Below are 121412 nucleotides of genomic sequence, written 5' to 3'. Positions count from 1 at the left end.
ATTTATTTACACTCCATCAGCTATACTCAAAACAGAATTAAGAATACAAGATAAAATATACAACAGGAGATAATGTTTTCTGCCTATGGATGTATTATTTTTATCTAGTTATCAAATGTATTTATTTTCCCTTTATCCTTTTATTTTAGTCATTTTAATACTTTTTCAATCATTTTACCTCAAACTTCAAGAAATAATTGAATTGTCAAATGTTTCTGCTCTGTAAATATGAAAAATTGTCTCATAATCCTTCAAGTTGTATGATGTGAGTTTGTATTAGTGTTCATTTAATACATACAGCCGACATTTCAAGACAAATTTCCCTCTTCTACAATATAGGAAAAAATTAGGCTCATTTGTTGAGTTTTTCTTATACACAGACGTCACATAACCGGCTTAAATAACATGATCATCAATGTTGCATATTTTCCACAGACCAACCCTGGAGTGTCTGAGGGCACAAGACGGGCTTAATCTGTCGGATTTAAGAGCAGTCAAGTGCCCCGTGCTTCACCTTGTAAGAGGTTTATGTACAATCAAGTGAAGACTGAGATTACACGTTTGAGTCGAGAGCTCACATAGGTCCGGCTAATCTCCATTGTAGCGTAAAAAAGGATTATTCTTACCATTATTTAACCTAGTCAATAATTACTGATAGATAACAATGATTTGTGTTTAGAGTATTGTTGTCTGTAATTGAATTGCTCTTTTTCTGAAATTCTGCTGTTGAGAAAAATTATCAACAAACAGATGGTCAATTCAGCACCATGGACAGCGCAGCACATTTTTTAACAGGATTGTTGTACATAAAATGCTTATAAAATTCACAATTGTGCTACAGGACAACTACAAATGCTATACAGGCACAAGATAAAAGATAACTAACGTAATATCACATTTTAAATTAGTTCAACACTCATGACATCAAAGTTATAGGTCAACAATAACTCATTGTTCAAGTGTTTTAGTCCTGTAAAAGGTGTGGCCATATTTTCCAATAAATCAATTATTTCATATAGATTAGGGGTTTGACACGTGACCCATGGCCCCACTACTTGGAATTTTAATTGAATTTGTACAAGACTGTCTAGAGTCACGTGCCCCCAGGACAGGTCTCGGACAGGGCTCGCGCTATGAGACGGGCACCGCACCGTTGAACCCGTCCCTCTGGCGGGATGATTTTGTCCATTATCGTGACAGAGCAGCCCTTTTATCCACCGTCGATAGTTAATTAAAGCGTTGAGTGTATGGTCCGGATGATATTGTCCGTCAGCCAATCAGGGGGAGTCTTATCGGCGCGTGCCAGGCGTATACAGGGCGCCTCACAACTTTGATGTACGACGCAATTACCTTACTAACAAAACCTTCAAGTCCAAACGGGGAGGCACTGACTGTAGAGAGAGAGTAGGACCGTTGCGTACGGTCTGTTATCAGATTATCTGCCGCGTTATCGTCATTTTTCTATCTTCAAATTCACATGATGCTCTTCAACACATTGAATTCCACAAAGTCAGCGACTTTAAGTCACGAACATCATTTTTCAAAATACCATTGTTGAAGATAAAGAAAGGCTACATCATTTCTTCTTTTACTAATTTGTTGCTGCTGGCTCTTCATCCTTCATTAAGCGCACGCACGCGCTCACACAGCAACATTATTACACACAATTTTAGGCAAATTTATTTTTCAGCCAAATACGCAACCCACAACATTTTGTCGCATTTCTGAAGACTAAGCAGCAGTCTCTAAACCAACAAGATTAGTGCTGACCAAACTCCTTTTCAACAGTAGAATGTGTTAATTGTTTTTTTGGAGGGATTTTACAGTCAAACGTGACGCCATTTTGTAATATTGGGTTTAAAAGCCAGTGGAGATGTTTGTAAGGAGTGTGCGTCCACTCACACGGGGTTTTCCTGAGCACGAGTGGAAGGGGCACGAGGAGCGGGAGCTCTGTCTCTACAGTGGCTTACAGTAGTGGACGTGCTGGACGTACGTCGCTGGAGGAGGCGCATTAACCACCACACATCTGTTCCCACTCCACGCCACACTCTTTATTTTACCCTCCGATTTTTATGTTTTATTCAATGTTCAGCCAATAAAGATGCAGGGGAACGTGCGGATTTTGCTTTCGCCTAAATGCAGCGGTACTTTCCTCGTGCTGTGGATTTTGATTTGTTTGAAAGCGGCGGCGGTGCAGGGCTCCCAGCCCCAGCAGCAGCAGCCGGGCATCCCTCAGTCTGTGTGAGTAAAGAAAGAGCACGGCAACTTTCCTCGTCGTTCCTCGACTCTCTGTCCAACAGATTCATGAAAAAGATATATTAAAGATATAAGAATGAAAGAATCCTAATTTGACTTCAGCTGAAACTGATAAAGTTCGGAGGAAAGTCGCAAAAACTGCACATTCAGCAAAAAGGGCGAATCTGTGCCAGTCTCATAATGTATATATATTTTTACTTTTAACAGTTTTATTGTGTTCAGTGTTGAATATAGGGAAATGTTGGAGCAGAAAATCATGTTTGAATCACATTTTAATAAATATGCCATTATATTAAAAGTTGGCTACAATGGAGTGCAAGAGCATGCTGAGCAGAAAGCAGTTTATTAAATCTACACATTGTAGCTATTATGTTTGGATATTATCATATTATTATTATTATATTTGGATATCCAAATGAAAAATAACATGATATAGAAATAAAACTAGATTTCAATTACCTCTAAATGTAGATTTATTTGGGTTTATAGTTATAGTCTATAGACTACTTTTAATTGTGTTTTAAAGTAATGGGTTTGATTCTTGGATATTGCATGCAAGTACGAATCTGTCACTTCAAAGTGGGCAGAATTGGGGAGCTCTCCTCTTTTTCTGTCTACTTTTTATGTTTATTTTCTACAATGTTTTACATTTTAAGTTGACATGTTTCGTATCAGTTTAACAACAATAATCTAAGTAACTTAAAAACAGGTCATGAAATTTACAAGGAATGATCAGTGAGAGAGTGAAGGTCAGGATCAGCAGGGCATGACTACATTAAAATGAGTGATAGAGCAGGAGAAGAGACAGGGAAGGATGGGGGCTATAGAAGAGATAAAAGATGTTTAAAGCAGCGGGGCCCAAGAGGACAACTCCACACTCAAGAGAACAAACTAAATGTAATTATACCTGACTCAGCTTTAAATAAAGGTGGTGGGAATTGATTTGTAAAAAAACAAAGCGTTACAGAGTATTACATTTGATCTACATTTGAATCTTAAAAATAAAAGTAGCTAAAATGATGTTTGTTTTGTCTTTTTGTTGTAGTGTAAAGCTCTGGGCATCAGCTTTTGGGGGAGAAATCAAATCCATCTCAGCCAAATACTCGGGATCCCAGCTGCTGCAGAAGGTATTTGTTGTGGTATTTGTTGGTTGAATAAGAACACTGCATTTGCCTGTGCCCTCACACTCATGTACAGTAGAGCCTGAGGCGAGTGAGTTTCGGCTGAATGCTGATGCTCTGTTTCAGCAGAGACTCAGGTGTGCTGGCCCTGACTGAGTGTGTGAATGTGCCCATGTGCCTGTGTGTGTGCGCATGTGTTTGTATGGGCCTGTGTGTCTCTCGGACACGGCCCATTAAGCAGTGCTCTGATTCCTCCTGTGTCATCCCTCCAGAGTCTTAAGTCTCACCCTTTCGCTGAATCCCAGCATGACAAAAGACTGAACAAAGAACTAGCCAAGACAAGAGATGGTTAAATGATAAATGCATTCACCCTGAGCTAAGATTAAACTTTGTGGCCACTTGATGGCACAGGTGCGCTCTGCGTTTAAAGGCCTGGTATGTGAGGAGGCCATCAGGATGTACCCCGGAGCAGGACTGTTCTCTCCAATGGGAACCAAGCGAAGTCTGAAGCAGCTGGAGGTGGGGCTACGACGTGTGAATGCTGGAGAACTGCAATGCAGTGTGTAGTCACTGTACACTTTGTGCATCTGTGCTCAGTGTGCTTAAGGAGAAATGCTCGATGTGTCAACAGGCAAATATGAATACTGTAAATGTTCTGAGAGATGTTTTTGATTTTACTGAAGCGCACTTACTTAAGTGTAGACTGGACTGGAGGTCATGTACATTTCTTATACATATATTTTGTCTGTTCTTTGCGATCACAGCTATGTAATCATGTTTATAAATATTGTTGTTGCCATTTTAATTATTAGTTTTGTGTTTCACATGTGTTCACTGTCACTAGTGTGTCATTCCAATGTATCTGTCTAAAAATACATATATTTTGCACTATATAGTTTTGCAATGGTACAAAATCCAGGAACACAACCATTGTCGCCATACACACTTTATCTGTACTGTACTAGATCATAATATTGATTAATTTGACTTTCTTAGTGTTTCTTGCACTACAGTGTCTTCCCTTTTAATTATTTAATCTTTACTGTGTGACAGAAATGTAAATCTGTGCCTTTGGTCGCTGCAAAACTGGGCATTAAAAATATGTATATTTTGATACCAAGTTTTAATAGATCATGAGCTTTGGGAGTGTTACATATAGGAGCCATGCCTGTTTTTATTTTTTATTGTAATACAAAGCTGGTCTTAATTTAATGTTGTGTATATATATATTATATATTTATTGTATTGAAATTGGTATTGAAAAATTCCAAGGAAATAAAAAAAAAAGTGTCACATTTGCCACTGTAAAATATTAACAAAAGGGGCGTGAAACAACCTGATAAGCTGGATCACTTGTAAATACATGTATCACTCATGTAAGTTTTGTCATAATCCTGAGTGTTACGGGTTTGAAAAACACAGCATTTAGATGCTTGTACTATAAACAAGGTTTTGTTACTGATTGGAAAAAGATACTGTAATGTCATGTAGTAGGTCAGGGCTCTCAGTAAAGTGCAAAGCCACACTAATGCTCTCCTGCCCTGGGACTCTTGTAGGAGCTGCTGTCCATCACCTCACCTCGAAACTCCTCTGATCCCAGCACTCCCATGAAAGGTGTGACCCGGATCGGCTCCAGGACCTACTGCCCCGGAGGTTGGGAGGACGCAGCACCCAGGGGCCCACGCAAACACGGAGAGGGCGTACAAGTTGGCTTTAGGAAAAGAATCCTAAACTCAAATCCTACATGTCCAGAGGTAGGATACGTTGGTCCCAGTAAATTAAAATACTGAACTAAGGATTGTAAAGAATGTTTATGAACAAAAACAGATGTAATAGTGTTCAAAATCCATGACGAATAATACAAACTAGTTACATCCTGAAAATATGCCCCCCTGCAATAGTTAAGGTACCATATCATGAAGTTCAGGAATTTTACACATAAACCTTTATTTCAAAATGTAAGAAAATATTTCAAAAGACATAATGCTTTTTCAGGTTTTAGTATTAAACTGAAATATACATAGATCATTATTTCATATTTTGTTCATTGTATACTCCAATAATATTGATTTACAACACCTTGATATTAGAAAAAATGGCTGAGAGAGTTTTTTAAAATTAATTTTAAATTTTTTATTTTTTATTTTAGTGAATGAAATTATGTGTATCGAGATAAGATCTGTATCGTGCTGGTGCAGTAATTGAGGAGTATTCCATAGTCTTTGAGGTGATGTCCAAAACCTGTTGTCCAAATGATTACAGTTTTGCAAATGAAACTGTGATCTGATTCACACAAATAATCATCAGTCAAATGTCAGAATATAAATAAAAACTGCTAATGCTAATGTATTACATCAACTACAAAGTCAAATTTTATTAACAAAATGTATTGCAATTAACGTAATTTAATAAAGTGATTTTAACAGCGGCTTTTCTCTTCTGAGAATGTACAGACATCATCTCAGATGCCCTTCCTGTGAAAACCTGAATTATTTTAGATTATTTGCCTGGTGGCCAATGTGGCTGGATTATAAATCACATCATGCAGAAATCTGGGTTTTGCCATCAGCACTGTAAGATTTGTGTAAGCACTTTGACTTTGCTATGTTCCTGGTCATAGAGCCATGTCTGAGGAGAGCTGGAGCCAGTCAGCACAACGCACTGAGCTGTGAGGGAGCTGACGGGTCTTTAGGGGCCGCTCATTAACAATGATCATTAGATGCTTTTATGGCGAATTACCCTATTTCTCCGGGATTTTAGCAAAAGCGAAAAAGAGCATGGAACTTTTGGAGTTTCCTCTACACTGGCCATTACGGTAATCAATATTGGTGATCAGAGGTTTTGATGGATGGGGCATAACCTCCAGTGGAAGACGGGACAGGAGCGCGGTGGTTGTGTGAAAGGGGGAGGACTCGGGGGGTGCATGGGGCCGGGCGCTGAGGCGAGGAGGACAGGCGTGAAATGAACTGTTCTGCTCCACTGCCGTCCCACACTCTTCCTTTCAGTAGGTAATTTGTCGCCTCATGTACTAGCCTGTGTGTTATTCTGTGTCCATGCGATGCCTTGAGAGTGTTTGAATACCAGTGTTTGAATTCCAGTTTGTTTTAAGATAAGGCTAGTGGGAGTGGACATTTTGAGCGGATCGTACTTTGTATGTTTCGTCTGATCTGCATTCTGGAGTTGTAAGCAGGTTCACTGGATTATGCAATGTTGTGTTGCTCCAAGCTTTGTTCTGTTTCACTGGAGGTCCGGCGTATCCAGCAAAATCAGCATTATGTGAGGTGTAGTTCATTACCCAGAATCGTCCGAGCTTGACACGTTATTATCTTTCTCTTGTGCATTGACTCCATTTCAATTACCCTCTTACCATGCACTGCCCTGGGCCGCAGCGCCTCCCCCTGGCCACCCATCAGGGCCTTCTCAAGCCAATCACAGTCGGAGGAGAGCAGAGATCAGCCAGAGTCTGCAAACAGATAAAGACTATCCATCACTGTCGACTGCAGCGTGGATTTTATCTCGGAGAGGATTGTTGACCAATGTGTGAAGCTTAAAGGCCTTGTTTGACAACGCCATGCAACTCCATGGAGTATTAGCAACTGATAAAGATTAAAAGCATCTTTCTTTTTATCTGCTTTTAATGGTTTCCACCTGATGTGTATGAAGAATGTACATCTTCAGTAATAAAATGACTTTAATTCAAAATGTTTTGTTATTTCAGAAACCCAAAGAGTTAGTAAAGGCAGTGAAGGTTGAGGAAATAGATGGAGTGAAGCTGGTAAAGAACCTGGCTGTGAGGATGGAAGAGATGTTCAGGAAGAAGGCTGAAGCAACCAGGGTATGTGCATCTGCTTTATTATTTCAGAGTTTGAAAAGGTACTAAACTGAATTGTTAATTTCTGAGAATGAAGTACATTTTGCACAGCATATCTGTACTATCACAATAAGCCATGGTTGTTCAGTTACACCTCTTTGTCTTTACACAAGTGTGATGTCAAGTCATGTCCTTTTTATGGTTTATTCTATTGTACAGATGGTCCTTATAGATGTTCTGTGTTCATAGGTTAATCCTAGCAGCCTCAGTGGCCTCGGTTCACAGAAGCTTGTAACAATTTTAATGCATTCCCTCTCTGGGACTGCTGGGAAATGATAAGGTTTATCTCGTCTCGCCTGATCCTGCTCATGACAGTGTCGCGATAATTGAGCCAGTAAATTACATTCAGAAAAGGCACCTAATTTAATAACGCTGGTTTGATTTGGTGAGAAATACGACATATTGAAGTGGTAATAAGATGTAGAGGAGATAAGGCTGATGGTGCGAACAGAAGAGGTTTGCTGTTAAACTGAACGGTCAAATATAGTTCATATATTTGGACCAAGTGAAATTACCTATTTTAAACCCCCTGCTGACGATGGTAGTGATGACAAGGTCAAACTGCAGTTTGCACCATGCACCGCCTGAAATGTGTTTATTTAGCAGTTATTTTGACATGTGGGACAGATTTTAATTACCCACTCAGATCCCGTGGCTGTGGTGGTGACATTTCAAGAAATACACAGCCCAGCACATTTCACTGGACCTGTTTATTATCGGACTGTTGACTGTTCACACACTGCAGCTCACCACCTCCACCTGGTTTCAATCACTGCGCACCTGGACAGCAGCACCCACCACTTCTGCATGTGACGTCTAAGAGAAGCCACAGCATTTGAAAGCATTTTAAATGTCATAGTTTTACAAATTATAGTTATTAATGTGTGCGCTCTAAAATATATTGTTGATGGATAAATGCCTCTTTTTTCACTGCAGGCTGTTTTTCCTTAATAATACAAACAAGCACAATTTCAAATATTTTAAAATGCCAGCACATAATTTTGTGTGATCCGCATAGAAAATGTAAGCCAAAAGATCGCCGTAAACTTGGGCCTGTACTACAGTCCGAGCTAAATGGTACATTTTTAAATTAGGGCATTACTAAGCTAAAAGGCTACTTATGGCACCACTCTGGGTCGTATAGGCTCATATTTTAGGTGTTTATTTGGTTTGTTTGATCTCCTCTTCAGCGGCTCGTGGAAGCTGCGGAGGAGGCGCACCATGAGCACGAGGAGAACCCTGAGCTGCAGGTAAGGCCTATCCGGGCAAAACGAAGAAACCCAATGTATCACGTTCATTCAAAATCAAATTCACAGAAAAGTGAAGCTGGATGAACCATTTTAGTTGGGCAGAAGGGGAGCGGCCGCACGGGTAATAGGCCCTAAGTCTTTAATTGCCTTGGCACCGTCCTTCACACCGCGCTCCCGTCACAGTTCCTCAGATAAGAGCCACCGCTGAAGGCTACTGCGTCACTACTACAACTCAAACCCCACTTTTAATAACGGGACCTTAGGTGTGGCCCACGCTGTCTCCTGGACGCGAAGAGCGCTATTTACGGGCCTTAAGTTTGATTGTTTTAGAAACATGTATAATACGGCTTTATTTTTAGGCTTTCGTCGCACGAGCATGAGGAATTACAGTTTGCCCCGGTCTGACATTACCCATGTCATGCAATTGAGTTTGTTTTGCCGCATGGCCTATTCGTTATTTCAAAATGCAGAATTATAGCCCAACGTTTGGCCCAAAGACAGAGGTTACGTTATAGCAGGCCTATTGTAAATTTTAATAATTAGAATAATTTCGCACTAATACAATTTTATATGTTTTCGAAGTTTATAGCAGCCCATGAATTGTCTTTTCTTTGAGGGGAAAAACTTAAGCGCTTCGTTTGGCCTGTTCAAGATCCTTAGTCTTATTTTCCTCCACAATTCCGTAGATGGAGAATAATGTGAGAAACTTAAATCAGGAATAATGTATCCTATTTAGACAATAAGGCGGTGTTAGATCCACAGAAGCGGGGCTCTGCAGTGAGAATGCAGCATTCCTCTCGTTCTTTACTGCGCTCTCTCTCTCTCTCTCTCTCTCTCTCTCTCGCTCTCTCTCTCTCTCTCTCTCTCTCTCTCTCTCTCTCTCTCTCTCTCTCTCTCTCTCTCTCTCTCTCTCTCTCTCTCTCTCTCTCTCTCTCTCTCGCTCTCTCTCTCTCTCTCTCTCTCTCTCTCTCTCTCTCTCTCTCTCTCTCTCTCTCTCTCGCTCTCGCTCTCGCTCTCTCTCTCTCTCTCTCTCTCTCTCTCGCTCTCTCTCTCTCTCTCTCTCTCTCTCTCTCTCTCTCTCTCTCTCTCTCTCGCTCTCTCTCTCGCTCTCTCTCTCTCTCTCTCTCTCTCTCTCGCTCTCTCTCTCTCTCTCTCTCAGTCCGCAGCTGGACTAAGATAAATGAAACTCCGGTGCGGCGCATTGTTTCACTTTCATGACTCCAGATTAGAAAAGGCAGTCGAGCCACAAAATACTCGAATAACGGCAACGTTTTACACTTAATGGAAGCATTTACATCATACGAATATGTTTCATTCAGCCTGTTTCCCGCGGTTTCCTCGTGTTCACGGGCAGGGCCTCATATGTCCTCTAAATATTAACTTATTAGAAATAAAAAATAGGACATAATAAATATTAGCTTATTATATTTTCAGTGTTATGATGCATTTTAGAAGATGCAAAAACGATTTACTTACTACATAAAAAACTACTCACTATTTTAGATATATTTTTGGTAGTATTTAAAAAAAAAAAAAAACTTAAAAAAAACCCATAATCATAAAATAAATTACCTCAAATCAATATTCACGGGTGATAATGATGCCATGTCATGAGATTAGTCGCTGGCATCAGTTAGTAAGGCTGGCCTGGGCTGACATCACATTTGTCATGCACCATTTCCCTGACCGCGGAGATAAGGCAGCTGCTCTTATCAGAGCCGGGACAGAGGCGACTGGAACTGGCCCACGGGCACAGGGTTCAAGGTGCACATACCTCAGCACTGACAGCAAGCCCTCATCAAAACTTCACTAAAGCCCTGTGTATGAGGTTTATAAATATATATATATATATATATATATATATATATATATATATATATATATATAATGTGATAATCCTTTACATTTTAATAGGCATTCTCTCATCATGCTTGGTCTTGGTAAAGTTGTTAGATGCGGACAGGCCCGGCCCACCTGAGTCTCACAGTGAGTTTGCAAAGCCCTGCACTGTAAAAGTAGCAGAGGGGACAGTGCTGCAGAGGCCTGGAGCAAACTGCGCTAGTGTAAAAGTCAGTGGGGCGTCTCCATGCTGCAGTGTCCCAGGCCTGCTCTACAGTAATAACCTAGTGGTTAACGCGCCTCTCTTCAGCACTATCGCTTGTGCTGAGCGAGCATGTTCCTCTCCCCTGCCACTCGCCCCGCCCGCTCGCACCGTCACCGAGCTGCTCAGCCGTGGTATGAGCTGTCAGGGGCTGCTTGATGGTGATGCCCGCGCTGCCTCCCCTGAGTGTGGTCTGTGAGAGTCTATCAGCCAATCTCCTCCTCCTTCTCTCCGCGCAGACAATAAGGAGACAGAGGCCACCCAGAGGCCGCTCACACAGGATGAGCTCGTCTCTCTCTGCAGCAGCATTGAAGGGCACCAAGCACTAACTGTTCACTTTAGTCAAGACTGCACAGTTTACCAACATCACAGCCACCCAAATCCTCAAGTCACTCTGTTTGAAAACTAATTTTTGACAAATGTTAATTTGTAATTTTAAAGCTGTTACAAATAACAATAACAAAAATAATGGTCTTATTATCTTTAACAATCTACATTAATTGGTTTGTGTTTCAATTTCTTAACTGGAATAAATTTATTTCAAATACTCTTCATTAAAACTTATATAGAAGTATAGATTCCAGTTTGACAAAGTTTGATGAAGCAGTTGCCTACAATGTTTACCTCACTCAGTAATAACATCCATATATGTCTCCCTCACTACAGTATGAGTACTTCAATGCTGTGCTGATCAATGAAGTGGATGATGAGGGCAATAACGTGGAGCTGGGAGGAGAGTTCATCCTGGAGCCCAATGACCATTTCAATAATCTTTCTGTCAACCTCAGCCTCAGCGTGGTGCAGGTGCCCACCAACATGTACAACAAAGGTGAGCTGCACACTGCCCTAAAGGGGGTTATTTGGGCATTATTTACCCACTGCACGGAAGAGGAGGGAGGAAAGGAAGCTGTATCAATGTCACGGTCAGCCAGAAGTGCAGTTCGGTAATCAATAGGAGTTTAGACATAAAGATAAGAAAACTGCAGGCTTTTCCAAGACGCTGTGAAGTGCAAAGAACAGGCGGGGGAGGAGAGGATGTTACTTATTCGGAAGCTGTTTACTAGCTTCTTGTTTTATAACGGCCTATGTCTGCTGCTCACTGCTGCTTTTGTTCAGCTATAATGGACTCCCCATAAGTCTCTGCTCAGAGCACAAAAGGCCGCTCGTCTGAAGGCAGGAGGGAGGGGAAGATTTGGTCCGAGGGCATTGTGCTTACCTCACAGGGGTCAATAAGGGTCATAGGTCAACTGTTCTGCCACTTGCTCATCAGGTTGACCTGCATTATCACAGTTTCATTGACTTGTGTCTTTGTGTTAACAGATCCAGACATCGTGAACGGCGTGTACTGGTCTGAGGCGCTGAATAAAGTCTTTGTGGAGAATTTTGAGAGGGACCCAACTCTGATCTGGCAGTACTTTGGGAGCGCCAAAGGCTTTTTCAGGCAGTACCCTGGTGAGGCGCGCTCTTCCCATGTGTGTAATGTAAAAAGAACAGGGCTCTCTCCAGGGAGCCATCAGCTGTCTGCACAAAAAAAAAAACAGATTAGAACAAATGACGTCTAAGTACTAAAAAGAGTAATTTGACTAATGTTGTAATTTTACAGACCATCAGAGAGGATGCATATATACAGACTGTAATTAATCAGAATTTGTCAGGGTGAGACTGCTGGATCCTTCATTCAACAGACTGTTACAATGTTATTTAAGGCCTGCGCGCTGCAGGAATGGAATTGAGCAGCGAGAAATGGATTTAGCTGACATGTTATTAAGCACAGTAATTCTATTATTATTTATTATTCTATTATTAAATACTAGAGCTTAACAAATCAAACTGATACATTTAATTCAAATTTGCACAGATTCATCACTGTTTAAATGTTGGTAATTTTGAGGAAAAAAATAATAATTCCAGGGAATCTACAGAATTTCCCATTATATATTCAATGATTATACATAAGTAATTAAAATGTAACTTAATTTTCTTTTAGCTTTTTAGTTTATTTACTTACTTTACTGTTTTGTTTTTTCTCCAGGTGTTAAATGGCATCCAGATGAACATGGCGTCATAGGTTTCGATTGTAGAAACAGGAAGTGGTAAGTTGTAAACCTCAAATGTTGAATTCTTTATTCACATGTCTCACTGTTGCTTTGCACAGGTACATTCAGGCTGCGACATCACCCAAAGACGTTGTGATTCTGGTGGACGTTAGTGGCAGCATGAAGGGACTGAGACTGACCATCGCCAGGCAAACAGTTTCCTCCATTTTGGACACACTCGGGGATGACGACTTTTTCAACATTATTGCAGTATGTTATATAAGTTTTTATTTGATCAATTCCTTCAGTGTTACATCAACACATGTAAATAATAATCTGCTTGTATTCTACTAATGTTATTAGGGTAGAAATTGTATTGTGATGAGGTGATTACTCATGGAAACTGCACACATCCGTCATTCCACTTTATTTTATGATCATGTGATCAACCCCAAACCAGTGAAGACTGTTAATTACCAGGAAACATTGTTCTCTTGTTAATACTATGAGAACAGAGCCGCAAACTATATTTGTCCTTTGTAATACCAGTTGTGCTAATTTCATGCTATTACTGTGCTATAAAGTGCAACAAATAATGTTGTATATTCTTCAGTATAACCAGGAGATCCACTATGTTGAACCCTGTTTGAACGGCACTTTGGTCCGAGCTGACAGGGCCAATAAAGATGTAAGTCTGACTCAAACAGACAAATAATAGATGCATGCAGATCCTATCTCTTTGTGTGAATAATGCCCTTACCTTTGTTTGCCTCATACCACTGTTATCTGCCAGCATTTCCGGGAGCATCTGGACAAGTTGTTTGCCAAAGGAATCGGGCTGCTGGGTGAAGCTCTCGCTGAAGCATTTACAATCCTTGGTGATGTAAGTTTAATTGAAGCTGCTGTTCAAATGGTTACTTTTAGGACCTGTTTGCATCTTGGAGTGTTAGGTGTTTCTCTAAGGAAAACATTTAGTTGGAAACATTCTTACCAATACTTTTATTGCATCTAATGTTTTTTGTTTTTTTTTTTAAAGATTTTGTTCTCAATTCTCAATTCAAACTCGCCCAGGAGTGTTACAGAGGTCTTGAATACATTAACAGCTAAACTAATACAAGAATCACATGCATGTTTTAGAGGGCTAAAGTCTAGACTCTAAATTACAGAAGTAGCTGGTTGTATACACAGGTTATTGTGTGCTGATTCATTCAAAGTACCTTAATAATTGCAATTTCAAAATAAAAGTAATTAGTTAATTGTGACAAATAAAATAGTGACAACGATATCTTGCCAATTTAGCAGTAATTTCAAAAGTGTTTCGATACGGGAAGATACTGGTAATGCTTTAATATAAAGGTTCCTGACTAAACTATTATTCATTCATACATTCATTTTCTACCGCTTGTTCCCTTTCGGCACCTAGTGACCAGTGACTTTGGGCCTTAGGCGGGGTACACCCTGGACAGTGGCCAACTCGTCGCAGGGCCAACACAGAGACATAGACATTACAGACAACTATTCACTCTCACATTCATTCACTAGGGCTAATTTAGAGTTGCCCATGTTTTGCCTAACACATGCATGTCTTTGGACGGTACATGTTTTTATCCCTCGGTTACTGAAAAGTGTCAAGTGAGCATCAAAAATAATGCTAGCAAATGCCTTTTAAGTGCATGGACAAACTAGGGCTTGTTAATGACGTGTTGTTTATAGATGGTTTACTGAATTTACCCCTGAATCTGGCAGGACAGCTGCTTTGTCAGAGGTCTACGCTGTCTCAGTACTTTGAGTATGATTTTTTCCTGTCGAGCTGCAACATTCAGCATTTCCATCAACCTGTTGCTGTTCAATTCCCTGTGACTATAAATCACTTCCGTTTACAGAAATATTGTATCATAAAGCAGATTGTCCTAATGCCTTTTTTCTGCTCGGATGACCAGATGACAATGTTGTTTGGATGTTATAGCATCCCACAAATTAATCTTTTGTTCATATGGTTTCGTTTGACACCTGATAATGAATTGGTCTCAGCCTAAATCCATTTTTTTGTTTTCATTTAATTTACTGTCTCCACTTGACTAGAACAGGAGGAAAAAACTTTGGTTTAAAATCCACATTTGCTTTCCCAGATGCTTTTCCAGCTTATGTTCACAAGTAATCATGAACCCACTCTGGAGGTGTGAGGCGCTGCCCTGTCCCACACTCCAGCTCACACACTTCTTTTCTGAAACATGATTAATGGCTCTAATTAATGTCAATGATTAATAATGGGGCGATTGGGACACAAAATAGATAAGGAGCTCGGAGCCACGCCACACTCCCTTTATCTCTATGTTTTCAGGCAAGCCGTGGCAGCGTTGCTAGAGTCCAGAGTGCGGCTGGCTCTTCCTTTGCATTTGTCAGATTAATTAAAGTCTTCCAATGAATATGGTAATCAGCTGTAGCCGCTTGACTACTGTTGAAATGCATTGGTACGGCGGCCCCAAGTGAATTAATTTGGACTATCACAGGCCTGATCAAGACCAAACACCAGAGGATTCACACAAATAGAATCCTTTGCTGTCCTGTCTGCTGACAATGAAACGGTCAGTTCGGTCAGCTGCATTTTAATCTCTTCTTTTAAACTGGACATCATTCATTAATGTAATTGAATTTAAATTGTTGCCGGATAAAGTTGAAAATGCACAGAGGTTGTGAGAAAAGTGAAAGAATAATGCTAGTTTTATTGATTACCATAATGTTGAACATAAATGTATGTCCACTTGGTCTCCAGGAAGAATAGTCTGTACTTAATAGATATATAAAACTTGATAACCAGCTTTAATTGCATGTTAATGGAATTGTTTGAAATTGAATGTGCCCTAAACATTTCAATTTATAAGGGCTTGGAAGAGGGAGCAGGAACAAAATGTCTTAACAAAACTGTTAACTCTTTGGGTGCTGCTCGGTGGTGTAGTGGTTAAGTCACAGCACACATATGCCAGGCTCCAAGTGCAGCCGGCCACAGTGTCGTGAGTTTGAGTCCCGGCGATTTACTGCATCCTGTCCTCCCTTCTCTCTCATCCCCCATTTCGCCCTGTCCTCTTCTGTCTAATAAAGCCTACAGGCAACAAAATCTTTAAAAATGAAAGATCAAATAAATACACTTTGGGTCTGTAAAAACTAACAAATACATAAATAAATATATTTGATACCATAATTAAATAATCTGAAATGCTGTATACGCAATTACCAGTAAAAACTTTAGTTTGATCATACAGCTTTGAAAACATTCAAGATTTTAATAATTTGGGTATTTTTTTCCCAATCACAAGCTTTCATCTTCAAAATGTTGTATAATAGCACTGAGTCAGATGGAAAAGCCACCTTACTTCACTGAAAATAGTAGGTTAGTTTGAGATAGAGGTGGCCTCAGGTGACTCGCTCACAGGATAAAGAGGCTCCTGTGTGTTTGGAGAGCTGCAGTGCCCAGAAGCTCTGCGCCTTTGATCGCACGTCTGTGTGCATCGTGTTACAGGTCAATAAGCAGCTTAATTACCGTCATGTATCTTCTGGCTTTGCAATGGTGGACAACATTTTCACTTTATTTACAAAGGACTTGTTGTGGTTTATTTCCCTGTATTGGTTCAACTCTGATATAAAAGGGTGTGATGTTATTAATTATTAATGTTATTATTATGATTATATTTATACACCTACTGTATGTATATTTTCTAATTCCACTAAGATGCTTGTGGAATTATGATTTGCTGTTGATCGATTCAACACGAAACACATGACTGACAGCAGATCAAATCATGATATGGTGAAATTGTGGTATAAACGATACATTGCACTATTTAAAAAAATTAAACAATTAATCTATTACTTTTTGCAGTCACAATATTCACATCCTTTTTATGTTGACTATTTACAACATACAATTTGATTTCTCCAAATAAAACTTCCTGTTAGAATATAGTTTTGTTTCTCTGATAAAATTTATATAAAATTATATTTGATATCATTATTAGTGAAGTACAAGAAAAAATATAAATTAAAGTGCCACAGTTTGTTACACAGCAATTCTCAAAAGGAGTAGGCAGAAGCTGAAGCTTACAGGAGCCTACTCACTTTCACATTTATCATTTACGGTAACAGCTGTTCATTTATTCATCTTCCACCGCTTGTTCCCGTTAAGGGTCGTGGTGACTTTAGCCGATCCCAGTGACTTTGGGCTTTAGGCGGGGTACAACCTGGACAGGGGCCAGCTCGTTGTAGGGTTAACACAGAGACGTAGACACACAGACACAACATTCACTCTCACATTCATTCACTAGGGCCAATTTAGAGTTGCCAATTTACCTGACACATGCATGTGTTTGGATGGTGGGAGGAAGCCGCAGAACCCGGAGAGAACCCACGGTAACATGAGGAGGACATACAGACTCCACCCATAGCCCAGCTCTATACATCCGATACCCGTATTAAGTACATTGAATACCCTAGTTAGATTTTCAATAATCCAGTGGAGAAAAGCAGCATTACATATAAACATTTATGTGTGGGTTATGAGTGCATGTGTTCATTTCTGTGTGACACTCATACCCAGGAACTCATGCAAGTTTTTCTCCCCTAAAGCCCTGACTATAAGTAACATGTTTGTAACAGCAACTAGCTCCTTAGATTGGGTCTCCTCTGGACAATAGCAAATCCCAAGACTGATAAAAATGACAGATATTTGGCTAATTTACTGGTTGCGTTCTCAAAATTGGTTGGCTGAAGACATTTGCAACTTAGAACGGGTGAAAAAGTCAAACATCTTGAACTTGACAAAGAAATACCAATTTATATTCACTTGAGATAACATCTCTACAATCTGTATTGATTTACTGTGTGTTAATCTTGTGTGTTATTTCTTGTGCAGTTTAATTCGACCGGCCGAGGCAGTGTCTGCAGTCAGGCCATTATGCTGGTCACTGATGGAGCCACTGAAATGTATGACGATGTGTTTGAGAAGTACAACTGGCCAGAGCGAAGGGTGAGGCTGCTTATCCTGAACTCCTAAATGTGTTTCTTAATTTTCATTTGTATTTACTTACATTTTGCCTATTTGCACTGCAGTTTTTAGCAGTTGCCATCTTAACATTTTCAGTATAGTTTGCATGTAAAATGATGTTTTCCGATGCGTTGACATGTCGCAGTGCAATATTTTTTCCCATGAGGCTTAAGTGAGAAAATTACCTTGTTCAAGGGTAGTGTACAAACCACTCGGTCCCAAACCTCTGCACCCCAGTCCCACTGCTGTTACAAACCCAGTCGTCCTTTTGTAAGAGGTAACGCGGTTAGAAAGGAATGGACTGCTGAGCCATTTGCAGAGCAGAACAGCTCGGGGACTGATGTTAGCATATGTGCGCTGGCACCGTGTGGCGAGATACAGGGCACTATTTGGCAGTGGGTCCCCCCTCCTCCACACGCCCTCAGGCTCCCCTTTGTGGCAGAAGTCACTGTGTTTTCCTCTATGTTTTATGCTTAGCAAAGCATCTGGAGCCAATGAGGCGTTCAGGTCTGGCACAGAGTCACACAGTGCTCTTTAAAAGGACAGTGGAACATGCCCTTGTGCCAAGCCCCCAAGGAAACTAAATGAATTGAATTTAACCATATGTGTCCTTTGAAATCATTGAGTGAAAATACAAAAGGACCGCTGTTAAACACTACTGCAGAGATTCAAGAAGTGCCAAAAATGTGTGTCATAGGTCAAAATATTTTTATTCAAGAACATTTGGTAAAAAAAACGTATTAACTAACAAATTACATTATAATATTATTATACTTGGGTACAATTACCCACATGCGAAGACGATATAAAAGCTTCTTAAGTAAGTAACGGTTATAGTGTTGTAAGTAGCAATTGCTTTCACCTCTGCAGTACATCTTATTTAAGGAAAAATTGTTTGTGTCTTTTATCGTGAAACTGTCTTTGTGCAGGTACGGATATTCCCTTACCTGATTGGACGAGAGTCTGCTTTTGCTGATAATCTCAAATGGATGGCCTGTGCCAACAAAGGTTAGTGACACTGTGGCGATAGGCCTCAGACAGCCCAGTATCAGCAGGAAGGTGACGGCTTGTGGTTTAATGCATGTGTTCTATGCTCGCTGCTCACATGCGTTGTATTAAGTTTCTGTGTATATGAATTATTAATTTTGTGATGGATGCAGATCACTGTTATTATCACACTGTGTAGTTCCATCTGTACCATTTTAGACAGGGGATAAAGAACTTAAAGGAGTATACAAATAGTCTTAGCAAATTATTTTACATTGTTAAATAAATGTTTACTGGTACATGTGTTGAAAAGCATTTAACCCTTAAAGAGCTTTATATTCCACGTAGGGCTGGGTGATATGGCAATAAAAGTCAAATCCTGATCTGATCCCTTTTTTGTTACATCACCATAACAACTTTTCTGTTCGGTGCAGCTCTTTGCTTAAAAACAGACAATGTGTGTGTGAGAGTGAGTGACAGGTTGACTTAACCAATTACAGTGCTTTTTCCACCTTTATTTACATCTGCAAGGCAATGTGAGTACAGTGTACATGAATTATGGTAAGGTATTAAACATATTTAAGTTTTAATCTTTCAAAACATTGAGCGCGCAAAAGGATATTTTAGGGACATTCCTGTTAGATATATTACACATTCTTACCTAAACGTCTGCACTGAATTAGTTATTGATGCTGTAAACTTTAGCTGTGGAATGGGGTGTGTATGAAATAATTGGTGCTGTCTATTTTGCCGTGCATGTGAATGTGTTGGCTCCCCCTCTGTCTTCCCCAAAAGGCAATGAAGTGGCACTTTGATGGGTCATAGGTCAATCTGCTCTAATCCCTCTTCCTGTCAGAGAGTGTCCCCTCAGCTGTGCGTGCTGATGGCTCCCACGTGTCAGCGCTCCGGATGAGTGCCCCCCGGAGCCAAAGTCACAGCCAGGAAAACACATCACAGTCAGGCGAAGAGGGGAAGAGGGGAGTACCCAGCCCCCCCCTCTTCCCCGCCCTCCCGCTCCCAGACACATGCCCCATCATGGAATAACCGCACATGTCCCGTATGAAACATGGTGGTAACAGCAGCCCCCCGACAGCCAGTCAAATGCCCTCTGTGTTACTACAATGGACCGCTATTTACTACCGCAGCACTACAGGGAATTGATTAAATGGCAGCGGAAAACGATGGTTATGCTTTGCTTTACATGCAAAAATGAGACGGTAAAAATATATTAGGCTGCACATTTTATAATACATATTATGCAATTATAGCAAGCGGATTGTGAGTCCACTGCTGAAAAATCTCCATAGAGAAAGACTTATGGCTTTCCCCCAATATTGAGACAGGCCTGTAAAGGGGAATTGGAAAGAATGTTGAATTATTGTTGTTTCTCCTGTTACTAGCCACATTTTAAATCCAATTTTATTTCTATATGAATTACGTTACATTTTGTAAATCCAGCACTTCTAGTTTTATCCTTTTTGTATATAATTTTAGGACTGGGTGTCTTAAAATCTGCATAATTTAATGTCCGTATGACACAGTAATTGTTGGAAGGTGGTATAGCTGCATTACCACACCTTTCTCCCCTGAAGTACATTGTAAAAGCAGTAGATTGGTGCACGCTGTCTGCATAAAATTGTTGAAAAAATAAGTCTGTGAACTCTTAACACGTTAATACGTTGCTACATGATTTGGGAAGAAAGCCAATTCGTTTGTGATCCACTCGGCTTCACTTACCCAACTTATTATTCAGGACGGTAACTGAGCTCATGCTGTTCACATTTAAAGACTTCATTTTTACATGATTTCTTGAATTGATCTTAAATTAACTACACAGGATGATTTCAGCATATACATGTGTTGCTTCATGTGATGTGGCTGTAGGCAATGAAAGAACTAAAGACTAAAGATCAGGCTTTTTTGATTAATTGGTGGACAAAGATGATGTGAGGTATCTCTGTATCTGACCTAAACTACCACTGCAAACTGCTAATATTGACTAATACAACATTTGGTCAACTAAGTCACCATCGGCCGATTAATTGACTAAACGACTAAAAACATACTGCACTTTTCTATTAAAATGTTTTGTGCAGGATACTTCAGTCAGATCTCCACCTTAGCAGATGTTCAGGAGAATGTGATGCGATATCTCCACGTGATGAGTCGCCCAAAGGTGATCGACCACGAGCACGACACAGTGTGGACCGAGGCCTACGTGGACAGTGCTGTAAGTGCAACTGTTTTTCACTATGTTCACGTTCACATCCGCTTTGCATTTTGTGAGTTAAACATACAAATCAGTACTGTTAAGACTAAAATTATACAATGATGGCTTATGAAAATGAAAACTGAAAGTTGGCAATGAATAGTATGGGAATTATAATCCAGAAATGTTTGTTCTATCATTAAAAAAAGAATCTTAAAGAAGAGTTTGAGCAAAGGTTTAAGCACCATGAGGTTGTATCAGGTGAATAGTGAGATATGCTAAGAGAAGATCTAGATATCAAAGAACATAAACATAGACACAAGATTTAGCTAAATATTTAAATTATCTTATGTCACCAAAAAATGATCTTTCCATCAAAATGGCAAGATGAGGTCTTGTATAAAGTTATCTGCAGGTTGGAGCTTCCCTCGTATAGAATATGTTCTTAACAGCTGATTTTGTGTAGGAAATATCTCCCACTTTTAATCAATCAGTTCTCCTCATTTTAAGATTGCTGATGCATTGCGCTAATGTTTAAGCATTTTTCCATAATCAAGCTGCCTTAACATGTTAAGTGATATTGTCACATGGTGATTCGGTGCTCTAGTTCATGCAGCTCTCTGCTCAAACACAGTCCAGTCCTTCTGTACTCAGACAATCAGTATACCTAGATACTTAGGTATCTAGGTATACTGATTAGGGGTTCAAATCATGCTGTAGGCTCAAAGAAAATAGTGGTATTACCGATTCCTTGTCCTTTTTCCTAAGCTGTCTGCAGCTTTTGCACATTACTGTATTCACTCAGTAGAAGAGTCAGTCTCAGAGCTTATGCCGTCACTGTTGCTGTTGTTTGGTTGTTGTGGATGTTGTGTGTCTTGTGAGCATCTTTGAGAGTGTTGTACAGTAGTGTGCTCCTGTGGATGTCTCGTGTAGTTGTTGTACGCATGTGTGTGTCTTGTATGTGTGCCTTGTGTGTCCCTTGCGTGTGTCTTAAGTGTAGATCCTTGTGCAGTAGTGAGTACATGTGTGTGTCTTGTATGTGTGCCTTGTGTGTGTCTTAAGTGTGGATCCTTGTGCAGTAGTGAGTACATGTGTATGTCTTGTATGTGTGCCTTGTGTGTTCCTTGTGTGTGTCTTAAGTGTGGATCCTTGTCTTGTACATGAGTGTGTGTGTGCGTGTCTTGTACTTTAGTGTGTGTGTTTGTGTATGTGTGTGTGTGTGTTGTACAGTAGTGTGTCTTGCGTGTGCGTACACCTCCTTGTCATTACTCTTCAGGCTGTGGAAATTACTCCTCATTATGAGCTTCATTAATCTGCATGGATTTCCCCTCAGTGTACATCTGTGTCCACAGAGTCTGCTCCAGTGCCTTCAATCTAAAACTCTTTCTCTTGTTTATCTGCTCTTCTCCATCAGCTCTCACAGGCCTACAAGGTAAAGCTCCCAGTGTGTCAGTACTTATCAAAGTGCGATGCATACACTGTGTTTACAAGTCATGTCGACAGTACATTTATTTATCTATTAGATGGCAATAGCGGTTACTGTTTTCTGATATTCTGGGGGCAGTGAAAGAAGTGCAATATACATTTATTGAAGCAATGTTTTGGTTTGTGTAGGTTTGCTGACTCAGAAAGAAAATGTTCTATGTATTTTAAAACTGCAACAGAAAATAAGAAAGTCAGATGAATATCTTAGTATCTTGATAATAATAGTCAGACAATATTATTCAAATCCAACTCAAATGGGTTAAGGTAAGAACGAGGCTCAATAATCAGACTTTTGTGAAATATCTCAAATTAAAGGCAGTATGGACGATTTTTCGGCGATTTGAGAACGCAGGCGGAAGTGCGCATGCGCACTCCCCCGTGCGGACTGATACAACACACACGTGCGTTTGTTTATTAGCGCGACGGAGCGCATCACATCTCTCGTCTCCCGTAGATTTCTGTCCACTTCATTTTGCCCCGTACACTGAGGAAACTATATTATGATAGATCAATGCGCTTAGGCACGCGGAAACGTGGGGACGAACTGTACGCGGCTGCAGGTGAGCGGTAGGTGCGTTTTATGATTGATACGTGGCAGGACAAATGATTTATCCACGCCACGAGGAAATATGATAAAAAAAAATTGCTGAAAAAAATCGTCCATACCACCTTTAATCTAAATCTAAAATGCAACACAAAAGTGAAGAAATTTGCACATTTTTAAAACAACATCCACAATATTATCTCAATTTCAATATATTGCTCACCTCTAGTTGCAATATAAAGCAAAATAAAGTGCTTCTATTTCTGCCCTTAGGAGTTATTCTTAAGCCTTTTACAGTTTAAATGGAATGAGAAATCTTTCCTTGATACTTTTACCTGGAAGTACTTCAAGTTAAGCTGTTGTCACTTCTCTAAACCCGCATCATCACAATACTTAGCCTCCTAAAAAGTTTCAGGAAGCTCTATTCCCCCTCGGCTAGAGCGGTATACGGGCTTTCATTGAACTACTTGTATTTAGTGTGGTTGTAAGGAGTGTGCGCGCACACTGGGGCAGGAAGATTGTCCTCTGGAGTCTATGCGCTCCTGTATCTCGGCCTCAGACACACCATTCATCATTCTGTGGATCATTGCATTTTATCTCCTAAAGCCCATAATAAAACTGACATTGGAGGAGAGACCAGGGGAGTGAAGGAGGGGATGGGGGAGGAGGAAGGGGAAAGTGGTGAACGCGTGTCCGAATACTAGCTCTACCTGCGTGTGTGGACTCCAGACTGCATTCATTGTGTTGGGATACGTTTTAGAAGCTACCATTCTTCATGTTGTCACGCTGTAGTTGCAGCTCACGCCTCATTGACTTCATATGTATGCATGTATACAATAGCACACACGTAATAGGGCGAAAATGCCATTGAGGACTACTTAAATACTACACAGCATACCTTGCACACAGAGATTTGTATGATTAAACAACAGGTTTCACATTTAGGATAAATATAAGAGATTGTATCAAGGAGAGTTCATAAAATTCATGGGGCACACAGAAATACTGGATAGTATTTATTCAGCGCTCACCAGTCAGAGATACTTTTTTGTTACATTGATGAAAAGATTTGTAGTGGCACAATAAAACATGTTTCAGTTACACTTATTGTGAGAAGATTTAACACTTTTCCTCAAATCTGTGAGTTTTATGAAATCAAACGTTCTGAATGACTAAATTAAATACTGGTAAATGTTACAAAAACAGCCAGATAACAACGTTTTGATATGATTGAATTAAATATACTTATTATTGCTTCTAAAAAGGTCACAATTATTATTTTTTAGTTCCTACAGTTATAGTGTGACCTCAACAATCACAAATATTGATTAACCAAATAATCTTGACATCCCTAATTGCTGCGTTAAACATCGGTGGAGATTTATGCATCTGAATTCTATGGTATAATTAAGTCAAAGATGCTTGGTATCCAATGGCGGAAGAGGTACTCAGTTCTGTGGCTTAAAAGTGAAAGTAAAAGTTTTGAAGTAAAAACATTTCACACAGAATTTGAGAACTGTTAACGTGTTAAATTTTGGGGATGGATCTCAAAACTTTTCAGCAGAAAGTCACCATGAACGTGCAAAAAAATAACTCCATTAATCCTATGAGAAATGCTTTTCTGGCAAGGCAAGTTTATTTGTAGAACACAATTTGTACACAAAGCAATTCAAAGTGCTTCACACAACAGCAAATGCATTAAAATCACAAAGACATGACAGAAATCACAAAACAGTTTAAGACATAAAAGAGAAGAGTGCAAAGAAAAAAAAGGCCGGTCCATGTTTAGTCCTGACTCTGGCACCAGCAGGAGGCCGGTCCATGTTTAGTCCTGACTCTGGCACCAGCAGGAGGTCGATCCATGTTTAGTCCTGACTCTGGCACCAGCAGGAGGTCGATCCATGTTTAGTCCTGACTCTGGCACCAGCAGGAGGCCAGTCCATGTTTAGTCCTGACTCTGGCACCAGCAGGAGGCCGATCCATGTTTAGTCCTGACTCTGGCACCAGCAGGAGGCCGGCCCATGTTTAGTCCTGACTCTGGCACCAGCAGGAGGCCGGTCCATGTTTAGTCCTGACTCTGGCACCAGCAGGAGGCCGGTCCATGTTTAGTCCTGACTCTGGCACCAGCAGGAGGCCGGTCCATGTTTAGTCCTGACTCTGGCACCAGCAGGAGGCCGGTCCCTGAGGTCGTCAGAGTCCGAGATGGTCCATATGGCACTAAAATTCAAAAGCGTAGTAAAGTAAAAATATAACTTTTTGTGCTTTGCAGATATCAAATTGTGAAAGCTCAGAGTGTGTAGTGTTCAGATTCGTCCTTCAAGCTGTAAGGTGAAGGTTGAGATGTAATAACTGGGTATACAATCAACAATGTTTTGCATTCACATAATTGCGTCAGTTCCAACAATAATCAAATGTTAATACTTCTGATCCATTGCGCATCCTTACACTACTGATACTTTTCTTGCACTTTGCTGCTGCAACACTTAAATTGTGGGACCAATAAGGTTCTCTTATCTTAACGTATTATTATTTCAGATGAGAGCCAAGTCGGGTCCCAGCCTGATGACCACAGTGGCCATGCCTGTCTTCAGCACCAAGAACGAGACCGTGAGTGGCGGTAAAAACCCAGTGTCAAAGCCATTTCTGAGCAAGTTTAAAAAGTTTTGGTGTTTTGTGTGTGTGTCGATGCAGAAGAATCAGGGAATTCTGTTGGGGGTCGTCGGAACAGACATCCCTCTGCAGGAGCTGATGAAGCTCATCCCAAAGCATATGGTTCTCTCATCTGTTTTCCTCTTCACCCCAAATAAACATGAATCATACGCATGTTTTAAATAACTCCTTTCTCTGTTTTATTCACTCTAGCTGGGGATTCATGGATATGCATTTGCCATCACAAACAATGGCTATATCCTCATTCACCCAGACCTCAGACCTCTGGTAAATAACTTTTTACACATTTACTATTGAACAAATCACTCCTAGTTTTAACCTTGACTTTTCTTTTTGTTTCTCATAACCACAATATGATCTGAAAGCTTCCTTTTTTGACCTCAGAGAATGTGTTTTGTGGGTAGCAGTCTGAATGGGCTTGTATAGTCTGTAATCCCCACCTTTTCCTTTGATGTATGCATGCAGGGATAAAGGCCACTCATAGGGCTGGCTGGCCTGAGATTTCCCAGAGGTAACTTAACACTCGCTGGCCTAGAGCACAGCCTCTCGCCACGGGACGCCTGGTTCCTGGGGAGCGGAGGCTGTGCCGTTATGTGTGTGCCAGTGTCAGTGCTACTCCTCTATGTGCTGGTATCTGTCTGTGCTAGTCTGTCTCCCTCTGTACTCTGCATAAAGGGATGCCTACATCAGTCTAAATGGCTTCAATTCTGAATATTGATCCTAATTTCAGTAGTTTGACCATTTTTGATTGATATATTTATGAAACTCAGAGTATTTGAGTTTATACTTTATACTTCAAGCTGTATAAAGCGGAAGTGAAGAATAGGAAAAGTCATTCAACAACAACTTGTCTGAGTGTGGACAGAGTCTATAGGTTGCAAATGGTGGGTAACGGCCTATGTAACTGTATTGGAGACTCTATGCACCGTTTTTGAAAGGAATCTACAAAAAATTAATCTCCAAATGTTTAATCTTATGTTAAGGATTAGCTCCACAAACCATAACTGTCATCTTAAATGCATGGATTTAAATCTTTCAGCTGACAACAATCACACCTTTAGAGGGTACTGTGTCTGTTTTTAATTTCTCGTGGAGAGGCCCATTCGTTTCAAATATATTATCTGTAAAACCAGGTCAACAAATCTGACAGTTAAACAGCAAATCCTACGCTTGAATTTGGCCCTGGCTCCGGCTCAATTTTAAACTATTCATGAGTTTCAGACACAAATATTCCTTCCTGATTTGACAGATTTTGCATGGCAACGGTCCTCACTTACCATAGCAAATCAGCAAAATTTTCCTCACAAATGAACAGGCAGTTTAGAATGTGGTCACGTGAACACTGTGACCAATCCCCTTTGCCGTAGTGCAGGTCACAAACCCGAAGGTCAGCGGTTCGAACTCACTTGGTCCACTGCACACTGTTGCTGTGTCCTTGGGTGAGTGAGCGTTGGTGGTGGTCCGAGATGCAGATGGCACAGATTGGCAGCCTCTCTTACATCATTTTACCCCAGGGCAGCTAAGAAGACAATGAAATATGCATTGTAAAGCGCTATGAGCAATATTATTATTATTTTTGTCTCACAGGCAGATAATTGATGTGAAAATAAATCTAAAAAAAACAAACATAAATACTCAAATCGAGAAAGGTAATTTAAATCAAATTCATTTGAACTCATGTCGATATTCCTGTTCTGCAGTGTGCATGTGTCTCTTCGTGGTTCAAACTGTGATGTGTCTGTAGAGTCTTTGACGTGTCATTTCTGTCGACCGGACCGCACACTGTACACTAGAGTTTGACATGTACAGCTAACACGCCGATTTAGACCTGTTTAAGCGTGAATTTCCTATCAATCATGTTAAGTATTTTTAATTTACCTGACAGTGTTAATTTCACAGCTGATTTGTTAAGTAATTACTCAGCAAAAACTTCCAACAGAGCTTTATAAATAATAGCCTACAGTGAGAACGCCTCGGGAGATGAGCGGCCTTCCGAGTCAAACTAGATTAGCACAGTGTGGAGATGTTAGGGTGACTTTGTTAAATTAAGTGTGTGTTTTTGTTATGTGCAGTATCAGGAAGGTCTGAAGAGGAGGAAACCCAACTACAGCAGCGTGGACCTGTCGGAGGTGGAGTGGGAGGACAAAGATGATATAGTATGTCTGAGCTGCAACAACAACAAAGAAATAAGTACTTTGTTTGGGAAAAAAGTGGTTCCCAAACAGGAAAATTACAAAATACTTGTTTTTTAAACGTTTCATAAGACTTCTTGCACCAATCCTATGAGATGCATCTTCTGTTTGCTTTTGGCATCATAAAAAAGTTTGGGAACCACTGGATTTTAGTTAACACGTTTAATATTTGCTCATTTAAAGCTTCACGACTCACATGGCATTTCCTTTGAGTTGCTTCTACGTTTGTTTGTATTTGTCAGTTGCGTAATGCCATGGTGAACAGGAGGTCAGGCACTTTCTCCATGGATGTTATGAAGACTGTGGACAAAGGGGTGAGTATACAGTAATATGCATTTTGTGTGAGTAAGTTTTCTGTTGGGGAGTCCGTCACTTGGTTGTCACCGTGTTTTTGTCGAGAATATTCCACAATATGACTTAAAAATGTCTTGGAAAAACTTTTTTACAGATCTGACGTGTAACTTGGCCTGGTGGCATTATCTGTGTGTCTTTATGCAAATAGATAAGCTAAATGCCATACTGTAGACTGTGGCAAAGTGACAACATCTCCATGGGGATAAGCAGGTGGTGGACCCTCAACCAGAAAACTTACCCATTGCAACCTTAACGTCTGTCAAAACATTCTGATTTGTTTTGTATTCATGTCCATTTAGAGACGTCTGTTGAAGATGCACAATGACTATTTCTACACAGACATAAAAGGCACTCCATTCAGGTGAATCTTGATCTTTAACCACATAGATTTTACGGATAGTTTTACAATCCACCTTTTATGAATCCAATATCTAGCATTTTGGTGCGTCAATTTTTAAGATTCTAAGGGTCTGGTGGCTCACTCAATCACTGACTATTTTTTTATTTTTATTAATTGACCATATAAAGGTTGAAATATTGTGACTAAAGGTTTTTATACAGAGCACATTTACAAAAATGTATTATTGAGTAAAATCCTAAATTGTTTGTTCTTTTTTGACATTTTGATTTAATAATGCCACTTTTGAAAGGATTTTCATGTCTACTCCAATTATCAAAATACGACTACGATTATTTTTTATAGCCAACAAGTCATGGTTAATTGATTCATCGTTACAGCCTTAGTCACTATGTATTTGACATTTTCATCTATATGTGTTCAGTCTCGGAGTGGCACTATCCAGAGGTCATGGCAAATACTTCTTCCGAGGAAACGTGTCAGTGGATGCAGGTATCTCCCTCTCTCACTATTTAACACTTGAGACCAGTTGTAATATGACAGTGCTTATTGCTTGAGCTGACCCGAGCCTGGCACTGCTGAAGCGTTACTGACTGGCTGTTTTTTTTTCTTCTTTCAGGACTCCGTGATCTGGAACAGCCAGATGTCGCTCTGGCAGACGAATGGTGAGGTCAGGTTGTGGGAGAGGGCGTTGGAGCGTTATGTAGGTTAGCCCTGCGTGCTTCTGGGAGGTTGGGGTTGTCATGTTGTCACAGCGTGCCTCTGTTTTGTTTTTGTTTGGGACGCCCTCAGGACGTACTGCAACACGGAGGAGGAGCACGAGCATCGACACCTCACACAGATCCAGGCCATCAAGCTGTTCATGACGGGAAAAAGGCCACACCTCAAATGTAAACACTGTGGGATTTTAATTTCTTTAAACGTTTAACTGTGACTGCCCTGTTCAAGAAGTACATTTTCCATAACTTTTTCCCATCAAATGAGAATCAGCTGTGTGGTAACTAACCGATCATTTTATTAAAATTTTTTGCTCAATGTAACATTATACATGTGTTTTTTGGACTGAAAACAGCATTATGGACATTAGTCTGCCCCTAGATGCTTAGCCTCCGTTGTGTATTTTAACCCTTAATATCAGATTTTTTAATAAAAGCCTACAGGAAAAATGTATGACAAATTTGCTTCCGGGAAGAAAGCAAATTTGAAGCGGGGCAAACTTTTGAGCTCCACAAATTCATTAATAAATTGCCAGTTAAGAATGATTCAGTCTTATTAACAACTTAATTAATACATTAACTCCCAACCCCTTAATTAAGTAGTTATTATTAGCTTGAATCATTCTTAATAAACATTAAATTAAATCAAATTAATTAAGTCTTTGTTCATGCTTTATACAGTGTTACCATTTGGACAATTACCCACTAACTCAAAGGTTTGATCCCCTACTCCACCTTTGCAGTTGTGTCCTTGAGCATGACGAGACGTGTCCAGTGGTGTGTGTGAATAGTTGCTTGATCTGAAGTGTTCTGAACGCGCAGTGTTAGAAAGCACTATACAGCATAAAATGAGTTAGAAATCAACTTGATGATTACTTCATTCATTAATTTTCTATCACTTGTTCCTGTTAGGGGCCGCGGGGTGACTGGAGCCTATCCCAGTGACTTTGGGCCTTAGGCAGGTGCACCCTGGACAGGGGCCAGCTCATCACAGGGCCAACCCAGAGACATAGACACACAGACAACATTCACTCTCACATTCATACACCAGGACCAATTTACAGTTGCCACTTTTGCCTAACACATGAACCCACGATCTCCTTCTTGGGCGAGAGCGCTAACTGCTCTGCCACTTTTAATTCAACCTTTATAGCATGTTTCATATATAAATCAAAATCATATAACGTGACAGAATTTGGATGATTTGAATGCTTTGATTGCTTTCTGCAGGTGACAGAGAACTGATCCAGGAGGTGTTATTTGACGCTGTGGTGACTGCTCCCCTGCGCTCGTACTGGACTGGGCTCGCTCTCAACAAGTCAGAGTAAGAACCTCTTCTCTATACAACTTTACTACTGAATTTGTGATCATCTGTTTCAATATTGACACATTTAAAAAAAAAACAGCACAAAATCCATTCAAATTAGCAGCGTTTATTATTATTATTTTAAGCGTAAAGCCGAGATAGTGACATTATCTGATAAGTGAAAAAATTTTGTCACACATTTGCAAATAAATATACACTTTTTTTACTACAGAAACTCAGACAAAGGGGTGGAGATTGCATTCCTCGGCACCCGCACAGGACTGTCCCGCACCAACCTGTTTGTGCCCGCGGATCAGCTGTCCAATCAGTGAGTGGCTCCGCTGATTGTTACTTAAACGAGACTCTGAGCTTGGACTAACTTTGGTCTGGTTCCTCAGAGACTTCCTGACGCACGAGGACAAAGAAGGAGTGTTCAACGCCGACCACTTCCCCCTGTGGTACAAGAGAGCGGCGGAGCAGGTCCCGGGAACATTTGTGTACTCCATCCCCTTCAGCACCGGTACGCCCTCCAAATCTGCATAGCTCAAACAAAACTATTTCAATGGCAAATATATGTATTAGGCATGCTATCTCGCTGTATAAACTTGTAATAATTCAAAAGTTTAAAATAGAAAAATTAAGCGAAAACAAGATCTTGATAAAACAAATGTCAAGTTATATAGATATACAGTAGAAAATGCATTTGTTTAAATTGGAATTGGGAATGTCACTATATATAAATGCAGCGCTATTGTATTGTTAAACTGTCGAAAAAACAACTTGAGCCTTTGAGTTACAGAATGTATTTTGCTTTCAGAGTGCCTCTTTTTATTATCTAAAGTGTATATAAGAGTATATAAAGCAAAATCCATTTAGTATTTTTACATTTTAATCTAGTTTTGTCTATGTCTTTTTTACGGATTATAGTTTTTACTGTCTTTTACCATTGGATGCACAGCGCAGCTTTTAATGTGGCCCCCACTCACCGAAGATGGAGAATACATGTCGCTTTACTACCTTTTTTCACTTAATGATGACTGTGTCCACTCAGGCTTTGCCATCATAACATAAAATGTCCTCTCCCAGCTCCAGTTTTAGAAATATTAGAGGCGCTTACAGTGGATTCCATTACTGCTAAGTAATGGGCTGCTGCATTTCTATTGCACCACACTGAAGGAAATATATATTGTAATTTCAGTGTCTGGTGCCATCTAGTGAGCAAAAGCACTCTCTCTCATTCATCTAGAACCTTGATTTTCAACTAGTGTGGTGGTGCAACACTAATTTTCCTTGAGATATTGCTAGGTGTGCCTTGAAAAAAAAATCAAATTGAATTATCAGATTCTCACATGGATTTAATTGAATAATTTACTATGTTGGAACATCTGGAGCAAATGCCTGTATTTGAAGAACCAGGTATTGGCCTTATTCGCCACACTAACTACCACATTTTTTTTGTCTGTGTGTATTCTGATGATAGAGTGGATGGTGTGCCTTGACTCAGAAAAGGTAAAAAAAAACAAAAATACTGATCTAAAATGATGTTATTGTGTGCAGCTTTTGAAAATAAGAGCGTGGTCTTGGCCAGCACGGCCATTCAGCTCTCAGACGACAGAAAATCTCCCATAGTTGCTGGTAAAGCTAACTTTATTTACAGCTTACTGTTCATCACCACGTTTACATTTATTTAATATGTTTAATTAATTTGATTTTTGTTTTATAACTAGCTGTTGGAATCCAGATGAAGCTTGATTTTTTTCAGAGGAAATTTTGGACCGCCTGTCGACAAGTATGTATCTTATGCTAAATGACAAATCCTGATCACTTTGGTGTATAAAACAGTTTCTTCTCCTTGTGTTTTGTGTGAAGTGCTCAACTCTTGATGGAAAATGCAGTCTTAGCTGTGATAACGATGTGAGTAGATGTCCCCTTTGCCACACAGAAGGTTTCTTATATTGTTGCATTGAAGCTTAATCTGTTTTTTTCCACTGGACAGGACATTAACTGTTATCTCATCGACAACAACGGTTTTATTCTGGTGGCAGGGGACACTGCACAGGTATATTTCTATTGCTATAGTTACTTATTTATGGCAATAGAAAGTGACTATTGCCTTAAATACTGGACGATTGTGATTATAAGGGGTCACGGTATAATCGTAAAATCAAAATAAGTCATCTCTGAACAATACTCTTGCAACAATTCACTTTTTAAAATTATTTTTTCCAACTATTTCCCATGGTTGAAATTATAAACCAACAAAGACATAAATTAACACTACAATATTTATTTCCAGACGCTCATTTTGTTTACCTTGTGTTTGATTTGCATTTGATAAATGATGTACTCTTTGTATATACTCCTTCAGACCGAACTCTTTTTTGGAGAGGTGGAGGGTGCAGTCATGAGCAAACTCCTTATGATGGGCACTTTCAAAAGGTACTTTGAAAAACACTGTGTAGTAATAAGTAGTAAAATTAGTAGTAGTAGCAGTAGTAGTTGTAGTAGTAGTAGTAGTAGTAGCAGTAGTAGTAGTAATAATAGTAATAGTAGTAATAGTAGTAGTAGTAGTAGCAGTTGTAGTAGTAGTAATAGTAATAGTAGTAGTAGTAGTAGTAGCAGTAATAGTAATAGTAATAGTAGTAGTAGTAGTAGTAGTAGTAGTAGTAGTAGTAGTGGTAGTAGTAATAGTAGTAATAGTAGTAGTAGTAGAAGTAGTAGTAATAGTAGTAGTAGTAGTAGTAGTAGTAGTAGTAGTAGTAGTAGTAGTAGTAGTAGTAGCAGTAATAGTAGTAGTTGTAGTAGTAATAGTAATATGTCCTGACTGGTTGCTGCTCTTGCTTTTGCAGGATCAGGTTATATGATTATCAGGCCGTGTGTCGAGAATACGCCGGCAGCAGCGACAGTGCCCACACTTTATCAAATGTAAGAGAAAAAATTGTATGAATTATCACAGCAGTTTTTTATGATGTTGTAATTAACTTTTTTCCTCTCATTTTCAGCCTTTTACTGTTGTCAAGTGGCTAATGGCGGAACTTGTCATGTAAGATTAAAGTCATACGTATTAGGTGTAAATAGAATAATTTTGTATAGAAGTCAAATCAAGTGTATAAATGTGTGGTTCATTTTCCTGCCTTGATCATAACTGCAAAGTCTCTTTATGGACATTGTTTATAAAGATCGGGATTGTGTCGTCACACCACATTGGATTTTCAGTTAGCCTAATGTTAAAGGAAAAAAGATTTAAGCGCTAAATTTGGTGCTCATTCAAATTATTCAGACACTATAGTGTGATAAATGTATTCATCAGGTCGACATCGCAGCTGATAGGGTTGTTCCACAGCTCTTATTTTGTTTAGTAAAGATTTAACTTTGATCCAAGCTCCATTTTAATCATTCCAATGAACATATTTGTATCTTTGTGCCTCTGTAGTTTTCTGTTGGAGTTTAACTTGTACAGCTGGTGGAACATTGATGCTTCAGTGAACGGTAACAAAAGCTCTTTAAATTAAGTGTTACAGATTAAAAAGTTATTTGTTTTAATGGTTAATATGCTATGTCTAGCCCAGAGAACTCGTGGTAAAACCATCATGGTCCCGTGTGACACTGAGTATCCCGCCTTTGTTTCCGAGCGCATCATCAGAGAGACATCAGGCAGTGTGGACTGTGAAGGCTGTATCAGGTACTGCTCCGGGCAACACAAAATGAACTACATAATGATCATCCTCTGTTAAACCCGATGGTGATTCTAAAGCACATTAAAGTGAGATGCTGCTGAGTGCGTGCGTTGATAGTGATAATAGTGTTTCTGCAGGTCTTTTGTCATCCAGCAGATCCCCAGCAGCAACCTCTTCATGATCGTCGTGGACAATAAGTGCGACTGCAGCAGTGCGCCCGCTGTCACCATGGACCCTATTGAAATCTTGTATATCCTTTAAATGTGCTGCATGAAGAGATGTGTTTGTTTTTACATTGTTTACCCTGTTTTCATTCTTGACTCCTGTGAACACAATGAGTCCCTGAAGTGTGACAGACTCAAGTATCAAAAGGACAGAAAAAAGCCTGAATCTTGTCACCCCTTCCACCCTGAGGTATGAAAGTGTGGGAATAAAGCTTAATCCAGCACAAAAAAACAAAGAAAGAAAATACTCAGGACTGAGAAATGAACGGAGCGAATAGCTAATGATTGAATATATACATCTCCTTTACACATACCATAATTATTTTATATAAGTGTAATCTTTCTTTTGACAAAAGTAAAGCAGTGTATTAGGGGTGATTTTTGGAAAGCACAGAACCACATTGCCCCCTATTGGACATATGTATCCATTGCACTTGAAATGAAATGCACCAAACATTTAATGCATTATTTCTAATTGATTATCTGTCACATTTTTGATAAAGGATAAAAAGGTACACATACTTTGTCTATGTATTTTCTAATATGTGATTTTGCTTTTCCAGGAAAATGCCATACAGTGTGGTTCTGCGACACGTCCTTCCTTCCTCTTCACATCAGCCCTGCTTCCTCTGATTGCAGCTGTCATCTCCAGGTGACCTCAAAGACAAAAAGACTCAAAACGCATTAGCACCAGAGTAAATCTACAGCTACAAAGATGATCATTGGCCAGTGACGATCACTCATACCTCTGTAACAAGCTGCACCCTAGAAGTGAGAATTACTCCATCAATGCAGAGTTACATAACTTGGTGTCTTGCTTTCAGTTTACCATGTTTTTCTAAATATTTAATGAATGAAAATAGTAAAAGATATGCTGGCTAAATGGATGTGTACCGTTTTGGTTTTTAAAGTTGTTTTAAATAGGTTTGTTATGAGAAAGACTCAAAGCAAATGTTATGGTCTGCAGAATGTTATGCAGCTTTATCATAGATGAAAATATAGTAGATTATATTTTGGCAGTAGTTTGCTAACAGCAGCACTGTAAAGGTTAAAATCTTACGTATTTGAGCATATATATTGTAAATAACACCTGGAGATTTATTATAATTTATTATAATGTGATGAAGATTATTTTAACCCTAAGCACTGTGCACAGAGGAACACACTGTTCAGACGGACGCACAGGCCTACTTTAAACTACCCAAAACGCAGCCACAACACATGTTAAAGCTAATTATTGTTTTTTTAAGGACAATACAAGAAAGTGGCCTGGTGAATGGTATATGTGAAACTAGAAAAATACTTGAATACATACCATTTGTAAAACATTATTTAAAGCAGAATTTTGCAAAAATCCTAGCCACATAGATATGTCATGCTGCAATTCATTAGTGTCTCTGTGTTGTGCGGCATCTTACTTGTGTTTTTGGGTTTATCACTTCTTCAAACGATGGTTTTGCTGCTTTTTACATTTGCTGTTGGTCATAGTTGTGATAAGAAGTCTCTCTTTGCTGCACCGTTGTATTACATGGTTCTCAAGAGAAATGTATGTTGTCGAATGAGAAAGTAGAGTTTGAAAGCATCATTTTCCCAATAGCCTTGAGGGCTTATGTGGCTGTTAAACATTTGTCCATTTGTCTCTATTTGTGAGCTATTTTCTGACCATGTCTGTGTGTCTGCTTCAGAAAAGAATACTCTGGATAACCATCAAGAGATTAATAAAGTATGTTGCTTTAAGAAATTGGTTTTGAAGTCAAATTATTGAATAAGTCTATAAAATACTATACTACTGAAATACACCCAGAAGCAGTGCTCTCCTCAGAATCTTTTAAAGGGATGGCAAATATGACTCATATGGGGTTGCGTTATCCTCCAAGGATGGTTTCATGTACCTCCATTATTTCCGAAGGTACATGCACTCTAAACAAACTATTACATGGTGTATACGCCTATTCAACATCAAGACATTATAGTATTGGCTACCCAAATGATAAATAAACACAAATACATAGTCATTTCAATGTATTACCAGTGAGTACTGCATCATAACACACATTTTTTCACAATTTTGCTATGTCTGGGTCCCGCAGACACTTCAGAGGTGAGCAGAGTTTAGTGAATATCTTTATTTGCTCCAAGGGCTGCGTCTTGAGGATTTTTTTCTTTTCTTTTTTTAAATCTTTGCGGTTTTTTTTCTTTTGGGTTTTTTTCCGGGTAGTGCGTAGGTACGTCACTAGGGCGTAAACTCTGATTGGTTGCTGCGCCGCCTCTTGCCGCAAAAAAATAAATCAGTTTTTCCTTTTTTCTACGTCGCCGCACTGGCCTCACTGGACGCGCGTCTGACGCTCCAAAACGCCGCGATAAGCCGCTCCTCAGTGGAGGAGTGTGATCATATTGGCTTTCCATACAAAACGCAGGATTTGCACCGCATAAACGCCCAAGACGCGCGTCCACATAGACTCGTAAACTGGACGTTTTGACGCAGCGATGTGAACGCTTTTGAAATAGTATTTTAATGATGGCGCTGCTACTTGAAAGATGGGTAAATCCTGTATGTAGTGTAGCTGAAGGACACATGCTTTAGCACAGGTTCGGAGACAAGTATAGAAAGCATCAGCCTACACCTGCAAAGACTACTGCTTGATTTGATTCATTTGATGCATGTCGAGTCTTTTTATCTCGATAATGATATGTAGAGAACATTATTTCATTATTTCAACCCAATGTGTTAAAACATGTCATTAAATGTTAAGGTTTAATTATCAGACAAATGGTAAATATCTAAAATGTATCACAAAAGTGCAGCAAAACAACATAACCTTTTTAATTTTTAATTATCTTATGTGTTGCATTTTTATTTAGTTTTACTATAAACGATACTCTAATGTTCCAAATATGTATACCTTCAAAACATTCATAAGATAGCTACATTTTAATTTGATTCCCACCGCTTATAGTTTTAAATAGATTCAATAACAATCTTGCAAATATTGACTATCTGTCTGCTTTATATTTACAGTTAAATGATAACAACTTGCCTTTAAGCTTTTACTTTAAAAGTTGGTAATGTGTCAACGTTTCAAGCTTCATAATACAATAGCCAACTCAATGTCAGATTTCAAAATAAGCGCGTGTTATTCATGAGTGACGCGCTAATTGCCCTCACGTGCTGCAGAGTGACACCTGGATGGTGGGCGTGGTAACAGTAGGGCGTGGCTTGAGTTAGTTCATTTAGCCCGCTCACCTCTTGCTGGCTCCACGCCGTTTTGCTCTTTGTCGTTCTTGATTTTAGCTTATATTTTAAAGTACAAGTAGCAAAATGGCTCCTAAAAAGGCGGCAGTGGCAGTAGCGGACTCTGTCTCCACCGAGGCCCCACATGATGAAGAAAAAGAGGAAAAGAAAGCGGGTAAATTCTTAGTTGTACTGTAATTCATATTATAAGTCGTTATTATAGTTTTTTTTTTTTTTTTTTCACATTAACCTGTGACTATCATGTTTCTATTTTTAGACGCTGCCACCGTGCATAAACTTTCAAAGCATCCCGCCACAGCGATCATGGTGAGAGAAGCGATCAAAGCACTCGACTCCAGAAAAGGCGTATCTTCTCAGGCAATCCAGAGATACATCAAGCAGAAGTACCCCTCTGTGGACTTGCTGCGGCTCAAGGGCCTGGTCCGCAGATCACTGAAAAAGGGCATCGAGAACGGCACTTTGGTGAGGCCTGCGAACGCCACTGAGACCACTGGCACCGCAGGAAGATTTAAGGTAAACACAAAGTTAACACTTGTTGACAATATATTGTAGGATGAACATCCCTCATGTCTATTATTTTTGGTGTAGATTGCTAAAGCCAAAGAACCAAAAGAAAAATCCAAGGAGCCAAAGGCAAAATCTGAGAATGTAGACCCAAACATGCAGAAGGCCCCAAAAGCAAAGAAAGAAACAAAGGGTGACGCCAAGAAAAAGAAGCCTGGTAAGACTTTTTAATTTTAATTAAGTAATTTATAATATTTCAATATACTCTCCCAAGCTGTCAACAAGGAGCCCGAGGAAGATGTCAAGTCATCTGAGGTGGGAATTATAGTGTACCATACTTTAGGTGTAATATCCTTGTCAATAATGTCTATTTCTTTAGGACCCCAAGCCTGCGAAAAAGTCCAAAAAGGATGAGGCTGTTTCTTCAAAAGTTGCTCCAGCAAAGAAGACAAAAGGTGCCAAAAAAGAGACTGAAGAGACTGAGCAGACTGAGCCTGTGAAGGGAAAAGGAAAAGCCAAAGTCAAAGCTGTGAAAGAAGCTAAAGAAAAGCCTGCACAAAAGGGGAAAGCGGTGCAGCGTAAGGCACCGGCTGTCAAGTCAGACGTGGCCCCTACAAAAGCAAGAGGAAAACGAGGGAAGAATGCTTCAGAATAAGTGACATGTTTTTACTCCTGTAACCAAAAAGTCTTAAAGTTAAACAAGATGTATTTGTACAACAGGCAAACTACATGGTTTCAATGTTCATGTTTTTACTAATGATAGAATAAAGTTTTATTTGCTGTGATTACCTCTGACTTTAGCAGTTGCTTGAACAATAGGCCAACTACATAGTTCATTAGTAACACTGGGATTGCAATTAAAAGCTGTCCTGACACGTGTGCACTGTCCATTGAGTTGGTACTGGTGTCTAAAATCACTAAACAAATTCTAAATGTGTAACTACATTTGACCTCTTAATTTAACCTGAGCATTGGGCTGTAAGGGGAATTCTGACCCCAAATGGAAAGAGTTTATTGTACATGTCTTTAATGGCAGGGGAAACTGGAGCACCTGGAGAAAACATGCAAACTCCACTGGGAGGCTCTATGGTGGCCAGGAGTCAAGGACCTTCTTGCTGTAAGGCGAGAACACTAACCACTGTGCCACCCATAAAGCGGGTAACCCTGTGTTGGTACTCTAATTTAACGATAGTTCTGGTTAAAGCACATTGATATTGAAATATTTACCATATTAAAAAACCACATTGGTACCAGTCATGACAAAATGGCAAACACTTTGGTATGTTCAAATACTGCCCATAGTACATCACCCTGCTTGGCTGGTGTGCTTTGTGTAGAACATCTTAAAATCCACATGCAAAAGTCATTTACACATTTTAAACACCAAATTTATTAGGTTTAGTTTTTTCAAAAATAAAACTAAAAAGTCTTACTAGTTCATTGTCACTAATAGAAACCGTACGGAAGCACTGAGTCTTTGAGCACTTTAACTGCTCTTCAAGTATGTCAAAGATTACTTCTGCAGGGCAAGCCTCCAGGACAGGGATCCACAGGCCCAGTGGGCAGGCTCACATCAAATTAAACCTTAAATCCTGCCTGTGGTGAGACCAGTGATTAAGACTTCACATAAATTAAAACGTCCTAATGATTATTTCTATTAATTGATCCAACTGGCGCGTCTGATTCCAGGGCAAATTTACAGATGCAAGCTGTCATTCATAGTTTAGTGCTGTGAGAAGCAGAAGGAAGAGCAGTTAAGCAAGGAGGATAACGTTGGTTGCACAAGCTGAAATAGATTAAAAATATTGATTAAAAAGGACAGATCATAGTAGAAATTGTGAATCAATCAGAGTAGCAAAATTATAAACAGTAGGTAAGAAAAGTGGACAGGTTACTCAGCAGAGCCCTGGTAATTCATTACAGTTAAAAGAATTAAAAGCCACCAATAATTTGTAAAAGCAGCAATGACTTCAAAATTACACCACTTGAATCAAGCAGGTTGTAATACAACTCTTGAATTACAGCTGTAGGGAAACAACGCAAACGTTTCCATATGTAAACAAATTCACTCAGAAGAGAGAAATCAAATGTGCAACTCTCTCAGCATCTCGTACATCTGAATTTACCCTTGTGTGCGCTCGAGCCATCAATGTCTGTCGACAACCTGTACAAAAGTTGAGGTGAGAGTCCCTGTATGCTGGGTCCTCCTTTCAAAATTCCACTGTCACTTTATATTTCAAGCCGGTCATCTTCGGTCCAAGAGAAAGCGATGCAGATACTCTGAAACAGACTCCCAGTGTCTCCAGAAAAAGGCCAGAACGACCACTAGGAGCAGAGTTGATAGAGTGCGGCTGCGTGTTTTCATTAAGGGCACAACACAGTTAGCCACTGTGGACACGAACACCAACAGCACGGCCATGACAGCAAGCAGCACGTTGATGAGTTTTCCCAGAAGAGTTCGTGCCGTGGCGTTCTCCAGGCCCTCCAGCTGCACCACCTGCTGCTGTTGCTGCTGCAGCTCCATTTTGGAAATACGAGTCTGACAGGCCTCCAGCGCCTCCTACGGGTCAGGGAAAGGGCGTGATTAGAAGAGTTCTGATAAGAGGCAGATTTGTATTTCTTTATTAGCAAATTGTGATTACCTGTATGTCTCTGGCTCTTTCATAAGACTGATAAGCAATTTTTTCTTCCATGCTGGCTAGTTCCTGTTTTAGGTTTAAGATTTCATTTTGATGTAATTCTGTCAGATCGTTAAGTTGTTCTTCTAGACGTTCACATCTGCAAAAAATAGATTTAGCTAGTATTGTGCAATTTAATTCTCAGCAGAAGCACCTATCACACAGTACCTGAATCTTTCCTCCTGAAGTGCCTCCATGATCATGGTGTAGTCTCGTTGATAGTGAGCTTTTATTCCTTCAAACGACTCCTCAAGTCTCCCTTTGTTTTCCTGAAGCTCTTGCATCTCTTGAAATATTGTGTCAAAGCCCAAAGACTGGCCATGTTCCAGCGTACTGACCTTTGAATTAGGGGGTCCCCCGGGGGCCCCTGTGGTGCTGTTGGCCTCAACAGAGCCTGACGTAGCACTTGAACAGTCATCTTCACTGCCATATTTGGGAATAGATTGCAACTGGCCCTGGCCCGTCCCAAGAGTCCTGGTCACCCCCACAGCCTCATCACCCGGTGTTTCGTCCAGAGCGTCCTTCAGCGCTGCAATGTTGTCTGCGCTGCCAAACTTGTTGCGGATGAGAGAGGCAATCTCCCGTGGCTTTGACACCACAGCTCCCGCAGCAGAGTGAGTGGCGTGAGAGAAACTAGAAAGCCCACCTGTCACCTGAAATGAGGGCCCAGAGGATTAATATACTCTTATAAGAAAAATCTGGGTTTGTGTAAACATTTATTAGGCCCAGGCACAATGTAGGCTCACTGTCACTGTAAAGATCGCCGCTATTTTTAATTATTGTTATTCTAATGAATGTACCATTATTTTATTGTCCAAAAGAAGTAGTTAAAGGTATATAGCCCACCTTGGCTCCAACATCTTTGAGTCCTTGGTGCATGTCTCGAAACACGTCTTTGGGCTGTCGCGGGATGCCGTTGTGCTCCACCTCCCGGAGCTTCCTGTGCGAGTGCTCTAGTTTCCTCTGTAGCTGCTGGATGGTCTGCGCAGACTTTTGGTTCTTCTTCTCAAAGACCTGCTTGATCCGTGCACTTTGCTGCTTGTCTGCATTATTAGCAAGTTTCAGGTATTCCGCCACATTGTCATCACGAGCAGTTTGTTCTATTTTAATTTGTTCGGTTAGCTTAAGGATCTTCTGCTGTAACTGGGCAATGGCTTGCTTGGTTCGCTGAGGGTCTGGTGTGCTGTCCACGACATCATATCCATCTGCACCATAGAGGGCATTTGGAGACACAGCAGGCCCTGCACCGTCATAGCGGTCCAACTGCACATAAGAGCAAGAATAGATGGGAAATTTGGTTATTGAATCAAAAATATGTTTTAAAGCAGGTATGTTTACGCAAGCTGTAACAATAACTACTACAGGATTTTTTGCGCTCAGTATTAGGTTATTGTCAACTATTTTATTTGCACTAGAAGGCAGATTTTTGTAGATTTGAGCTACAGAATGTTGAATAATTATGCATACATCCCTGACTCCTGAATAGAACAACCGTGATATTTTTTTTTAAATTGAAGGCTTTGCTTTTATAATGTCTGTAAATGTTAAGTACTCCACTGCACTCACGGTCTACTTCATGTGAAGTGGTCATCGGGAAGGAAGTAGCTCAGTTGGTACAGCCTTGATAGAGCATTCACCCACTGATCCAAAGGTAGGCAGTTTGATCCAGCTCTCACCAGTGCATACTGTTGTTACATACGGTTGTTACACACACGGTTGTTACATACACGGCCGTTACATACACGGCCGTTACGTGCCTTTACAAACACGGCCGTTGCATACACGGCCGTTACATACACGGCCGTTACATACACGGCCGTTACATACACGGCCGTTACATACACGGCCGTTACATACACGGCCCTTACATACAGGGCCCTTACATACAGGGCCCTTACATACAGGGCCCTTACATACAGGGCCCTTACATACAGGGCCGTTACATACACGGCCGTTACATACACGGCCCTTACATACACGGCCCTTACATACAGGGCCCTTACATACAGGGCCCTTACATACAGGGCCCTTACATACAGGGCCCTTACATACAGGGCCGTTACATACACGGCCGTTACATACACGGCCCTTACATACAGGGCCCTTACATACAGGGCCCTTACATACAGGGCCCTTACATACAGGGCCGTTACATACACGGCCGTTGCATACACGGCCGTTACATACACGGCCGTTACATACACGGCCGTTACATACACGGCCGTTACATACACGGCCCTTACATACAGGGCCCTTACATACAGGGCCCTTACATACAGGGCCCTTACATACAGGGCCCTTACATACAGGGCCCTTACATACAGGGCCCTTACATACAGGGCCGTTACATACACGGCCGTTACATACAGGGCCCTTACATACAGGGCCCTTACATACAGGGCCCTTACATACAGGACCCTTACATACAGGGCCCTTACATACAGGGCCGTTACATACACGGCCGTTACATACACGGCCGTTACATACACGGCCCTTACATACAGGGCCCTTACATACAGGGCCCTTACATACAGGGCCCTTACATACACGGCCGTTACATACACGGCCGTTACATACACGGCCGTTACATACACGGCCCTTACATACAGGGCCCTTACATACAGGGCCCTTACATACACGGCCGTTACATACACGGCCGTTACATACAGGGCCCTTACATACAGGGCCCTTACATACACGGCCTTTAAATACACGGCCCTTATTTATATACACGGCCCTTACATACAGGGGCGTTACATACACATACACAGCTTTTACATACATGGCCCTTACTTAGACGGCCCTTACATACACGGCCGTTAAATACACAGCCGTTAAATACACGGCCGTTACTTACACAGCCGTTACATACACGGCCCTTACATACACAGCTGTTACATACGTTCATGTATATATATGGGAATTGTTACCTGATGTGAAACGTTTTGCGTGCCTAACACTAGTAGAATAGCGCTTTATAAATGGGACCCTTTCAGTATTTCAGTAGAAAGGAACTGAAAAGTACTAGTGATTTTGTTTAGGAGTGTTAACCGTCAATGACCTGGAGGAGACTCAGAGGTAGCTAAATTTAGAAAGGCTTTAAGCACGTAGTGACCGGCCACTGAAGGCAAGCTTTGCCCTTCACTGCTGACAGTTCATTTAGCTGTCATTTGTTTATGTAAGGTCAAATGAAACAGTTAACTTTGATCACATTTCAGATTTATTTTAATTAAATACAGGTACAAATATATATGTACATATATATATATATGTATATATATATAACATATACATATGTTATATGTTATATGTATATGTTACATATACATGTAACATATACAGATACATGTAGCTTAGGTATGTCTTATACCTATATACCTTATGCTACATATATACCTTATGCTGATGTATAACACATCAGCAACCAATTGTGTGTGAGAGATTAATTGAACGGAAAACTCATCCTGCTTTAAAATAAAATTTTCAGTTCAATTCTGACTTTAATGTTGCTTAGTTGCACAGATCTTGTACTTCAGTGTGCTGCATTTTCACTTGAGCTGCTTCTGTTTGACAGCGGTTGTATCTCACCTTGTCTGGCTCCTCTGTAGATTGGTATCCAGAGGTTAGCAGCATGTCAGTGAGGGCCGGGCTGCTGGGAGTGTCTGTGGTGGAGGAGGAGCGCGGGCGTCCCGCCTGCAGCAGAGCTTCATGGGTACTCCTCCGGTGAATCTGGGGGCTCCCTTTCTGGGGCCCCTCTCCAGAGCTCGTTTTGCTGCGCCGACTTTGCAGGCTCGTGCCTCTCCTCATCATGGGCGGAGGACCTCGGATCTGCAGCAGGACACGGCTCAGAGCTGCAGGAGGGGCGGAGGCAGTGGTGTTGTCAGAATCCACAGGGAATGCAGAGGTTGCGGGGCTGTCCCCTACTTCTGACCCTACATCGGCCGGCCCGGAGGGAGGGGCGCCTGTGCAGAAAGAGCCGGAGTCGTGCGGGGAAACGGAGGAGCGTCGGCGCTGTGGCTGGAAGAAGTGCTTCAGACCATGGCCCAACGCTCCCATGTTCTCTAGGGCATTGTGGGTGATTTTGGATAAGCCATGTTCTGGCTCTGAAGCCCTCCGGCCGAGCTCCGGCTCTGCTCGCTCCCCTGCGTCTGGCTCATCTGGACTCGGCTCGCTACTAACCTGATCCATCAGAGAGCTCCAGTGTCACAGAGGCCTTACGTGAAGTGGAGGGGTCACTAGCTACACCCAGTCGACCCCCGCGCCCCTGTCAGGCTGCCACAAAGCCAGGACGCATAGGGGATGGTGCTCACTTAGGGCTTTTCTGTGGACATGCATCTGTAGAGGGGCTCATTGTCATGCTTTTCTACCACAAAAGGAAAATAAATGAATTATGACATGCAGCAGTGGCAAATAAATACAAAAATAAGCAACACAATGAAAAATAAGCAACATGGTTTGGGTTGGTTTAGTCACCTTAGTACTAACCACATAATTCTTTCAAAAACATTTTTTTCCGATTTCAAGTAGCCAAATCATCATTTACATTTACAAATTGTACCAACCCATTATGCAAAAACTAAAAACAAACAGAGAATGTGATTAGTTTCTGAAATGTTGCATGATTAATCATAATTGTTAACAAGTTTTAACACTGCTCAAAGCCTATAAAAACATTTCAGAAAGCATTCACGGTGGTTAAAATTTGCACAAATTAAAGAACCTAAATTGTGATAATGTATGATTATGTAAGTGTTAAAAACTGTAAATCAAATTCTACATGAAAGTGACACTATACTAAACTAAAGTAAATCCCAATCACCTAAAAGAGAAAACAGGGGGATACTTACCATCAGCCCAACTTCTCCTCTTCTAACTCACAACACTTGATGAGCTTTAAATTAAGCAGAAATAAGAAACAAAAATCAATAACATTGGCCGTAAGAGAAATGAGGCCAAACACCTGCAAGAACATCTCAAGGCCCACGCTGTGTATGTGGTGACTAAGAGAAAACAGGCTTTTCTCATTGTTATGTAATTTACATTTACAACACAAAGAGCAGTGTTGCTGACATGTCTGTAATCTGCAACACATTCATTACTAATAATTGAGTACTGTTACTGAATTACTGCCTGAATTCATTCTGCATAAGCAAAATTTTAAATTGTGTGTATCCAAGAAACCTAATAATTGTTACTAATGCATCTGCATGTATTCAACTGCAGATATTAAATTACTGGTATTGAAAGGTCACCATTTTTTTTTAGTAATGTGAAGGTTATACATAAGAAAATGTGAAATGCACGACACAATATACACCTAGATTTATGTCCATATTGATTGGTTATTTTGCAGACAAACTGAAAAGTAAATCCTATAGTCAGCAGCAAAGTATCACTTAACAGGAGAGCAGTCTTATCTAGCAACAACACAGATAGTAGCTGCTGAAGAGCAGAGTGTATAATTCAGTCCACAATATAAACAGCTGTAAAGTACAAGAAATAAGGAATACATAATTTGTGATTGTGAATGTTGTGTTATGTGTGGCAATCATTAACTTAACTTTTAATTGCAAAACCTAGAAAACAATTACAAAACTACATCTACTGGCAGCATGGAAAATACAATGGCAGTGGACTTGTCTGAGCCGAGGGCAAAGTGTAGTGTTGGGACGTGGCTATCACTCTGTGAGCATGCAGCGCTTCAAGGTCAAGTCAGCTACAACAGGGCTGCGTGTCCCTGTCTATAGCTACACAACATGAGAAAACTCTCTCTGCATTGCAAGCTTTACACCATTATTTAGGCTCACTTAAAGGTTATATCATAAATTGATAATATTGCAATTGTTTTGGAGATATGCAAAATTACCGGTAGAATATGAAGTCCATCCATCCATCCATCCATTTTCTACCGCTTGTTCCCTGAAGTGTATTGTGAAATTAAAACTATTAAACTTGACCTCCACATGAAAGAGGTACAGTACATTTCTAAGTGTATAAAGTAAAATTTCTGCCTTTTTATGGTTCATGTTTTCTGCCATATTTGAGACTCTACCAAAACATTCCCAAGCACATTTTAGCACATTCCTGATGCACTGATAAAATATTCTCACTGTGTATATTGTTATTGCGATAATGCTGAAAACACCCTACCCAGTGATTCTATCAAATATTTTGAAATTACGCTGTTCTAGTATAAATAGTCTTACCTTCACTTACGCTCATCAGCAGATGGTGTGGGGCTTCTACGACGAAATATAATGAGCAAAGCAACTTCCTCCAGCTGCTTCAACTGTATCAAACAAACGTCTGGTGGAACTGTCCAGCACTAGTCAGCTATCTCCATTCTCATTTAGAAAAATCACATGCTGAAAAATAAAATAAGAAAAGGATTAGGAAAACCCTTTAATTCTGTATATTGTCAAATTACTTGTAATAATCTAATCTAATCTATATGAAATATTAGAACTGCATAGCAATTAAAAAAATAAAATATAAATCTTTTGAATCATATTTATTCTGTTCATAATATGCTGCAGAGTACAAAACCAAAGTCATAGCCACTTTTAAGCTTGTCGCAGCTTTCTTCCCATGTATTTTTTTTCTACTGCAAACTGCAAATAAACTGAAACTTATTGTAACTAAAAGCATTTTTCTGGCCTTTAATGTTTGCTCTACCTGCACAGCCTTATGTTACATTGTGTATTGTAATATTTTCCATTGAGTGACATAGTATAAACGTTCTCTTATGTTATATACATTTGAATGTCTTTTCAAAATGTTATAACAGGATGCTGGAACTCATGAATATAAGCAAGAACCACTGGGTATTTTCCACGTTTGTTGTTGTTGTTGTTGTTGTTGTTGTTGTTGTTGTTGTTATTGAGTAAATCATCAACTAGGTAAACTTGTTCATTATTAAGTTACCAGCTAGTAATTTCACCGATTGCCATTTCTCACCAAATGGTAATTGGGTCAACGTTTTAATTCCAAGAAAATAATGGGACATGTGGTCCAAATACAGCCGATCCGGGACATTTGCACTTTAATTAATTGTAGGGTGTTAATTAACACGTTAAAGGCTCACTTGTGTCCACAGGAGACAAGACATCCTGTAACTGAACTCTTCCGGTGGATGAGGTTGTCACATAGTAAGGTTTTTATGTGGACACTTGTTTGGCACCAAATGCAAGATAAAGAGTCGTTTAGCACAACAGCGTGTTGACTTAACTTACACGAATGTCTGAACATAAGTCGACGCAGCGAAGCAGCTTTAAAGCTTTGAACATAGAATAAGGGAATAACAAAATAAATAATTAGATTAACTTAACGTGTGCATTATAGAGTAAATAATTTGATAGCATTTGGAGCTAGACTTGTCCAGTGGCAAGGTAAAAATGAGGGCGATAAACAAACATTTAAGCCGACTGTAAGCTAACAGCAGAGGCTAAAGTGAAGCTAACGTGTTCAGGCACCGCGTTTAGTTGAACTACCTCACGGTGCAGAGACAAGCTGCAGGTTATAAAGCAGCAATAAACCAATGGGCGACATTGAAATACGTTTTATGTTACATGCCAACTTAATTCAAGTCATATAGTGTTGAATTCAAGAACAACGTCGGTGTGCACACAGTGAGATGGGTTTAATGAGTGGGTATGTTCCTGGGTATTGGTTGTGCAGTGCAGGGCTGTAGAACAGTATAAACGCGGGTGACCGGTTGCTCACAGGTCCGTTCTCTCCACGGGACCACCGCCTGTAATTAACAGTCTACAACGTGTCCGAAGAAGTGGATTTGTTGCTGGACACAGAGAGGCTATAGAAGCTATCTGCCGGCAGACACCATCCGGAATGATTAATCACACGTCTTAGATGCACTGAAGTGAAACTGGCAACATTTAAGACATTTCAACATTTTAGTTTGGGGGGAAAAAAAGCTTTCGTCTGAGGATTAATTACACATCATAGGGTTAGTAATCGCTTCCGTGCCCATGATATAATTTGTCACCTTGCTTACCACACAATTAACGCATCCAGGCCTGGCGTTGCCTCACATAAAAAAAAGTCTATTACACCTGTTTGGCCCTTTCTGCGTACATTGTGCATCAAAACAGCCTCCACTGTCATTAGCAAACTGGCTAGGTCCTGCTACTGAAAAACATCTTTCAGACATGGTTAGCTATAAGCAAACCGGGCACGCCGCCAAAACGGCCACCGACTCCCACATAAACAACGATTATCAACCGTATAACTACAGCTAATCAATGGGCGGCGACTGCAGACACCTCATTTATAGCCGAAGTAAGTAAAACGCGTGATTTTCAGGGTGAACTTACATGGGCGCTGAGAGGATTGTGTTGATGACCGTTCATTTCTTCGACGAGACACTCCCACGGTGACGTCAAACAACGTGCCCTTGCGTCAGAACAGCTGAGTGAGCGTCACTCCGCGCGCGCGGGTCAGGGACGATAAATAATGGCAATAAGAAATAAACACGGTGTGATTTTTGAAGGCAAACGTTACAGTCGTACACAGAATGTCTTGTGGCTTTATTTAGACGGGATGAGCTTTTAACACCTGCTTTAAGAAGTGTTTTTTTTTTTTTTTTAATAGCCTTTAAAACCACGACACAAGCTGTTTGTTATCCGTGTTTTGTTTTGTTAAGTATGGATTAAATAGTGTCATGTTGAGTTTGTTGGCCTATGTGTTGCACCGTTTGGTGTGGATTTATTAATAGGGGCCTGGGAGCAAACGGGTAGTGGCAGAATGGTGTTGGTTGTGTGGCCTTCTAGGTGGGTTACCGGTCTGAGGTTATAAATTGCTTAAATTTGTCCTGAAGAAGGACGCGTGAAAGGACAAGAATACCTCCGGTTGGGCTCTTTAATAATCACTGAGGACATGGTTCTTGTGGAAGGGCTGATGGATTTGGGCCACAGAGACTTGTTGAAGAGAGGGAAATGAATATGGGGCAAGGGCGCAAGGGACAGGTGAGGATAGATGTGTTGGGGAATTATGTGTGGATACACATGTGCATGAGGGGTAGCCAGGTGCCTCGGTAATAAAAGGGAGCATCTAATGTGGCTGCATCACCCCCACTGCCGAAAGATGCAGTCTGAGTCTTGAAAAAATTGGGTTTGATTAAAGGCCAACAATTCCACAATGCCAGATCATTACCACCAGGAGGCGCAGTTGTTGTGTTTTTTGAGAGCAAAAGCTTTAGAAAACTTAAGAAAAACAATACCTTTCCATATTTACATGTAATGTACGAGCTAAAAGCAGCATTGTGTGCTTATAATGAAAATAAATGTAATATAAAGCCACACGATCAAGTTTAAAGGAACTCACAATGTTTAATTACATAGGCTACCTAAAGCATATTATCAAAATTATGTTTCGGGTAGTCTAAACACAATAGGCAAGAAAATAAAAACCTTAGGGCTCTAGGTTTGTAATATTATCTAATATCATCATCATCATCATCACAGAGCTCTGAATTTACTGCATCTTCAGTGAACCAGTTGTTATGGTCACTGATAAACCAGGGAGACTCACTGGTTTGAAAATGGTCAAGAGATGCAGTGATAGACTCCGTATCCTTGGCCCAGTCGACGCTGGAGTATGCAGGAGGAAGAGTCCAGCAGGGAGGAGGAGCTATGAACAGACCTCCAGACATCAGAGAGTTGTCAATGCTGCTCTTCAGATTAATGGAAGGAGGAGCCATGTCATTCTGTATTAGGGACAAGACACATTCCCGTTCACTAATGTCTTGCCACAGCACTGCTGCCTGGGAGTCACAGCTGGTAGTGCTAACTGGATCAGTGTACTCTGATTTATATGACTGGTCATTGTGTGTGGTCATTGGACTGCTTATGCCAGCCCGTGTCAGTTTGTACTTTGACCAGTTGTTTGGCATTAGTTCTTCCCACGTGTTCTCAGATCTCTTCGGTGGTCCTTTCCTAAAATATGAGAGCACCTTGTTTAGCATGCTCACATCTTTACCAGAGACACTTTTTCTTTTTGAGTGGCTTCTTGATACTTTACAGAAAACCCAGTAATCCAAGACAATGAGAGAAAACCCCCAAAATAACTCAAAAATTCTTCCCCAAAACTGACAGAGCCACCAGCACCAGCCAAAGTGCCTCCAGTTTCCTAAAAGTCCATAGAGCCAGAGGAGGCTGTACATGTGCAGAGTGCTGCTCAGGATCCCTAGGACAGCGCAGGATGCAGTCACCCTTTTTGCACACATCTCTGCCCTGCGAGAGAGTGTCTGCTGTGGTAAAGAGGACCTTAAAAACCATGGTAAATTAGAAAGTGACTTCATGACAATGCCTGATCCCAAAGGAATGCCCCAACAAAGGGATAGAGTTTGTAGTAAAAGTGGGAATGCATTAGATATAGCTGAAGGGTAAAAATCTGCTATTACCAACGGGATGCAGTGCACAATGCCCAGCGCACCAATCACCCACCAATGCTGCATGTCTAACCGTAAACACAACAGTTTCAGTCCTCGTAGTGTGAGCAGGGCCAGCGATGTCTGTGCCCACAGCAGAAGGTGCAGAGAGAGATTGTACAGAGCAGTAAATGCGGCTCGAGACAGTATCTGACGGGTACCATATGGATCCAGAAGAAGCAGGACTCCACGAAGAGAAGCACTAAAAACCACAAGACTATTTGTCAAAGTTAGTACTTCACGTAGAGGAGAAGGAAGTGTACACACATAAAACATTACTAGAACTCCCAGGAGTACTAGCAGTAAAAAAAGACAGGCAAATCCAAAGACATGAAGCTCCCAAGCAAATGCCAAAGTACGCTTCATATCGTCCCAGACCAGGCTGGTGCCATTGAAATTGGTGGGAATAAGACAAGGACTAACTCCAAACAAGCAGGTAGGCCCTGGATTATTGTTGGTCTTTGAAGAAACAACAATTACGTTGACCGGTTTTTGAGGGCCTTCATCTGAAAGAATAAAATTGAGTACAAAATGAATGTTGTAAGTAATAATCTGATTGAATGTGTCTGACCAAACCTACCACCTTGGTCCTCCACTGTCCTCTGACTTTCTTTGATAGATGTTTTTTCTGACGCTATAGATCTACCAAAGACTGAAGACTTTGTTGTGTGCCAATCCGATAACAGCAAGTCCAGCTCCTTTAAAATGGAGGTTTGTTGTCCACTGCCTTCGGTTGAGCTGCTTCTGTCGGCATGGTGCCTTACATCAGCCACTAAAACATCCAAACGCTTCTTCTCATTGTCAGTGCTCCATGTTGGATTAGAGTGACCCACGGGTTGTATGATATGAAAAAGGTTTCCCAGCGACACGAGGAGCAAAATGAATCCCTCAGAAAATCCCATTTTATCTTCTGGTTAAATCCTGTAGAAATAGAGATTAGAATTGTTGATATTTTGGTACATTACCTATTTTGATCAAATTTAGTTAACCGTAATATATATCACATTTCTCAATTATAAGCATTTTACAGTTATAATATGATATTATTTGTCATTTTACTTAATAAATGTAATGATGCACAAAATATGATTAAAGAAAATACATTGCAAGTAATGCAATCTAAAAACAATACAACATAGGCTATTTACAAATAAAAATGCTCACCTGAAGTGCCAGTGTATCCTCCTTAGTCACAGCCTGTGCATCGTCTGCTTGTTGATTCACTTATCAGCACCATCCCTTTAGGCTGACATCTGACTCATTACAGCACCACCTGCTGTCTTGGCACTTTCATATCATAGTACTACAAAATTGGATTCTTGGGTTTATACATTAAGAGTTATTAGTAAAGATTAACTTCTGTTCAAAGGTGTAGAAATCATGTTTATCAAATAATCTAGTGCTTAGTATAACGTTGTGTTACTTTTAACGGTTGTGTTGTGTAAATCCCTTTCTAAAGGATTACATTAAGCACCACAAGTCACATGAAGTGATAAAGCAGAGTCAACAGGACGTATTTGTTAAATGTTAATAGATTGCATTCGCATTCTAGTCATAATCTCGGATGGAAGGGCCTGTGTAACTCTTTGGGAGATTTACTGTTTACTGAAAGAAATGTCCAAAAAGATATCCTCAAATGTTGAACCTTCTAATCATTTGTTTGGTGTTGGCTCCACAAATGTCATATTAATCATAAGGCTTTAAATCTTTTCAACTGACAACAATCATGTCTTAGTAGTTGAATGATATGATATATATTTTTTTATTTGTGCTGACACAAGATATTGAACATTGTGCCAGTTTTTTATTCCATGTGAATAAACAAAATAATAATAATCACAGAGATATGAATCTCTACAGTTTAAAACTGAGCTTGAGGTCAGGTTAGAAATCTATGTGGGAATTTGTTTTAACGATTGCAGATTTGTTGAACTGGTTTGTGGTTTATATCTCTGATTACTGGGACTATCCAGATTAAACAAACAAGTTCAGTGTCTTCTCTGTCTGTATAAATTATCAAAAATTGCTTATTTTTGGCACAATAGCCAAAGTGATGTGACTACAGATGTGATTTATGGCAAGTTTGTGGGACCAATATCAGTGAGTTTCCTATTTTGGATATTTCTTTCAAAAACAGCACATCTCACATTGAGTTACATAGGCCCCGCCCACCATCTGAAATAATGACATAATCACATTTTAGACTGTCCATGCTATCTACATTTAGTAAAAAACACATATATCCCTCCCTAAATTGGAAGATTTTATGTATGTCAGGGTCTTGTTGGCGAGTGAGAGAGGAATGGGGCGTCAGATTGACAGTTGAATCGGAGCAGAATCTGCAGTGGTGCGGTCGCTGTATCGGACTGTGGTAGTGAAGAAGGAGCTGAGTCGAAAGGCAAAGCTCTCGATTTACCGGTCAATCTAAGTTCCTACACTCACCTATGGTCATGAGGTTTGGGTAATGACAGAGGGACAAGATCGTGGTTCGCACAGTGCCTACCTCAGAGATAAAATGAGGAGCTTAGTCACACGAGAGGAGCTCGGAGTAGAGCTGATGCTCCTCCACATCGAGGGGAGCCAGCTGAGTTGGCTCGGACATCTGGATGCCTCCTGGACGTCTCCTTGGGGAGACTACAGCGCATTGTGCGGTCTACTGAGGTGATCGGCTGCAGACTTCCATCTCTGCAGGACTCTGGGACGTGCAGGTCGGATCACAGCCTCCCCTCAGGCAGGAGGCCACTCCCCTCAGGCAGGAGGCCACTCCCCTCAGGCAGGAGGCCACTCCCCTCATGCAGGTGGCTACAGTCCATCCGGACCAGAACCTCCCGCCACAAGAACAGTTTCAGCCGTTGGAGTTATGAACACTTCCTAAACACTGTCACTTTAACCATAATTTAATCACTCATTGCACTGTTCACTTTCTGCACTACATATGTAAATTCAACTGTAAATTCTTATATTTTATCTTATAGGTTATTGTTATTTTGATCCCATAGCAGATTTAAATTGTTCTCTTTTTGACTTATTAATTGTTCATTGTTTTATGTTGCACAGAATAACCAAGACTAGTTCCTATGTTTGTGAATTCTGTTCATTGACAATGGCAATAAAACCTATTCTGATTCTGATTCTGATTCTGTTCCGGCATGATCACCACTAATTGCCCAAGTCGTGTTCCAATGTTCATGTCCTCCCCAGGCATGTGTCCTCCGTTTACCAAGGATACATTAGTATAGCCTTGCACAAAAAAGGGAATAATGAATCAAATTAATAAAAATACAAATTTAATGCATTTTGTGTAACTGCTGCTTGTTCTCTCTAAGCTTGCTTTATTAGCGTAGTCTTTTTCGGCTGAGGCAGGACCATATACACTCAATGGGCAGGACACTTTCTTGGATTGGAAGGAACTGACTTTGGCGGCAAGGCAAGGTAGGCATTGGGAAACACCCCAGGTCTCTCAGCTGGCCTGGAAACGCCTCAAGATCCCCCTGGAGGAGATGGATGAAGGGTTTGGGGTGAGGGAAATCAGTGGGACCCTGCTCAGACTGCTGACCCTAGGACCCGGCCCCAGATAGGTAGAAAAAGATGGATGGCTGCCTGGACATAATTCCATACTTTACAGCAAATTATAAAATTTGTGAAGCTGGAAATAAAATGTATTGCTTTTTTTTCGTCATCAAAAATCATCAAGAAATGCCAATAATTGAAAGTCTCAATTATTGGCATTTCGATTATTGGCAGTTAATTATTGAAAATGTGTTATGTTCTTCTTCATTATGCCTCCAGCTGCCTCCATTCTGGAATTCTGAACGTGACAAATCTTTTTTAAGAGGTCATGTGTGAAAGGTGACTGACTGAAGTATAATGTCAAATTTACAGTCAATGGTCAAATCATAAAATCACATAAAATTATGGAGAGTGTGGGAATTAACTCTTTCATGCCCAGCACCAATTAGACGTAGCCCATTGGTGAAGCGCATCTCTGGCGGTCTACCTTAAGAAGGCTGAGAGGCAGTTTGTTGTGGTGGAATCTGGGGAGGCACTCACTGGCACATGCCTGGCTCTTTAAGGCAGACCGGGAAGTTAGATGTTGTTAAAGGTACACGCATTCAAATGGTGGTCACCATATCACTAACAGGTTTACAAGACTTTAGATGCTACGTAAACTGTATAAAACACATCTTTATTTTCCAAGAACACGACCCAATTTACAGGAAGTATAGGCTAGACGTTTTACCAAATCTATAAGTACAGAGGCGACTATGTGATGTGGCTGTGTATTGAGCCATTAGGACCTAAAATTAGTAAGAATCTGCGAAGTGACCACAATATCAAGACAAAGCAAATGGTGGAACTCGTTTTAAAAGGCCGATTTATGTTTGTCTTCTTTCCGTTTTAATGACTATTTACACTCAAATTCCTCTCAGTGCACATAACAATCGTGTGTTCATCTGTGTTTTTCCGCGGTAGCAGGGAACTTGTCCAATCGAGGCTGCCTCGTTGTCTTGAACCGCTGTCGTCACAGACCTAGCCTGCTGCTGCAGCTGCTGCAACATTTTATTGTAAACTAATTATTTTTTGCGGGTTGTTTCTCGTTCATGCTCTGCTATGTAGTGAATAGACGGACATCCTGGTGCTATCTGTTGGAGGTTTATCGGCTTTTTACTTTTAAACGTCGTGCCTTCGCGGAAAGAAGAGGATTTCGTTTTATTTAAGGTAGCATGACCAGATCCAAAGCTAACAGGCTAACCTTAGCAAGCGACTAGCTAGTAGCCAAGCAAACAAGCAAATAATTCTTTATGATGGGAACAGTCGAATTATTATACACATCGACTAAACTACAAATTATCGTATCTTGTTTGATGTGTTCTTTATTGGGGGCTTTTTTGTTGAACGTATTGATTATGAGCAAACAATGAATTGCTACAGTAGTGAAGCTAAGGCTAACTACCCATTTTAGACATTTCCCATATGCTCAGGTGACATTTGCTCAATCGGCAGTGTGGTGTTTTTTAAACATAATCAGTGGTTGAACAGCTCGTCTTTTGCTGTGTGACTATTTCACGATTGCACAAAATGGACTTTGCACTTAGTGTGTTCTTAAAGACTAATAAACACATCCTACCTGTATTGAGTTATCATATAGACTTTAATAGTGAGTTTGGATTAAACACGTAAAACGGGTAATTGCGTTCTCTGATATGGACATTAATATGACATGTAATGGTGTTTTTGTTTCTCAGGTGAAGCAGAGATGAATGAGCAGGAAAGCGGAGTGGTTTCCTTTGATGAATACGTGCGGCAAAAGGCCCGCACTGTGCCTCAGCACAAAATGAAGGAGTTTCTGGAGTCTCTTTCCAAAGGCTCAGAAGTACTGCAGGAACTGAGTGAGCAGGAGGAAGCTGTGACCACTACCACCATGGTGTACCAGCAGCAAGACGCCAACTGTGTCTACACTGACAGCACTGAGGTGGCCGGGTCTCTTCTTGAGTTGGCCTGCCCTGTAAGAGAACTCTTCCTCCATATTATAATTGCTTAGTTATTTTGTTGTGAGGCAGATAATACTGGAATCCTGTTGTATGATTGTTACAGGTACAGGTGACCTCAACTGAAATGTCACCACAACTATCTGAACAGCCACTGCAAGTGCAGGTAATCATTACTTGCTACATTTACTTACCACCAGCAACTGACTAACACAGGTCTTTATTTTCAGGTTCAAATCCAGGGACAGCAGGGTCAGACAGTGAGCCATGTTCTCCAGGTCACCTCTCCACAACAGGACCTTCAAGCGCTTGTTCAATCAGGAGAGCTTACCGAAGAGCAACAGCAGCAGGTACTTTATACTTTAGAATAATATAAATTGGTTTTCCATTTATATTTTTGTTTTCCATTGGTAAAACTCAATGTGTGTATTTTACAGATTCAAGCACAGCTGGTTGCAGCTGTAGCAGGGGGACAATCCATCCAGTTGTCAGGGGGCCAACAAATTCAATTGCAAAGTGGCCAACAGATTCAGCTGGCAGGAGGGCAACACATCCAGCTACAGCCTGGACAGGAAATCCAGCTACAGCCTGGACAGCAAATCCAGCTGTCAGATGGGCAGCACATTCAGTTATCAGATGGACAACATATTCAATTATCAGATGGACAACATATTCAGTTGCAAAGTGAGAAGCAAATTCAAATACAGACTATAGAGGAGTCCTCCAGAGAAGGAGAGCGGAGGGTCAACTCTGGGTCGACTGTACTTCAGCCTGCCAAGAAGCGCAAGGTGGATGTTCCTGTGGCTGTCTCCTATGCTGTTCCACAGGGTCAGCAAGTAGCTACAGTTCTCACCATTCCTCAAGGGCAACAGCAAAGTTATGTGTCCTTGAGGCCAGATTTACTAACAGTGGACAGTGCTCAGTTATATAGTACGACAGGTACAATCACCGGCCCTTCAGGTGAGACCTGGACCATCCCAGTGTATTCAACACCTCAACAGCAGGGTGTCACACACATTGCCATCCCACAAGATGCATACGGGGCGGTGCAGGTTACCACAGCCAATGGAAAGGACAGTATGTCTCCACATGGTGTCACTTCTCGGGATGTACAAGCCACTTCAACTGGAATACAGGAAGAAATGGTTCAGACCCTTTTTCCAGCGCAGTTTATGAATGGAAACATCCACATCCCTGTGGCAGTGCAGACTGTTGCGGGAGCATACAGCACCGCACAGTCTGTGCACATATGGGATCCAAATCAGCAGCAGAACCAAGGAGAACAGGGACATGAACAGCAGCTCCACTTGCAGGTTAGAACTTGATCCTTCACATATTTCATGATTGATTATAAATGTTAATTCTGTAAAGTAACCATTGTGTAATTTTGTCATGAAGGCTCAAGTAGAGACTGAGAGCCAAGATGAGTCTTCAGCAGAAATCCTAGTCCCTGTCTGCCTAAAGCCAGAAGAGGGTCTGGAAGTCTGGAAATTATGGGCAAAGCGTAAAAATGCAGAGCTTATCAAGCAAGAAAAGACCAAGTTGGCACCTATTGGACGTAAGTGATTCAAGTTTTTCTATAGTATGTAACATTCTTGTGGCTAATATTTAGGTTAGGAGTGGTCAACTTGAAATAAACCACAAATATGCAGAAATGCAACCTTATTGTTTCTCTTTATATTTATTCATTGTAGACAATATAATCAATATTCCAATTTGCATATTATATCGACCGCTACAGTTAAGCTTGTAAAAATACTCCATTCTAACTAAGGCACTGCTCAACCATTGCATTTTCATCAGGATTTTCTGTTGATTGCAGTGTCATAACTAAACAAAACAAAACAGAAAAATATTTTCTCTGTATACAGGCCGCCAGCCCCTGCGTTTTCAGGAGGACTTGGTGTCTAGTGCAGTTGCAGAGTTGAACCTGGCTCTTTCTTTGATGACTAAAGAGGCTCGTGGATTGGATGAAGAGGAGTTTTCACCTGATGTTCTTTACTATGTATTTTTATGTATACAAAAGGTAAAATGTAACCAGTTTGACTTTTGCACAATTTGAATAGAAATTATTATTATTTTTCTTTTACAGTATATGTCTGAAAATGGGCGTGTTGATGACATTTTCTCGGATCCATATTACACACGTTTTTCTGAATCATTACACATAATCCTGGATGGCTGGAAACCTAGTGTTCATCCTCTTGGTAATGCAGCCTTTATACTATGCTTTTATTTTTTTTTAAATCTATACCACTTTAGTATAAACCTATATTGTGCATTTTTAGGTTACATTATTCCAAGTCATGTGACTGAGGAGATGCTCTGGGAATGTAAGCAGCTTGGTGCACACTCTCCAACAACTCTACTTACAACTCTAATGTACTTCAACACGAAGTGAGCATCAGAAATTGTGTTTCAGAAACATAATTTTGTTGTATTTTCTTAACATGTATAACTTATGTATCTGTTTTATATGATAGATATTTCCACCTCATAAAACCTGAACAGCATATGAAAGTCGCTTTCTCCAAAGTGTTGAGACATGCAAGGAAAAACCCAGGAAATTCTAAAGACAAAGCAACAAGTATTCGCCTTCTAAAAGGGCCGGGCCTAACAAGTCCTGGAGCTAAAGGTGCTTACTAAGCACTGAAATATGCCTTTCTAATTCAAATTATTTGAGTAAACTAAAGATTTGCTTCATTTTAGGGAGTGATGAAATGTATGAAGAGCAGGTTGAGGAACCTGATAACCCACTCCGCTGCCCAATAAAATTATATGATTTTTATCTCTTTAAATGGTAAGTAGCCCATACACATATTCATTCAGTATACTGAGTGCTTATTAAGTTATTTTTTTGTTCTTTTCCAGTCCACAAAGTGTCAAAGGTCGTAATGACGCATACTACATGACTCCAGAGCCAGTAGTGGCACCCAATAGCCCAATGTGGTATTCATCTCAGCCACTCAACATTCATCAAGTGGAGCAAATGCTGTCACGAATTGCAGTGGTTCAAGAGATCCATGAATTATTCTTCAGTACTTCAGTGTCCATAAGCTAAAAGAACAGGACTAACTGGCCAAATGGGAAGTTGTTGAATGTGGACTATGCAGTAGCCAGCTTGACCCTATAAACTGACCAGGACAGCATTTATTGTATTCTGGATCATTTTCAGTTTGCGTATGGATTTTAGTTGGACGGGCCTTTTGTCTTTGCATTGGTGGTTGGACAAAAGTTGATCTTGATGGCTCTGAAAGGAGATGCTATGAAAAAGACTAACTTCCGGTTCATGTACAGATGGGTATGATTGGGGGATGCTTAACCTTGTGCCGAAACCTCAAACAATTTATGGTTGGATTTTAATATCTTAACACGGACCAGCATCAATTTAGTTTGTCATAAGGGATATTGTATTACATTGATTTGCCGCTAAAAATACTCTACGTGCCTGTTCTCTCAAATGAGATCATTTATGCGTTATTCCCGAAGTCTCATCTGAAACAAGTGCTAATTGTGCCCTTACAAATGTTCAATTAGTTGTTTTTGTAGGAAAGTTTATGTAAGAAGAAGAAGAAAACCTCTTAAGATAAGTTTAATTTGTCATTTTATTCAGAGCCTTGAAATCAAATAAGTACCGGTAATAAGTGTGAGATTTGTAAAGTTCAAAGTCATGGGTCCAAAGCAAAAAAGTGGAATTCTGTTAACTGGACAAAGATTTTTTAGAGTATGTCTCACCATTGATTCATCCAAGCAGCTCCTTCAGTTCTGACAGCTCTGGAAAGGGACTGGCTTAAATTCAATCTCTAAACTTAAGTCTAGTTGACATTCCAAACTTTTCAATAGCTCAAAATCACATTAGAAACACTGTTGATCATAGATAGTTCACGTGGGGGAAAGCATACACTATGGCCCTATAAGATTTGAATTCTTGATGGAATTATTATTTGTCTTTTTCGGTAAAAGTTAGGCGAAAAAGATTCAAAGTCTGGAAAAAGTATTTGGGTAGAGAACAGGTCAGGTCAATTTCTGGCGTTTGTTGAACCATCAGCTCTCGTGCATGCAAATGAAGAGGAAGATTACGGCTCTTGCTTTGTTCCAGTTTTAGCCTTTTCAAAATCCGCTCTGGCAATTTCTGTAAATTAAAAAACATGTAAACGAGTAGAAATGGTGTTCACATTGTAGAGGAAATTTGGTTGTTATTACAAACTTTTAACACAATATTTGTTACCTGAGGTGCCAGTTTGTTCCAATGGGAATATTTATGATCACCAAGAATGGGACAAGATAAAGCAAACGCCATATGAACCCTTAACTGATGCTTCACATCTGCAAAAATCAATGACAATAAGCCTGTTTTCTGAAAAAGTGAAAAGCACAACTACAGTATTCCATTACCTGTCAATGGCTCTAGTTCCACAAGACTGCAGCCACTGCCGCTGTCCAAAACCTTATATTTGGTCACTGCAGGTTGAGCTTGCCGATGTGCACGCATTTTGGTAAGACCATCTCCATCATCATTCATTCTGAAAAGAGGACTAAGAGACATCTGAAAGGAAATCAATGCTGTTATACAAGTTTTTGTTTTAATCAATTAATAAACGACCATAGATAACCTTATAATGTGGCTGATGTCCGGCGACCTCGCGTTCAATAATTGGAATATCTACGATTCCTTCTGCTGGAACAGGTACACCCACTGTGACAGCCCTATTGAAAAACAGTGCAATAAAATAGGCTGCAAGATACAAATGTAATTTTAAACAATGCTCAGTAATCTCACCAGTATTTTCTTAGCACTTGGTTGTGTCTATGCAGGTTGGCTATGTGCTCTGCTGCTTTTACGCTTCGAGCTAAAGGAAGAACCCCAGTGACCTCCTTCTCCAGTCCCAGACAAGGCAGAAGCAGGGAATCTGTCTTCACTTTCATCCCATCCATCATTTTAGAGAGGACAGGAAGCACACTGGAGATGGAGTTGGTTGTGGAGTCATCTGGAAAAGCAGAATGTATTTTAGCATCACTCATAGATAATCTATACTTAAAAAAAATTGACTTTAATGAGCTTTTATGAACTGCTGAGATGAATGTGGACTTCAGAAAAGTCACAGCTCCCCCTCGCCCTGACAGACTCCCCCATCACCACCGTGGACTTCTTCCACTTTCTCGGCACCACCATCACCCAGGACCTCAAGTGGGAGCCCACCATCATCTCCCTAATCAAGAAGGCCCAGCAGAGGATGTACTGTAATGTCCTGTGGCAGCTGAGGAAAGCCAAGCTGCCAGCGGAGATGATGGTGCAGTTTTACACGGCCATCAGTGAGTCCATCCTCACCTTCACTGTGTGGTACGCTGGAGCCACAGCCAGGAACAGAGACTACAGCGCATTGTGCGCTCTGCTGAGAAGGTGATCGTCTGCAGACTTCCATCTCTGCAGGACCTGTATGTCTCCAGGACTCTGGGACATGTAGGTCGGATCACAGCCAGCCCTTCTTACCATGGACACGGACTATTTGAGCCACTCCCCTCAGGCAGGAGGCTCTGGTCCATCTCCCGTCACAAGAACAGTTTCTTTCCCTCTGACCACTTAATAACACCTGCCACTTCAACAACTATATAAATCAATAACTATTCTTTGAATTTTGCACAATTTTCTGACTAACTGTAAATGTTGTGTATATACTCAGACTAAGTCTATTTTAATTGTATTAGTAAATTCCTGATTTTATGCACGTCTTATTTAAAATATTTTGTTATTTTTACGGCCGAAGCAAGGTCCTAGTTTATGAACTTTTAACCATGTTATACCGGTCTTCCCTCAACATTGATTTAAGAGTTGTATTTTTGATCAATCCATGCATGTTTGACTGGGCACAGTGCTGCATTTGAGGCTTGAGTGCTCAAAATTGCAATCACTTACCCCCTTATCCCCGCCAACTGCTCTGTACTTTTAATCATTTGAATTATACCCCAAAACATCCAGACTCTGGGTCATACATGTAGGGTTAAATTCTACTGGCCACTATGAAGAGTTATCCGCGCAGCCTTTAGAACAGGAAGTCAATGGACCTTTAGCAAGCGGCGTTAGACCACACGTGTTTACAATAAACAAAATATAGAACAATGATCTACGTACGCACGGCTATTCCGTAAGGTTTGTTGATGATGACCAGGTCTTTGTCCTGATACAGAACACCTCTGTGCAGGTGTTTGGCCAACACGTTTGGATGCACATTTTGGAGCTGCTTGGTGAACCGCCTGAGCTCAGTCACTCTCTGCTGTAGGGCGGACACGGGGGTCTGGTCCTCCGGGGTCTTTAGTTTCTCCTTCTGGATCTTTTGCGCCAGGTCCACTGCCCGGAGCCGAGGCTTATCTCCCGGGTCTGTGTCTGCTATGACCCCGGTGCTCAGGGTCCGACAGTGTGCCCTCGTCGGTGAATAATAAAGAACTGAAACAAACTCTTTGTTAACTACACTTCTACAGTAATTCATTTCCCACGCGTTAGCTCAGTCAGAAGAGCAGTGTGGAGGACACATGCTAGTCTTAATGTAAACTGCTTTTCTTTCAAAATAATTGGCTTTTACTTCAAAAATACAGTTTGGAGTGGCGGTGCTCTTGGAACACATCTTTTGCGATCCGAAAACGCAAAAGAAAATTGCTCAAACATGTTCTTGAAGCGTTGCCATTGATTTAGATTCGTTGTACATGAGCGCATTTCACTACGACCATTATTCTGAAAGGACCTTCCATCTCCGCGCTGTTTGTTTGATTTACTCACAAGCACTGCCCGTTTTACATTTAAAAAAAAAACTCTATATACATAAATAAACACCGCCCACTCAGGCAATACAGCACAACAAGCCCATCCATACATGGTGCTGAAAAGCTATCGATATATAGAACACTAGAATGACATATCGCCATGGCAACCCATAGTAACCAAACATCCAGTTCCAGCAGTCATTTTCCACCATTCACACAGGCAGCCTTGCCTGAGAATTTACTTGGGAATTTGGCCAGAGCAGGGGCATGTGTCAATGAATCCAGAACTGATTTCCCTGCATTTTTGATCTGTCAATTTTCAATTGAGAATAATGAAAAAAAAAGAGCTTTCTTTCCAGAGTTACGCAATGCATCTATATGACAGGTTAGACTACACATTTCACTCAAATGTAGTAAACACAATTATGTTTTAGATTTCACTAAACATTTTGCAGAATTGTTCGTAGTTTACCATTTTTTCTAAATGTTACAATTCCACAAATGTTACCAAGCAACCATACTGAAAACGACAGCCAAAATCCATATAAATTACACAATGCTTATGATCTGACAAATAATAATACCATATAACACATTTATTTAGTTGAATAATTGTTTAAAATAAATTGTCTTCTTCTTTGGTGTTTTCAATGACACATCACCTTTTCATGACACAGGACCAAGGACAGAATCCAGAGGGATTCTGTTTTAGAACTCTAATAAAAACTATGGCAATAAATATTTACAATTTTTTTCATTTCAATTTGATTGAAATTATGCAATACATTGCTATAGTCATAGAATACAGAGTCATATGCCAGGATAAGTGTGAACAGAGCAATGTTCTGGCACTGACTGGGAATGTGTGTGAATGGGGCTTTATACTTCTACTCATTAATTAAACCCATGGATGAGAGCTGGACTTTTTTTATTACATTTTTCTTACATACTTTACTTTTTAAATGTTTTTATCTGATCCGTGTTCTACCATACTAATGTAATGTGGAATTACATTTGTATTATCATTTGTATTGACAATTATAATTCTGCATAAACCATTGTGGTCTGTGATTGTGAATATTCATGTTCATAGCAGAGAGAGAAAATGACATAAGATAAGATAAGATAGCCTTTATTTGTCCACACAATGGGGAAATAGAACAGATAACTTATAGAAAGCTTAAAAAAAAAAACACTCTTAATAGAAAAACTCTTATAGACACAACTCCTATAGACAGAACCTCTCATATTCTTAATAAGGAATAGAGGGGGGAAAAAAAAGATAAAATAAAAAATAAGATAACATAAGCATACAAATTATACAAAGTAAACACTCTTATTTACAGCAGTTACATACACATGAATATGACATTATTGCATATGAGTATTGCATATGAATGACATTATTGCGTATGAGTATTGCACATGAATATAACATTATTGCATATGAGTATTGCACATGAATGACATTATTGCATATGAGTATTGCACATGAATATGACATTATTGCATATGAGTATTGCACATGAATGACATTATTGCGTATGAGTATTGCACATGAATATAACATTATTGCATATGAGTATTGCACATGAATGACATTATTGCATATGAGTATTGCACATGAATATAACATTATTGCGTATGAGTATTGCACATGAATATAACATTATTGCATATGAGTATTGCACATGAATGACATTATTGCATATGAGTATTGCACATGAATATGACATTATTGCATATGAGTATTGCACATGAATGACATTATTGCATATGAGTATTGCACATGAATATGACATTATTGCGTATGAGTATTGCACATGAATATGACATTATTGCATATGAGTATTGCACATGAATATGACATTATTGCATATGAGTATTGCACATGAATATGACATTATTGCATATGAGTATTGCACATGAATTACATTATTGCGTTTGAGTATTGCACATAAATATGACATTATTGCGTATGAGTTTTGCACATGAATATGACATTATTGCATATGAGTATTGCACATGAATGACATTATTGCGTTTGAGTATTGCACATAAATATAACATTATTGCGTATGAGTATTGCACATGAATATGACATTATTGCGACATACATGTAGAGTCGTTGCATTATTAGAACCACAAATATATCATCATGTCAATTCAAACGATTCCGATCAATTCATTTTTCGGATCCTGTTTTTTGCGTTATAATTTCGCTAGTCAATCACAAGATGGCCGCCACAATCGCCACGGGCAACAGAACCCGCTATTTCTCTAGCTTTATATTAATACACGATTATAGCCCGTTGGCGGGTGATATGTCCGCAGCAAACAGTACAACCAAAATGTAGAAAAGTGCCATTTCTGATGCATTTTCTTTGGATATTAAACCAGGGCGCGGACAGAAACAAGCCCCGGAAACTGGGGACGTCTCATTGAACCAGAGGAAGAATGCGCCGCGAACTTTTGAGACACTGACCACGCTTTTGTTTACTTCGCGCACACTCGGAAATCATGAAAATCACGGACGGCGTGTTGCGAAGCTTCAGGGTCGCGCGGACGTACCGGGAGCATTCGGAGAAGGTCAACTGCGTGGATTTTAGCCCAACCGGTGAAACCGCGGTATCCAGCAGCGACGACGACTCCATCATCATATATGACATGAGGGACGAGGGCAGGTGAATGCTCCTGACAACATACTAATGAGTATTATAACAGTGCGATTGTGACCATGTTTTCCCCCCAGACCAGCCGGAACTTTGTACAGCAAAAAGTATGGCGTGGACCTGATCCGCTACACTCACAGTGATGCAGAGACTGTGGTGTTCAGCTCCAACAAACTGGACGGTGCGTTTTGTATCGTATTTACCTGTTATTGTGATGGAAAGAGAACGTGCTCTAAACCTTGCCCTGATTTGCAGACACCCTCAGATATCTGTCCCTCACTGACAACAAGTTCATCAGATATTTTCCAGGCCACACAGCAAGGTACAAGTCTCTCTATGTACTTTGATTTCATTTAATCTGCTCTTTTCCCAGTTATTTTCCTAATTGAGCATATCTGCAGAAAAAAACATGTCTATTTTTGGACGTGTCTCCCGTTTTCAAATCATTTTACGCAATTACAATGCAATTTTGTTATTATTACTAACACCACATGCCTTTTCATTTGACCCATGTCTATTTTATGCTCCTTTTCAGTGTAATTTCCCTCTCGATGTCACCGGTGGATGACACGTTTATCTCAAGTTCTCTGGATAAGACCATTCGCCTCTGGGACCTCCGCTCACCAAACTGTCAAGTGAGTGGGAAACCCTGAAACCACCTTTTCTTTGGTTGGTGCCAAATGTCAACTTTGCACCTTTTGCACATGGTATTTCAGGGCCAAACCAATCCTCTGGGGACGCCCGTGTGCTCCTTCGATCCTGATGGTCTGATATTTGCTGCTGGTGTTGACTCACAGCTCATCAAACTATATGATCTACGAGCTTTTGACAAGGTAACCTCATCTTTATTTTGTCACGTGAACAATTCAGGGTTGTTAAAAAGTGGTGCCTGGATATTAATTCATACAAGAACAAGAAGATATTACTGCTACAATAAAAATATCACTTGTTTTAGATTAAATTGGACCTTTCCTGAATCGTTTTTGAATGGTTTTGAGCCATATCAGAACTCTCAAAGTGTCGAGCCTTTTTGTCTGTTATCAGAAGACTAGAAAAATTCGTATTTAACTGAAATGATGTAATGTTTATGTTAACTAAACCAACCAAATTCCAACACAATTGTCTTCTGCTTTAAGGGCCCCTTTGCTACGTTTGAGACCATTTTTAATCGTGTGTGTGACTGGACTGGCCTTAAATTCAGTTATAACGGCAAACAGATCCTCATCTCTACAAATGGAGGGATGATTCGTGTCCTGAATGCCTTCAGTGGAGCTGTGTATCACACCTTTTCTGTAAGCGTCCTGCCTAAAGTCTTGTCATATTTTACATATTCTTTTTTTAATGAATGCTGCGTTCTGTTTGGTAGGGGTACAACAACAGCAGAGGTATTCCGTTAGAGGCTTGCTTCACGCCTGACTCTCAGTTTGTCATGATTGGTGAGCCCTGAAACTTTTACCATCCTTGGGTTTCAGAGTGATGAGTGAGCATTCTTTTGTTTAAGTTGTTGCAGAACTTGCAATAGACCTGTGAATATGAGATTTTTTACTAAATTTGACGCTAGATTTGGATGCCGCTTGAATTGATTTTTCATCAAAAACACAATTACTGTTTTTTCAGAGCCATAAACCTCACATAAGCCGAACCCAAATAACAATGATTGGATTACAAAATTTGTTGACAATTATCTCAATAATTGATCAGTTGTGATTAACTCTGGATTGTTTAGTTATAATGTTGTTACATGCACAAAATACAGTGTACCACCCTGTTATTAGGCCCGAGCGCCACAAGCTGGCGAGATGCCTATTCATCTCGTAAGGCCGTGCAAAGCACGGCTGCGAAAGTGCGCACGAAATCGAGCGCAAAGCGCTCGCCCACTTCCAAACACTCACTAACGCACTCCTCCACTCATGCACGCCCCGTGCATACTAATTGGTAGTAGGAAAATGGAACATTACCGTTGTAAACGGGCGAAGCCCGTGCAAAAGTGCGCACTAAACGAGCACTTTATATGGGGATGACGCATATAAAGCACTCATTTGCGCTAAGTAGCTCACGAATACATTCCCCATCTCTTGCATGTTCCGTGCATATAAGCATGTAATGCAAAAATTGAACATTATTACTGTATAGAGGGCCAAAAACACAAAGTGGGCGGAGCCCACTCAAATTAACGAAAGTACCCGTCAGTGACCAGGGACCCACACCATGAGGTAGGAAAGCGCTCGCGCTTTCCGAAAATGTATAGTTTATAATATTTGAAAAATGGGAAACATTGTTTTCGCATCGGAATATTATTCTTCTTTCTTCTTTCTTCTCGGGACCAACCCCCCTATTTTTCACCCAGTGAACATTGACGAAAAGTCACAAAAATTTGCACACCTCTAAAAATCGTGCCTCTCTACATTCTGGCTATTTCCCTTTTCTAAAATAAAAAAATTGGCGCGTCAGCGCCCCCAAATGTACCAAAAATGCATTGAGAGATGGGAAATGACTCAAAAAAAATCTGATCGTAGAATCATGAAATTTGGCGCAGAGGTAGATGGTGACAAGAGAAGTAAAAAATATTATTACGGCAACGCCGTCCACCCAACCAAATGTCGGCCATATTGCTTCAAAAATGGCTAAACATGACTTCGGAGTTTTTCCAAACGTCGTACTTTTACGAACTCCTCCCAGGATGTTGGCTCTAAAAAGCTGAAATTTGGTGAAAATGCTACTGAGGAGTGGGACATCAAAAGTTATCCAAATTACATTGATACCTCTCACGATCTCTGTGCGGCGAAGCCGCAAACTGTAGCAAGAATTTCAGAAATCTCCCAAATTTAACATTTCTGCCGTTTGCGCAGATAAAGTCCGAATTGCGTCAAATTAGAATCAGTTGTTAAACTCTTTGCCCTAAACCTACTTGAAGTGAAATAAATTAATTTGGAGCCACAGCGCCCCCTACAGATGTTATATGGAGGTTAAATATTTAGTTTTGCGAAATTATATGAAATTTGATACACAACTCAATTTTGGCATCCCCATCAAAAAAGTCAATGAGACCCATGTCATAATTGTTATGGCGTTGCCGTAACGATGACCGAAACCTTCCATGTTATTCCAATGGGGAAATCGCCAGAACATGTTTACACTTTAGACTTTCACAAACTCCTCTTAGGGCGTCAGCCCTATTAACCTGAAATTTGGTGAGACTCATCTTCAGGGGTGGACCATCAAAAGTTATCCACATTTTTATTCAAAGAGTCACGGTGTCTGTGCGGCAAAGCCGCACATTTTGCCAAGAATTCAAAATAAAATTGCTTTTTGATGGTAAAACAAAGGGGAGAAGATGTGACAGCGTCACAGATTCAGCAGTAGGCGTAATAAAAGGACAATTGGGGCGCGTTAGCGCCCCCTCCTCTTGCGGCGTGGCGGCGGCGTGGCGAGGGCCGATCATTGCCGCTTGCGGCTATATTTTTTACCTTATTATTGACTTGATTGATTGAAATATTAATCGTGGGACAAACTAATTTGATTTTTTTTTCCAAGTTTTGATTTCGACAGATGATGATTTAAAATTTGATATAAGTGAACTTGATGTCAAGATTATCAGGTTAATTGATAATCAGGTCATATTGATTACTCAGGTCACAATATAATCGTAAGAACCAAAAAAAAACGTCCAAAGAGTAATAACATTTTAAAATTTCAACGTTTTATCTAGCTGTTTTTGTCAACATTTAACTTTATTTTGTCAGAAAGTTAAAGGTGGTATGGACGATTTTTTTCAGCAAATTTTGTATCATATTTCCTCGTGGCGTCGATAAATCATTTGTCTTGCCACGTATCAATCATAAAACGCACCTACCGCTCACCTGCAGCTGCGTGCGGTTCGTCCCCACGTTTCCGCGTGCCTAAGCGCATTGATCTATCATAATATAGTTCCCTCAGTGTACGGGGCAAAATGAAGACGAGAAAGACAGTTCGAGCTGACGCAGAAGTGGACAGAAATCTACGGGAGACGAGCGATGCGATGCGCTCCGTTGCGCTTATAAACAAACGTACGTGTGTGTTGTATCAGTCCGCACGGGGGAGTGCGCATGCGCACTTCCGCCTGCGTTCTCGAATCGCCGAAAAATCGTCCATTGCGCCTTGAAATTTTGTGAGAAGGAAAGAAAATGAAGATTTCACTTTCAGTCTCAAATGGTGAATAACTGTTAAATCCTGATGTTTTTTCTCACAATAATTGTAACTCTAGCATTTGATATTGTGACATCCAAGTGTCAGAAAAGTACTGTTATTGCCACCCTGATTTTTCTTTCCTCACTTTGTCTCCTCTTTGCCCTGCTGCAGGCTCGGAGGACGGCCGAGTGCACGTTTGGAGCACCGACAGTGGGATGAAGGTGGCTGTGCTGGACGGCAAACACCCGGGGCCCATCAACACTCTGCAGTTCAACCCCAGATTCATGACATTTGCCAGCGCCTGCTCCAACACGGTAAGAGGCCCAAACATACACCAAACACGACAGCTCACGGCCTAAACAAATATATTTTTCTGTCAACAGACATTTTGGCTGCCCTGTGTTGATGACCTTTAAAGAAAACCTCAACCATGTTTTTTGCGTTTCACATTTACGAACCCGACTACTTTTACTACACTATTTTAATGGTTTTAATGATTTGACGTGACAGTTTTATACTTTTTTCTACGATGTAATTTTTGTATTTATTCAGAATGATGTTTCTTTTATAAGTTACTGTAACCAGTTCCTTTTAAATGGTGTATGGATGCAAAAAAAACACAATTTTGTACATTTCACAGTAACTACACGTGAATTTTACATTTTTGACACATTTTATGAGATGGTTTAGTTCAGTCAGCCATTTATTTACACACAGAGAAGCCCCTGAATCAGTGTCATGAATGAGTGTCTTTTAGTTTTCTGTTTGTCTGTGGACGCTAAAGTGTGTCTTCCTGCAGCAGAAAAGTGGGGGCTCTGCTGAATAATGCAGAGGCACCTGGGCTGTGTACTCACCACTGAGTGAATAATACATGACCCATCACAGGTAACCTCACAGGTACACACTTATCACCCACCTGTGCTGGCCGGTGTCCATACAGCTATAATTAAGTGCCGGGGGGGAAAAGTTGGACAATAACTTCGGCGACTCCCGCTGAGCACTTCGCAAAATGTTCTTGTTCGTGTGCAGTTTTACGGTAGAATTTAAGTAGCTAAGCCTTGTATTACTGGAGACTAGGAATGTCGAGATTATTCAGGTCACGATAACGACGTAAGAACTAAAAACTAATAATCGTGACTATTTTAGAAGCAATGTTAAATGTCTTTAATTGAATCTCATCAAAAATAATGTAAACTACCATTTTTCTCTGGCTGTTTTTGTCACATTAGGTTTTTGTCATTCAGAAAATTGTATTTCTTAAAGCTGGTCACAAACTGGAGTAATAGTAATGTTTGATGACAATGGGAATAAAAGAAAAAATAAAATGAGATATGTACAGTTTATTCCTGTATTTTGCGACGTATGGATTTTTTTGTTCCAAGGAGCAGTAATGAAACATCGTGGTCAGTTTCTGGTGTCACATTTCTTTGACCGGCTGGATATTTGAGCTTGTCCCGTTGCGTCTGCAAAGGCCAAGCTCTTTATGAATGACTGATAAAATGTCTTTTACATGAGCTGCAGTGACGTGATCTGTTACACTGATGTCATGATTGGTAGTTTGTTCTTACTGCGCAGCCTCTGCTCCTTTCGTCGAGTCCCTCTCCGCTGCTGTGGTCACTGTCTACAGTATGTGACAGAGGCCTCGCTCCCCTACAAAGCGCTTTTAAGTTTGTGGTCATCGATACGCAAAGAGTTTTACATCAGTGGTTAAGGTGGCAGCTCCACTGACACGCGCGTTATTACTCATCAGCCACAGTTCCGCAGATTATATTTCAGTTGTTAGGAGTCTCCTCAGTGTCCCTCGGGGCAGGTCTATGTCAGTGGTGCGCGTGGGTCCCTCGGTCTGGCAGCGCACTGGTGAGGTAGTCGACTTAACGGAGAGGAAGGAGAGACCCGAGGACACCGCTCGGGACTGGGACATCTGTGTGAGGAGAGTGAAGACCTGCCAAAAGATGTCACACCAAACGGGAATAATCGGTAAGTCATCAATATTGTGCTTTTCTTTTTCCTATCACAAATAAAATGGGGATCATTTGTGAAATGTATTATTCTTTTTTTGTTTTCTTTTTTAACCATTCCCAGTAATGCAGTTTCTCTGTAACTGAGTAACTAAGCATTTTTTATTTTATTTTATACATTTTTGTACATTGTATTAATCTCTCCATCTTTATTATGTTAGCTTGGAGTAAATTTATTTTGTGTCAGAACCCAAACACTAATCAACATAATATGTATGCTTTTATTTTTATCAATTTGATTTCTTTCTTTTGTTGCTCTATAGCACTCACCGTTGTATTAATCAACTTTCACATCTACACACAGCAAATGTTAATGTAAGCATCACCAGGGACATATATGAACAGTTCAAAACCTGTGTGTGTTATGGCATTTTGTAACTGGAGCGCTGGAGGACAGTTTTGCGGAAGCATACCTCTCTCACCTTTCTCATGATCTTTCATCATTTATGAGATGCTCTGTTAGGTTTCCATGGCGAGGGACACGGAGGGAGGAGCATCTCTAAACTAAACTCATTGAAATGACACTAGTTCTAACAGTAATCAATGTTACAACAATGTTTTTGAATAGTTGTTTGTGAGTGTATTGTCCTGTGTGCTTGCCCCTGTCGGAGGTACTTCAGGTGATAGTGTGACAGTCTGGCAGTGGATCAAATTTGCAGTGCAGGCTCAGGTTCTTACTTACCTAACTCTGTCTCAGGTGCTTTCATCCCCCATCTTCAGTTTTAACTTGTCTGCTGTATCTCTTGTTACTTCAGCTACACCTGACCTGAAAGACTTTCTGGCCCAAGCGAGGGGAGGTGCCATTAGAATTGTCAAGATTGTCATCAGGAATGGTAAACACACTTGACTGCACTTGGCTTAGAGATATATGTATTCAATAATGATGTTTCTTCCACAGAGGAGTTGGTGCTAGATTTTTACAAAGAGCCCGGGCAGAGCTGGGACAAAGACTATGACCACTTCCTGCTTCCTCTTCTGACGCCTCTGGAGCCGTGCTATTTGCTCTACAGACTGGACTCCAAGAACGCACAGGGATTCGAGTGGATCTTTATCGCCTGGTCCCCTGATCAATCACCAGTACGTTTTGAGATTGTAGTCGCCATCATTCCGATTATTGTATTGCAGAAAACATGCATACCTTCCATTCAAAATGTCTCAAAAGACCAGACCGTGTAAACCAGTTTTACATAACCTGTATTGACTTTACATTTTCTGGTTGTATCAAAAGGCCCCTTTATTTCTTCAGTGTAATAATTTCCATTGAATTGCACTTACTAACTAATATACCATGACCCGGAAAATTGAGAGCCTTCACAGCTACATTATTCATGCTATTGTCCATGTGTAAACCGCTTTTAAGCTTGTGATAATGTGTTAGTTTCACTGGTCGCCTTCAGGTGAGACAGAAGATGATGTATGCTGCAACGCGTGCCACACTTAAGAAGGAGTTTGGCGGAGGACACATAAAAGACGAATTGTTTGGCACAATAGCGGTTGGTTACCTTGTCTCAACCTATTATGACAAATGATGGTGATTTCAAACCTCAGACATTTTGATGGGTCTTTCATAGGACGACGTGTGCCTTCAGGGGTATTTGAAGCATGTTTCATCCCAATCAGCTCCAGCTCCACTAACGACAGCAGAGCAGGAGCTACAAAGAATTAAAGTTACAGAGGTAAACGGGCATTATACAGCGTTTTACCATTGTCAGCATATCAAACTTTAATCTATGTGCTTTCCTTCTCTGCAGGATAAAGTTGTTTGGGTAAGTTTGTCTAAGTTGGCATGTTTGTCAGTGCCTGTGAGTTATTCTTGGGTTTCAACTTCTTGTTATGTGCAGCATTTTGAAGACTTTTCCCCATTCAAAAGATATCATATTTAGTTTTAAGCTCATCCACATGGATATTGAACATGTTTGTGATCTATTGCAGGATGAGCGGAGACGAATTTCGACGCCTACTGCACGAGCAAAGGTATGGAAGGAGTAACCAGATAACAATAACGGAAGATAATTTGGGCATGTTGTAGTTTAAGTAGCTAACAAATGTGACGAAAGTGCAGAAATATCTCTTTGTTTTTATAAATTATACCCAGTTTTCAAATAATATTGTGACTACAGGTGACAATGGAGTTTGGGTTAGACAAGAGAGCCCAGACACTGCAGGGTCTTGCTTTCCCTTTACAAGAAGAGGCCAAACGTGCTCTGCAACAGCTCAAGCAGAAACGCATCAACTACATTCAGCTGGTGAGTGCAAAATGTCATTGACTGATTGGTCGATCTGGCACGGCGAGTCTTGAACAGAGCGTGTCGTGTGTGTTGTGGCAGAGACTGGACGTGGATAAAGAGACCATTGAGCTTGTCCACACCAAACCCACAGAGACTCACGAGCTGCCCTACAGGATTCCCTCGGACTCGCCCAGATACCACTTTTTTGTCTTCAAACATTCACACCAAGGACTGCAGCATGAGGCGCTGGGTCAGTATTTTGACACTATGCACATAAATGTCAATACTAAAAGGAAAAACTCTATACTTTTGTCAATACCGCAATAATAAGAACATACTTTATTATACAGAATGTAATTTTCAACACAAAATAATGATTGTAATAATAATAAAATAATGAGTTTTTTTAATGCAGTCAATATGTTTTGTTATGTTAGTATCAAAGAGGCACCTCGGCTCTCTTCTGCTTTTGAGAGTGTCATGCACTCAGATCATGTAGTTTTTTAGTTCCAAGGAGTTTCTATTGTAGTTACATTGAGACTTTTTAAAAGCATTATCAACCAAATAAAGGTTGAAATATGGAGACTGAAGGCTTCTTGATGGCATACATAATGTGAGGCCAGGACTCTGAAATTGCATTCCAAATCTCTGTGGATCCATCTTGGGTAGATTCAAATAAATAAAAACAGATACTGCCCCACTACACTCTGGATTTGCCTTAGTGTATGGTATAATTAATCAATGACGTCCACAACATAAAAACATAGTCACAAACCAGGTTACAAACCGTGGATGTGAGTGAGGCATGTTGTAATGGATGCTTTCCATAATGGTAATTATTTAATTTGACCTTTATGTATTGACTTGGTCGACAACTGGGACAAACATGCATAAGATAAATGCATTGAACCAGACAGTAGCCAAGATCTAAATTACATCTATTGCCCCATTTACACTCACTCACAGACATCAACAGACCATGATTTTGAGTTGGGAAGATGCTTTGATTACCATTTATTGTAATAATAAAATAATAATAAGTCTTGGTCTGTCTTGTCCAGCTATAGTAATAATAATTACTAAAATATGCCATTAATAAATGTCTCTCTAAACTCTAAGTGCAGTGCAATGCTCAACATTAGCTGTGATGACATTAGGGTGTCCATTATCTTGTAATCCTTTGTTTCCGTTTCAGTGTTCATATACTCAATGCCGGGTTACACCTGTAGTATCAAGGAGAGGATGCTTTACTCCAGCTGTAAGAACAGATTATTGGACGAAGTGGAGAGGGACTACCAACTCGAGGTCATGAAGAAGGTTCAGACCACTCAGATCACATGTGTGTGGGTAAACTGTCAGAGCTGATATCTAAGACAGTTAATTGTTGTTGCAGATGGAAATAGACAGTGGTGATGGGCTGACAGAGGACTTCCTGTATGAGGAGGTTCATCCGATGGAGCACACTCTAAAGCAGGCGTTTGCAAAGCCTCGAGGGCCCGGAGGAAAGCGTGGAAACAAACGGCTAATCAAAGGGGGAAATGGAGAGGAAAGTTAGAAACTGCGCACTTTAACACACACAAATGCAACAACAAAACATTTTCGGAAAATCCAGCAAAACTCATGACCATTAATTTTATTTATTTTAGTTAAAATCAACACAGATCCATCAGAGGTTGTTGTCCTTTCTCAAGTGGTCTGTAACACTTTACACTTAACCCATACTTCTAATCCATGTTTCTTCACTTTCATTAAACTCCCAAAGTGCTGCCAAACTTTATTCAGACAAATCATCAACTCTACACATTTTTCCTGTTGTTGAATGGTGCAGCCATAAAATAGCCTACACGGAGTCCTATCTCATCTTACTTATTTATGCTGAATGATAAAGGTTATCTTTAAAATTTTTAAGAGTAAACGTTTTTTTCCTCCGTATTTGCCAATTAATTCACACATTTCTAGGCAAATTCAGCTATTTTGTTTTCCCTTTTGATTTTTGTACTGATATAAACCCCTCTCATTCTGATCTATTATCGATCTTTTAGTTTGTATTACATTTCTTTGGGCCAAGGTTCTGTTTGTTAATGTAAATCCACCAGTGTAACACATGGCTGCCTTGCCTTCATTACCCTGAATGTTTGGCTACTTCAGTCTTCATTGTCCAATAATAAATATTGTCCCTATTGTATCATGTGTGTGGCCTTGTGTTACTGGGGTCGGGGCTCGGAGCACCAGATATGGCGGGTGTCTGCTACTTTCCAGGAAGTGCCTTTTTTGCAGAATTCTGCTATGCTTTCGTGCTGCTATAACATTTGAAAATAACATTTTCTGGGAAACTAGAATTGATCTCTTTAAAGTGGTCTTTATCTTAATATTGCAAACTCAACACATTTCTGCTCATCTCCATGAAGATTAAATAATAAATAAACAAAGGCCTCTTTTTCTCAGTTAGAAAAGCTTTGGAGTAGTTTGTTATTATGAGTCAACATACGAAACATCAAGTACAATAGTTTCCCCGATGATAACCCTGATTATGTTTGGCTTTTGGGAAAATAGACAGACTCATTTAAACTCTGTATGGTTTTCATTCAAGGCCTGTGTAGATTTTAACTTCCTCCAGCATTGTTTTGGTCACAACTTTTGCAGCTGACCGCTGATCCCTGCAAAAATATACAGTAAACAACTGTATAAGCCCATTCTACACATCATATTGACCAATTGTGCGCACTTTGTGTGAAAATGGAAATTATGCTCCCTCTCCTCGTCATCACTTATGTTTTTTCGACAAAAGGTGAGACTTGAGCTGTTAATTTTAGTAACAGGGCCTAGACTTTATTGGGTTTAGTGTTTCACATTATTAAAGGGAAAAATAACCGGAGCAAATTGCTGAGACTATAAAGCTTTATTATCTGGAACACATGAGTAAACTTAAATATTTTACATCTTTACTCTGTCCTTTTTGTCCTAATTGCCTCAGCAAAAACACTGTTATTAGCTCACTTAAAGAAAACAGTATTATAATATATTGTAATTTATAAGGCCTAATTAAAAGTAGGTCTAGTTAACTTAATGTAAGCACTTTGATGTCTGGGCTGATTAGGGCTAATAATTACCATGGCACTATAATAAGAACCATGATTATTAACTCGTTTTTGCTTTTCTATTGAAGTTTTTTCTAAGTTTTTTTTATGTTGCTGCTGGTGAATTTAAAAATAGAAGGGGGAAAGAAACAAAAACTATATTCTATTTCACTTGTGGATAGAGGCCTGGTTTTTATTTAGCACCAGTTTAGAGACCTAGTTTATGGTCAGCTACTCTTTGGATCTGGTTTCAACTGTTTCCTATTTTTAGCATTGATTAAAATAAAAGGAAATATGTTTAGGTCAAGGCACCAGAATGGGCCTTATATCTATTTGATTTTATTAATCTCACTTCTGTGCCACAAAGAGTTTGTCCACCCAAGCTGAGACACCTCCTCATCCTACAGAAGGCGACTGTGTTATCACTACCTTTCACTACCTGCACAGCTCGAATGATTCTGCATGGTTTTAGATTATTGTTCTGTGCCTATGGGGCCTGTAAAATAATGGCACTGGTAAATCATCAAGTGGACACGTTATGCTATTTGGGGCATTTAGTATTACATTCAATTGTATTATGAAATCATGTTCATTGTTAGTCTAAATATTAAATCTAAAATGGGTGGATAATAGAAACAGGTCCATTGACTTCCTGGTTCAAATTGCCAAACTGATGAGCCATTATAGCTCTTCGTAGTGGCATTTTGAGTGACTATTTGAGCCACTCCCCACAGGCAGGAAGCCGTATTTTTGAGGTTGTTTTATCATTTTACTTTACTTTTTCTGAATTAAAGGTGCGCTTGTCTCTACTATCATATTTTTGCTTTGTCAAGAATGTTCCACAGCACGGCATTAAACATATCTGTTTTCACTGAGAGCACAAGGCCAAATGGGTCAGATCTGTGGCGAGGCGACACTAAATGCAGTTAGGACACTGATCATTTTCAAGGTATATTTCTGCGCTATAAAAACACCTTGAATAGCTGCAAGATACATTTTATTCTTTACTGTGGTACATTCCAGGTAAAGCATTATAAGTATGGTCAGTTATTATGGGAACTCTTATTGTGTATGAGGTTGTTGTTTTTTATTATGGGCAACACTACATTGTGCTGCACTAAATTATGTCTATCAGATTGTAATTGTAGGCTGGTATTGGGCCACTCTCTTGACTACAGCTGAGGACACTTTCCTGACCAGCTCACCCTCTCTGTCAGGAGTTGCTTTGGGCCCGCCAGTGTCATGTACAGCAAGGTTAAAATCTGTTTGGACTTCTGCTGCTCAGTACAAATCATTTCCCAGTGTTTTCAGCCTCATTCAGCACTACAGAGATGGAAAATTTATTCAGGACAAGGATCTTACCAAAATTCAATCAACAACCAATGACAGTAAAATGCTGTTAAAGTTACAGCGCCCAGTGCACAGACGCAACACATTTCCTTGTATTCAGGGATTGACATGGCTCATATAAACAGACACACAAACTGCCCGGACCTGCTGCCACTCCCAGTGCCACTGCTCCTTTATTTGCAGGACTACCCTTTCCACGTATGAGTGACATAACATGGGCCACATCTTCAGGCAGATGCGTCAATATGTTTCTGATATGCTGTATTTTGTAAACGTTTTTGTCTTTGGGAAAGTGTTTAACTCTATCTCAATCTACCTTGTCCACTTGACCACTTTGATGTTTATGCATTATAAATAAAATGCATTATTATTTAAAATGTTTAGTCCTACTTCCCAATATGGAAGAGGAAATATCCTGTGCATGCTACTATTTTTTTTTTTTATTCCAAAGCTTGCTGATAAGTATTTAAATTTATTTAGATTATGCAGATACAGGTTTACAGTGGCCTAATGTTTTATTATTTCATGATTCATCTATGTTTGTTTACTTAGGTTACACATCTGGGGTCATAGAAGTTATACAATGAATTTTCTCTTAATTACACTACACTCTACATGTTGGAATGAGCTCGATGTAGAGACCCTGCTCCCTGGGGACCAGACTGAATTGCATTTACATTGAGGATATAACCACCTCAAGCAATGCACACTAAGCTTTAATATAAAATAGTTGTACGTGGTGTTACTTTCTGCTGAGTTGACAGTGATGTTCAGTGTTACAGTGAATTGTTACCCTGGTGTAACACCATGGGTAACACTGGTAGTCTCCACCCCTCAGTCCCTCACTTTTTCCCTGCTTTAATCCGGAGCAGCGGGGCCCCATTCGCCGACTCCGACGGAGCCCAACTAAACACTCTTTAGGATACATTTTTCATCCAACAACGGTGGGTGTGTAATTCTGAGGCTAAGGTCACTTATATTTATCCCAAAGTAAATATTTCTACAGGGGATTGTCATATTTTCTTCCGATGTTTTGCTATCGCTCGAAGCTAACCAAAAGTCGCTATTGACTTCCGTTTTATTGGCTATGCTAAGCTAACCCTAAACAAGTTATACGAAGCCGGGTTGTCACTCTTAAAAGTACACTTCAGCGTAGATAAGTTTATTTCGACAATAGATTACCTTTGCCACTGCATGGACCGTTTATGTGTGGCTTTGTAACACATGTTGAAGCAATGTCAGATTTCAGTTTAATAAGAAAAGTGAACTTAAACAGCTAGCTAACACGATAGCCTCCTTTAGGCTAATGCTAAAGCTCTGGTTACCCTTCGGTCGTTTGTAACACTTGATAGACCCGTGTTTGTCTCTCTTGTTTGTGGCTACGCAAACAATAATACTTCTTGTATAAAGATGTCAGTGCATTGAGTAATCCGGTGCAGCATAGCGTTAGATTGAACAACAAATGTTGCTTTTGCTAGGTGGGTTTGTCAGACGGAAAAAACAACATTGGTGTTGTGTTCAGTTCGTCTGTAGACATACTTGAGTACAGAGGGATCTGTATTTGTTGTGTTTTATTTTTCGTATAAGATCATTGTTAAATGAAAACCGTACCAGTAGCTCCAGCTGAACCAGCTGATCGGGAAGTCTCTATTCATGGGTTTCAACTTCCTGTTTATCGTGACATTTTGAGGACTTTTGCCTATTCAAAACATAGACATAATTATATGTCTAGGAATCAAGCATTTTGTTTTGAAGGATTGGTCAGGGCTGTGTCAATAAAGTTACTGCTGCTCATTTTACAGGGAAAGACATGAAGTTGCATCATTCTCCTTTTAATATTTATGAACACTTTATATTACCGTATGAATGACATATGTCCATTTCCCCCTCAGTTATGGCTGCAATTAGGAAAAAGTTGGTGATCGTAGGAGATGGTGCCTGTGGAAAGACGTGTCTCTTGATCGTCTTCAGTAAGGACCAGTTTCCTGAAGTGTATGTGCCTACAGTCTTTGAAAACTACGTAGCTGACATTGAAGTGGACGGCAAACAGGTAAGTGTTATTGAACCTGACACGCACGCAATACAAAATAGTTGCAGTAACATAGGTAAATGGGCAGTGTGTAATGTTTTAGATCATCTCTATGACAATTTTGTTTTTTGCCACTCGTGGTTGAGTCGATGGCACATTCACCTATTTATTACAAAATGTTACTTTTACTTGACTATATATATACACACACACACACACACACACTTGAAGGTCTTGTAGAATTGTTGCAGCGTTCATAATTGACTGGATATTAGTTCAGAAAGAGATGTGTACATTTATTTGAACATCTTTTACATTCTGCAGGTTGAACTAGCCTTGTGGGATACAGCTGGTCAAGAAGACTACGACAGACTGCGTCCACTCTCCTATCCAGACACTGATGTGATCCTTATGTGTTTCTCTATCGACAGTCCTGACAGTCTTGGTAAGAACGCCTTATCTGCTAAAACATTGAATAGATCATATGGAGATCCACACATAATAGCTTCATATGGGAAAGACCTTACTTATATTTTGTTCCTCAGAAAACATCCCTGAGAAGTGGACTCCAGAGGTTAAACACTTCTGTCCCAATGTTCCTATTATACTGGTGGGAAATAAAAAAGATCTACGCAATGATGAACACACCCGAAGGGAACTTGCCAAAATGAAGCAGGTAGATAAATACTGGTCAGATCTGTAACAACAATGTACCGGTATCGTTTAAGAGTGAATAATGATGATGTTATTTCTGTTTAACTTAGGAACCTGTGAAACCAGAGGACGGACGGGACATGTCAAACAGAATTAATGCCTTCGGATACATGGAGTGCTCTGCAAAAACAAAGGATGGTGTGAGGGAAGTTTTCGAGATGGCCACTAGGGCTGCACTACAGGCCAAGAAGGGCAAGAAGACCAACAAATGTCTCCTACTGTAAAAGGAGGACTGCTTCCTGCCGGGGGAAGATGGAGCGTTGGGTTAAACCTGCCCACAAAACCACACAGACTGTTCTCCCAGTTTTTACTAAAGGTGTAATGCTTTTACTTTTTGTCTTAAGCCAGTAGTCAGGTTCTGTCAGTATTCGAGTTTGAGGTAATGGAAATACTTTTTGTACTTTAACCTAAGTAAATCTGCCATATTGAAACTTTCTTGTTCAATTCTTGCTCTGTAATTGAGGTCAGCTTGAGTCATATTTGCCAACTACAGTTAAGTGCTTGAGCCCCACTGCTGATGATCTAAGGAATGTTTCCACAGCCAACTAGGGTGAAGTACCTGTACACTGTGACCCAGAGTCCTTCAAATACTTTAACAGAGGCCTCATACTAAGTGCTATTGAGCACAGACTGGAAACTCATTTTTGGTAAAATACAAATCTTTCTGTAATAAATTTGTTTAAACATTTCCATTTTGAGTACACATTTAACATGTCAATTTGTGAAGTGTAATGTAACTAACATCAACACATTTTTAAGGTCCGTGTTGATGCTTTGAAAGTACTGTGTGTATTATGACAATTTAAAGACAAAATCTTATAAATCAATTAATCCACTCCTGGAAAAAAAATCTTTGCCATTGAAGGCATTGCACACAATAAATGTGCTTTACATTTATCAAACTGGCCTTTGTGTTTCGATTTCTTATTGACTGATTGTAATGTCTGCTTAATTGTAATAATAATAGACTGCTGTGTGAAATCTGGAAGATAAGCAGTAAAATGGAAAGTTATACATTACTTAAATGCACACGATTTCCAAAACTGAACAATCTTTTATTTTTTCATGTAACAAAATACAGTGCAGTAAGAGTAAGCATTTCTTTGGCATATTCAAAACAATAACATTTTTTTAACTGGTCAAATTATTTTACAGAGCACACTAGAGAGAAGATATGACATGAGTTAGTTGGATCTTTGAGAGTGACTGGACTGTTAATTGGCCTTTTCACACAAGATGCTGTTTACTAAAGGTGCTGTGAACTAGTTCTATGTACATAATTGTTAAGCAAAATCCTAAATTTGCTGAAATCTTTTGCCAGGGCCACACCGACCACGCCCTTTTTAGTCAATGGATACACAGAGCATGTCTTAATTCAACCAAAAAGTTATACTGCCCTAAAAGCCTCACATAAAACCAGATTTATTCGAGGACAGTAATGCATCCAATATGTGTATACTGAATTGACACACAAACGTGAGGTATGTGTATTGCAAGCAACAACAAGTGCAATAATCTCACATGAAGTCCTGTTTTGTTAAAGTATGTAAACATCCCAGTTACCAAGAGCACATAGTATGCACATATCAACCCAAATTACATTCAGTTCAATAGTCATTCATTTTTCTTTGCTGGAAATCTTGAACGAGCAATAAACAATGGAATCAACCCTATTGCTGCCAAGGAAAAAGCCACCAGGGGGCGGTAAGCCAACCAACCAACAGCGATGACGAGGAGTGAGAGGGAGCAGGAGACACAAAGAGCAAAAATCTTAATGCCCACAGATACCAGCTCTCTCAGGATAGGAACCCAGTCCACTGAAATAGACAGGCATGTATTAAATTATTCAATTCGCAACAATTAAGCAAATAAAAGGTTTTGTTTTGTTTACCCAGGGTGTAGATGATGCGCATAGCCAGCTGAATACCCAAACACATGAGAGCCCAACCGGCTGCTCTCAGTCCCCAAGTCTTCATGTCATTGAACTTGTGCTCCTCTGCAAAAATTTCCTAAAAAGGAAGAAATAGTCGTTTTTAAAAAAAATATATTTAATACAAGGAATAGGTTGTGTTCTTGTGATACCACGGCATTAAAAAAATCCTTAGTTTTTCACTGAGAAGGACGAAAGATAATAATTAAGGTTGAATTTGTCTGTGAAACTGTGAAATGCAGATGTTTGACCTGCTATTACTGGGCCTAGTGTTTGTTTTTCTCAATAGCTTCAGAAAGTGGTGCCATTATTGTACCAAAAAGATGCAATTGTTGTCAGCTGTCAGAACTTTAAGCCACATGAGTAATATAACCAGTTTGTGGAGTCACGCCCTAACGAATAATATTAAGGTCCTTAAGTTTGAATCCCACAGTGAATCTCCTATAGAGTTATATAGGCCCCTGCCCTCCAGCGAAAATTATGTCATAATCAAATCTTAGAACGTCGTCAACGCAACCTATTATGTACACAAGTATTCACATTATATACAAGTACCTTTGCAGATAGGTTCTCCAAGTACAGAAACTCCAAAAAGCTACCCGATTTAGTTTTGAATGCCATCAGCTGCTCCCCTCTTTGCATTGCCACTATACTGACCTGTAAATTATTGACACAAAAGAAAATATACTTAATTTATGACAAGACCGGCTTACAATCATTACTTTTACTCACAGTTTGCGGCATCCCGAGCCAAGACAGCTCTCCACTGAGACCGGCAAAGGAAAATCTCACGCGCACATCACCAACCTAAGTATATGACAAAACACTAAGTAAGTGCATTCATTTCCCCCTGGCCTTCCGCACTTCTGACACTCACTTCTGGCCTGCTTGGGTATTGAGTGTGGTAGAAGTAATCGTCATAAATGGTGAGAAAAGGATCTAAATTTAAGGCGTTAAAATCCCTCAAACTCAGTGCCTGGAAGTTGTTTATTTTCTCAATTAATCCTGAAGGAGGTAAGCATTCAAATTAGTAAACTATTTAAACAGTAATTATGGATATGAAATGGCTAGAAAATACCTTTGGACAAAATGAAAGGCCCAGCTCTGACTTCGGGGGCAACCACTGTCACACTCTCAACAGCCATGGCACTGAGATGAAAATACGACAGACATATTACTGATGAAACAAAGTAACTCCAAAGCATTGAGGCATGCAGTACCTTGGATTCTGGTGACCGATTTCCTTGTCAAAATGACGACTATTCACCAAATCTGATTTCCATTCGGTATCTGAAAAAATATTGATTGGCTTTTTAAATACCTGTCCAAAAGGATGACAGATCACAATGGTCTAACCAAACATACTGTACGTGTAGGTTGTTTCAGTTTTTGTTTCACCGTTTTCTTGGTAGTCTCTGAAAATAACGATTTGTAATATTAAAAAAAAAAACACTATTGGGAATTTAAGTGTGACATCATCACGGCTTGTTTGGGGCCAAAGACACAAACAACAGAAACAGGGCTTTTGTCTGAACCTTCCGATTACAGAGATACATGGGGAAAGGCATGGTTTCACACCAAATAATGCCAGTGGATGTGAATAGTTTTCATATAAAAGTTTGTTTTATTTTAATGGGAAGCATAATTTGATACTGTATGTCTAAAAATGACCTAATTATCTCATGACATGACATGTATGTATTCAAGGCAAGGTTTGACTGTCTAACTTGTACAACTGCAAAACCTTATGTAATTCATGTCAATGCTCCTCTTTTCCTGTGATGTCATCTTTACCCCGCCTTTATGTATATGGTTTACATTTACTGTATTTTACTGGTGGATATCTTGTTAATTGATGTACATTTGTGCAATATTGGCCTGAATATATCCATTAGTTAATATTTAAATATTTGTAAATTAATAACATTATTACTGACCTGCTTTCTGAATACTCCACCCACTGATACATCTCAACCTCTCTTTTCAGCTTTACGGCCTGCACCACCACTCTGTAGTTTGGATCATGAAGAGGCTACATAAAAAAAGCACAGTTTATTAATTTATCTATTGGATCCCCATTAGTCTTTACATAAGTAAAGACTATTAGTTAGCCAAATTCTCACTGACCACGGTGTAAAAACAAACAAACATGTAGCATAGAAATATAAGTTATACAATTTTTACCTGAGCTGTGTGAAGTTTTGCTGTCAGATGAACTAAACGGTTGTTGTTTTGTGGATCAAGGCCAAAGTAAGAGTCCAAAGACACAACCTGAGACAACCCTTCATCCAGAGATACTTTTGTCTGCAATGCTCGTCCCTTAAAGACAGACAGAAGAACCTGCCTTTACAAACTAAAACTATTCTTCAATCTAAAGGAAAGGTTGTATTCTTTACCTCATTAGTAAACAGTATATAAATGGACAAGAAGAAAAGCCCAATGCCAACCAGTGTCCCTCCTGCTGTCTCACTGAGACGCTCCAAAACCCCAGGGTTGGGCTTGGAGGACACTCTCTTATGTTGGTTCATTGGTGTGTCTGAGAACTGGCAAGACAAAAGCAAAACATCCCTAATTAAAATGCAAATTTTAACATTTAGACACAGAAGTTTAGCTCATTTGAAACCTAATTAAACATTTGTTTCATTTTCAACCAAGGAAGCTTCAGGAGCATTATTTTCCTAAAAAGTAATCCAGGCATGTCAAGTTTAGGCAACAGACATTAAAACGAATACTGCTTTGACTACTTTCATACTTCTTTGAGGAGCCTACTGCTCCAGCTTAGGCTATATTGGATACACTTTCCACATCATGCGCAACTTCAGGCATAAACTAAACAGCTAAAGTTGAACTTACTGGTTGGGAAGATGACATCGTTAGGACGAGCTGAATTGTCCTGCCAAGTAGAAAAGTTTCAGTCGTTTGGAGCCAGTTTGCAGCAGACAGGAATCTGGACCACTGGGCGGTCACTTCCGCATTGCGCACACTGACGCAGCGCACGTGCCAGCGCAGCGCACAAGTCACTTCCTTGAATATTTTTCGTTTTCCTTAATTTTATACATGCTAATCTGTATGGCTACCAAATGGTGTGAGATGTATGTTTATTACTTTATTCATGGGTAATAGTATTTGAATTGGCAACAGTCCTCAAATTAGCAAATTTCTATGAAGGTTATTTTGTCTTTTTATTACGATTTTTTTTTTTTTTACGATCGAATTTTATTTCATTTTTACATCAAATTTTAAAAAATGTAATCGTATTCATATACAATGAATATCTTTACTAGATTCAAAAACTAAAAATGTAATAAAAACACAAAATAACCTTCATACCTTTCCATTGGTTTAAGAATGATGTGAAGTTGGGGCCCGGGGGATGACTAAAGAATGAAGTCTAAAGAAGAATAAAGTCTAAAGTCTAAGACGTACAACTACAGTGAGGGAATAAAGTCTGGTGGTAATGTAACACTTGGATACCAGCCGCCATAAAACACCAAAGAAAAAGAAGAATGATATGAAGTCATGACTGTTTCCATAGATACAATTCAAAACATATTATATTTTATGTATTTTGAATGGGAAAAAGTCCTCAAGAACTTCTCAAAACAGGAAGCTGAAACCCATGGATACATAGGGAGTTAAATCCCATATATAGCTATGGCATTATTGTAGGTGTAATGTTCCATTATAGAAAAATATTCAGTTGTAGTAGTAAAAACCAGAGTCCAGCAGATGACTACAACTGAATCTATTTCTACAAATATTGCATTATTAAAAATCATCAATCAGAGAGAGAGAGAGAGAGAGAGAGAGAGAGAGAGAGAGAGAGAGAGAGAGAGAGAGAGAGAGAGAGAGAAAGAGAGAGAGAGAGAGAACTGTGATAACACGCCTCTCTGTATATCATATCATTTTTTTGTCTGTATTCCTTGGACAATGGTGCATATGTTGTTCCTCTGTATTGTCCTGATGTCCTTTTATGTTATTTCTCCTTATACCAATAAAAACTGTAGTGAAACTTTTATGTTAGGATTATATTGTCCTTGGGCTTACATTACAGTCCTCACAGCACTTGTCATACACACACAAAGTTGCCTTAAGAAGATTATTTCAAAGGGATTCATTGACTGTCACTTGTTGTTACAGTGGACACTGCAGCGGCGAGTGGACCAGGAGGGGAAGTGAAGATGCAGGAATATGATGTTATTGTGCTTGGAACAGGACCTAAGGTAAGAGAAAACATTGTTTAGTCTTTAGTCTTTAGTCTTTAGTCTTTAGTCTTAGTCTTAGTCTTAGTCTTAGTCTTAGTCTTAGTCTTAGTCTTAGTCTTAGTCTTAGTCTTAGTCTTAGTCTTAGTCTTAGTCTTAGTCTTAGTCTTAGTCGACTTTCAAAATAATAATATTCTCAGTGTGAATTTTGTTTGCTTTTTTATATTAATTTGTCTTGGAGATGGGTTCAAGCGTAGTGGCTCATTGCTACCAGAAATTACCTACAAAGTGACACTTCAAGTTTGCTCTTTGCTATTCAAGCCTATAATGTGTTTTTGCGCTACTTCCCTCATGGATCAATAACGTTTTCTAAATCTAAAATCCAAGTGTTATAATAACTGTGGCCAAGTAAGAGGCCACAGTTATTTCTTATTTGTCTTAATTACTTATTTTACAAATCAGCTATTTGTAGACGGTAAGGTGAGTTATGTTGTGGTTATGGGTGATATGAAATACATTAGATGATATGTTGAAATGTTGATAATAACCAGTTAAAACACTAAAACAATAGAATAAAACATACTGTGCAGCTGCAATATTGGTGCAAGAATGGCTGACAATGTAGGATTGTCTAGAAAGGTAAGTTTTGAGTGTGGATTAAAAGAGTGGAAGAGAGTTCATCTGACGGACATCCAGAGGGCGGGGGAGAGCCAGAGCTGAGAAGCAGAGCGGCTGAACGGTGATGAAGCGGGGATGAAGCAGACTTGAGGTTAGAGAGAGAGAGAGAGAGGAGCAAGACCGGAGGGAGAGGGAGTGGCATTGTTGTGGAGGTCAGAGTTGGTATGGTAAGGCCTGGTCAAGCATTGCCTTGAAAATGATGGGGAGGATTATAGGAGAGTTTACAGGCTATTCATGTGTTTCAGTGTCCAGTTTATGGCAACCTTTTCTTTTGGCCATTCAAAAGATATTAGAATAGTGTGTTTGTGTTCATTTTTTTCTCACTGTGAAACAAGCAGCCTCTTATCCAAAACACATCCGATCCCAGCTTAGACAAGTGCATACTTATGTCCTTGGGCAAGACACTTCACCCACCTTGCATATGAATGTGTTGTTTAAGTGACTCATTTAAGTACAAAAAAGCAGCCACACTTATGTCATTCTACCCCAGGGCAGCTAGTATAAAGTGTGACTGAGTAATGACGGAAATAAGACAACTTTTGTCTGGAAAAGCACTATAAGAAATGTGTTGATTAACTTCATACCATCTTTTGACAAACTTTGCTTTGTATTGTTGCTCTAGGAGTGTATCCTGTCTGGTTTAATGTCCATAAATGGAAAAAGGGTTCTTCACATCGACAACCATCCTTATCATGGAGGAGGAAGTACATCTATTTCACCCATAGAGGAGGTACATTTTTTGTATCTTCTGTTTAAAAGCTCTCGCATTGGGGTAACATGTTTGCTTCTTTGTAACAGGTGTACAAGAGATTTAAACTTCCTGGTCCCTCTAAATCCATGTGTCGTGGAAAAGAGTGGAACGTAGATCTCATTCCTAAATTCTTTCTTGCTGGAGGTGAGATTACAAGGCTATTTTTATATAATTTTTTAATCCCAACCCATCATATATGATAAACCATATATCATATATGTTTTGTAATCAGGTGAGCTGGTGAAAATATTGGTCTATACAGACGTCACTCGTTATCTCGACTTTAAAGTTGTTGAAGGCAGTTACGTTTACAAAGGTGGAAAACTGCATAAAGTTCCAGCTACTGAAGAAGATGCCCAAGTTTCAGGTAAAGATCTTGTATAGTGTTGTCCCATGTGGGCCAGTGCAAGGGGCCCAAATGGTCTTATTTGTGATGAGACACATTTTACAGATGCTGTAAACATTGTACTTGAAATATGATTTACTGTTGAGAGTGTGACAGTTGTTGCTCCTGAAGTCAGAGCTGGGCCTTTCTTTTGACTTTTCATTTTGGGGGTTTCAATAGTAATTCTTCTACCACTGCAGCCTAAATCTACTCTCTTATACTATCTCTTAAATAGTTCACAGCCTCGATATGAGCCACTGACTTCGACAATACTTTGTTTGGTAGATCTTATGGGCATGTTTGATAAAAGACGGTTCAGGAAGCTGCTCCTTTTTGCCTTGAACTTTGACCTGAGAAACCCGCGGACGCACCAAGATGTAGACCCAAACAAGACCACCTGCCGGGACCTGTTCTCCCGCTTTGACCTGGGCCTTGATGTGATGGAGTTCATGGGACATGCCATTGCCTTACGCAACAACAACAGGTTTGGGCCTTAGGTGGGCTACTCCCAAACAGCCCTGTCATCATGGGCTGGTATTCAAATTACATAAACACATTATAAGCAGCATCATGTTTGTCCATTTGTGTGTTGAAATGTAATTAAACACTGTTGCCCTCAGTTACTTGGATGAGCCTTGTGGAGAGACAATCAGGATGATCAAACTTTACTGCCAGTCTCAAACGAGACACAGTAGCAGCAGTCCATACCTCTATCCCCTCTATGGCCTGGGGGAGATAGCACAGGGGTTTGCAAGGTATGTTTATAATGCATTTGAAGAGTTCAGGCTATTTATGTCATAATAACTGTTTGATTCAGGTTGAATGCAGAGTACAGAGGGACCTTCCTGTTGAACCGACCAATAGATGAGATTGTGATGGAGAATGGTAAAGTGAAAGCTGTAAAGTCAGAGGGCAAGGTAAACAATAAGATTCATGATACAACAGCCAATACACGTGTGCTATTCAGATAATGCATTTACATGTTAATGAGTGCAGTTATAATTATTGTCTACATGTATGTCTTAAGTTGAAGTCAGCGTGAAATATTTTCAGTACAGGGAATTTTTTGTTAAATGTTTTGATGAACCATGCCCTTTAATATTACATCAATGTACGATTCAGAATAATGCTGTACAGGTTGGTGTAATCCCTCATTCGTCCAGGACTGCTCCATTGTAGAAAACAGTCATTTTCAATCTGCGATTCCAGTCTGGGAACTCGGATATTTATCCTACTCTGAGTAAGTCCTGCCCACCAGGCGTAACCTCCTGATAAAAGTTTTCACTTGAGACTGCTCTTCCTTGTATCATGACAGCCCTGTAATGGGCTATCAAAATTCTATTGTAACCTGGCTTCAGCTCCCTCCTCACTGAGTACCTGATTAGCATCAGAATGCCCTGGGCGTTCCCACTCCAGTGTTTCAAAACACTGTTATATACAACCAGAAGGTTAAATCTTAAATTTCCATTTAAAAAAAAAGAAGAGGGGTTCTCTTTTAACTCCTCTTTCAAACCATCTCTTCTCCTGCTTTGAATCTTCACCTCACTGTCTTCAATAGTGTGGTTTGTGGCTTTAAGATGAAGATGCACGGCGCTCTGTGGTCCTGAACTTGCATGTCTTCAGTGCTGATAAAGCCTCTTGTGAAGTGGCTGTTTAGTTTCTTCTATGTACCGCTTTTTTGCAACTTTCTTCACTACACTGCTCTGTTTTTGTGTCAGCATCTTGTCCTCAAGATGAACCAGTTTTTGTGGCCTGGTTTAACATAAACAGGAATTTATTGTAGTTTTTCCTTCTCTGTTCTGTTTCCCTTTTTGGTTCTCTTCACTTAGTTGAGAGCCCAAGCCGGGTATCCACAGGCAGAGAGAGCATTCCAAATGTGTTTTTCCTCTTTCTTCTTGCCCTCTGAGCTGGTGGGCACTTCTTGGGCTCTGTGTTGTAAGGTTCTGATCAATCCCAGCTTATGCTGTAGCGGGTGGTTAGAGCCAAAGAGCAGGTACTGGTCCGTGTGTGTAGGTTTCCTATATACTTCTGTCTGGAGCTTCCCATCCTCTCCTCTGATAGTGGAACAATCAAGAAAGGCTAAACGGTTCTCCTTGGTATTTTCTCTTTTAAACCTGATATGCACCACATTGATGTGCTCTGAAAAGGCTTCCAGCTCTTGTTTCTTGTTTGTCTATTTTGATGAGTTTGAGAAACAATGTAAAAACCTCTAATAACACATAGAATGTTGATTCAAGAATATTCTTATCTTGTGTCTTCTCTCTGCAGCTGTTTTACTGTAAGCAGCTGATTTGTGACCCCAGCTACGTTCCTGGACGAGTGAGAAAAGCAGGGCGTGTGATCAGGGTTATCTGTTTACTAAATCATCCCGTCAAGCACACTCACGAGGCCAGCTCCTGTCAGATCATCATCCCTCAGACACAACTCGGCCGAAAATCTGGTAATTCTCCAGGATATCATTATATATGCTTGTTTTAAGAATCTAAAAAGTCCCACTCTCAGATGGGAGCAGGAGCCTGTGTTCCTGCGGGATATTTTCATTTAACACAAAAAATGCCTTTCCTATTTTTTAAACCAATACACTTTACCAAAATGAACACAATGGAGGGGGAAGACAGATATATCTGTAATCTAAAATATTACCTACAATGGTTGGGGACATGTTTGTTATTTTATGTTTTTGCTTATTTCATGTCTCCTCATTCACAGCTCTATATGCCATTGCTGGCTTTCAGATTACATCAAACCATTCTATTGGCTGATAATATTCTTGTATCAAATTATTGCCCTAAATCAGAGGAACATTTTATCTTCAGAATTTAACCTAATCCCCTCAGGTCGACGCTATCATATGCCCCTGATCAGAAGAACTAATTGATAATCTCTTTTATTCTCTCTGCCAAAAGAATATTGAACTCTGATGTTTTTCTTAAGGATTACCCTTTTTATTATTTTATGTATCCTGAATGTGAACTGTCACGACATATGACTTCGCCCGATAGCTGCAATGAATTGCCCTTCAAGGGTGAAATATAGTTTTTCTGATTCTGATATTCAGATGTGGACGGCTAAAATTAATATTGTTCAAATGCATTTTCTAGTCACTGGTAGAAAAGATCAAGCTGATCATTTGGGAATTCACCAAAACATCACATGATATTTTTTAATCTAAATACCACCATTTTGTTCTGCAGACATTTTCATATCAGTGGTGTCCTTCACACATAATGTGGCCTCAGCTGGGATGTACATCGCCACAATAAGCACAAACGCAGAAACCAATAACCCAGAGCAAGAGGTGCAGCCCGCAATAGAGCTGCTTGAACCAATTGTGCAAAAGTAAGAATTTCAATTTCATTCATTTATATATACAATTATTATTCACATAACCTTGTTGTTGTAGGTTTGTTTCAGTCAATCATCAGCTTGTACCTAATGATGATGGAAGAAGAAGCCAGGTAAGGACAAAGGCTGTGGTGTCATACACTATACAATCATATGTGCTCTTAACACATTGGGCAAAATAGGGCAGTTGTTTTCCTTTATTGGATTAATATGATTTTTTCCCCTTCCCATTTTGTTAGATATAAATATATTATCTGCACACTCTTTGTTTCAATCATTGAAACTTCGTACCATTATAATTTAAGTGAGTTCTCTGTAATGTACTGTGGAACGGCATTAAACACATCTACCTAGTATTTATTGAATAACATATTTGTCAATTACAAGCGTTTTTATTAATAAAAAATACATTGAACTGTTGGGTTTCCTTTCCACAGATCTGTGTAACTGTTGGTGTCACCTGTTAAAAATGTAACACATTACTGTGGAACATTTCCAGGCAAAGCAATAACATCTCTTTGGCATTTCTCTTTTACCCTTCAGATATTTGTGTCCCATTCCTATGATGCCACAAACCACTTTGAGAGCGAGTGCCAGGACATCAAAGACCTGTATCACAGAATCACCGGCTCAGAGCTCACCTTTGGAGCCTCGAGCAGACACCAGTCCCACAACTCTGATGAAGATTGAAATATTACTTGACTAATATGGACTTAAAACTGTGGCTATATGAGGGAACCATAAATATAACTTATGGGTTTTTGTTCCCAAAGTTTTTTTTTTTTTATCAATGTTTTTGCCTCGGGTCAACTCAATGTTTGAAGTTTAATTTCCTAATTCAGGGTTAGAAATGATCTTTAAATTATTTTTGCTTTGGTGGGTATTCTGCTAAATAATTTCTACCTTTCCAATAAACTGTCAACAATAAAGGAATTATATTAATAATTCTGCAGCATTATTTTATTTTGTTAAAATGTAACTGATTAGCCCAAATTACAAAATTAGTGATGAGTGGCTCCAAGTGGGATTTTTATGGATAGACCCCATAAAAGCAGAATAACTGCAGCTAACGGTGGAGTGTAGGGATGGCTTTCAATACAAAATCTATAACAATCCAATATGTGACAAAGTGCAACATCATACAGACATACATATGTTGCATATATAATGCTCTGTCTACACCAGAGCACTTAAACATGAGTGGCCCCTTTAATTTCATGTGTTACTACAAGGGTCATGGATTTGGACGCTGGGTTGAGATGAAACTGATGCGCAGAGGATTTATGGATTCTCTTTATTATCTGCAGAGCTTAGTGGGAGGGGCTTGGTATAGGCTTTGGGACAGGCAGACATTTAAGAGGCTTATTCTGATCAAGGGCAGTTGGCCTCACCTAAGGCAGATGGTGGTACATTTTTAAGGTTGTTTTAACTCTTTACTCTCACACATTTGACCTCAATTTAACAAGCACCGAAGAAACAATTCTTTATACTTTTTGGTGACTTGAATGTTCAAAAATGGGATCAAGTACTGCATTTTTTATATGCCACATAACTCCAAATGTAATCACTTGGATCACACAAGTATTTTTTGCCAAGTGAATCCGGAATAATTAATTGAGCTGTCAGAAGATGGCATAAACAAATGCTCTAGGTTTGCACTGCTCACTGTTAATGATAAAAAAGGGTCACACTTTCAAAATATGTGTTTATTTTATTACATTTTAACATGATTAACAAAATGCAATGGCTGTATGTTATGTGATTAACAAAATGCAATGGCTGTATGTTATGTACTACTGTGGAGTATCTCACAGTAAAACATAGTGCAAATCTGTTATCTTCCAAAAATAAATAATAAATGTCCCTCCAGTCCTTTTTTCCCCAACAGAATTACTCCTTTATTACATCCAGAGCAGTGCTCAGTGGTGGAGGAATTAGACCAGCGGCTGCCACTCTTCGCTCACTTGTCAAGAAGTTAAAAGTTGCACATGCATTTGGCTGAAAATGAAGTACATGTGAACGCTTAGATTCTCTTATTAAAACCGTTTCAAAACATAAATTAAAACAAATAGTGTTATTTAATTACCGTGTCTTGCACTTCTACGGAGATGCCCTTTTTTTTAAGCAATGCCAAAACTGATGGATCAATCCGTTCAACTTTTGCACCAGTGCCCAAGACAAGAATTTCTGCAAAATGAAAAAAAAACTTTCATTTTTGGTGTTTTTTGGCTATTAGACTTTTAATTTCAAAAGATTAAAGCTAATTCCAAAATGTTATTAACTTTCAGTTGTCTCACCTATCCTTGGTTCTATCATATGGAAAAGTGACACACTTTCTTCTGTTATGTCGGTATGGCTTCCAACCTGCCGACAAATATTTTACAATTATTCACATCTATAGATCTGTTATATGGAAAAGGTATAGGTGATATTCTCACTTTCCACTGCAGAATGGCTGGAGGCAGTACTGCACAGGGACCCAACACTTGGTTCCCGTCGATGTTGAAGCCTGTGGGGCTGTAGCTTTGTATCATAGGCCCACTGCCCTGCTCCTTCTTCATTATGGACACCGAGGTCCTTTGGTACAACTCGTCATCACTTGGACCCAGACGATGACCGCGACACAGGTACAAACTGCAGGGAAAAAGGACAGAATGTGACTTTAGCCTTGATTTGCCAGGCTTAACAGCTCTTGAATAGATTTACTACTAAAACAAAACACAAATGCATATTTTCTTTATCTTCATTGTGTATAGTTGAGCACATTTTGACCATGCAGCTGCTGTTGTCAGATGGTGCACTTTTACCAGCTGCTGCCCGACATTTACCTCCAGGGGGAGGCACAGACTAAATAATTTTTTGAGAATAAGAATAATATTTTGTGGTATGGTTTGTGGCATGATGGTTAACAAGCCAAACTCAGCCATGTACAACTGGTGTACAAATCGAATTAACCACTGCCTATGAAAGTAAATCAATCATATGACCTTTCCTTTATGACATAAATTAACCTAACAGTAATCGAGAATACGACATGAGCGCACAAAGTTTAGAGTGTTGTACCTTGTGAACGTGGGAGTTACTGTAGAGGCAAGAAGAACCCGCTGTTTTGGTGTTTGTAGGAAAAATCTACTGCACAACGACGTAGCCATGTTTGCAAAACAAAACCGGAACCATCGGCGGCAGAGCCAGGGGAAGACTTTTGTGTGACACCATTCATTTCTGGCAAGGATCTACAGTATTATATTTTACACACTATCGATTTAGACATTTATATTATTGTTTGGGTACACTAGTCGTGAATGTATACAGATGAGTTACAAGGGGGCAACAGGTTCTTCTAATAATCTTATTTAGCGATAATACAATTCTGTGACGTTCATGTACTTTGACAAGCAGTGAAGTCCGATTACATTATTACTACTTACTTTATACATTCAGAACTGTGTATTAAATAATATATTCCGTTTATATTATTATAATAAGGGGCTTTAGGGGCATGTCATGGGGCGTGCCATGAGGCGTCCCTAGAACAGCGCCCCCCTTTGGACACTTGTCCCGGGTCAGATGATCAGAGCTGCGTTGTAAATAAAGATCCTCTCGATTTTCCGTGGCCATGCCTTCATAGCCCTTTAGAATCATCTCCACCGTGGGTTTTATGTAAGGCTGTATTTCCGCTGACACTTGCTCGTTGGAAGCTTTGGCTCAGTGGCGTTTCTAAACCAAACTAACTCGGCCATGTTCCGCTCGTTGTACGCTTTCCGAGCCACCGAGCCCAACTCGCTGCACTTCTCCGCCGGAGAGAGCTTTCTAATCCTGGACAGGAGCAACAAACATTGGTGGCTGGGTTCCCGCTGCAGCTCGGGTGAAACTGGCTACATCCCGTCCTCTTACATTGAGAAGATACAGGTAAACAATATGCAGTGTTTAATGTTCCCCATCACGGATGCAGTGAAGCTGAATTAATACAGACAGATGAAGAGATTCAGACGCAGCTCTTCTTCTCTCTGAATTGTGAATATCTTATTTCAGTGTGCTCAGGCTATTTTTAACACATACATAGTACAAAAAAAGGTCAAAAGTGTTGTATGTATTTCTGATGCATTAGTGTGTGGTGCCAATGGAGGATGTGGTGCATCACTGGAGGATGATAGACCATGGCAGGAGACCCAAGGATCGGGACGCTCTGTTGTGTCTCCACTGTTGTGTCTCCACTGCTGTGTCTCCACTGCTGTGTCTCCACTGTTGTGTCTCCACTGTTGTGTCTCCACTGTTGTGTCTCCACTGCTGTGTCTCCACTGCTGTGTCTCCACTGCTGTGTCTCCACTGTTGTGTCTCCACTGTTGTGTCTCCACTGTTGTGTCTCCACTGTTGTGTCCCTTTAGTCATCTGTGTAGTTTTCGCAGTCCCACCCACGTGTGCTTTGTGCAGTGATCCTTTTCCTAAAGTCAAAGTTACTGTGTGAACTAGTCGAAGCATGTACAATGTGAAGTCAGGAGCAGGAATGCTGTATTCTGCTTTTGGTGACATTGTCTGTGGGGCTCAACAGCTAAATTTGTGACTCAGGTTAAAAGCCCTAGGTGTGTTTATTAGGTAACTGGCCTAGTTTGTGTTTGCCTGGAGCCATATAGGCCTCTAACGTGTTCTGTTTGGTTTAAATTTTAATAATCATGCCTGCAGCTGTAATGAATAAATCATGACTGGTTGTTGTATTTTCTGTTTTTCATCCAGGCCCCAGAGCAGGATGAAGTGTTACAGTCTATTGACCGAGCCATTGAGGGTATCCACAATGTGGCCTTAAAGAATGGAGGCAAATACAATCTTGAGCAACGTGATGTTTTACAGTAAGTAATGTGCTTTTATAGGTAATGATAGCAACCCCGGCTTTATACCAACATGTTGCATAAGGTGTTAATAACTTGCTCCTAATATTTAGTATTGGTAAGTGGGAATCACATGTATGCAATGCTTGTGCTAAATCTTATAGAAATAAAAGAACAATGCATCAAAGTCAGAAAAAATCGGACTTTAAAGACGAGTGAGTCTTACTATTGGGCCAATTTAGCTCTTTGCATAACAACATCAAGCTTTTTTTGGTTTACTTCCTTTATTTGAGCGAAACTCAACTAATCCCCTAAAGAATACAACACAGCTGTACAGCTTGCATTGCAAGTAAATTGTAACTGGCCTGATACTGTGCACACAGCCAATAAGAGTATTGATAACCTTTTCAGGAAGCTGATTCATCACAGAAAAGAGACGCTTGCGCGGCGGAGCTCTTCTTCGGCCAGTAACAAATCAGGCATTCCAACCTCCAGCAGCGAGATCTCACTTAGCCAAACTCCTAACCCACCCAATGGCCTTAACCGAGAATACGGACGGCAGGGAAGCATGCCGCTATCAGGAAGTGTGGACAATATGCAAGGAGAGCACAGCTTTTATCAGGTAAATAAACAAACTTCACATTTTACTTGTATGACGTTTACTGTAACCCTAAAGACAATTACCACACACTTGTTACTTGCTTGTACAGATGAACAACATATCAGTCCTAATACTGGTAGCTGCCAAAGTCTTTCAATTCATATTCAATGATTTTTTTTCTCTCTGAAATATCTTGGTCTTCCCCAGTTTTAAGAAAATCTGACCTGATTAAAAGTATAAATTCAACAAAATTCATAAACAATTTGTTGTTGTTCAGATTCCCCTTCAGCCTCGATGCGGGGCTCCCATCGCCCCTCCTCCTCCAGAAAAACAGAAGAACAGCCGTCGTTCAGGTCAGACTCTCTCACTTGAAAGTGTTTTTGCTGATGCTACCTGCTGCTTCACAAACAGGCTATTCTTAGTCCCGTTCACCCTGCAGTCTGTAACTAGAGCTGTGTCCTCTCTGCAGAGCCTGAGGTCCCATCCCGAGTGTCTTCTCTCCCTCCCTCCCCCGCCCCCTCCCTCTCCATCAGCACCTCCTCCTTAGAGTCTGGCTCCGCCCACTCTCTGGTCTTCTCTGAGGTCAGCCTGCCCAGTATCTCCAGCACTCCGCCTCCACCTGTCCCATCTCGTGTCAAACCCTTCGCCCCTCCACCGCCGGACATCCTGCCCTCGGAGTCCTCTGTCCAAGCTGCCCCCGGAAAGAAAAGCCCCGCGCCGCAGCCCCCTCAGCCCGCCCCGTCTCCTCAGCCCAAAGCAGAGATGCAACAGAACAGTGATTGGCCCGTTGCCCCGCCGTCCATTGCCGAGAGCCCCCCTGGCAGCCCCACTACCTCCTGTTCCAAGCCGGTCTCCATGACAATTGGGGCAGAGCTGATCGAGCTGGTGCGAAAGAACACGGGCCTGAGTTATGAACTGTCCCGTGTGGCGGTGGGTGTCGTGGTGGGGCACCTGCAAACGGCGCTACCTCAGGCCTCGTCAGCTTTGGAGCAAGTACTGCTTTCTCTGGTAGAAAACAAGGTCAGGTGTATTTTTGATGTGTTCAGTGAAGAAGGATTTCATGAAATACCGTTCGTTCTCAATTACCTTTTATTCTATTGGATTCAAAATATAAGTGCATATGAAAGGATCTGATGTTTTTCTAAATATTACTGTCCCTGTGATAGATATTAATAAGATAAGATAATCCTTTATTACAGATACAGAGGAAAGGAACAGATCACTTATAGGAAGTTTGAAAAACACTCTCAATAGAAGATCTCTTATAAACAAAAACTCCTATAGACAAAACCTCCCATTTCCCAACAAGGGATGGAGGGGAAAAATAATAAAGATAAAAATAAATAAATATAAATATAATAATCATCATCAATCAAGTTGCAGTTTGCCACAAAAATCCCTCTGTCTATGTCATCAATAAGCAACATTGAACAATTTAAACGCAATTGACCTGTTTCTTTCTCTAGACAATTTAAGAATGTAAAAATAAAGGTGTTGTCAGGTGTTATTATTGTCAAATCATAAGTTGTGTGTAATTTTATACCTAGTAATTATTGTTTACAGTACGGTTGCTCAGTAACAATATAAACTTCACCACCATTGTCCAACTGGAGGAAAATAAGCTTCTTTTTTAAATTAAAATAAATAATTCTTAGTGACAGGTGTAGCTTAATCTGTCATATGCACTTTAAGTAAGAAGTAATAGAAATGAACACTAACTGCACAAGAAAGCAGAGAAAATGGTGCTATATTTGTTGGTCTATAATTTTAATCCTTTTAGTTTCTATTCTGGAACAATCTACATCTGTGATAGTGTTTTGCAGATTTAATAGATGTACATTTTAGGGTGGTAGTTCTTTAATCATTTATTAGATTAATTGGTCGATTGTATCCATAAATTAGCCATAATTGACCAGTATTTTATTTTGATTATAAGGCATAAGCATGAAGTGAGTTAGCTGAATACTTTGCAAGTTAATCTTGAGTTTTATCTTCCTTTTTACATATAATACACTGTTTACTAGCACTTTTCTTTGTTCATACAGTTTGGGTATGAAACATGGTTAGAACATCGTGATAGTTCATCATTTTGAAAGCTTTTCACACGGCCCCTTTTCAGTCGACTAATCGATCGGCAGGTTATGTTTTTAGTAAACCAAGAATATCTTTAATCAATGTCTATAGCCCTAATAAACATTACATCATAAACCTTCTCAGACATAACGGTCTATTTACACAGGCTTAGAAACAACACAAACATACGCAGTGACTATCACCTTGAGGCTAGATTTTGCAACAACATGTAAAACCCAAACTTGAACTCTAAATGTTTTCCATATTAAGGTATAAACAGGTTTTAGTGTATTGTTCCTGGTTGTTTGACTGTTGTGTGTTGTGCTTTGTGTGTCGTGCTTGTGCAGGACCTCCGTGGTGCTCTCCCACAGGGGCAGGTGTGTCATGACGAGCAGCGTTTGGAGGTTATTTTCACTGATCTTGCTCGACACTGCGAAGACTCACAACAACGCAGCTGGGCTCTGCATGAGGACCATGCGCTCATCGCCTGCTACCTGGAGGAGCTGCTCAAGATACTGGTACGGCTCTAAACCGTCAGTGTCCATCGTTGTCCAGTTAAAGACATATTTAGTATTAAACTATAACACATACGTAGATTATTGTGTTATATTTGTTAGTAGTTAACCTAAAACAACAAACTAAAATGGAAGAACTGAAAGTTAATGTTGTCGCTGCAAGAAGCAGATTTTGCTTCACATGTTGGTGCTTTTTGAAAAATGTGCATTTTGTAAGTCAATATGACCCTGGAGTCATTTTTTCTTAGAAATGTACAAGTAAGTACAGCGTTGTGGGCGTAGAAAGGGGGTAGGTGAAACCAGAAATGTTCTCACCACTGAAGTCTGGACTATACAGGATTACTCAATCAGGGATGAATCAGTCAAAAACTCTGCATCATTTAATGATGAGACAACACATTGTTAAAAGCCCATAAAAGTCTAAAATTCACCTAAAATGTCCCCTTTAGAGATCATTTTCCTTTGGGATGTGACAATCTTGCAAATATTATGAAAAGAAAAAGGTTGAGCTTTGCTCAGGTTTAGTGCTGGCAATATAATTCAATTATTATTAAAACTTTGTAATCTAATTAAGACCTTGGATTGCGCAAAAGGCTCTGCTACACTTCAATCGATATGCTGTGGGTTTACTAATGATACTGTCTGGATATCTTTAGATCACTATATATATCACTTTAAAATAATCATAAAAAGCTCATACATATACATCCAATGGGACATTACGTTCACAGATTCAAAAGGCTTTCTTGTCTTGTCACAGTAATGCCATAGGGTAAAGATATAATTTTAAAAGCCACTGCAATCAGTGTTATAGAACACGGGCCGGTGTTTACTTCTTATGTACATCAGTGTTACTGTTTCACCAGTTTTCTTCTGTGCTCTTTCCAAATGTCACAAATTAGTCCTTGGCAACTTCAATATTTAGATTTGCTCATCATTTCAGTGTTAGAACTGTTTGAAAAGGGCAAAATACAATAACTTATCTAGACAACTTGGTCAATATCGCGATATCGTGACTTATGTTGATGAACCTCTTGGCAATACGATACGTGTATCGATACAGAGATGAGTATCGTGATACGCTAATAACAACATAAAGTCATTAGAAATAGCAGAGTTACACTTCTGAACCTACAGACTGCTGCATCAGGCTGAGTCTGAGGAGCTGTATGTGACTTAAACATAGTACAGTTCTATTCTGATACTGAGGACAGTGTGAACATGAAATTCGAATGCATTTTGTTGTTCTAATTAATCAAAACATAATTTTAGTAAACTTTTAACACCGGTTTTAAGGAATATCGTGAATCAGGATTCGTATTGTATCGTGAGGTTCTAGGCAATACCCAGCCCTAGTACACTTACATATACTGAATATCCTTTAGTGTTGGCAGTGTCGATTTATATAATGTTTAAAGTTGTTTCTTTTCTTAGACGGACGCAGATCCTGAAGTGTGTAAAAGGATGTGCAAGGCCAACCACTGTGAAAATGTGATCTCACTTATCACTTATTATCAGATGGTAAGAAAATATATTGTACACGTTCACTTTTAAGAGAATGATTTAGATAACTTTCCTTGTTTGCATCAGTTCCTCTCTCTCTACGATATATTTTTCAAACACATTTGACCATTTTGACATTTCTTCTGTTCAGGAGAACCGCGTGTCGCTGCGGCTGTTGCTCCTGAAGGTTTTTGGAGCGATGTGCAGTTTGGACGCTGCGCTCATCTCCGCTCTGCTCAACTCCATCCTGCCCATGGAGCTCGCCCGAGACCTCCTGACAGACACTCAAGGTAACCGTAGACCGTAAATGATTTGTGCGTTATTTTGATTATTGTACAAATGTTGTTGAATGTAGTATTTTGCTCTAATAAGCTGTATGTATTTTTGTTTGTCCCAGTGAATACCTGCAATGTGTGCTTGAGCAAGACACTTCATCCACTTGGTCTATAGTTGAATATGTTGTGGGGTCATGGGGCTGATGCCACAGATTGGTTGTGGTTTGAAGGTCCCATATCATGCAAAATCGACTTTTCAGAGATATTAACCTTCTTACAGTGCTATTAATACCTCATATATGTGAGGATATGATTTTTGGATTGATTCCTGCAGTCTTCAGCTAGAGTACAAGTGAGTTACGCAGCACACTTCTCTGTTTCAGACCATCCTCCCGGTACTCTGTACCTGTGATACTGTAACTATTATGTTATGGGTGTTGCACAACACTTATTATTATCAAATATGCCCTTAGGGTAGACTACAAAACTGGAAAAATTACATGATATGGGACCTTTAATAATGTATGAAACTGTAAAGCAGCTTTGAGTGTCCAGAAAAGAGCTAAATAAGACTGCAACACTTATTCATAATTTTTTTACTAATATTTTATGCCATTCTTTATCCATAGCTGTATGAAAAACTGTTTGTTTGTTTGTTTGTTGTTTTTAAAATCTTTAAATCTTTAAAATCTAAAATGTTTTCCTCTACAGAACACCAAAAGATGTGCTACACAGCTTTGGTTCTCACTATGATTTTCTCAATGGGGGAGCAGGTTCCATATCATCACTACGGTACGGATCATGTAATTAACTTGAAAAGCAAACAGTCCATTTATGAATCCAAGAAAGCGTCGTGACACAAACTTGCAATAATTAAAAACATCTCTTTTCACTTGTAGAACACTTGAATGCGGAATTTGTCCATTTTCTTGTGGACGTTGTAGAGGATGGGCTCCCGTCTGATCCAACAGAGCAGTTGCCTGACATTTTCCTCAACCTCCTCCTTTCTTTCAATCTCCATCACACCTGTAAGAGCGATGTTTTTCTATAGAAAGCAGAATTATTGTATTGATTTCGGTGTCTTTTGCATTTGGTGACTTCAGTATTCTTTATTCATAATACTCTTCCTGCTGGTAATGATTAGAATTACTTCAAAATTCACAATGCATCTTTAACATCGCTTTTTTTTTTTTATCAGCGCCAAGCAATAATTCCATTATGCAAGAAATAACAAAGAAAAATGTCAAAATCCTTACTGAAAAAGTCTTGTTGCTTCTAAATCGAGGAGGTAAATATTTTATCAATAATTTTATAGTTTTAACTTCTTGTAATATTATTTTTATTATTGTATTTATAAATCCCTTTTTAATGCTGTTCTTCAGATGATCCTGTGTGTATGTTCACGCACAAGCCTCCTGCTCCTCACTCAGTGCTTAAGTTTCTTCAGGACGTCTTTGCAAATAAAGAAACGGCTAATATCTTCTACCACACTGACATGATGGTGATGATCGACATCGCTGTACGGCAGATTTCTGACCTTTCGCCCGGAGACAAGGTGAGACTTAAAATTTGTTTGAAATTATTGCAATTATTCATTATTGATTTGTATTTTTACATATTTGTATCTTGTAACCGTGTTTTTCTTGATCTTTTAGCTGCGCATGGAATACTTATCCCTCATGCACTCCATAATCCGTTCCACGGACTATCTCACGCATCAGCACCGCCTCTCTGACCTGCAGGGGGCGCTACAGAGGATCCTTCGGGAAGAGGAGGACCCCAGAGAGGAGGAGGGCAGCGCTACGGCCAAACAAATGGATAAGCTAATAGTCCAGCAGATCTATAAAGAGTTTCCACAGATCTGCCATAGCTAGTACTGACCACTTGAGTATGTCACACACTGTAGTCTGCGCCCACCACTGCAGGGAAAGAAGAAATGTTCTAATTTAGTGCCATTTCAAGAGTGTTGCCAATGGATAATGAAGCTTGAAAGTTAATTTTGTTTTTTGCACATTTATTAAAAAAGGGAAAGTTATCTTGGCCTTTTTAGGTTTATTTTAAAGTGCGTGTCTAAACTGCATTCGCTAGGCAAGACAAAAATATGATACACATTTACTGAAAGATATTTTTCCTGCCCCCAAGAGTAGATGCTGTAATGTCAACTGAAAGCCAGCGTTTCCATTTCAAACCAAACAATTGTATGATATAGAATTCAAGTAGTGTGCCATGTGTTTGAATGTTGATTCTTTGTCCTACCTTGACAGGGGGATCAAACTACAGTGTGCTGACTGACACTTGCAACTCTTATTGTTTAGTACAGCGGAAATACTTTCTCCTTCTCTGACTCCACAAGTATTAACGGGTAGATTGTAGTCGGGAGAGTGCAGTCTCACTTATCCTTACAAAAAATAAATAAAATAAGTTTCAGTATAGTGATTCTCACCTGTGGCTACGTTCAGGCATTCGTCTTAACCACTTCTGAGCTTCTTAATCCATATCAAAGCTTTAGAAGTGTTTGCTAAATTTAAAAGAGTATTTTGTCTGAAAAGTATATGCTGCAATCTTAACTGCACTGCAATAATGCTTCTAAAGAAAATATTTCACCTCTGTATTTTAATAAGAGGAAGATTGTACTTACTATTTGTCTTTTTTCTTTCTTTAAATGTTTGTTATTTAACCTGCTAATGGAGGTTAACTTGGGGCATGTTCTAAGTATAGTATGTGTTAACAGCCAAATATACCATATCCTAATTCTTCTCTTCACATATTTTTTTTCTATCTTAACTTATTGTTGCTTTTGTCAGTTTAAAAAAAATAATTGAAATAGTCCACTTATTGTTTCTTGTTTTCAAACTTGTATTTGTCCATTGTGTAATGGTTTACAATGTGGGAGACTTGTCTACTTTCAATAACAACCATTGTCTGCTTATGTGCTGCAACTATGTAATAATTAAATGAATAAAGCTATATTTTAACTGGAAGAATAAATGTGTAATAATGTATTTCTTATTAGCTTAGTTAATAAGAAATACAAATAAATAAATAAATGAACTTGAATTCTCATTAACCAGTTGAGCCTCAATATATATAAATATATATATATATATATATATATATATATATATATATATTTTAAAGGTGTTTTTTGATATAAGACACTTTAATACTTTACTACAATTGTAAACTGTAGAGTATTATTGTTTCACTAATAATTTTTTTGTGCATGTATCTTTTGTGTCATGTTTCCGTCCGGACACTGAAGTAGGAGGACCGCTGTGACGTGGTGTTGCAGTGAAATCGCTCCGGGTCAGAAGTGGGTGAAAGGTCCAGCCAGGCTCTTCTGATTGCGGGCAGCTCTCATATACCTCTTAGGTAAAGGCAGTCCTTAACACAGCAGGTACGTGTCGTTGTCATACGTTCAGTCATTTTGTGCGTTGTTTTTGTTGACGGCGCGTTTGTTTGTTGTTGTTTGTTGTAGCAAAATGTCACAGCCAATTAGTCCGGCGAAGAACTTCTTCGCGGGGGGCTTTGGAGGGGTCTGTCTCGTCTTCGCTGGACACCCCCTGGACACCATTAAAGTAATGCATGCATAGCTACTTTATGTTGCGATTTTTACAAAGTACACGGGTGATATTGCTGTGGAGATGGAGAAGATGCAGTGGGAACGGTGCGTGTCATTCAGGACTTTCTGGTATTTCAGGTGCGAGGAAGTCAAATGGAAAAGCTACTTAAAATATTTATGTCAGCGATTGAGTTCAGGCTCAGTTGAGGCCTTTGTGCCTTTTGACCCCCGTGTTTTATGACTGTTCTGCAGTGTCTTTTCCACAGATTTCGTTCAAACAATGGTGGAACAACTCATTTGTATATTTATAGTTTTCTATCATACACTTTGTGAACAATTATAGAATATCATTTTTTTTATTTGATTTTACCGTACCCACCCGGACGGTGCGTTGTTTTCCAAACAATAAGCCATGGATTAACCGTGAACTGAAGGCTCTGCTGAAGGAGAAGAGAGCTTTCAGGTCAAGGAACAAGGAGGAGCTGAAGATCAGGCAGGCAGAAGCCAGCTACAAGAGGAGGATGGAGGAGCAGCGGCAGCAGAAGAACTTTCAGGAGTGTGGAGGAGCCTGAAAACCATCTCAGGTTTCAAAGTCCCCCCTGTCCAGATGGAGGGGGACCTACAGTGGGTGAATGAACTGAATTCTCACTTCCTGAGATTTGATCAATCACATGCACAGCTGCATGCTCTCTTCCACAGCTGAACAATGACCCACACCCGTTCCTCTTCACATCTCTGCCCCGGCCCATCGGCTCCCCACTTCACCTGGACTCACCCATCCCCCCAGCACACAGTCCCCCTGCCATCCACTGACTGTCACAGCAGCACAGGTGAGGAGTGAGCTGAAGAGGATTAAAATGAGGAAGGCAGCAGGACCTGACGGCATCAGCCCCAGGCTCCTTAAGTCCTGCGCAGAAGAACTGTGTGGAGTTATGGAGCATGTCTTCAACATGAGCCTGAAGCTGAGGGTGGTACCACAGGTCTGGAAGACCTCCTGTCTGGTACTTGTGCCCAAGACACCACGTTCCAAAGACCTCAAAAGCTTCAGGCCACGGACACGGACAGCTGTGTCCTGCAGAAGTTCTCTGACGACTCTGCCATCATTGGACTCATCACGGACGACGATGACGCGGAGTACAGAGGACTGGCGCAGGACTTTGTGGACTGGTGTCAGCAGATCCACCTCCTCATCAACGCAGGAAAGACAAAGGAGATGGTGGTGGACTTCCGCAGACGCCACTCTGCTGCCTCCACACCAGTGAACATCCAGGGACGGGACATTGAGAGAGTGGACTCATACAAGTACCTGGGTGTTCATCTGAACCACAAACTGAACTGGACTCATAACACAGACGCACTGTACAGGAAGAGCCAGAGTCGGCTCTACCTCCTGAGGAGACTCGGGTCTTTTGGAGTAACATGGCCACTCCTGAAGACCTTCTACGACTCTGTGGTAGCATCAGCCCTCCTGTACGGTGTGGTCTGCGGGAGAGGAAGAAGCTGGACAAAGTCATCAAGAAGTCCAGCTCCGTCCTGGGCTGTGCTCTGGACTCGGTGCAGGAGGTGGGAGACAGAAGGGTCCTGGCTAAATTCACATCTATGCTGGACCATGAGTCTGGAGACACTCTGTCTGTTCTGGAGAGAAGCTTCAGTGAGAGACTGATCCACCTTCGCTGTGTGAAGGAGAGGTTTTGCAGGTCTTTCCTTCTGCTGCTGCCAGACTCTACAACGACCACTGTTAGCCCTGAACACGTGTATACTGTCATACCCATGTGCAATACTGACTTAATCATATGCAATACTTTTACATAATGTCAGTCATATTGGTGCAATATTCTCTGTCCATATAACAGCTGTAAATAAAGAGTGTTACTATTTTTTTACTTTTTATTAAGACTATAAGAGGTTTTTATATGAGCTTTTCTACTAAGAGTGTTTTGTTTTTTTGCAACACCAGAATTTCCCCATTGTGGGACAAATAAAGGCTTATCTTATTTTTTAGATGTTGTTGTCAATACAATGGCCAGAAAAGTGTGATTTAGTGATGCAGGTGGAGGGAACTCTAGTGCTGCAATAGCCTTTTGTTCAGGATAGATACTTGGCAAAGTATGCAATATGAAGACATAAGGCTGTAATGGTGCAGTTGTAATTTCAAAGCTCTGAATCCAAAGTAATACAGACGGTAGAATTTAAATGTCAAGATACACCTTTCTATTCAATTTGTTAATCATGTTTCATAAATACGGGAAATTCCAATACTAGTTTGTTTTACTTATTAAAAAGATCTCAAAATAATAAATGGCTTTATCAGTTGAATAATGTGTTAATTCATGAGTCTACTAAACCTTCAAGACATCAGAATCAAAATAAGGTTTATTGCCATTGTCAATGAACAAAATTCACAAACTACAGACAAGAACTTGTCCTGGTGATTTGATGCAACATAAACAATAAAACATTGAACAATGACTACAAAACAATGAATAGCTACCATATATATAAAATAAGTAAGTAAAGTTAAAATAAGGTTAGAAATAGGCATGATATGTACATAAATAAAATATGTAGTTCATTAAGAAGTGAACAGTGCAGTGAGTGCAAGGTGCTTGGGCAGTGTTCATGAGTCCAACGGCAGAGGGAAAGAAACTGTTCTTGTGACGAGAGGTTCTGGTCCGGATGGACCGTAGCCTCCTGTCTGAGGGGAGTGGCCTCCTGCCTGAGGGGAGTGGCCTCCTGCCTGAGGGGAGTGGTCTCCTGCCTGAGGGGAGTGGCCTCCTGCCTGAGGGGAGTGGCCTCCTGCCTGAGGGGAGGCTGTGATCCGACCTGTTCGTCCCAGAGCCCTGGAGACGTACAGGTCCTGCAGAGATGTAAGTCCGCAGCCGATCACCTTCTCAGCAGAGCGCACAATGCGCTGTAGTCTCTGTTTGTCCCTGGCTGTGGCTCCAGCATGTAGTTCTAGAAACTTGCAGTGACTCTTTGTTTTTGTATTTATTTCTAGGTGCGTTTACAGACTCAGCCAAAGCCCAAACCTGGAGAGACTCTTGTTTATGCCGGCACAATTGATTGTTTCAAAAAGACATTGGCCAAAGAGGTCAGAATGAAAACAAATGCATCTAAGAAAATATAATATAGGTTCTCTTTCATACGTGTTCTTCATTGATTTGCAGGGAGTTAAAGGACTTTATAAAGGCATGGCTGCCCCAATCATTGGAGTGACGCCTATGTTTGCCGTTTGCTTTTTTGGATTTGGTATGGGGAAGAAACTGCAGCAGAAAACCCCTGATGAAATCCTTACGTAGGTGATTTCTTGGTCTGTAACTGCTGTTTTATCTTCATGACTAAAGTCTTCTTCTAAGTTGTTGTCTTATGCACTTTTACAGGTATCCGCAGTTATTTGCCGCTGGCATGTTGTCCGGCATTTTCACCACAGCGATTATGGCCCCAGGGGAGCGGATCAAATGCCTACTACAGGTCTGCGAGATCATCTTTATAAAAGAAACCCCATTTGTTGATTCAAAAGTAGCAATAATGTTGTGTTTCTAGATACAAGCGTCCACGGGGCATGTGAAGTACAACGGGCCAATGGACTGTGTCAAGCAGTTGTACAGCGAGTCGGGCATCAGAGGCATCTACAAAGGCACAGCTCTGACTCTCATGAGAGGTCAGATTTGTCTCTTATAACATGCACTATAACTTTTCTGGACAGTTCAACGCCTGCTTGTCTCCATGGGGATGTTTATGCTTTGCGTGGTGTGTTCCTCAGTATTTCATTAAACCTGTATATCTCCATGGAGACAAGCAGTTGGTGGGCAATTGACAAAAAAAATCATATCTCAAAGATATTATGTCAATCCAACAGAAATTTGTATAAACGTGTCTTTAAACGTGTTAATTGAGGTTTTATGATAAAATGGATAGAAATGTCTGTAAAATGAATCACAAAAGTGCAGAAAATATGTACTAGATATTCATATGTTGTATATCTTCAAAACAACATTCACACTATTATTTCAATGTATTTGAGCCCAACTCTACAAGCAGGTGACGCTTTTAGGCCAAGTTACAGGTCAGTTCTGTGAAGAGGTTCAATAGAATTAATGCAAAATAGATTGTTTAATGCTCTACTGTGGAATACACCAGACAGAACAAGTAAGCAAGTAGCAAGTCTGATGCACACATTTAATAAAAAGTATGCACGTTGAAGCTTCTCCTAATATTTTTCCGTCTCGCACTTATGTATGTATGTCTTCTTTTTACCACATGCATTTGTTTTAAAATGAATTCACGGACGTTGATTAACTGGTTATAAGCTATTTATTCATCATCTTTGCTTTATTTATTGTTTCCATTCAGACGTACCAGCCAGCGGCATGTACTTTATGTCCTACGAGTGGTTAAAGAATCTCCTCACGCCACCAGGAAGAAGGTGAATATTTGCAGCATTACTTTTACGCATATTTAGGTCTGTATTCTCCAATGCCACGGTGGTCTTCTTACAGCCCCAATGAGCTGAGTGTTCCCAGTATCTTGTTCGCTGGAGGGATGGCAGGGATCTTCAACTGGGCAGTAGCCATTCCCCCGGACGTCCTCAAGTCACGCTTCCAGACAGGTTTGAGCCTTCTGTTTTCTCTTTTTTTTTTTTTAAGACGCTGACGTATATCAATGTGACTCTCTCGGATTTGGGTGTACACAAGTCTTCCTGTAGTGACTGAATTGTTTATTGGAGAGAAATGCCAAAAAGGACAATCCACAAAAGTTTGAGTGACAACAAGGTCTGGTCCTTCCTCCCCCAACATTATGTGCATGAGAAAGTTTTGAAACGACATGTCAATGGAAAGTCATCTGGAACGTGACAATTACAAGTAATTCACATGTAATATAATATACAGTAGGTCTGGTAATTAGTTTTGGACCTTGATGACGGCGGATGTGTTTGAACACTTCATTACAAGCTCCCCTTTTAGCATAAACTCACTTTCTTTTAAATTAATTGTGGATCTCTTTTGATCGTGATCGTCAGTTCTAATCAACAATGACATGTTTTGGTTTTTGTAATCGAGAGGTCCCCAGCCAGTAATATGAACATTTAAAGACATTTTTATTTGTTTTTTTATGAGACAAACAAAATCTGAGGAAAAATGTTTGATATTGAATTTTGTTATATCCATCCAGCGCTAATATACCTGGCATTTATTCAATATATCGCCCTTGTCTTGAGTCTCTTGATCTCCACACAGCGCCTGAAGGAAAGTACCCCAATGGTGTCCGGGACGTTCTGCGTGAGCTGATCCGAGAGGAAGGCATCGGCTCCTTGTACAAAGGCTTCAACGCTGTGATGCTTAGAGCTTTTCCTGCAAACGCCGTGAGTTCATTTCATTCACAATCACAGCGTCTTTACATTGTGTCCATGTGTCGAGATGTTTATACGATAATTGACATCATGGAAGTGCGATAAACGATCATTTTGAAGAAGGAAGACCACTTTATGCCACTGACACAGTAACCTTAAAAAGCATGATTATCCCGGTGAACCCTTTTTTTCTAGTGGATCATGAATCGACAACAGATGGCAAAATAAAACGTTGGTTGTCTAAAATCAGTCCTAGTCTTAGCAGATAATTATTTGACCCTCTACAGCTCAAAACTTGTACTAGAAAAAATAAGACGAAAGCGAACACACTTTAAATTTTGAGCACAAATGTGTGATTTTAGCTCTCATTTATTGAACGATAAGTCGATATAGTGATTACCATGACAGGCCTACTTTTATACATTGTTTAAAGATGATGCACTGCCAGTTTTATTGTTTGTTTCTTTATGATCTGCTTTTTCTAATGTCTGGTCACATTTTCTTTTTCAGGCTTGTTTCTTAGGTTTTGAACTTGCGATGAAGTTCTTGAATTGGTTAGCGCCAAATCTGTGATGAAAGATCCGTGCTGCTGTGAAAACCCAGGATTTTATGAGAATCACCACAACAAAATCTTGTAGTGATTTTAATAATTTTATTGTAAAGTTAATTATGTAAAATAGTAATTTTGGCCTGCCTTGGTACAAACCTCTTTATACTTACGGACACACAAGTGTTTCCACTCTTTTTTTGTACAAACTGGTCTAGGCGCGCTGTGCCTTACCTTTTCAGCGCCTTACCAGAAAAAAGACACGATTAGTCTTTGAGCAATACACCGCTGTCACTCACTACCTTATGTCTTGTAAAAAATATTGAGATTAATTTACAGTGTACAAATCTGCAGGAATAAAATGAAATGAGATCCATGTTGCGGTTTGCACTTGATTTAATGTGTGTGTGTGTGTGTGTGTGCAATATATATACTATACTATAAAATGAGTATCTGCATATTACACAAGCACTGAAATTGTGATGCATGATCAGTGTCAGTCCTACAAGTTCAAATGGTCATGTCATCAATACTAATATTTCTTTTGTATTTTTGAGATACTGTCCTTGTGACTTCATCTTTGCAGAGGAGAGTGGGTCAATATTTTCCAACTGGCCGAGCCAAATAAATGATCAATAAAGTATTCGATGTGACACAGTGGGACAAGCGTCACAGCTCTAGTGACGCTCCCAGCAGATGTGATGTTAGATACTATGAATGTTTGAGCGGCCTGTTTTTATTTTTCACTTGATCATTTCGTATTAACATTTTTTTTTACCGTTGGATCGTGAAATTACATTATGACTGATGCAGCAGAGATACCAACAGGCCTAAAGGAGCTTCTACAAGCCTTCACTGTGGAGGTCCTGCGTCACAAACCAGACAATTTGGTGGAGTTTGCCGTGCAGCATTTCAGCAGCATTTTGGAGACTAAAAACCACCAACAAACCAACCAACAACCAAAGAAACTGAGCTTCAGATCGGCAAAGAAAGGAGTGACTTTTGGGACAAAATCTGATCCGCCCAAAGAGAAGGAGAAAGAGAAAGAGGAGGAGAAGGAGAAAGAGAAAGAGGAGGAGAAGGAGGAAGAGGAGGAGGAGGAGTACACTGACAGTAAGTTTTGAGGCTTCACGTTTGGTTCAGTGTCACTAAACATCACTCACAAAGACAATGTTACTTCTCTGCAGAGTGCACAACAGGAAAGTACAGTCGCAGAGTTTCAGGTTAGTAAAGTTAGTAACTTTAATGTTGGGGGTGATTTTTCCTGGTGATTTCATCCATTGAACTGCACTTTACAGAGCTAAAGTGATGTCAGTTCTCAAGTTATGTTTGTAACTTATATTAGTATTTTAGTACCATCCTTGGTTTAGACCCGTGTTTTACTTGTTTTATTCCCGGTTTGATGTTCGCTCAAGAGTTTCCTTGATTTGTCTTTACATTAAGGCACACCGTTTGTTTTCTGGTGGACGATCCGCCATTTGGTTGTCTCCATGGAGATTATAGTGTTTTGCCTGGAATGTTCCACAGTAAGACATTAAACCGATCTATATCCATGGATACGAGAAGGGGACGCCATCAGGCCAAGTTACAGGTCAGATCTGTGGACAATAAGATTTTTTCAAGAACTCTTTGAGCAATGAAACGATTGTATATGAATAAATGCAGGATATATCAAATGAATGCTGTACTGTGGAACATTCCTGGCACTGCAGTAACCCCTCCATAGAGCGAAGCGGGCAATGGGTCCCTCATCAGAAGAGTTACACAGTGCAGCTTTAATTCCAGGTTCATTTGAGAATTGAGTCAACTACGGCATCAATTTTGACCCTGTTTTTGTAGTTTGTGCAGAGGCTTATAACCCCGATGATGACGAGGAGGATGACTCGGAGCCCCGCGTGGTTCACCCCAAAACAGATTTGCAGAGGCGCAGGCTGCAGGACGCCTGCTGGGACATCCTCCTCTTCAAGACTCTGGAGCAGGTCAGGGGGAAATGTGTTTGTTTATCAAAAGAGAGACAGAATGGGAGACTGTACTAAGCTATTTGACTATTCCAGCACACATTTACAATTAAGTAGGTTTCCTCCTATTTTTCTAATTCATTACGTTTTGCAATTTATAGTCGACAATCAAACGCGATGAAAGGTTCCACTTGTATTATGAATCCCTCATTTGCAGCTATTTTTCCCCATCCATATCATTCTTCATTAACATCAATAAACTGTCCAGCGGCTCAAGTGGTTGAAGTGTTCACCAGCGTACCCACCGTCTCTCTGAGTGAACGTGGCATGTTATGTGAGTGAGTGATGGTTGTTCAGATGGGCACATGATGGCATCCACACACTTTTGCCCTTCTTCGAGCGCGCGTGGGCAGTGAATAACGTGTTCAGTCCAGATGCAGATCCTGCCAAAGATCTGGAGATGGTCTTCATGGTGTGGAAGAACTTAGCTGGCAATAGTTTAATTGACCCTTTAACAGTTTGTGAACATATACATTCTAAATTCCGCAATGGAGGCAAAAGTGACATGGAGCGTAATATGATTTCAATTGAGAAAAAAGAGGGGTTAACTTTAGAATATCACAAAATCTGATGAGCAGGGCCGGCCCCAGCACATTTGGTGCCCTAGGCGAGCTACTCCCCTGGCGCCCCCCCCAAAAAAAAAGATTCTGCCAAGCAAAAACACATAACAATTTTCGTTAGATTTATTTGTCCCCCGCAGTGCCGCCCCAGGCACCCACCTATACGGCCTAGTGGAAGGGCCGGCCCTGCTGATGAGTCAAGCTGGTTTTGTTAAATGAAAACCTCACGGATACATGCGAGGAATATCAGAGTCTGATTTAAACATGTACTTTTGGATGTTACATCCATCCATCCATCCATTTTCTACCGCTTGTTCCCTTACATTATTTGGTTATTCCAAAGATTATGATGGATTCTTGGCATTTGTGATGAAGACAGACGATTCCTGATTTTTAGGTTTAATTGGACAAATACAGATGTATTACATACTCTTCCACAAATTATACTCCTTTAGAAACTCAATTGCAATTTTTATTTTTCCGTAAATGCAAAGCAAACTAACAGTTCTACAACGGAATTCAAAATTGCAGCTTATTGGTTGTTGTTGAGATGTAGAACATTAGCACTTAGTTGTGATTAGCTAGTTAATCACTGAAAATGTGTGGTTTTTCCCTTCAGTTGCCTCCATTCTGGAACTTTGAACCTTCTGATGACAGAGCGTTTTAAAGGGTCTGTGAGGTTTCTCATCTGACAATCCTTCCCTCACTCTGCGTGTCCTTCAGGAGCAGTTCTCTGAGGTTTTGGACGGCATGTTTGAGGTGCAGGTCAAACCGGGCGAGCACATCATAGACCAGGGCGACGACGGGGACAACTTCTATGTGATAGAGAAGTGAGAAGACCATCAGTTTATTCCATGACACAACTTGATAATGACGAAACCTCACTTGTGTTTTAGGGGTGTCTATGATATATTTGTCAAAAAGGGTGGAAAAGATTTGTGCGTGGGAAAGTATGACAACAAGGGCAGTTTTGGGGAGCTGGCTCTGATGTACAACACTCCACGTGCTGCTACTATCGTGGCCACCCAGGAGGGGGCGCTGTGGGCTCTGGTGAGTGGGACAACTTCATGTTGTGAGCAGTGTTTCCAAACCAGGGGTGCGGGCACACTTGGAGGGTGAATGATTTCAGATTTTAAAAGAAGGTAAAATCAAATAGTATTTCAATTTAAAAATATCTTAGTAGTGAAGTTGATATCTTTAACAATGGCTTGGAATATTTGGATATCTACGTCATTAACACAAGTAAATATAACAATGATTGACACTTGACAACTAAAATAAACTAATTTATTCAGCTAGTACCTAGTTAGAGTTAGTGTGTCCTCAGAGTGTGAGAGAGTCGGTTCGATGTGTGAATTTTTGTGAACCGATATCCGATATACTTATTGTACTTACTGGTACCTACTGGCTGATAAGCGATATTGCCGATACCAATAAAAGACCACAAATTTATGTTAAGTTCTAGTAAAGCTCACAAATTAACTTAATTAACGACAAAATGTATTTATGTGGGATATAAAACAATTTCTGGCATGATTGTGTAAAGAATATAGCAATATTTTTAGCCTTATTGGCCTTCTATTTCTGTCTGTTTTAAAAGTCAAATCTGAAGATGAACTGAGAATGACACATGACACTCACAATATATCTGCCAGATATGACCTACTTTTTGACGTACTGGCATTCAGGGTTGTAATATTTTGGCCTCTGTTGCTATTCCAATCTCGCTCTGTGTTACAATTGAAGACTGAAAATCATGGAGTTTTTGCCGTTATTATGAGCTTTAAAGTACGTACAATTTTCTAATTCAACTTGATTTGGTGTATTTAAACCATGTACATATAATTGATAGTTTTACACCAATCGAAGGTACTCAGAAGGTACTTATGGAGAAAACGTTGAAAAATCTGTAGAAAATGATAGGAAATGACATCACACTTGGGACACTCATTCCAGTCAAAGTTTAAGCCTCATTCACACAAAGAAACAACGTTCTAAACATGAATTTAAAATAATGAAGATGCTCTCATAATTATCTTAACTGCATTTTAGTTCAATGAGTCGTCATAGGCACTCAAAGTCCATCCCTTATATGTCCCTCCACATTCAGCAACATGTCAAAAAGCACAGAAACCCAACATTGGCTTTTTTACATCCACATTTCCAAGACAAATATGGTCTGTTTATTTTTTACTTAAATTTACCATCTTTAACTATTTGAACCACTGCAATATAGTACAATGTTCAGTTTAGAATATCGTTTATAGACCAGATTAATTTAGGTTTAAGATGAGCGGTAGGTCTGTCTGTGTTTTCTCTCGGCCTTCTGTGACTGTTGGATTGTAAAGCACTGCATGTGTTTTCCTCCAGGACAGAGCCACATTTCACAGGCTCATTGTCAAGAACAACGCCAAGAAGAGGAAAATGTATGAAGCTTTCATCGAATGTGTCCCCCTCCTGAAGTCTCTGGAGGTCTGTGCTTCGCAAAACTAAAATGATTTCCATTTGAACACATCTAATCGTTGCCGTCTGCGTGTTCTCTTTTCTTTTGGCAGATTTCTGAAAGGATGAAGATTGTGGATGTTCTTGGGATGCGTGTATTTAAAGATGGAGACTGCATTATCAAAGAGGTTTTGTTTTTTTGTTTCTATAAGTAAACAAGTGTTAATGAGTGACTATTCAAGTACGGGTATATTGTTTTTGCAGGGGGACAAAGCTAACTGTTTTTACGTTGTCGCATCGGGGGAGGTGAAGATTATGATAAAGAGCCTTGTATGTCAATTGTTACATTATATTATTTCTTTTTTTTTTTGCAGTCACAATAAAAGTGTTTAAAAGCTTTTGTAAAATGTTGACAGAAAAAGACAGACCAAGAGGAGGTCACTGAAGTTGAAGTGGCTCGGTGCACTAGGGGACAGTATTTTGGAGAACTCGCCCTTGTCACTAACAAACCCAGGGCTGCTTCTGTGTACGCTGTGGGAGAGGCAAAATGTTTGGGTATGTTTAAGTTGAATTATTTATAACTGGTTTACATATTTTGTCTGAATTATTATATATATAAATATTTTTTTCTTCCCTTCTTTTTCTCAGTCATTGACATCCAGGCATTTGAGCGTTTGCTGGGCCCGTGTATGGACATCATGAAGAGGAACATTTCCCAGTACGAGGAGCAGAGAATGGCTCTGTTTGGGTGTGCTGTAGATTTACAAAACTAAGGCCTACATATTGTATTGTAGTTTGTTCTCTAGCACCAGACAAGACGTTTATGTGCATCTAATCAACCGTTCAAGCGGACATTTTGTTCTCTTTAAAGAAAGTTTAGGATTATTTCACTTAACTCTGTTGTTACATGACTTGACTATTTAGTTGTTTTACATCCAGTTCTATAATATTTTCCTTTACTCCACATGTATATTTAAAGTATTTTTACACTATATTTATTTGATTCATTAATTTTCTACCGCTTGTTCCCGTTCGGGGTCGTGGGTGACTTCAGCCTATCCCAATGATTTTGGGCCTTAGGCGGGGTTCACCCTGGACAGGGACCAGCTCGTTGCAGGGTTCTATTTTAATTTTGGAGATTTCTTGAGAGGGCTATAACATTAGTATTGTCAGTTGGGTGTATAGTATGTTATTTTTTTATTTTATTTTTGAATGTGCATGTAGAACATGGCACAATAATTCCCAAAATTGCATCAATAAAAGGCCTTAAAACCTGCAAATGTCCCTCCCCATGTTACCTCCCATCGTCCAAACACATGCTCTAAACCCTAGTGAATGAAAGATAGAGTGAATGTGCGTCTGTCTGTGTCTCTGTGTTAACCCTGTGATGAGCTGGCCCCTGTCCAGGGTGCACCCCGCCTAAGGCTCAAAGTCACTGGGATAAGACCAGTCACCCACGACCCTTTACGGGAACAAGCGGTGGAAGATGGAAAAAGAAAAGAATAATTTCCAAGTTTTACTAACAGTTTTCACAAGCTATTGGTTCCGGTCTTTAATCCACACATGCAAAGAAACCCATAGATGGCCATGAATTATGTTATATATGTGTAGAGAAAAAGAAAGCGTAAATTCTTCGTGTTGGGAAACTATTGGCATGTATTGTTCATGTGATTTTCTCTGAAATCGTGATCATGTGTTTGTCAACAGTCGCACAATATGTCGTTACCAAGTCAAACTTAACTGTAGGGATGGTGCTGAGTAACAAAATGTAAAAACAACAACTTCCTACGCAATAATTAATGCATTTTGTAATCGAATGTATCAATTGTGTGTAGCAGGTGTACAAAAAAAACCTTTGTAAATGTTTTTAATAGTCATCCCTGTTGGTCCTATGCTTTATTTCCTTCCTAATTGTCTGAAGAAAGTAAAATGTTAAAATAGCCTCAGTAACTGCAGATTGAAGTGCAACACTTTGTACTTTAAATTGTACATGTTTTAGGTTTATGTAACTTGGGTAGGGAGTTAAAGCACTAGCAAAGCATGTTCTTAGGATGTATCAGCGGGGAAGGGTTTGGGGGTAGTATGGGGTATATGTTATGTGTTTTAGTGCTATGTTTGTTTGTTTGTTTGTTTGTTTTTGGCTTTTGCAAATGTCAAGGGGCTCTTTCTAATAATTGAGAAATTTGCCTGATAGTGTTTGGTTAAGTATGCACTTAGGCTCTATGGTGTTTCTGATAAAAACTAACACTGTGAAATGCATAATAGTCAGATAAAAATATTATTAATACTGTAAAAATTATAACCTGGGTGGGTTAAAAGGGCAATTTACCAGAAAACATGTCTGCTGACATAGTTTTTCTCCAAGAGCTCGATTTCAAAGCTGGTCAAATTGATTACCTTAAGAGGAAATGTAATTACACTTACTAAACAAAAAGTAGGAAGTGTAACATTCATTTCTGCAAGGTCTCTTGAAGACATATGGAGAACACTACATCCAACATATTCCAAACCTTATTATAATCAAACTGGGTTTATTCCTAATAGAGACCTCAAAACTAAAATATAAACATGTATATCTTTGATACTATATGCCAAAAAGCGTAACGTAGATCTGATGAAGGTCGACACAGAAAAGGCTTTCAACCGCCTTGAATGGTTCAACCTGTATAAAGTGCTTCAAAAATTTGCATTCCCAGAAGAATTTATCAATATGATAAAACCCTGTATAAGGCCCCCAAAGCACACGTCTATACCACTGGGGTGTCATCTGAGGCCATCTCTTTGTGTCGGGGCACTGCCCAAGACAGTTCACTGTCCTCTGCCCTGATCACCATGGCAATCGAAATCTTAGCAGAAAAGGTTAGACAAACAGAATATATAACCAAAATTAACTTGGGCAAGAAAGAGCACAAGTTAAGCTTATTTGCTGACAAGTTGCTGTTATATCTGCATGAATACCGACCCTACTTTAAATCTAAAACGTAGAACAATCTGATAAAGATGATATGGCTTCCCAATTTTGTTTTTCAATGTATACCATTGAAAGCCTACTTAAGATACACGTTTTATATAGACCAAATAATTAACCCTACTAACGAAGATCCATGGCTCGATATTGAGAATTATCAACAGCAACCTAACAGCTGTAAGGTTGCAGCTATGTTCTATAAGAAAAAAGTTAAGACTGACAATTTTGTCATTAATAGTACCTTAAATATGTGGAAGAAAACAAAGCTGCTTTTAGGTTGGGAAGTAGGGACTTCTACCCACATTTAGAATAATCCTTCAATACAAATTCAAGGTACTTCTCTAAGGTGGAAAACGTGGATAAATAGTGGCATTGAGGTATTATCAGATATCATATTTTCAAACAATATTATCCCTTTCAATGAACTTATTGCTAAATTTAAACTCAACGAGTCTGAAATATTTAGGTATATGCAGTTAAAAGAATTGATTAAAGCGTACTGACATTGGAAATGCAGTTCCAGCAAATATAAAGATACTTTCAAAACAAAATAAAAAAGGGGTAAACATGTATAAGCGCTCTTTACCAGACTCTGATCCAATAAACAAAATATATGAAAGCTGGGATAAGGATTTGAAAAATGCAGCCACAACTAATGAAAATCCACAATTGATCCAATACAAATTAATGACTATTTTGAAGACTCTCCTCCTACATGTCTTCAGGGTTTACCCACTTGTCCACTCCTTTTGTTACTGTTAATAAAACAATTTTGTGTAGTTTACCATATTTTCTGGACTATAAGTCACATCTTTTTTCATAGTTTTGGCCGGGGTGCGACTTATACTTTTATACTTATATTCCGGAGCGACTTTATGTGATTTTGTTATTTTCACACTTGGAACCGCATTTCATACTCCAGTGTAACTTATGTTTTTTTCCTTTTCTATTATGCATGTTTCGACTTATACTCCGGTGCAACTTATAGTCTGGAAAATGCGGTATATTATATATGAAAAAGGTTTATGTAAGTTGGGACAAGCCACAAACTGTTCCACAATATGGCACTAAACTGAAGTCAAGCGACACCCCAAGAACAAGTTACAGGTC

At 39.9% G+C, this 121412-nt stretch overlaps 13 protein-coding genes and 1 long non-coding RNA gene across 20 annotated transcripts; 9 read left to right on the top strand and 5 right to left on the bottom strand.

Moving 5' to 3' along the window:
* Window positions 1–1891: 1891 nt before the first annotated feature.
* LOC140365785 (voltage-dependent calcium channel subunit alpha-2/delta-3-like) lies at window positions 1892–36136 on the top strand. Of its 2 annotated transcripts, XM_072452338.1 has the most exons (38): window positions 1892–2241; window positions 3302–3383; window positions 4934–5131; window positions 7096–7212; window positions 8439–8498; window positions 11266–11428; window positions 11920–12051; window positions 12632–12692; window positions 12755–12905; window positions 13249–13323; window positions 13429–13518; window positions 17542–17655; window positions 18603–18681; window positions 20757–20890; window positions 22284–22301; window positions 25434–25505; window positions 25590–25670; window positions 25761–25835; window positions 27641–27724; window positions 28003–28074; window positions 28414–28475; window positions 28897–28964; window positions 29092–29137; window positions 29265–29362; window positions 30419–30512; window positions 30727–30822; window positions 30893–31014; window positions 32052–32129; window positions 32222–32283; window positions 32364–32408; window positions 32491–32553; window positions 32863–32933; window positions 33344–33419; window positions 33497–33537; window positions 33928–33983; window positions 34059–34176; window positions 34309–34585; window positions 34959–36136. In XM_072452338.1, exons 1-37 carry the CDS (start codon window positions 2102–2104, stop codon window positions 34430–34432), a joined length of 3318 nt encoding a protein of 1105 aa, XP_072308439.1. In that variant the 5' UTR covers window positions 1892–2101; the 3' UTR covers window positions 34433–34585; window positions 34959–36136. The 2 variants fall into 2 exon arrangements, with proteins under 2 accessions (XP_072308439.1, XP_072308440.1); XM_072452339.1 differs by lacking the exon at window positions 22284–22301.
* Window positions 36137–37680: 1544 nt separating this feature from the next.
* On the top strand, window positions 37681–38807 carry h1m (linker histone H1M). Its single transcript, XM_072452314.1, has 5 exons — window positions 37681–37802; window positions 37905–38161; window positions 38237–38369; window positions 38427–38467; window positions 38532–38807. Exons 1-5 carry the CDS (start codon window positions 37715–37717, stop codon window positions 38805–38807), a joined length of 795 nt encoding a protein of 264 aa, XP_072308415.1. The 5' UTR covers window positions 37681–37714.
* Window positions 38808–39518: 711 nt separating this feature from the next.
* tmcc1b (transmembrane and coiled-coil domain family 1b) lies at window positions 39519–49253 on the bottom strand. 3 transcript variants are annotated; one of them, XM_072452318.1, is made up of 8 exons: window positions 49161–49253; window positions 47037–47195; window positions 45678–45721; window positions 44419–45193; window positions 41677–42093; window positions 40999–41483; window positions 40795–40930; window positions 39519–40712 (listed from the first exon to the last, which is right to left on the bottom strand). In XM_072452318.1, exons 4-8 carry the CDS (start codon window positions 45016–45018, stop codon window positions 40398–40400), a joined length of 1953 nt encoding a protein of 650 aa, XP_072308419.1. In that variant the 5' UTR covers window positions 45019–45193; window positions 45678–45721; window positions 47037–47195; window positions 49161–49253; the 3' UTR covers window positions 39519–40397. The 3 variants fall into 3 exon arrangements, with proteins under 3 accessions (XP_072308419.1, XP_072308420.1, XP_072308421.1); XM_072452319.1 differs by having other exon boundaries at window positions 44419–45188; XM_072452320.1 differs by having other exon boundaries at window positions 44419–44681.
* Window positions 49254–50304: 1051 nt separating this feature from the next.
* On the bottom strand, window positions 50305–52804 carry LOC140365734 (uncharacterized). Its single transcript, XR_011927853.1, has 3 exons — window positions 52439–52804; window positions 51855–52195; window positions 50305–51780 (listed from the first exon to the last, which is right to left on the bottom strand). It is a non-coding gene; the product is annotated as an uncharacterized lncRNA (long non-coding RNA).
* Window positions 52805–55719: 2915 nt separating this feature from the next.
* Window positions 55720–60049, top strand: LOC140365732 (transcriptional regulator QRICH1-like). The gene is made up of 12 exons (XM_072452297.1): window positions 55720–55993; window positions 56521–56780; window positions 56870–56929; window positions 56994–57113; window positions 57201–58076; window positions 58162–58321; window positions 58635–58789; window positions 58856–58970; window positions 59052–59160; window positions 59247–59398; window positions 59473–59563; window positions 59635–60049. Exons 2-12 carry the CDS (start codon window positions 56532–56534, stop codon window positions 59822–59824), a joined length of 2277 nt encoding a protein of 758 aa, XP_072308398.1. The 5' UTR covers window positions 55720–55993; window positions 56521–56531; the 3' UTR covers window positions 59825–60049.
* Window positions 60050–60631: 582 nt separating this feature from the next.
* On the bottom strand, window positions 60632–63314 carry LOC140365733 (pseudouridylate synthase RPUSD4, mitochondrial-like). Its single transcript, XM_072452298.1, has 6 exons — window positions 62894–63314; window positions 61544–61751; window positions 61377–61470; window positions 61159–61309; window positions 60992–61089; window positions 60632–60895 (listed from the first exon to the last, which is right to left on the bottom strand). The coding sequence occupies exons 1-6, from the start codon at window positions 63246–63248 to the stop codon at window positions 60704–60706; spliced, it is 1098 nt and encodes a 365-aa protein (XP_072308399.1). The 5' UTR covers window positions 63249–63314; the 3' UTR covers window positions 60632–60703.
* A 2561-nt stretch (window positions 63315–65875) lies between these two features.
* LOC140365730 (WD repeat-containing protein 82-like) lies at window positions 65876–76286 on the top strand. 3 transcript variants are annotated; one of them, XM_072452296.1, is made up of 17 exons: window positions 65876–66203; window positions 66272–66372; window positions 66447–66513; window positions 66727–66826; window positions 66908–67024; window positions 67328–67483; window positions 67558–67627; window positions 70530–70672; window positions 73280–73453; window positions 73774–73869; window positions 73948–74052; window positions 74128–74142; window positions 74309–74350; window positions 74497–74622; window positions 74704–74854; window positions 75800–75921; window positions 75998–76159. In XM_072452296.1, exons 1-17 carry the CDS (start codon window positions 66040–66042, stop codon window positions 76157–76159), a joined length of 1911 nt encoding a protein of 636 aa, XP_072308397.1. In that variant the 5' UTR covers window positions 65876–66039. The 3 variants fall into 3 exon arrangements, with proteins under 3 accessions (XP_072308397.1, XP_072308396.1, XP_072308395.1); XM_072452294.1 differs by lacking the exons at window positions 65876–66203; window positions 66272–66372; window positions 66447–66513; ... (3 more) ...; window positions 67558–67627; window positions 70530–70672 and adding exons at window positions 71749–72335; window positions 73132–73209 and having other exon boundaries at window positions 73275–73453; window positions 75998–76286; XM_072452295.1 differs by lacking the exons at window positions 73280–73453; window positions 73774–73869; window positions 73948–74052; ... (4 more) ...; window positions 75800–75921; window positions 75998–76159 and adding an exon at window positions 70742–71576 and having other exon boundaries at window positions 65920–66203.
* A 3567-nt stretch (window positions 76287–79853) lies between these two features.
* LOC140365729 (transforming protein RhoA) lies at window positions 79854–82205 on the top strand. Of its 2 annotated transcripts, none has more exons than XM_072452292.1 (5): window positions 79854–79975; window positions 80924–81081; window positions 81385–81505; window positions 81606–81736; window positions 81825–82205. In XM_072452292.1, exons 2-5 carry the CDS (start codon window positions 80926–80928, stop codon window positions 81996–81998), a joined length of 582 nt encoding a protein of 193 aa, XP_072308393.1. In that variant the 5' UTR covers window positions 79854–79975; window positions 80924–80925; the 3' UTR covers window positions 81999–82205. The 2 variants fall into 2 exon arrangements, with proteins under 2 accessions (XP_072308393.1, XP_072308394.1); XM_072452293.1 differs by having other exon boundaries at window positions 79896–79979.
* Window positions 82206–82911: 706 nt separating this feature from the next.
* Window positions 82912–86657, bottom strand: LOC140365727 (transmembrane protein 43). The gene is made up of 12 exons (XM_072452291.1): window positions 86558–86657; window positions 86101–86247; window positions 85889–86023; window positions 85642–85736; window positions 85070–85119; window positions 84925–84994; window positions 84783–84853; window positions 84582–84709; window positions 84437–84511; window positions 84260–84361; window positions 83666–83783; window positions 82912–83591 (listed from the first exon to the last, which is right to left on the bottom strand). The coding sequence occupies exons 1-12, from the start codon at window positions 86573–86575 to the stop codon at window positions 83389–83391; spliced, it is 1212 nt and encodes a 403-aa protein (XP_072308392.1). The 5' UTR covers window positions 86576–86657; the 3' UTR covers window positions 82912–83388.
* A 1176-nt stretch (window positions 86658–87833) lies between these two features.
* LOC140365726 (rab GDP dissociation inhibitor beta) lies at window positions 87834–93835 on the top strand. The gene is made up of 11 exons (XM_072452290.1): window positions 87834–87927; window positions 89207–89314; window positions 89383–89479; window positions 89568–89702; window positions 90006–90204; window positions 90341–90475; window positions 90538–90637; window positions 91989–92160; window positions 92915–93059; window positions 93124–93178; window positions 93609–93835. The coding sequence occupies exons 1-11, from the start codon at window positions 87886–87888 to the stop codon at window positions 93753–93755; spliced, it is 1335 nt and encodes a 444-aa protein (XP_072308391.1). The 5' UTR covers window positions 87834–87885; the 3' UTR covers window positions 93756–93835.
* Window positions 93836–94950: 1115 nt separating this feature from the next.
* Window positions 94951–96242, bottom strand: ndufaf3 (NADH:ubiquinone oxidoreductase complex assembly factor). The gene is made up of 5 exons (XM_072452882.1): window positions 96129–96242; window positions 95504–95699; window positions 95363–95429; window positions 95152–95252; window positions 94951–95063 (listed from the first exon to the last, which is right to left on the bottom strand). The coding sequence occupies exons 1-5, from the start codon at window positions 96215–96217 to the stop codon at window positions 94956–94958; spliced, it is 561 nt and encodes a 186-aa protein (XP_072308983.1). The 5' UTR covers window positions 96218–96242; the 3' UTR covers window positions 94951–94955.
* Window positions 96243–96614: 372 nt separating this feature from the next.
* Window positions 96615–105251, top strand: nckipsd (NCK interacting protein with SH3 domain). The gene is made up of 13 exons (XM_072452287.1): window positions 96615–96974; window positions 97797–97909; window positions 98300–98510; window positions 98767–98842; window positions 98959–99509; window positions 100910–101080; window positions 102512–102598; window positions 102732–102870; window positions 103567–103647; window positions 103755–103883; window positions 104054–104143; window positions 104238–104410; window positions 104511–105251. Exons 1-13 carry the CDS (start codon window positions 96804–96806, stop codon window positions 104727–104729), a joined length of 2211 nt encoding a protein of 736 aa, XP_072308388.1. The 5' UTR covers window positions 96615–96803; the 3' UTR covers window positions 104730–105251.
* Window positions 105252–106159: 908 nt separating this feature from the next.
* Window positions 106160–112692, top strand: slc25a20 (solute carrier family 25 member 20). The gene is made up of 10 exons (XM_072452288.1): window positions 106160–106252; window positions 106334–106433; window positions 109416–109508; window positions 109585–109712; window positions 109798–109888; window positions 109961–110078; window positions 110771–110843; window positions 110917–111026; window positions 111655–111779; window positions 112278–112692. The coding sequence occupies exons 2-10, from the start codon at window positions 106338–106340 to the stop codon at window positions 112338–112340; spliced, it is 897 nt and encodes a 298-aa protein (XP_072308389.1). The 5' UTR covers window positions 106160–106252; window positions 106334–106337; the 3' UTR covers window positions 112341–112692.
* Window positions 112693–112899: 207 nt separating this feature from the next.
* On the top strand, window positions 112900–118181 carry prkar2ab (protein kinase, cAMP-dependent, regulatory, type II, alpha, B). The gene is given in 10 exon segments (XM_072452289.1): window positions 112900–113456; window positions 113504–113537; window positions 114154–114293; window positions 115616–115722; window positions 115789–115942; window positions 117263–117364; window positions 117448–117522; window positions 117599–117664; window positions 117751–117889; window positions 117983–118181. Coding segments are annotated over 10 exon segments (1284 nt in total). The 5' UTR covers window positions 112900–113114; the 3' UTR covers window positions 118108–118181.
* Window positions 118182–121412: the final 3231 nt, after the last annotated feature.

The sequence above is a fragment of the Eucyclogobius newberryi genome, unplaced genomic scaffold (assembly GCF_026437365.1).
Source record: "Eucyclogobius newberryi isolate DKJ021-1_F unplaced genomic scaffold, fEucNew1.0.hap1 SCAF_19, whole genome shotgun sequence".
Classification (NCBI taxonomy): Eukaryota; Metazoa; Chordata; class Actinopteri; order Gobiiformes; family Gobiidae; genus Eucyclogobius; species Eucyclogobius newberryi.
The sequence above is the reverse complement of the archived record's forward strand: the minus strand, read 5'-3'. Positions and strand labels throughout refer to the sequence as shown.

Bases quoted from the DNA above. Each gene is read 5' to 3' on its own strand.
- LOC140365785 (XM_072452338.1), top strand. From the start codon at position 2,102: ATGCAGGGGAACGTGCGGATTTTGCTTTCGCCTAAATGCAGCGGTACT. The intron at 25,506-25,589 runs GTGAGTGGCGGT...GTGTCGATGCAG, and splicing joins TCAGCACCAAGAACGAGACC to AAGAATCAGGGAATTCTGTT. The intron at 31,015-32,051 runs GTACGCCCTCCA...TATTGTGTGCAG, and splicing joins CTCCATCCCCTTCAGCACCG to CTTTTGAAAATAAGAGCGTG.
- h1m (XM_072452314.1), top strand. From the start codon at position 37,715: ATGGCTCCTAAAAAGGCGGCAGTGGCAGTAGCGGACTCTGTCTCCACC. The intron at 37,803-37,904 runs GTAAATTCTTAG...TTCTATTTTTAG, and splicing joins AAAAGAGGAAAAGAAAGCGG to ACGCTGCCACCGTGCATAAA. The intron at 38,370-38,426 runs GTAAGACTTTTT...TACTCTCCCAAG, and splicing joins CGCCAAGAAAAAGAAGCCTG to CTGTCAACAAGGAGCCCGAG.
- tmcc1b (XM_072452318.1), bottom strand. From the start codon at position 45,018: ATGGATCAGGTTAGTAGCGAGCCGAGTCCAGATGAGCCAGACGCAGGG. The intron at 41,484-41,676 runs GTGGGCTATATA...CCCTCATTTCAG, and splicing joins TCAAAGATGTTGGAGCCAAG to GTGACAGGTGGGCTTTCTAG. The intron at 40,931-40,998 runs GTACTGTGTGAT...TATTTTTTGCAG, and splicing joins CTTCAGGAGGAAAGATTCAG to ATGTGAACGTCTAGAAGAAC.
- LOC140365732 (XM_072452297.1), top strand. From the start codon at position 56,532: ATGAATGAGCAGGAAAGCGGAGTGGTTTCCTTTGATGAATACGTGCGG. The intron at 56,930-56,993 runs GTAATCATTACT...CTTTATTTTCAG, and splicing joins AACAGCCACTGCAAGTGCAG to GTTCAAATCCAGGGACAGCA. The intron at 58,971-59,051 runs GTAATGCAGCCT...GTGCATTTTTAG, and splicing joins ACCTAGTGTTCATCCTCTTG to GTTACATTATTCCAAGTCAT.
- LOC140365733 (XM_072452298.1), bottom strand. From the start codon at position 63,248: ATGAATTACTGTAGAAGTGTAGTTAACAAAGAGTTTGTTTCAGTTCTT. The intron at 61,310-61,376 runs GTTATCTATGGT...ATTTCCTTTCAG, and splicing joins GACATCAGCCACATTATAAG to ATGTCTCTTAGTCCTCTTTT. The intron at 60,896-60,991 runs GTAACAAATATT...TTTAATTTACAG, and splicing joins GGAACAAACTGGCACCTCAG to AAATTGCCAGAGCGGATTTT.
- LOC140365730 (XM_072452296.1), top strand. From the start codon at position 66,040: ATGAAAATCACGGACGGCGTGTTGCGAAGCTTCAGGGTCGCGCGGACG. The intron at 66,373-66,446 runs GTGCGTTTTGTA...CCTGATTTGCAG, and splicing joins CAGCTCCAACAAACTGGACG to ACACCCTCAGATATCTGTCC. The intron at 67,025-67,327 runs GTAACCTCATCT...TTCTGCTTTAAG, and splicing joins ATCTACGAGCTTTTGACAAG to GGCCCCTTTGCTACGTTTGA.
- LOC140365729 (XM_072452292.1), top strand. From the start codon at position 80,926: ATGGCTGCAATTAGGAAAAAGTTGGTGATCGTAGGAGATGGTGCCTGT. The intron at 81,082-81,384 runs GTAAGTGTTATT...TACATTCTGCAG, and splicing joins TTGAAGTGGACGGCAAACAG to GTTGAACTAGCCTTGTGGGA. The intron at 81,737-81,824 runs GTAGATAAATAC...TGTTTAACTTAG, and splicing joins AACTTGCCAAAATGAAGCAG to GAACCTGTGAAACCAGAGGA.
- LOC140365727 (XM_072452291.1), bottom strand. The intron at 85,737-85,888 runs GTAAAAATTGTA...TTTTTTATGTAG, and splicing joins CAAAACTTCACACAGCTCAG to CCTCTTCATGATCCAAACTA. The intron at 84,995-85,069 runs GTATGTTTGGTT...ATATTTTTTCAG, and splicing joins TGAAACAACCTACACGTACA to ATACCGAATGGAAATCAGAT.
- LOC140365726 (XM_072452290.1), top strand. From the start codon at position 87,886: ATGCAGGAATATGATGTTATTGTGCTTGGAACAGGACCTAAG. The intron at 90,476-90,537 runs GTATGTTTATAA...TGTTTGATTCAG, and splicing joins ATAGCACAGGGGTTTGCAAG to GTTGAATGCAGAGTACAGAG. The intron at 90,638-91,988 runs GTAAACAATAAG...TTCTCTCTGCAG, and splicing joins CTGTAAAGTCAGAGGGCAAG to CTGTTTTACTGTAAGCAGCT.
- ndufaf3 (XM_072452882.1), bottom strand. From the start codon at position 96,217: ATGGCTACGTCGTTGTGCAGTAGATTTTTCCTACAAACACCAAAACAG. The intron at 95,700-96,128 runs GTACAACACTCT...TTTTCCCTGCAG, and splicing joins GTAACTCCCACGTTCACAAG to TTTGTACCTGTGTCGCGGTC. The intron at 95,064-95,151 runs GTAATTAAATAA...CTTCATTTTCAG, and splicing joins CCGTAGAAGTGCAAGACACG to CCAAATGCATGTGCAACTTT.
- nckipsd (XM_072452287.1), top strand. From the start codon at position 96,804: ATGTTCCGCTCGTTGTACGCTTTCCGAGCCACCGAGCCCAACTCGCTG. The intron at 102,871-103,566 runs GTAACCGTAGAC...TTTCCTCTACAG, and splicing joins CCTCCTGACAGACACTCAAG to AACACCAAAAGATGTGCTAC. The intron at 103,884-104,053 runs GTAAGAGCGATG...TTTTTTTATCAG, and splicing joins TTTCAATCTCCATCACACCT to CGCCAAGCAATAATTCCATT.
- slc25a20 (XM_072452288.1), top strand. From the start codon at position 106,338: ATGTCACAGCCAATTAGTCCGGCGAAGAACTTCTTCGCGGGGGGCTTT. The intron at 109,509-109,584 runs GTCAGAATGAAA...ATTGATTTGCAG, and splicing joins AAAAGACATTGGCCAAAGAG to GGAGTTAAAGGACTTTATAA. The intron at 111,780-112,277 runs GTGAGTTCATTT...TTTCTTTTTCAG, and splicing joins GAGCTTTTCCTGCAAACGCC to GCTTGTTTCTTAGGTTTTGA.